The 144,179-nt window shown below is 44.8% G+C and overlaps 1 protein-coding gene across 1 annotated transcript; it reads left to right on the forward strand.

The window, feature by feature from the left end:
• Positions 1-22,576: 22,576 nt before the first annotated feature.
• AVPR1B (arginine vasopressin receptor 1B) lies at positions 22,577-113,710 on the forward strand. Its single transcript, XM_086920375.1, has 2 exons — positions 22,577-23,580; positions 113,199-113,710. The coding sequence occupies exons 1-2, from the start codon at positions 22,647-22,649 to the stop codon at positions 113,510-113,512; spliced, it is 1,248 nt and encodes a 415-aa protein (XP_086776501.1). The 5' UTR covers positions 22,577-22,646; the 3' UTR covers positions 113,513-113,710.
• Positions 113,711-144,179: the final 30,469 nt, after the last annotated feature.

Below are 144,179 nucleotides of genomic sequence, written 5' to 3' on the forward strand. Positions count from 1 at the left end.
CCATGTTTTCTTTGTATCTGTGACACAAAGGCATTATGCCTTTGCAACTGGGCGTCTGGGCCTCTTCAATTAGTTGCTTGCTGAATTTTAGATAGATGGAGGGCTTTAAGTGGGACGGGTCCACCTGGTCTGAGCACCTGTAGTTTTTTAAAGGAGGCCTCGAAACAGGTCTCTATCCTCTGTTTTGTGGCCTGGCACAGGCGGTTCGTTTTTTTCCGGACTGAAGGGAGAACAGGTTCATCGATGTGTACTGCTCACTTCTCACTCGTGGAGAGGTTACGGCATGACATTGTGGAAAATTAGTACAGTTTGGTGAACATTATCCACGCCATCTTGCCTTTTTTCCGATGCCACACTTTTCGTCCTGTACTCCCGCCATATTTTAGCCGTTACGATCAGAATCACCTTCACGAAAGACCCCCACGCACCGGTCATTCCCACCCTCACCTGCCTTGCGCACAAGCGGCAGCCATTTTTGAACACCATGGCCTCCCTGCCCCTCGCTGATAGCTAGCGCGTCTCTCTCTCTCTCTCTCTCTTAACCTCGCAAGCATTCCCCCCGCACGCTGACAACCCCCGCTCTCTCATGCCTTGGGTCATAAACCCCTCTTCAGCGCAGCTTCACCGCAGAATCCCATTCTGTTCCCAGCACGACACCTCCCTTCATTCCTTTCATGGTCGCAGACCCTTTTGATGCAAACCCCCTTTTCCTGTGTCCCCGTTTGTCTTTCCTGTTCCCAGGCCGCCACCTGGCCCTGCGGATACTGCTTATTACCCCGTACAGTAGGAAGCTTCCCCTCCCCATCAAAAGACCCTCGAGCCGATCAAAGCCCCCACCCTATGAGATCCGATCAACCCCATGCATTCCGTGAATCAGCGGAATGCCCTGCTGCGCGACAATCATCACCTGTTGTGACCGGGGTGGGGAATTCAACTGTAAATGCATGTGGGAACGGGCCTGAAGGGGAGATTCCGAGGATGTTCTTTCAAATGTCAAAATGTTGCGAGAATGTGTGACGTGCAATAAAGGTCATAAACCCTAGTATAAGAGGTCAGGCCTCAGAGATGTGGTTAGAGCACCTCGTGACGATACTTGCTGTCTGAATTGATGTGTTCTCCTCCGGAGAGAATAAAATCCTCGTTTCCTGCCTTCCAGTCTCCAGCGCCTGCTTCTTCATTGATTAATATTGGTGGGTCATAGAGGCGACACCGCCGGGCAACATAAAAGGGTCTTTGGTTACTGGTTGTCTTTGAAACCCTTTTTAACAATTGGCGTCCCAAACGTGGGGCCCATCAGCGACTCGTGGATCCAGTGGGAGAGGTCCTGACGACAGAGTGAACGACTGCAACGATCGGAAGGTACCCTGTCCGATAGACCCTCGTCTGACAGCCGATCATCCGAACTTCACTGGTTCCGAACAGACCTCTCTCGAGTGATCTGCGGTCCTGACTGGGAACCATCAGGAGTGCCACGAGAAGTACGAAGAGAAGAGGACGATCGGGCGCTGGATTCGGAAGACAAGAAACTGTCCATGCGGTCCGGGTAAGGTCGTGTAAACACGACGAATTGCGAAAGTGATTGATAATTGAAAGTGATTGATAATTGATGAGAAAATACTAGTATTACTTTTTGTTAATTTATTTGGAGATTCGCTGTCTGCAAACGGAGAAACAACAGGCTCTCCCTTTATAAACAGCGAAGGATAGGTACGCACCCGTCGGACCTATCTTTCTCCCCCACTGAACAATTGCCCCTCCCCCATTGATTAACTGTTATAGATTGTTTTCTGGAGATTCTCTGTCTGCAAATAGGGAAGAATAGGTCCCCTCTTTGCAGATAGTGAAAGGGTAGGTGATGCGAACCTTTGCGAGCCTACTTATTCTCCCCATTGACCATATTGATTTTTTATTTTTTGACCTAACATTGATTGCTCAAGATTGGTTCATGAGGTATTCACTACCTGCAAATAACGTAGAATAGAAATATTCTGTCTAGTCTTTGCATGCAGTGATAAGATAGGTAGTGCTGACTATTATCCCATTGTGATCCGTCATGCCTGTCTTCTCCCCACTGGTTAGTAGCCTGTTTAGCCCGGACCGCTTATTAGAGATGAACCATCCGGCTCCGCTGGAAGGCACCCCTAATAAGGACATGTTCATGAAGCATGGATTGATCGCTATAGCCTATAGTGAGCTGTGGCATAAATATACGAAAAAAGATCGAGAAAATCAGTGGCCACTGAGAGGATCCTTCGATCTTGACAAAATAGAAACGGTAGAAATAGCCCTTCGTAGGAATGAAACAACACCTATTATGCTCGATAGTCTCGGTATGAGGCGCAAAGAAGCCACACGACGAAGGGAAGGCGACGAATTTAGAAAAGGTGAAGGGACGCGACGGACAACCCTCCAAACGTCTAGTAGGCAAAGGGAAGGGCCAGCGATGGCACAGCTCCGAGGAGTAGACATGAAAAGGGAACGGTGTAAAGGGATGTGCCGACAAGTCAACCCCGGGACACAACGACCCGAAAGTGATCCCCCGACACTATGCACAGGACGAACAGATTTAAAACAAAACCAATGTGCTTTCTGTAGATGTCTCGGGCACTGGAAAGCCCAATGCCCGACTCTGCAGAGCATAGGTAAGAACGGAGGGTCGACAGAAAGAACAGGCCGACAGAAAGGGAAAAGGCGCGAGATAAAGACCAATCAGACTAGTGCAGACAGGACAGATAGAACCACCCCGTTTGATTATGCTCGATGGCACAGATTTCGTCAGACCAATTTTAACGACATGTTGGAGTTCTGGGACTGATTGCTCTCTGTCGTTCCCCCACTCTGAAAAACAAACACAATTACAGGCCAGTGTAGACAACCCCCGTTAGAGAAAGGACTCAAGGAAGCCAAACGTCTATTATATAACTTAGGATTTAATTACGGTAAAGAAAACACACAACCAACGGTAAATGGAATAACTAGTAGAACACTCTCTAAAACAAACTGTACTAATAGGAGAAATATAAAAAATATTATGCTCACTCCGGAAGTCCTCGAAATGTAACAGTTCGATGGTCCCGCCCACCCGAAACACATAGCACGTGTGGGGCGGGGCCTGCCAGTAGCCATGGACCAAAAGAGATCGCCGGCGAGAAGGTACCGGAGGCTCCACAAAGCAGGCAATGAAATGGTCTTCCCATACTACCCTTCCAGGGATGGCGCCCCCCCGGGCCACGAGTGGGGAGGGGGCGGATGCAAATGACCCCCTCCCTCGTATCTCCTGGTCCGGCCATCACGAATTTCTCCATCGAACGGATGCAGGGTGGGCAGGGAGGGAGAGGCGACCCGGACGAGCCTCTCCCACCTCCACAGGTAGGAGGCTTCCCTGCCCTGGTCCGGCGCCGATGTCCTCCAGCCGGGCGACGGCCATATACCTACGCTGCACAGGACATACAATGCCCGACTGGTATATTTTCGTAACACAGGACATACAATGCCCGACTGGTATATTTGCGCAGCACAGGACACACAATGTCCGATGGGCATACTTGAATAACACCGGACGTACGATGGTCCCCCAAGAGTCGGAATCAGGGGTGTAGGGTGGTCATCATGTGCACCCCTGATTCAAAGGGACGGCGTGGGATGCGCCGGGAGGGGAGGCGGCACGGACGAGCCTCCCTCACCTCCCCGGATGAAGGCTCCACTGTTGCACCCTGGCGCCCCGAACCAAAATGTCCTGCTCCAACAGCATGATGTTCTGTCTTTGTCGCCACAAGAAGTTTCTTCCACTCCTGAAAGATACGACGGAGGGCGGCTGCCGCAGGGTCTCAAAATGGCGTCTGGGCCCTCGGAAGGCGGGGCTAGGCCTCTGGAGTAACTTTGTCCAAAATTGCAACTCGGGCATTCGCCCACCTGGGCGCAAGCCCCCACCATCGACAAACATCCCCTCGACTTTGAAGATTCTACCAAAGTCCCAAGAGCCCTCAGCCCCTTCAGACTTCCGATGGGGAACAGCTGCATTGATCACAAATGAAATGACCACGGCACAGCAACAAGATGGCGGTGCCCTCGTGTCTGCATCAGCTTCCGTCTGAACCACCCAGGAACATTATGGGCTAACGAACTCGAGTAAGTTCCGGCTGAACATCAACATGACCCGGTAAGAAAGACTCTACCCCCTCCCTCTCTTGATTGACGGTCCACACCACCAGCCCCTCTGTTAGCACAAGTTTTTTTAACTGCCGAAAAGGACCCTGGTCCAACCGCCAATCGTCGAGGACATTTTTTTGCCCCTGATGCTACTTCCGGACTAAACCGGCCTCGCCCAAAATGGCGCCGGTATCAATAGGAACTAACGGTTGCCTCGTGGTGTTCCTTAGCTAATGAAACCTGATGTACTAAGATTTATATACGAACCTTTGCGCACTTGATGAAAAGGGGAGGAAGGTTCACTTGACGAACATTTGAAAGGGGTCCCGTAAAAATGTTGATTTCATGAACGATTTATTTTGATATTTATTGTAACTGGTACCTAACGTCGCTCATGATGCACACCCACGGTACACATCTAGGAAATGTGATTACAATGAACTTGACTGTGTTTCCATTTATGAACTGAAATGCCCCTGATCCCTCATCACGCAATGAAACGTTTTTAGTTACTTGCAAATAATTAATTAGGCCTTTCTAACATATTCTTGTGCCGCAAAATAACCCCCCTACTGTATGTGCTTCCATCGTCGACATGTCCGGCCAGAATATGATTGCACTCTCACATTTTACGTACTGAACGATTACGCAAATAAAGGTTTTCCAAACAATGAATAGGCATCACATACTTTTGTAAATGTGGGAATTGGTGGGAGGGCTTTTTCTGTGCGCAACCATTCTGCTCTTTTTTTTAGGTTATCTGAGAAATGGTTGTTCGGCCCTGGATTGATGATCGAATCAAAGGTATGATACACTACCTCCAAAACATGCGACTAAGCTCAGGAACTAACGTATGTAGAAGGACCTCGACTTCTGAGAATGGGTAAAGTAAAGCGGTGTGATTGATAAAATATTATAAAGGTATGGTGGTCGAAGATACTAAGGTACAGGGTTGACCGAAGAACTGATATGCCTTAGAACATCACAGCTTTGAGAATGATTTAAGGACCCCGATGGCCAGATACATCTACAAAACCGGGTACCTCGCGCTAGGCACCTCTGATTCCTTTTTAGCGTTTCCCTACACACGATCCATGATGCCATCCTCGAACCCCTCATGAACCACCTATCGCATTGCCCGCCCCTTGACTTCAGAAACCAAGACCCGAGGGATTATATCCCGAAGAGATAAGTACGAGTATGCGGTAAGTAAAGGACTTTCGTGCCCGTACATTTGATGTGTTTGAATGTTGTCCCCCCCTCCCTTTTCCTCCTTTTTTCCCTCTGCAGGTTACATTAGAGTCCCGATTAGAGTATTGTAAGGGATCTGGAGCCACGTCACGCCCGATGCATGAAAACGGACTAACGCTGCAAGACGACACAAAAAGACGCCCTACCCAATGCCTGACCTTTTTGTACCTGACCTAATGCTCTTCCGTCCCAAAACTGCATGCTTTCTACATCCTAACACAGACCCGAAACGACTAACGTTGGGTAACGCACTGAATAGCCCAAACAATACACGGTCATTCTCCATGTCACACGTGTACTGTTTAGCCTATTGTCTCTCTCTCTCTCCCTTTCTCTCTCTCTCTCTCTCTCTCTCTCTCTCTCTCTCTCTCTCTCTCTTTCACCCCTCCACACTTTTCCCTCTTCCTAACGACTGGCACCTAATTGGCGAACCTGGTGCACCTCCTGATTGGCCCCAAATACCACAAGTATTTGCACAAATTCGTCCTAAATAAAATTGTATCGATACCACGTTACTACCTCTCCTTTTCTGCTAAATATGGATGAAATTTAAATTGGCCAAAGGAAAGGGACAGGGAAGACGACTAAGGTTCCCTAAATTTGACCCACAGTCAGGGAACTATTTGTCAGTGGCTTCTATGATAAAATGTGTCTGTGGTAATGCGACCTTCCCCATTCCAAATTATCGAGACACCCCCGTCTTCCCAAAATGCCCCCAGTTTGGTATCAGCTGCCCTGAACGAAAATCTGGAAAACGCCCCTTGCTCCAATTTACTGTGTTCTTAATTGTTTTCCATAAGATCCCACACACCCCAAGGATAAGTTTGATAATTATCGCAAGCCCCCCCCCGAGTTTTTATAGTAACCAGGTTGCGAGAATTTATATAGAAAGTTAGAAAGATGTGTGCAAAATTAAAATTAGATCGAAAACCGAAAGGAACTTGTTGCAGTAAACCTTGTTGAAAATAAGATGTTTTGATGTAATGGAGAGTCGTTTAGCCTATGTTCATCCCTCAGAAGGATGCCTATCAGACTATGGTGAATAGCACGTTGCACTTTTTCGTAAAATACAAAGCCCTGAAAACCGGCCTAGCCTTGCAAGACTCGTACTAGGGAAATGGGTCTCTACCAGAGGAACCAACATCTACTGAAATAGACGAATGCAATGAATGGGTACCAGACCTCATGCCACGACAAATGAATGTAATAACCAACAAAACGCCAAAGAATTAGCCACAAAGGAAAGTTGTAAGAAATCCAGCAAACCCATCATCAATTGTTTATACGTTGGCTGCAAATCTCAAATGTAGCGAGTGTTTACCCCAGTTGCTTGGCGTTGGGAGAGAAATAGATTTATGTAATGACCTTCTTCTGCAAAATCTCTAAAGACTGTCTTTTCAAACTCATTTAAGGGTACCACTGTCGGAGGAGAAAGAGACCGGATGTGGGAGCACGCGGCCTGACTGCGGATCGTGGAACCTCAGCGACGGAGGTCGAGACGAGACCACAGCAGTAAGGAGTCGCAGGATGAGGCACTGTTTCAGACAAAGCTAAGGAAAGGGCTGACCTGAAGCCCCTGCTCTATGATCGACATGTGCCAAAAGGTCCCCGCTCTCTGAACCTGGTTATGGACCCGCCTGTCTCAAATTCTCCGTCCCCCTGATCTGTTCCCGACTTGGCCCTGCTCCATCCCCTCCTCCTCCGACCTACCATAAGGACTGTTCACACCCACACCTTTCTACCTGAACTTCCAAGTTCCTCCAAAAATCCTACTGAGCTACCCAGAGAAGGGTATTCCCTGCGTCAAAAGGGAGGGAGCTCCGACTAAGTAGCCCACGAACTATGTTAATCTCAGAACGGTGACCTAGAACTCCACCAAGGGTCGCCCCTAAAGAGAAGATGAACGAAGTATGTGGTTCTACCCGCTGCTGAACGCCTCGATGATGATGGAAGCAACAGGAAATACCCACCACAAAGACTCAAGAAACAAACGGATCCCACAACTCAAGGACAATTGCACTTTTCATCACAATCCTATGCTCTGGGTTACGGAAGAAAATGCACTTGCTCCAAAACCGTAACGCATTTCTCCTATGAGGTCTGGCGAAACCAAACAAAATGTACCCCTACCCGCAGACTTCCAACGACTCAATCCACATGAACATTCCTGTTGACAGAACGAATTGTAATCCAGGTGCTTAACAGTGCCAACAGAAGACGACAAAGACACCGAGAACTCTGATATTTTTTTACTATATCTCCTTTCTCTCCCAATCACCCTTGGACTAACTATGCCCCCGCCGAATACGAAAAAGACTTACTTATATGATAACTTACCAGCTCCTATTCCGAATGACTATAAGTATCTATGATCTGTACCCATCGCCCTCGCTACGTAATTCTAGTCTGATAATGCATTACGATGACTTTTTCTGCGACCAACTTAACGATGAACCCGCCTACTAGGTGATGAGATTTTTCAATGTGATGTTTATAATGTGACGTTTATAATGTGATGTTTATGCACAGTTCTTTTGCCTAAGTCCCCTCTCCCTTACTTATGACCGCTGCAATAGGTATAGATAGGAAATAGGCCAGCAAGATGTCTTGGAAATGTTAAAGGGAGGACTGTGGAAAATTAGTACAGTTTGGTGAACATTATCCACGCCATCTTGCCTTTTTTCCGATGCCACACTTTTCGTCCTGTACTCCCGCCATATTTTAGCCATTACGATCAGAATCACCTTCACGAAAGACCCCCACGCTCCGGTCATTCCCACCCTCACCTGCCTTGCGCACAAGCGGCAGCCATTTTTGAACACCATGGCCTCCCTGCCCCTCGCTGATAGCTAGCGCGTCTCTCTCTCTCTCTCTCTCTCTTAACCTCGCAAGCATTCCCCCCGCACGCTGACAACCCCCGCTCTCTCATGCCTTGGGTCATAAACCCCTCTTCAGCGCAGCTTCACCGCAGAATCCCATCCTGTTCCCAGCACGACACCTCCCTTCATTCCTTTCATGGTCGCAGACCCTTTTGATGCAAACCCCCTTTTCCTGTGTCCCCGTTTGTCTTTCCTGTTCCCAGGCCGCCACCTGGCCCTGCGGATACTGCTTATTACCCCGTACAGTAGGAAGCTTCCCCTCCCCATCAAAAGACCCTCGAGCCGATCAAAGCCCCCACCCTATGAGATCCGATCAACCCCATGCATTCCGTGAATCAGCGGAATGCCCTGCTGCGCGACAATCATCACCTGTTGTGACCGGGGTGGGGAATTCAACTGTAAATGCATGTGGGAACGGGCCTGAAGGGGAGATTCCGAGGATGTTCTTTCAAATGTCAAAATGTTGCGAGAATGTGTGACGTGCAATAAAGGTCATAAACCCTAGTATAAGAGGCCAGGCCTCAGAGATGTGGTTAGAGCACCTCGTGACGATACTTGCTGTCTGAATTGATGTGTTCTCCTCCGGAGAGAATAAAATCCTTGTTTCCTGCCTTCCAGTCTCCAGCGCCTGCTTCTTCATTGATTAATATTGGTGGGTCATAGAGGCGACACCGCCGGGCAACATAAAAGGGTCTTTGGTTACTGGTTGTCTTTGAAACCCTTTTTAACAACATCATGCAGGGGGAGCGTTGAAGAGTAAGGGAATTCCTTTAAAGAGTCATTATCCTCTGGATTGCCCTTATCTTTTTGAAAACTCAGGAGCAGCAACGTTGTTGTGGTGTCCCGGGCTTTAAGTGGAAGCTTTTTCAATATTACATACAACTAGCCATAGTTGCTGCTTATTTATCTTATTCAACTAACATCCATTGACAAAGACAATAGTCCTAACTCGTTGTAGGTATGATGTTACTTGGTGCGCCATATATCTGGTTACATTGACAGAAACAGCAAAATACAAGTCGAACGACACGCTAAGCTAAGAACAGATTTTTAGCGTACTTGTTTTTAAGCCATGCCCTTAACTACATTGGTTCTGAAACTGGGATGGTGCAGTGAGCTAAAAAACGGTGTTGGATCTAGCCCTGATCTCTTGACTGGGTGAGAGCTTTCTGCTTAATTCAGAGACTCTGTCCCTCACCACCCCTTGTTGTAAATACTTAACTACATTGGCCACACCCTTTGAGAGACCCCACAGTTTTTTCATCCCACTTAAAGCCATGAATAGATGCCTTAACTATGGTCCTCTCTGGAGACAAAAATATTTTCCCTTTAGAGTTTGTGACAGATGCAATGATGTAATGTCAGAGGGAACCCTTGTGAAGTACTAGTATTGTTACAACTGTTTAAAAAGAGTGTGTTGTGTTTCTTTGGCGGGAGGTTTGGTGGGAAGAGATTTCCTATGCTATCAACACTAAGTAGTATAAAATAGCGTCTTGTAATATTTTTCAAATGGGGTGATCTTTTATTACTCTAGCCCCACCCACACTGATTCTGCCATCACTAACGCCGCCCCCACCCGGAGACCCATTGGTGAGGCCCTCGCCCACAAATCAGCCTGTAATTATGGCCCCAGAGAGAACGTTTGTGACCATCCACTCTCTAGGATATGACCCATGTAGTTAAACCCCTAGACAGCATGACAGGAGCTGTCTTTGAGATGTACACTGAAGCCTTTATTATTGATCTATGCAACACTCTTTCTGCAGAAGAGAAAAGCTGTGCTGGCATTTTTACATGCAAAACCAAACCACATCTACTGCATTGCACAATAAACTCTGGGGCATATTTACAAGTCCTTTGCTCTGCCAGTGCGTCACTTATAACATGGGAAAAAGTGACGTACGAGCAAGGAACTTCGAAATAAGCCCCTCTAAATTTAAGGTAAGTTAGAACCCACGTGTATTTGTCTGTTTGTTTACCGTGAGGTGCCTAGCTCTAAGGTTTTTTAAATAAATTCACCTCTCTCCAGGTGTAATGCCAGCTGCCTTTGTTGAGCTCCCTTCATAGCCTTTGCACCAGAGGGCACTTTCTAATTCTTCCGTACGAACCAAAAAGAGCATGCATGTATAAAAATCTAGGTACATCTTCTCTTTCAGGTCACAGAGTGGCAGCTTGCCGCTGGTCTTTCCTGAGAACCTGGATTGCAGAGAGCCGGCTGCAAACCTTCCATGGAGGCATGGTTTAAGGATAGGTGACTTGGGTTTTAATCCTTGATTCCCAGCATTAGCAAATCGGGGGATTCTGGAGAATTAATTTTCAGACAAAATTGACAATGCCTTGAGATGATGTGCTACGCAAGAAGATCAAAACAGTTTATTCACATATGTGTCAACCTAAACAAGGTGCCAACATTTTTATTTAAATAATTTGAATTTAATGGCTTTGAAGAGCCTCAAACTACAGATTTGGTATAAAATGTGGCAATAACATTCTTCAGAGGAATGGCGGGGGCCACTGCAGCGCATGATTTTTCCACATCACCCTAATTCAGCCAGGAAAGTGTTCATCCACGTTTATTTTTAATTTGTAATTTTCTTATTTTGAACCATAAAGACATTTAGCCAACCAATTTGATTAAAATTGTCCTTTATAAAACTGCCCCTTATTCCTCTGTTTTGCCAACACTGTGAGTCACTTACATGAAGCTTGTTTTAATACTAAATTCTTTATGAGTATTTTTTATGAATTTGTGAGTGGATATGAATTTGGATAATAAAAAAATGCTTGTATTTTCAACACGTCAGGCATGGTGATGCCTGGCCTCGCGAGCCTCCGTGAGAGAAACAAGATCCACACCAGGCTGCACATTCAAACTGAAATACAATTGAAACTCATCCCCCCCTTCCCGCTTCACTGGTTTCAAGAAAGGCCGCAGATTTAGATTGAGATCAGAACAATTTTCATTATGCTGAAGGTAAACCAGAGCTGGGAAACTGTGAACAGCAGCTATTGGCTCCAGAGGTCCACAGGGACCCTGTTCAGTTGAAATAGACACGTTCATAAAGATGCACTGCTTTAGTATTCGCCTTCTGCTCGCCTTCAGATGGACTATGGCTATATTTCTTTGACTTAAACAGGTGATATTCATTTTGTTTACATCCACATTGTTAACAGATTTTCTAGAAGTTTAGGCTGCCAAATATTCTTCTAGATTAAAGTCAAAGCTGGGGGAGGGGATGTCTGGTAACAATGCTCGAGAAACTTGGCCTCAGTAGCTCACGATGATTTTCATCGATCAGAAGTAGCTCTCATTACCGAAAAGGTCGGAGACCCCTGTTCTAGAACCTCCATTTTCTCACGCATTCCTAGCCTGAGATGCACTGATGCTCGATGTTTAATCAACAGAGCCAAACATTAAGGATCTTTGATATGTAGCAGAGCAACCTTAACATATAAGACTTGCTGAGACACAACTGCTTTGTCAGCCAGCTATACTCTGCCACAGGCCTAGCTCTTCCAAAGCCCTCAGAATAGGGCGGTATCTGCCCTTCATTCCACCTGGAACCTGAGGCAAACATTCCACCTTTTCCGGCAACAAGCGATGAGTCCGGCATAACTTTAAGGGCAGTCACTAAGACACAAGATATCCCGCTGGGAGGGTTGACTGGCTCCCCTGGAGGAAGCGGATTGGTGTGACGGCCTTACGACCTCTTCTAAACTCAGTCTCATTCAACTTTATTACCTCCACACAATCTTCCTTACGCCTGTGTGCCTACATAAGGCAGGACTGTGCCCCTCCTGGGACTGTACACGATGTGCCCAAGCCCGGACGATTTCTTCCACATGGTCTGGTTGTGCCCTGGTCTTGCCCCGTTCTAGTTGGATGTGAAATCTGAGTTTACACATGCCCTGGGCTGGCATGTCCCCCACGATCCCTTACACCTTCTTTTGGGGGTATTTGATGATCTAGACGGCTGCAGAGCCAACAAACACTTTCTGGGCATGGCGGTGGTGGTGGCCAAGCGCGATATCGCGGCAGCCTGGGCTCAGGCCAGACCCCCCTACTCTGTGAAAATGGCGATGAGGGGTGGACTGGTGTGCGACCTAGGAGGAACCTCTCTTCGAGTCCCGGGGATGTCCTGGGAAGTTCCTTAAGGTGTGGGGAAAATGGCTGAATTTACTGTTTTGAATTATTTACTCTGATTGTCTTATATAGGGCTATATTGCCTCTCAAATGGTATGGCTTACTTGAATACCTTCATCATGGCTGTGGATTTCGTTGGCTGTTAGGATTGTATGCTGTCCTTATGTGAATTTGTTTTTCAAATGCAAATAAACTTGATTATCAAAAAAAAAAGCCACAAGATATGTGACTCATGAACAACCTTCACCCATCAATCAGAACCCAAATACATGACCAAACGTTCCGGAAAGAGCTGCACATAGTGCTTTCCAGATAAGCTTTCTACCAGGTTTGCTTTTAGTGGAGGCCCCCTTTTCTGTTCATACTGAAAATAAGCCAAGAAAATTTAGTGGTTTCACCAGGCCAATCTACATTCACTTTCCAGCAAAACATTACGAGCCATCCATCTTATGACCCATCTTATTGTGGCCAACTTCAAACAACCTTGCAGGCCACAAGCATCTGGCTGTAATCCAGGTGAGGTTGATGGAGCAAGGATTCGCACGTAAAGCGACTTGCTCTCATTCATGAACCTCGTCTAACCTTTGATAAGTATTAAACCAATCTTGTTCGTCTTAAAAATCGCATTTTACAGTACACGCGGGTGTCCAAGAGAAGCTCGCCTATGTGTCTATTAATCATAATGATGCTCGCACTACTGAATGGCCGCTTTGCAGGAATCCAGTCTGCGCATGCGTCGGTCATACCCACGTGATGTGACGCAATCGAAATTTGGAGGGATGTTTTCGCCCATGCGCATTGTAGCTAATATGGCCGCTTACCTTTTAACATGCTCTCTGCTTGCCTCTGCTGCTTATGCACAGCTGTCTTTTCCACATTAATCTTTAATGCTATAAGATATTATAAAGTAAGGGGTGCAGTGAAGCTTTTCATGGTATACAGTGTATTCATTTTTTCTTGTGATTCTAATTTGTTTTCGCTTACTTTTCATGTACCACGTATCTGGGGGCCTGGGAGTTAGGGAGCTGCGCCATCTTAGAAGCCTATGTGGACCCGATCACGTGATATGAGGACCGGGCCTTGAATCAGTGGAACTCAGCCAGCTGGCTACCGAAGCTGAGACGCTCCTGGGAAGATCACCTCTGCCCCTGGAGAAGATGCTGTATTACATCTAAAATTGATACAATGTTTCTTTCCAATGTGTACTCCATTGTCCTCTACCACACGTATGCCTGGGAACACAAACTCCAAGGGGTGGGTACTGTCATTTGAATATTAAATATGGGAACGCAGAATTTAGGTGGTGACAATGACCTAACCACCTCTCTTGACCAATCGAAAGATGGGACCTTGTCACTTGCAACATTTGTGGGTGGTCTGGGGACCCAAGCAGGGTATAACTAGCCTAGTTTAGTTAAGGGAAGTTGTCCGACTTGTCCGAGTAGCTGACCTGTCACTGACCCTATGAACTCTATAGGTGATTGATACAGAGGGCTGCGGAGCACTCTGTCCGAGATTTTCCACAAACTCCAAGGGGTGGAAATAGTCTTAAGTGCTGGCGAAGCACTTTGCTGGGAGATTTGAAAACCCAATCGGGGTTACTGGCGGATTCCGTGCAGAGAGGGAGTAATGCAGGCGTTGCATCCGAAGCTGTAGGTGTTGGTCGTGCCCTTTGATGAGCCCAGTCCTGATTCAAATCCGGAGGGGTATCCTGTCCTGACTGTCCATGAGCTGTACCTGCTCGCCTACTGGCATTCTGAATCCTTGAGGGTCCCTGTCCTCGCCTTTTTCCCCAAGCTGACCCGTGGCCACGGTTGGTCTTCATTCCCGTCCTAGGTAAATATAAGTGTGGGTTTCCGTCTAACTATACTTTTCTTTTCCTTTTCTTTAATAAAGCACTCTTGCCTGTGATATTATCCTTATCACCTCTTGAAATGATTTTACATGCAATTGTTTATTAGTCATGTTCCATTTTCCCCTTACTTATAGGATATTATTAAACTAACTGTTTATTCAGCTTGTTCCATTTTTCCCCTTTTCCTTTAGTACGGTTTGCCTTGAGATTAGTAAGAATAGCATAAGGATTAGAAATTAGTTTGAATTATAAGAGTACATAATAGGTCCTACTCACTGCCCTGCCTTAGTTTAAACTTGACTGAATAACATGTTCTCTAATGTTCATACCCTATAGTTTTCCCTAGTATTTCTATGGTACTCACTCTCATCCATAGTTACATTTTGGCTTTAATTTTGATCATTGATGTACTAATCGGTATCTGCCTTATAATTCTGGCATATTCATTTTAAACTTTCTATATATAAACCTTTGAAAACCCTTCAGGTGTCTGTGGTCATTTTATCTGGAATAAAGTATTAATGAATGTATTAAATGTATTAAAATCTTATCACCTGTCCACTGATAGCTCCTGATCCAGCGGGAGGAATGTGCCTGTGATAAGTCAGGTACATTAACAGTGGTGGAGGAAAGCCGCCCCCGAATTACTTATAGTAGCGTGTAAACTCACCCGATTCATCCAAAAATCTGTCATGGTATGCGCGCCAGGGCCCAGTGCGTGGAAATTGGTATAACCTGTGAGTCGGGTGACCTGCGCGCTCTATCAAGGTCATTCCAAATTTGAGGAGCAACATAAGAAAAGCAAAGTTCACCCTAGGTCGATTTTAAATACTGGCAATATTCAATAAATGGGCCTGCCAGGAGAGAAGAGATGGCCCTGGGATTCACCTAAATTCAATGGGATAAAAAAAGGCAGGAGAGGTTGCAGAGAAACAAGACATTGTGTTTTGAATTTACGCCTGGTCTCAAAAGGAAGTCAACAGACCTTGCGCAATAACGGAGAACTTCTAGAATAACGGGATAATGGTATGGCAAGTCATGAGGCCTGATTTTTAATATTTCACAGCAATGAAGAAGGAATTTATCTGTACCTGGCCAGATGTGAACAGATCAACACTCTGTTGGTGGCATGTTGCGCAATGGGAGTCAACTGGTGTTGAAATGTTCACCCTTTTTGCACTTGAAAGGTGCAAAATGCGGTCATTGTAGAAACTAAACCTGTGGCACCAATTTCAATTAATCAATCAATCAATCAAAGCATTTATATAGCGCACTACTCACCCGGAGGGTGTCAAGGCGCTAGGGGAGGGGGGGTCGCTACTGCTCGAACAGCCAGGTCTTGAGCTGCTTCCTGAAGGCAAGGTGGTCCTGGGTCAGGCGGAGGTGGGTCGGGAGGGAGTTCCAAGTCTTGGCGGCCAGGTAGGAGAAGGATCTTCCTCCTGTGGTGGGTCTTCGGATGCGGGGCGAGGGCGTGGCCGGTCGATCGAAGCTGGCGTGTGGGGGCGGAGAAGTTGAGGCGGCTGTTGAGGTATCCTGGGCCTTGGTTGTGTAGGGCTTTGTGTGCGTGGGTGAGGAGACGGAAGGTGATTCTCTTGTTGACCGGGAGCCAGTGCAGATCTCTCAGGTGTCCGGAGATGTGGTTGCGTCGGGGGATGTCCAGGATGAGTCGTGCAGAGGCGTTCTCAATCCGCTGGAGTCTCTTCTGGAGTTTGGTGGTGGTTCCGGCGTTAAGACTGTTATCGTCTTTTCTGCCAAAACTTTCAACAACCGGAAAAGGAGGACAGGAACTGAGCCCAGTCAGCCATAGCATTGGGGACCAATGACTTGCACTACCTCCTGCAATCAGTACATTAGTTTTCTCTAAATGTATTTAGAATGAATTTCTGCCCATCCCGTGTTTAAGCTCCTACTTAAAGTCTCTTAAATTGTAGGCAATCACTGCTTCACCTGTCAAGCAGCAGAGATTTTGAATATCATTTGATTAGGTGTACAATTGTACACAATGGAAGATAAAGACAGGTTTTATGTATAGGGTGCATAAATAGAAAGACCAGGAGCCTACAGGGCATGGACTTTTGGTTTAAAAAGCAATATACCATGGTGGATATTAGTCTGGGATTAGCAAGAAAAGGTGAGAACTATTGAAAAATGTCACCCCTCTTATCCTGGCTTCACAATTTGTTTGAAGCATACAGAGGTAGTCAACAGTGTTAAATGGAGCTGACAAAGGGGTGAAGTGGAGGATCTGATACTGCTCGAATTCACCAGCCTAGTATGACTAATGAAATGACAGCAGACCTGTGGATGGTTCTGGTTGTCATGTAACACTACCCGCAGTGACACGACAACACTCCAATACCGGTGGCGGGGAGGGTGGAGGGATTATATATATATTTATATATATTGATTTATTTATTTTCTGAGCAAATCACTTAATGTCCCCTGCCTAACAAAATGAATGTGTCCGTCTGTAACGCAACTGGTGCTCATGTAATAAAGCGCTCCGATACCTTCGAGTCGAGTTTGAGCTATATAAAACTCCCTCAAAAATAAAAATAAAATATGTAACTCCATGTTTCCTGCCTCATCCTGAGCCCTATACCATTGCAGACTCTGTGCTATGTGCAGGTTGTAATCCGGTTTACGCGTCACCCTGCACCATATAAGTTTCCAGCGCACTTTATAGACTGCGTAGAACAAAAACTCTCTCACGTGGCTCGAGGGTGGCATGCCAAGGGCTATAGAATAATAAACCAAATCCATAAACATGAAAAAAGAAATTGTGTGTGGTATGTCGGGCAAGAATTAAAAGGTCATAGGAGGTAAGCATCAGTGGTGCTGCATCAAGGTAATCTGTTTTTTCTCCAAATGCCCCCATTTAGCAGGATTAGGTGCAGTTCAGGCTGTTTTGATGCTCATTATTCGCGTTATCTATGCTGCTGGATCACGAATACCCATCATATCCCACACCTCCAATGCAGGGCTTCAGCTCTTTAAACTGGGTAGGGTGACAGAGAACAGGTGGGTCAAGGTTTTGTGAAGGTCGGCAGGTTGGTACTGGATTGCATTCGGGCACAGAATTTACTCTAGTGCTGGCAAGCGCTGATCAAGCATAAGCAGCCTCTAAAGGAAGCGTTCAATAAGGGGGTTGAGATACAGAACCTTAGGGATTAACAGCAGCACCTGACATACAGAGGCTGGTGGATGCTATCTGTCATACCCTGTGGTTATCAGCAGCACCAGACAGAGAGAGGTAGGTGGCTGGTATCTTTCATATGCTATGGCTAACAGCAGCACCTGACAGATTGATAACGGTGGATGCTATCTGTCATATGCTGAGGTAATCAGCAGCACCTGACAGAGAGAGGATGGTGGATGCTATCTGTCATACCCTGGAGTTATCAGCAGCACCTGACCGAGACAGGCTGGTGGATGGTATCTGTCATATACTGGGCTAACAGCAGGACCTGACAGATAGAGGCCGATGGAGGCTATCTGTCATACCCTGGGGTTATCAGCAGCACCTGACAGAGAGAGGCCGGTCGATGCTATCTGTCATACCCTGTGGTTATCAGCAGCACCAGACAGAGAGAGGCAGGTGGTTGGTATCTTTCATGTGCTATGGCTAACAGCAGCACCTGACAGAGAGAGGCTGGTGGATGCTATCTGTCATACCCTGTGGTTATCAGCAGCACCTGAAAGAGAGAGGCTGGTGGATGCTATCTGTCATATTCTGAGGTAATCAGCAGCACCTGACAGAGAGAGGATGGTGGATGCTATCTGTCATACCCTGGGGTTATCAGCAGCACCTGACAGAGAGAGGCTGGTGGATGCTATCTTTCCTATGCTAAGGCTAACAGCAGCACTTGACAGAGAGAGACTGGTGGATGCTATCTGTCATACCCTGTGGTTATCAGCAGCACCTGACAGAGAGAGGCTGGTAGATGCTATCTTTCCTATGCTAAGGCTAACAGCAGCACTTGACAGAGAGAGGCTGGTGGATGCTATCTGTCATATGCTGGGGCTAACAGCAGCACCTGACAGAGAGAGGCCAGTGGCTGGTATCTTTCATATGCTGGGGTTAACACTAGTATCTGACAGAGAGAGGCCGGTGGATGCTGTCTTTCATACCCTGGGGTTAAGAGCAGCACCTGACAGAGAGAGGCTGGTGGATGCTATCTTTCATATGCTGAGGTTAACAGCCGCATCTGACAGAGAGAGGCCATTGGATGCTATCTGGCATACCCTGGGGTTATCATCAGCACCTGACAGAGAGAGGCCAGTGGATGATATCTGTCATACCCTGGGGTTATCAGCAGCACCTGACAGAGAGAGGCCATTGGATGCTATCTGTCATACATTGGGGTTATCAGCAGTTCTGACAGAGAGAGGCAGGTGGATGCTATCTGTCATACCCTGGGGTTATCAGCAGCACCTGACAGAGAGAGGCCGGTGGATGCTATCTTTCATATGCTAGGTTACCACCAGTACCTGACAGAGAGAGGCAGGTGGATGCTTTCTTTCATAACCTGGGGTTAACAGCAGCACTTGACAGAGAGAGACCGGTGGATGCTATCTTTCGTACCACGGGGTCAACAGCAGCACCTGACCGAGAGAGGCCGGTCGATGCTATCTCTCATATCCTGGGGTAACAGCAGCACCTGACAGAGAGAGGCCGGTGGATGTTATCTGTTATACCCTGGGGTGATCAGCAACACCTGAGAGAGAGAGGCCAAGAAGTGCTATCTGTCATATGCTGGGGCTACACAGCTAATAGAACAGGCTTTTACTAACCAGGATGATTGCTTGAATAGAGGGGTCATCTTTGACTTTATCCAATTGGTTCAGGCTTTTACTTCAGAGAAGAAGCTTTCATTAGTGGAGCAGGTGCAGCGGCACTGGAGCCAATGGGGGCGGAGGGCCTGACTTTCTTTTGCCACTAAACGTGGCGGGATCCAACTTGATTTTGTGCTCATAATGCTGTGCCACCGCGCCAGTCTCTGGATGGCAGCCAGGTCTCTTAGCCAATGGATGACAGCCAGCCATTATACCGGGACGCCCCAGTCTTGTCTGGCAATCAGTGTACAGTGTTCACGCTCTCAGTCCCTGACTGTCAGTGAGTGCACAAAGATTTCACTATCTGCCCTCGAGTGACGGCCAGTTATGTGGTGTAGGGACTCGAAGTCCCCGATTGGCATCCGATGTGCGGATTTCAGGGTCTCTGTGAAACACTGATAGGGAAATGCAGACAGCAGTGGACAGGCGAGAACACCTAACAGGCGCGCGCCGCTGTAGTCCGAGCAGCTGATAACCGAAGGAAAGTGCTCTTCTGTCAGCTCGGCCAAAGTCCGTCCCTCTCTGAGTGACCTCGTGTTCTAGAAATAGAGGAAGGACTGAAGGCTTTACTGCGGCATCTTTGAACTACTCACATCTGAAGTACTCTTAGCGAGCTCGTGGCAGGTCATTACAGGTTATATCCGACGCCTACATATGCTGAAACTTTTTACCGTTGAGTACACGGTAAGATTCTTTCGAAAATGACTTGAAGGGATCTATATATAGTGTCTAAACTCCGAGGAAGATCAATATAGCACTTTTTCTATGGACAGATTGCAAATACTTTGCACCAGTGAACTTTCATTTCCCACCACTCCATGGGTGCAAATGTAGGGTTTGCACAGTTGCCTTGGTGCAATTATCGTTTACATGTTGCCCTATCTGACTGCGTTTAAACATATTTTCTGGTTCACTATTCAAGGGTTCATGATGTAGACCCAAACGTTAGTGCTAACATTACTGGGACGGTGTGTGTGGCGCTATACCGTTATACGCCGAGATAAGACTGCTGCAAGCAGCACGGGGAAGCGTCAGACATCATAATAGGAAAAAAAACACGTTGTGAAGCAAATCGGAAGAGATCCGTCCAAACCTGACAGCGCGTATCATGATTACCATGCTAGCACGTATTTGTTCGTGCCACATTTTTCGAGCCCCATATTTCGTAAATTAAACTATTTGTCTTCGTGACAGGATAATATTTGGTGTCGGTGACTGGAGTTAAAACTCGCGTGTGCCTGAAGTCCACATTTCAACAGCTTGCACAAAATATTGAGACCATAATATTATCTCTTTAATTTAATAATATATACCCCAAAATCACAGCAATTTAGTAGCGAAGGAGAAGGGGAGGTGGCAGAGAGAAACAGATAAAGAGACATACACCGAAATAGGGGGGCTCAGAGAGGAAAAAGACAGCGATGGAGAAGAGACAAAGGGAAGAGGCAGAGATAACGACAAAGAAATGGAGGGAGAAATGGTGAGAAGGAGAAAGAGCAGCAGAGAAATGGAATAATAAACTAAAAGAAGAAAAGGGGGCAGAAATCGAGAGTGAGAGAGAAGAAACAAAGAGAATGCGATCGAAAAAGAGAGTGAAAAGAATGTTGAGAAAGATAAAGGGAGAGTGAAAGAGGGAGGATTAGGAGGCTAAGAGACAGATCAAAGAATGGCGAGATAGGGGGAGAATGAATAGACAAAGGGAGGCTCTCGCTGGGGAAAAATGGGAGAGCGCGAGACTGAGTGAAATAGAAAAAGAGGCAGGGATGGAGGAAAGGAGGAAGAATGAAAAGGCGAAGAACAACAAGAAAGGGAGAGAGGGTGTGAGAGAGAGAGTGAGGCCGAGAAACAAAATTGCGACCGATGGAGATGGCGAAGCGAGTGAGGGGGAACCAGAATGGGAAACGAGTGAGAAATTAAGAGAGGACGTCCAGAGAAAGCCACATCAGAAAAAAAGGGTTGGACGGTAAAAAGACGAGAGTGAAAGGAAGATGTGGAGAGAAAGACGTTAAGAGAAAGAATAAAGAGGAGAAAAAATGACGAGAAAACCAGAGGGAGGCAGAGAAATCAAGGTGGAGTAAAGGAGAGAGAATGAGAAGGTGAAGAAGAACAACAAACGTAAAAGACATCCTGATGCAGAGGTAATGAATGAACGTGAAATAAAAAAGTTTGGTATAGGAACGAAAGAGGTAGAAGGAGAAAGGAATATACAGAAGGAACTAGAGAGACAGTGAAAAAGATGGAAAGCGAAAGAGCAGCACACATGGTATTGGAAGAAGGGTAAGAGCGGGAAAAGAGAGGGGGGCGGGGCGAGAAAAAGAGCAGAAGTAAAAGAAGTGATGCCATGAAACTAATGGAAGGGAAAAGGCAAATACAGTGAGGGAGGGGGGGGGGGGGCGAAGGAAGAGAAAACACATAGGAGCGAGGAGGAGCAGAGTGAAACGCGAGAGAAATGAGAAGTGAGCAAGAGGAGAAAACCGGAAGAATGTGTGCAGTAAGTAAAGATTAAGATAAACCAGTATCAAGTAAATGCATAAAGCTCACAATGGGAATTTAGCGATACTGGGCCAGTTACATACATGGCATGGGTCAAGCCTCAAGCAGCATCACATGGGGACACTGGCTACTTCTGTTAATAAAAAACAGGTCCTCTCTAAAGGCGGCGCCTATGCTTCAAAGCCCTGGCGTCAGAGTGCGCTCCAGGTATACACAGAGGTGCGCTGATTGGAGCCCTCTCAGTGGCGGAGCCAGCCAGGGATCAGGAATCCTGCAGAGCTCCCCTCTCATCAGGTATCTCTCAGCAGCAGCCGTGTCCGCAGCAGCAGCGCGCGGCAGGGATGCTCTGCTGCGAGGAGGCGGCCAGCAGCGTCTTCACACATCCCTGGGATGCTCCTGCGGTGTCCTTCTCCGGATCAGCGGTTCCCTGTGGCTTTTAAATACCGGCACCTCTTTCTCCACTGGTGATGCAGGCACTTTAAACAGCGAGTGTCTGCACTTTTTGCGTGTTCTAAGCGGCACTCTGGGCGCCAAATCCAGCTCTTTTTTGCTCTCCATCTGGCCCGTGCAACAAGCTGGACCATTTGATATCAGACGCCTAATCTCACCGGAACGGTTACTGCGTGTACCGAGCCTCACACGACCCACACTTTTTGAAAGTTGTGGACTCGGCAGCTTGTGACGTAAAGTGGCTCACATCAGCACCTTTTGGACGACCCGGCAGTGAATGCCGACCAGCGGTCAGGATAAGACTCTAGACCTGGCCAGCTCTAGACGTGGGAACATACCTGTGACCTGTGCTAAGCATCGGAGGTCCATAGAACTCCCCCATTAGAATTCGAGGCGACCTGCCTTGGTATTCATAGCTCACCACATATGGCCCTCGGAGGTGGGTGGCGCACTATTACTTCTTCGAATCTTGAAAGACCGCTAATGCTTGTCTGTGACTCGCAGCAGAGTCAGGAAATAGAGTAAAAAGACCGTTTGTTGGAACACTGATACCTTTAAAGATCTAAACTCTCCACAGAGTGCACAAAGGATGGATCTGGAGAAATATCTATACAGCAACCAAACAGGCTTCCTAAGAATGGATGATGTTACCACCATTCCAGCCACAAACTCCTCACACCAAGCTTCTCGTGAGCAGGATGACCCCAGGGATGAAACTTTAGCCAAGGTAGAAATTGCAGTACTGGCAGTGATACTGGCAGTCACCACGGTGGGAAACTTAGTGGTCCTCTTCACCATGTACAGGATCCGAAGGAAGATGACCAGGATGCACTTGTTCATCATGCACTTGGGGCTGACGGACCTCGTGGTGGCTGGCTTCCAAGTCTTGCCACAGATGATATGGGATATCACGTTCAGGTTCGTTGGTACCGACCTTCTGTGTCGGGTGGTCAAATACTTTCAGGTGCTCAGTATGTTTGCCTCAACCTACATGCTCCTCATGATGACTGTAGACCGGTACATAGCGGTCTGCCACCCTCTGAAGACTCTTCAGCAGCCCAGCATGCAGGCCTACCTGATGATTGGAGCCACCTGGCTGATCAGCAGCCTACTGAGCCTGCCCCAGATCTTTATTTTCTCTATGAGGGAGGTGAGCAAGGGCTCAGGGATCACCGACTGCTGGGCAGAGTTCCACTTCACCTGGGGAGCCAAGGCCTATGTAACCTGGACCACTATGTCCATCTTCGTCATCCCCGTCATTGTCCTTGTCGTCTGCTACAGCCTCATAACCTATGAGATCTGCAAGAACCTCAAGGGCAAAACTCAGACAGGCAGGTCTGAGAATGGATGCTACCGTGGCCAAGGTATGCCGTCCCGGGTGAGCAGCATCAGGACTATCTCCAGAGCCAAGATCAGAACAGTCAAGATGACCTTTGTCATCGTCCTGGCTTATGTGTTTTGCTGGACGCCCTTCTTCAGTGTCCAGATGTGGTCTGTCTGGGATGAGAACGCCCCTAACGAAGGTAAGTCAGAACAAAGCTCATCACACACGAGCCCTAAACAACATCCAGCGACCAAAAGTAGAAATCTAAAATATTACAGCAAAAAAGGCTCAATGAGGGAGGTCATGCTGTGGTACTTCAAAAATAAACTTTAGTTTCGCTAGCACTGATCATTATTCTCCGCCTACCTCTCTTTATGTATTACAGAAGCAGTGATTGTGCCATTGGAACTATAGTTAGTGCTGCTAGTCCACAGGTAACACACACACACTCTCTCTCTCTCTCTCTCTCTCTCATAGTTAGGACCTAGTCTGCATGGGAAAAGTGTTTTCGCAAATATCTTTGGTGCTGTTTGACAAATCTTCATGACATTTTCTAAATATTGTGTACTAGTGAGTCTTATTGTGCATGGAAAGTTTCAAGGCGATCTGTCAAGCTGGGGGACAGGAAAAGAGAGGAAGTCAAAGAGTGCATTTCCCATGTGAACACGACTACAGCCGAACCGCTGTATGGAATTTCACCAAATTTATTAGAAAGTTAGATCTTGATCCAGAAGGAGCCCTTTTTAGGTCTCGCCTGAGCCAGCGCATGCGCTGCCCTGGCAAGACTTTTTAGTAATTGGTGCTAGAGCTTGCGGTTACGCGCGCGGTTACGAGCTCAGCAGCCATCTGGCTTTCCTCGTCATGGCTCATTAAGTGCATCGCTCGCGGGCACGCTGCGCGATCGATATCACTTTCACTTAAATGCGCCTCTCTCCTCGCCCACTCACTCGTGTGTCTTCAGTCGCAGTTGCAGCGTTTTTTCTTTCCCCTTCCACCTACAACTCAGATTGGGTACTCAATAGAGTAGAAGGCAAAAAGCATCTGCTTGCGCCGCTTTTGCAGCCCTACTTCTGCTGGTACTGCGGACAGCTTCACTCCCTGGAGTGGAGGTCACTGCCCTGTGCCTGGTGTACATTGTTAAATCAGAGGCATATGTAACCACGTTTGATAAAATCTTTTTAAATTTAATCGGAAAAAATATCGCTGACATACTGGCACGAAAGTCAAATAAATATTAATGTATAGAGTACCTGCTTCAATGCCCCCTTTAAGAAAAAAGAAAATTTTCACAATCGCTAACATTAATGGCAGCACCATCATTCTGGAAGTTGTTGCAGCACCGTTGACTGCGGCTGACCCTATGCTTGATCTTGGTGTCTGTGACACTGACACTCTATGATATTCGTCTAACAGTTTGTTATCTTAGATGAACACAGCACCTCTCCCCAGCCTAGCGCTCAGAGAACATGGAGGGTCTCCTCCAGCAAGCTCCCAAAGCTACCCTAATTTTACTCAGTGGTGTAACAGATACTATATGAGACTCTCCCACCGTGTGTGATTCTGGTTTCTCTGAATCCGCCTGTAGTGTGCTCTGTCACTGTGTGATCTTGGTGTTTGTTGCTGTCTGTTCGTGGTATCTATGCACGTTATACTGCGCCTGATCTTGAGTTCTGTGCAGCTGACGCTATGATCCTATCCTGTTGACAGTATCTGTGATCTTGGTATCTGTACGCGGTCTTCGTCCAGCAGTGGGTGATTTTGGCGTTTGTGACCCTTACTTTGAGTGTCCTTGTGTTTTCTATGTAGCTGACGCTATGTGTGATATACATCAGTTTTGCTCTAACACTGTGTAATCTTGGTGTTTGCACCTCTGTTTCTTGGTATCTGTACAGCTTACAATATTCATTAGTGAAGCTGACACAGCGTGTGACCTTAGTGTATGTGCAGCTACCTCACTATATTTGATCTTGGTCTTGCAGTGTGTGATCTTGAGTGCGTGTGACTCCCACTGAATATACTCACTTCTATTCAGCTGCCACTCTGTCTCATCTTGGGCTGAGATCTGCGTCTGGCTGTGTGTGATCTTGGTGTCTGTGACTCCCATTCGGTATACTTATTTCTATTTAGCTACCAGTCTGTCTCATCTTGCGCTGAGATCTTCATCTGGCTGTGTGTGATCTTGGTGTTTGTGACTGCCATTTTTATTCTCATTTCTATGCAACTGACACTCAGTGTGATCTTGGGCTGAGATCTGCATCTAGCAGCCTGTGATCTTGGATGAAGCCAACACCTCTCCCAGCCTGGTACCGCAGCGCTATGACAGCACTTAGATCTGACCTACTTGCAGTACCTCAGCTCTACGACAGGACTCAGATATGACCTGCTTGCGGTACCTCGGCGCTATGACCACACAGAGATCTGACCTGCTTGCAGTACCGAGGCGCTATGACAGCACACAGATTTTACCTGCTTGTGGTACCGAGGCGCTATGACAGCACATAGATCTGATCTACTTGGGGTACCACAGCGCTATGACAGGACACATAACTGACCTGCTTGCGGTACGCATAGCCAATAGTTCTTGCCTTTGGAACCTTATAAGTGTTTAGTCATGCAACAGTTGATGTTGTTGCACCAAGGCGATTGTGCTGCATAACCAAATACTTGTAAGGTCCCAAAAGCGAGACCAATTGGCTATGCCAATGCTTGTTCGTATTTGGTGTAAATCCCTTCTGTTTTTTAGAGTTATTAAAGAAAACCAAATTTGCCTATCTAGGGACGTGACCCCTCCATGAATCCTCCCAGTCTCGTGCAGAGATATGTTTGGCTGTCAACACTTCAACCAGTAAGTGTTGGCAGCCATCTTGAGACTTGGATGACTCAGCCGAGTCCCCCCACAAAATGGGGAAATAAGAGAAGGGGGCACAGTAAGAATACCCTGACCCCCTAGGCCTGGTGCTGGAGTACCCCTGAGACTCTGCCAGTGCCAAAAAGCATTTGAAAAAAAAGTATGTGGTGAAAATTGTGAGGGATTCGCGAATAAGCAGCAAAAAGAAAAAAAAAAACAAGCATTGTCTCCCGTGCCTGTCTACAGTATAGCCCCCGCGTGGGCCAGGTCCCGGGGGTATATGGGAATATAAAAGAAATCGAGGGGGTTACCCAGGGCCCTCCTTATAAGGCCATTTTGATCCCTGGGGACCGTTTCTACCCTGGGACTTAAAAAAAAAAATATCGGATGGGGGCCGTGGGGACCTTTCTCCATGGCCTCATTTGACCCTGGGACCACCACCTCCCCGGGGCTGGAAATCTAATATGGAGGGTGAATACTTGGATCTCACTCCTGTGGTTCTTTAGAGCCCCGAGGACCACCACCTCCCCGAGGTTTAAATCATGAATTTAAAGAGGGGGCCACTTGGACCACCAGGGCCTGGGGACAACCACCTTCCTCGGTCCAGAAATCAAAATTGAGGCCATATACGGCCCTGTTAACTACCACCTTCCGGGACCGGCTTGTGAAAAGTAGAGGAGGTGGGGTGCCACTAATGGCCCTGGAGACCGCCCCCCCCCCCCCCCCCCGGGCTGGCTCTAGCTATCGTCTGAGGTGCCCACCAAAGGGAGATAGCAATATAATATACAAGTACCCCGGCACTCTAAAGTTATACCCCTTCTTATGTATAACCTTTATAAGTCAACATTCATCCAAATTATAGCAAAGTATCACTGGCAAAAGACAGAGATGGATTTAAGTGAAAAACATTCTTTTTAATTTGAACAGATATTATAAAGACATCACAATTTCTAATCAAGACCATGAAGACCCCTTTTTTTTAGAACCAAAATAACATATAGAAGGGGAGACTATTTATTAAGAGAATTCCAAGCTATACAGTCTTGATCAAAAGATAGGGAGATAGCAGTATGCTTTTGCTCGGCGAGAGCTTTGACAGCTCTCACCAAGCAAGAGCATATAGTAAGTCCGCGCCTAGCGGGCGGGTGCAGGAAAACTGCTCCTGCTCACTGGTAGCAGACTTTTTATCTGTTTTGGGCTGGAAAACAGTTGAAAGATTAGCTCCCACAATCAGGGAGCAGCATTTTTGGCTGCTCCTTACGTGTGGGAGGAATGCCAGCTGCCACTAGAGGCATGGGGTGGAGAGGGATGCTGGCTCCCGTTGGAGACAGGGAGCCGGGAGGGACTGCAGGGGCATTGAGGCTCCCCCCACGGTCCCCATCGCTGGAGACTGGGTGCCCTGGGTGGACTTCAGGGCACCCAGATTGAAGAGGCCAGGCCCTGGGGGATGGAGTCCCCGGGACTGTAATCAGCCCGGGAAGAGCAACGCACACCCCCCTGCCCCTTCTATAAAGGAACCTGGGCTTCGCCTCTCCTGTGGAGAGCAGAGTCAATGGCTCTCACTTTAAATTACAAAAGTGCAAATGTGCAAATCACCTGAAGATCTGGTCTGTTTGCCCCCGCCCCATCCACCTTCGTAGTATTCACTGGTTTTTCAGCCTTTTACCAGGATGATGGACAGCTTAACAAAAGGACCCACAGTGCATTGCACGCAGATTTTAGTGATGCATTCTTGATGCCGAGGAATACGTGGACATCTCCACAAAAACAAAGAGGCTATTACTTCATATAGTTGAGAGGTAGTACCCTTTGTATGGTGGAGATTTACCTCTTTGTAGTTTGGTTGTCTTCTCTATAGGATGATTCATGTCACCACAGATTTCTGGATAAATACGCATGAGGAACAATCACATTGTAGCAACGCACACAAGGTCACTGGGGACATTTCCTTGTGATCCATTACGCAGCTGTCATGTAGAAATCACGCAAGACATTTACTCAACTAGGGAGCACTTACTAACTATACAGTAGAAAGTACTCCAGTTGGGTAGACATTTTGTGAAAAACTGTGAACTCTTGTTGGATAAACAGTAATGTGAGGCTCTGTTCTGGCCCTGATGTTCATTTCACAGAAATTAAACGTCAACGGGAAGCACGTACAAATCCAAACATAACAGTTGTCCCAATTGAATCTTCAGTTCTGTAAAGGACAAATTATCCTAATTTTCTGGGCTTTGCGAATGCAAAGAAAGTGTGATTTCTCGGCAATCCCACATTGAAAGATGATCTGAAATCCTTTGTGGCGGTGAATGCATCGTTGATCTATTGGGGTGCAATCTGTAGCGACTGTGCAGTTGTTTGTTTCCTAGCCTGTCCTGGTGAGAGCAGAGTGCATGGTTCTCTCTTTAAATTGCTACAAGTGTGCAAATCACCTGGGAGATCCATCCTTTTGGCCCCGTCCCATCCAACTTAGTAGTATACAAAGGTCTTCTCGCCTTTTGACAGGATGGTGGACAGCTTACCGGAAGGCACCCCAGAACTTTTCCTGCTGATTTTAGTGACACATTCTTGATGCTGAGGAATATGAGGACATCTCAACCAAACAAAGAAGCATGTACTTCATCTAGTTAATAGGAAAAACCCTTGTTTGGTGGATATTTACCTCTTTGTAGTCTCGTTCTCTTCACTATAGGAGGATTCATGTTATCACAGATTTACGGATGAAGAGACACAAGGAACAATCACATTACTGAAACGCACACAGATGTAGTGTAGAATACATACTGGACAATTACCCAAGGAGGTATCACTTAGTAATCAAGCAGTAGAAAGTACTCTAGTTGGGTGGATATTTTGTGCAGAACTGTGGTCTCTTGTTGGATAAAGAGGAAGGTGAGGTTCCATTGTGGCACAGTCACTCACACAACCACTGACACACCCACACAGACATTCAGGCCCCTACTCACTCAGACACTCAGACACCCACTCACACACCCATACAGTCACTCACATATCCACAAAACCACTAACACACCCACTCACATACCAATACTGCCACTCATACACCCATTCACACACCCACATAACCACTCACACATAAAACTAGTCACACACCGAGAAAACTATTTACACACTCTCTCACACACCCATAAAGGCACCCGCACACCCACTTACAGATCCATACAGCCACTCACACACCCATTCACAGACCCATATAGTTAATCACACACCCAGCCACAGACCCATACAGCCACTCAGAAATCCAGGCCCACACCCACACAGCTTATTCACTCTCCCACTCACAGACCCATACAGCCACTCACACACCCAGTCACCCACCCATACAGCTACTCACACTCCCACTCACAGAACCATGCAGCCATTCACACAGCCACTCACCGGCCCATACAGCCACTCACACACTTACAAAACCACTCACACACCCACTCACAGACCTATAGAGCCACTCCCACACCCACTCACTGATCTATACAGCCCCTCACATATCCACTCTCAAAGGTTACAGGCTACATATAGGAATTACAATTTTAAAAACCTTTAAAATTCACTAAAAAACAGAGGTTCCTGGGACGTTATAGCTTAGAAATAACAGTTAAAAATGGTAGAATTTCACAAAAAAACCCACAAAGGTTACATGGATGTTATAGTTAGAAAATAACATTAAAAATGTATAAATCCACTGAAAAATCAGTGCTCATGTGCACGCTAGTGCGACATCCCTTTGCTGTAAAACACATGGGAGGGATATCATTGGAAAGTGGAGAATCTCCTCTTTCTAATGGTACCCCTTCTTAGTGGATCTCTGCCTGGGGTCGCCACAGGGGGGCGACCTCCAAGTAGGGATCCACCCACTAGGTACCGGTAGGGGGGAGTGGCCCCTTGGGCAATGGCCTTTGCTCCCCCATTTTGAAATGGCAGATTCAGTCTTTCTGCCCCCTTGGGGGTATATGGGGCGGAAGCCCCTGATCTGCCCCCAGGGGGGACAGAAAGCCCACTAGGCACCAGGGATTAGGTTTCTTTTTATACCTAAGTGTGGGGCTGCCCAGAATGGGTATTCCAATGACCCATCCCTTAAATAATGTAACAGACTTTCACCTCCCTTCCCCCCCAGGAGGCAGATATGGGCAATAGCCCATGATCTGCTCCGGGGGAGGGACAAAAAAGCCCACTAGGCATTATTATTATTATTATTTTTTATACATAGGGGTGGAGGTCATTTATTAAAACTAGATACACTGAGGGGTCCAGGGAGGTGTGGAACCTAACAACCTGAGGGAATGCTGGGTGTTAGGAAATTTCTGTCAGCCCATTGATCCTGACACTTTCCCACACAGAAATGTGAGACATTTATTTTATTTTTTTCAGCTAAATTTGTGGTTTGAAGAGGATTCTGCGTAGGAAAACGCTGCAGGATCCATGCAAGTCACACCTCCCTGGACTCCCCTGGGTGTCTAGGTTTCAGAACTGTCTGTGCTTGGTAGGTTTGCCTAGATGGCAGCTGAGCCTGTATAATTTTTTAAGTCTCCACAGTACTTTTTAGGCCATTTCCTGTCGTGGGCACTAGGCCTACTCGCTCAATATAGGTACCATTTTGATCCAGAGACTTGGGGGAATGCTGGGTAGGCGGAAGTTTGTTGCCCCCTTAGATTCCAGAACTTCCCATCACAGAAATTTGAGTATAATGTGTTTTATTTTTACAAAGTTTGAGACTTGCAAGGGATTCTGGGTAACTGAACCTGGTGAGAGCCACAGAAGTCACCCCATCCTGGATTCCCCAGGCTGTCTAGCTTTCAAAAATGTATAGGTGTTCTAGGTTTTCTTAGGTGCCGGCAGAGCTAGGGTGCAAAATCCACAGCTAGGCACATTACGATAAAAGGGGCAGTTTTCACTGGAAAAACGTGATGTGTCCACGTTGTGTTTTGGGCCGTTTCCTGTTGCAGGTATTAGATGGCCGCTGAGCCCGGTCAAAAACGCAGGTGACTCCCTCGCAAAATAAGGTCTTTTTGTAATCAAAATTTGTTGAAGTCTCCACAGTACGTTTTTGGCCGTTTCCTGTCGCAGGCACAAGGCCTACCCACACAAGTGAGGCACTATTTTTATCAAGAGACTTTGGGGAATGCTGGGTGGTGGACGTTTGTGGCTCCCTACCGGTTCCAGAACTTTCCATCACAGAAATGTGAGTAAAATGTGTTTCTTTTGACAAAGTTTGAGGTTTGCAAGGGATTCTAGGTAACAGAAACGAGTGAGCGCCACACACGTTACCCCATCTTGGATTCCCCTGGGTGTCTAGTTAAAAAAAATGTATAGGTTTGCTCTGGGTACCTCGGTTTCTTGGTGAACCCACAATTCCTATATATCCCCGCAAACAGAACCACCCAGCAGACATAACTGTATATTGTTTTTAAAAAACTTGCCATACTTAGAAGAAGTTACAGGTAAAAAAATGGGCATAATTGGCTGTTTTTTTCATCTCAGTTTCAATATTTGTTCATTTCAATTGTTAGTTTCTATCGAAAAACCTTCAAGGATCTACACAAATGACCCCTTGCTGAATTCAAAATTTGGCCTACATTTCAGAAATGTATAGTTTTCTGGGATCCATTATAGGCTATGTCCCAGTAAAATGCCAAAACTATGTAGAAACGTTTGTTTTTCTGACAATAGTCCGCCTGTTCCTGAAAGCTGGGAAGATGGTGAATTTAGCATCACAAACCCTTTGTTGATACCTTTTTGCAGGGAAAAAAACAGATACTTCCTTCTGCAACACTTTTTTCCCTTTTTCCAAAACAAAACAAAAATGACCTGTATTTTGGCAAATTTCTTTGTTCCCTCCAGGGAAATCCACAAACCCTGGGTACCTTTCGAATCCTTAAGATTTTGGAAGTAAAGGATGCAAATTTGGCATGGATACCTTATGTGGACAAAATGTTACAGGGGCTGAAGCACAAACAACCCCAAATAGCCCAAAAAAGCCTTAACAGGGGGAGGGAAAGGCCAGCAGTGAAGGGATTAAAAAGAGGTTGAGGTTCTCCTCTCAAGAAATGTTTGAAAAAAATTGCAAATATTGTGTTTTATATAAAACACTTTTTTATTATAGAACCGTGTCCAATCTTTGAATGTATACATGAAGAATGGAGACATGTTTGCATGGCTCAATGAATACATGAATAACTGAATGGGTGAGGTGCGGGTGGATGAAAAAATTCAACGATGAATGACAATTAATAAAGATTTTTAGCTACTTGGAACAAATGGCCTGAATGCATTGATCAAGGGTGGGTGTTATGGTCTGCATTTTAGCTTTTACATTAAAACATCATCCCCACCCCAACACTACCACCACTAATTTTTACGAAACGTGCATAGCCCAGGTGTATTTAACAAAGTGCAGTTATTTAGCACTATAAAGAATGAAACACAAACTATTGTGCCTAGACCTAAATGCAAGAGAGAAAGAGATATTGTTCAAAGTGAAAACAGGAAACCATAATCAGACCCGACTTCCACATGACCACATTATGTGATCCTAAGTAATTACTATTTTCCATAGTGCCCTATTTTCATTCATCATCACGAGAGCACACTTAAATACATCATGTGAGGGACTGTGCTGCAAAACAACAAGACTGTACTGCTACTTCATGCATAGTAACCACATATAGGATTTAAAAGACACCCAACTTCCCCCTTGGCTCACTAATAGAACCGTCATTATGGCAGCAGAGGGGCATGAATGTTTCTCTGTTCATGATTACAATCACTTCTAACAATTGTCACTCAATTCAATGGTATAAGTTAATATACTGATCTGAAATGCATTTGGAATAGCAACCTTATAAAGAAATACACCGTTTTGAATTTTGAAGTGTCTTACTCATATATGTCCTGGACTCTTTGAACCAAGTGACAGTAGACCCCTCACCCCCTCAGACAGTAACCAAGCATATGCGAAAACAAAGTTTTGAACTGAGCATAGTTTGACCAGCACACTTTAAACCCATTTGTTTTGTGTTTCTTTGTGAAACACTAGATCACTGCTGGTAGGAGAGACAGCCGTCCAAGCCCCTAGCAAGAAAACAGCATCTACCTGGCCAACTCCCCGGAAAAACACCTGGTGCCCGGCATGGCCAGTGCAGGCGTAAGAAATCTAGCATTGGTAGGGCACCACTCTAAATAGGGAGGGTCCTCTGATGCTTCAAATCTAATGATCATGTGGTAGAAGGCCATTGGCACAAGGTTTCTAATAGCAGAGCCAGAGGATGATCCTCCATCAGAAACAACACAGCTTCCCTGTCTCTAAAAGAGGTGGGGGGAAAAGGGTGAGGGGTATGTGACATCTGGAAAATGTTTGGCAGATGCCCCATTACTGCCCACTCAAAGTGAGCCTCATAATCGTTTACATTAGGAGAGACAATGTATGGTATAAAGGTATGTTTCCCTGCCCTGAGTGCCCAACTAAGTGTATAGTTGGTAACATGACTTTTTTATTTTGGCCCTGACTTCACACTAATCTAAGCTTGTGTACAGAGGTCTAATCCTATCACTGACAGTGTGAAGTCCTGGATTTCTCCTGTGACACGGAAAGGTGCACCAAACGCGCTTTTATTGCAGGTAGTGGGTTACCGTCTCTGTTCTGGGACTAGCACATAAAGCAGTGGTAGCTGCATTAGGTGTTTTTAAAGGGAATCAATAGTGTGACCTGAGGTTTTCAAGTCCCACCTACCAGACCACTTTTAAATGTCTGGTAGGCAAAAGCATATTGTGGACTATACCTAAAACTTAGAGTACCCTTTGGCCTAACCCATTGCTTTCCACTGGTTGATTTTGTAGCAACTCCTATTTGCTACTTTTTTATTCAATGTCTTTCTTTGTCCAACCGGTTCTTCTGTTGTTTGTCTCCCCACTCCCACTGAAGCAAGTTATTTGACATCTTTTAATTGGATGATTGTATCCTTCCACTTCTCCCATTTATGGAAGTTAAAAAAAAATATCTTTGAGCACTCCTTGAGAGTGCATATGTAGTCTAGTTCCCTCCCTCGTGTGCTGCTTCCCTCCTCCAAACACCAATGCTTTCCCTACGGTGTTCTCTGTGTTGTTCCCTCATCCCTTCCACCTTTCCCATCCACTGCATTCCACAACCCTCCATTGCTTTGTTTTTGTCTCTTTTTTTAGCCTTGCCCAGTCCAGCTTCCTTTGCCTGTTTCTCCCTCACCTGCTCCTCTATTGCACCCTAGCCCCTTGACATTCTTTTTTTAAAGGAAAAAATGTTGGAGGGTCCATCATCATATTGCTGTTGTGCTGCTCCACCTTCCAAAAAGCTCTTTCTTTCAGTTACATTTCATTTTCTTATTTACTGTTCACCTTGGATTAGTAAATAAAAAAAGGCACCTGCATCATTGACAAAGTAGGTGCATGTATGGTGACGCATACCCACACAGACGTCATCAATCATGCGTTCTATGAAATACACTGCTGCCAGCATCAACCATGTTCTCATGCCTTTTGTTTTATTTTGACTGATGCTGTAGAGCATCTTCAAACAGCATTGGCAAAGCCAGAAGGTCCTAAAGGCGAGACCTAATGGCTTTGCCATTGCTTATTACATGTGAGACTGGTGCTAGAGGCCTACTGGCATATCTGAATAAAGTTCTGCTATTATGTGTATGCCTATTACCTTGCACTGACATTCTATGCGTGTCAAGTAGGTATAGATGTATACTGTGGTTAGCACATTTGTGATGCTAAGTTGAATGAGCCTTAGTAATGGAGGCCAGAGGGCTTAGTATAAGATGGAGGATGAGGATTCTACTTGGAGACACTGGAAGTGTATTACCTGCATTCCTGACGTTGAGTGGGGCGATCCAGACACTGAAGTGAGGAGGAAGGAGACAGGGATGCTGTTATGAATTTCATGAAATCTTTGTTAGCAAGGTGTTACGGATTAGTCTTACTGAGCAGTGCCATTTGGTGGATGGTTGAAGTGAATTATGGGACTGCAGTCTCTGTTGTGTGAGGTGAGAAAGTCTATTGGTGAGGCTCGTCATTTTGTTTTTCCCTGATTACTTGTTCACTTGAGATGCGGACAACCAGGTGCAGAAATCTCACACCTCCTTTCGCCTATAGTTTGGACGTTCCAGGTTGAAGAGAGCCACCGTGCTACCTGCTGTGAGAAGCATCACTCTACACAAAGACTGTGTTTAGCGGAGCTGTGGGTGTCCCATGAATCACCTAGAAGTTTGCCTGCCGAGAGAGGATGGAGTCTGCCTGGCCCTGAATGAGGGGAAACTGTCCAGGAGGAGAAAGACCAGAGTATTCCATTTGGCTGGGGGATTTCCACTGACCATACAAGAGAAAACTAGGGAGGCCCCTCGTCTTTAATCCCAGTTCCTGATGGGAACCCCAATGCTTTCCTCATCATCCCAGTTGGTTCTGTAACTACATAATTGCTGTAGGCCCTAACACGGGCTCCGCTGCATGCTTGCATTAGGCCCGGAGAAGGGCCGCAACTGGGGTTTGTTACAGACCTGACCTGGGCTGCATTGTCCTGGGTACAGATCAAGGTAGCGACTGCCGTGATGTTGTATGCCACAACCACGCATGCCTAAACCATGCATTTCTTAACCATGAGGTCGTTACCACAACTGCGTCTTTACCCTGCATGCCTTTACAACAAATTTCATTGTAAATGTATGATTGTTAAGGGTATATGTGTGGTAAAGATCCCACGCCAGACCCCCCTGCCCTGAGCCCAATATGGCCCTCCTGCAATGTAATCTATCGGCCCCAGCTATATTAACTACCCAACCCCAATCTTTTGCCCTAAAACCCAGCCCCATAGCTCAAGAAAACTACCCGACCCCAGCACCACTGCCCTGACCCCTAAAAGCTGTCCCCCAGCACTGAAAACTGCCCCTTCCCCCTGCCCTGAGCCCTAAAACACGCCCCGTGTCCTAAAAACGACCTCGACCCCAGCCCCCACCCTGAGCCCTAAAACCTCCACCACACCAAAAAACGTACCCCCACCTCCACCAGCCCAACTTACCAAGCTGGATCCCGGTCCTTCCTGATGCATGCGTTCCGGTTCCTCTCCGCACCTATCCACTCAGACAGCTAGAACGCTGCCTGCATTTAACTACACATATAGACCTGATTAAGGCATATGCATGGTTAAGGCAAGCGTTGTTCAGCTTGCGGGGGAAAAAGCATGCATGCTTAGGGCCGCATTGTAAAGGCCATTCCCTACTGAGACCATCCGTAGCCCGACCCAGGTGTAATCTGTCCGAGGCCCAAGATGGCTTGCATCTGCATCGCCAACAGTGCCACAGCTCCCCAGGCCGGTGCCTGGCCCCTAATGCATGCAGCAGAATTGTATACATGTATGTCCTTAGATTGGCCACATAAAGAAAAGCTGTGTATACATGTTTATCAAAACTATATATGTGTGATCCTGAATGACTTGAGAATTAGAAAACCGTCGAGACAGGACAGAGTAGGTAAGGTTCCCTTTACCTGATGTTTACTTTCATCACTATTCCACCTTTGGTGTTCCTTAAGATCTTTATCAGTTTCAGATTTGGACTATAGGTCTCTCCTTCTGTCCTTCTGTCCTTCTGTCATATATGTGACCTAATCAATCATGAAAGGGTGGAGCCAAAATTAAACTGCTTCAAGTCCATGTACAGGGTAGGGAGTGGGTGGATTGAGGCTTGGTTTGTTTTGTGATTTCATGAACTGCCAAAATGCATACATTATGGGCATTCACAAACTTCGCTCTGACCCTTTCTCGTCCTGGGAACAGGCATAGATTTGCTCCAGTAAAGGGCTAGAGAAAATCTGTGTTGAGGGCGATAAATGGAACAGAACATATCCAAACTTCTTTGGGTTGTAGGACAAGATGTTTCTTCATGGTAGAAGAATGCTTCTACCTGTGGAGTAAAAGACTAAAAGAAACAAGCATTTGCAATGCAATAGGTCTCACATTTATGAGAGTTTGAGCTATTAGTAATGTAAATGACAATGCCTTTTTTTATGTGCCGTTTTTAAAAACAGATAAATAAAAGGCATTGTCTGTAGCTTAAACTTACACAAATGCGAGACCTATTGCATTGCAAATGAGTGCTATAAAAATTAAAATAAAAAGCGTTAGGAGATGGGTGTCCTGCCAGGCAGGACAAAGCTATTTGAGAAAATAGTCCTTGGAGGCTGTAATTAAAGCCTACCGAGCTACAACACACGTAACAGGGGGTGTAGCCATAGGAGGTTACAAAATAAGATAAGGCGATACTAAGGAAGGACAATGGACAATGACACAAGCCAATCAAAAATGTGGGCGGAGCTTCAAGTCCGTACTTCAATATAACATGCCTTGCAGAGACCGCATGTGCTGCCCAGGCTGGATCTAAACAATCATTTGCAATGCAATAGGTCTCGCATTACTGATAGTTTGAGGTGTTGGCTTTGCAAATAATAATGCAACGCCAATAGCTCATACTTTCAATAATGCGAGACCTAGTGCATTGCAAATGCTTGCGTAGTGAGCCACGGACCAGCATTGTATGTCTCAGTGCATTACCGCAAGCTGCTCCTAGAGGTCCCTAGTGAGCAAGGCACCAGAATTGAATGAATCGGTGCAGTATCGCAAGCTGCTCTTAGAGGTCCTTAGTGAGCATGACACTAGCACTGAATGTCTAGGTGCAGTACCGCAAACTGCTGCTAGAGGTCCCTAGTATTCAGTAAAGGGGGTGGTGATGGACAGAGTATCTGAATTAAACAGAACACTCATACCCAGTCAACAGATAAGGGCTTGATCCATCACCATTTTTTAGCTCACTGCACCATCCCAGCTCAGAACCTGGCTATATGCAAATTAGCATGTCCCTGGCCCAGTGCATCATGGGAACAGGGCAGACCAAACTACCAAGCCAATTCTTTTACTGGGAAGGAAACAAGCTTCCGGGGACCTGTTTCTGGCATTACAGCCGTCTTCGGCCCGGCTTGCTTGAATCCTGATGGCGCAATGAGCAAGGGACTCACATCTGAGCATACCCTTCCACGCTTATGGTGGACAAAACGATTCAGTAAAGGGGATGGTGATGGACAGAGTATCTGAATTAAACAGAACACTCATACCCAGTCAACAGATCAGGGCTTGATCCATCACCGTTTTTTAGCTCACTGCACCATCCCAGCTCAGAACTTGGCTACATGCAAATTAGTCTGTCCCTGGCCCAGTGCATCATGGGAACAGGGCAGACCAAACTACCAAGCCAATTCTTTTACTGGGAAGGAAACAAGCTTTCGGGGACCGGTTTCTAACATTACAGCCGTCTTCGGCCCGGCTTGCTTGAATCCTGATGGTGCAATGAGCAAGGGACTCACATCTGAGCATACCCTTCCACGCTTATGGTGGACAAAACGATTCAGTAAAGGGAATGGTGATGGACAGAGTATCTGAATTAAACAGAACACTCATACCCAGTCAACAGATCAGGGCTTGATCCATCACCGTTTTTTAGCTCACTGCACCATCCCAGCTCAGAACCTGGCTACAAGCAAATTAGTCTGTCCCTGGCCCAGTGCATCATGGAAACAGGGCAGACCAAACTACCAAGCCAATTCTTTTACTGGGAAGGAAACAAGCTTCCGGGGACTGGTTTCTGGCATTACAGCCGTCTTCGGCCCGGCTTGCTTGAATCCTGATGGCGCAATGAGCAAGGGACTCACATCTGAGCATACCCTTCCACGCTTATGGTGGACAAAACGATTCAGTAAAGGGGGTGGTGATGGACAGAGTATCTGAATTAAACAGAACACTCATACCCAGTCAACAGATCAGAGCTTGATCCATCACCGTTTTTTAGCTCACTGCACCATCCCAGCTCAGAACCTGGCTACATGCAAATTAGTCTGTCCCTGGCCCAGTGCATCATGGGAACAGGGCAGACCAAACTACCAAGCCAATTCTTTTACTGGGAAGGAAACAAGCTTCCGGGGACCGGTTTCTGGCATTACAGCCGTCTTCGGCCCGGCTTGCTTGAATCCTGATGGTGCAATGAGCAAGGGACTCACATCTGAGCATACCCTTCCACACTTATGGTGGACAAAACGATGCAGTAAAGGGGGTGGTGATGGACAGAGTATCTGAATTAAACAGAACACTCATACCCAGTCAACAGGTCAGGGCTTGATCCATCACCGTTTTTTAGCTCACTGCACCATCCCAGCTCAGAACCTGGCTACATGCAAATTAGTCTGTCCCTGGCCCAGTGCATCATGGGAACAGGGCAGACCAAACTACCAAGCCAATTCTTTTACTGGGAAGGAAACAAGCTTCCGGGGACCGGTTTCTGGCATTACAGCCGTCTTCGGCCCGGCTTGCTTGAATCCTGATGGTGCAATGAGCAAGGGACTCACATCTGAGCATACCCTTCCACGCTTATGATGGACAAAACGATTCAGTAAAGGGGATGGTGATGGACAGAGTATCTGAATTAAACAGAAACTCATACCCAGTCAACAGATCAGGGCTTGATCCATCACCGTTTTTTAGCTCACTGCACCATCCCAGCTCAGAACCTGGCTACATGCAAATTAGTCTGTCCCTGGCCCAGTGCATCATGGGAACAGGGCAGACCAAACTACCAAGCCAATTCTTTTACTGGGAAGGAAACAAGCTTACGGGGACCGGTTTCTGGCATTACAGCCGTCTTCGGCCCGGCTTGCTTGAATCCTGATGGTGCAATGAGCAAGGGACTCACATCTGAGCATACCCTTCCATGCTTATGGTGGACAAAACGATTCAGTAAAGTGGGTGGTGATGGACAGAGTATCTGAATTAAACAGAACACTCATACCCAGTGGACTGTTCCCATGAAGCACAGGGTCAGACTGATTTGCACATAGCCATGTCTGAACTGGGGTGGCAGAGTGGGCTAAAGAACGGTGATGGATTAAACCCAGATATTTTGACTGGGTCTGAGTGTTTGATTGATTCAGATGCTCCGTCCATCACCACCCCCTTTTGTACCGTTTATTTACATTAAGGCACAATATTTGATCATCTGTTTCTTTTCGCTGTCACCTTGTTTTCAACTTTTCATGTGTTTCACATTGCGCCGTTCACGTGAATCCCACGAGCAATGTGTGTTCACATTGCACATTAAGCAGCTCTACAATCTATACGTGAGGCTGTAATGCTGCTCTTAACGCTACATACATTGATTTGACTATATCTGATTTTTGGACTATGTTTGGCCATATTCTTTCTTCTTTCTTCTTTTTCTTTTATCAGTAATTCAATTATGTGTACAATTCATACATGCAGCATTTTAAGATGAATCAGATTGTTTTCCTTTCTATTTGTGCCCTTTAGAACATTGTTGCATGGCACAAACGACCTGTCATGCAGGTACACATTGTACTATGTTACTATACGGAGTTTTAAATAGCAACCTGCTAAAATGTTATATCCAGGATATTGACTAAAACAGTATTATTAAAGGTAAGTATATATAGGCAAGCATCGATCTATGCACATCTGTGTATCTTGAACACATATCTGCCAGGTATATGTGGAGTTAAGAATCGAAAATTCATGTTTACATTCACACTTCACAATATTTATTGTGGTGATATTTTGCAGGATGATATGTTGTCGTTACTATTGTGACATAATAATGGGGAAAATAGGCTTGATTTAGGTAGAGGGACCATCTGATTTTACCAATATGGCCTTGGGGGTACTGTTACAGATTATACCTTGGGGTTGTTCTTTTTTTAAGAGGAGGCTACACAATTCTGTTTGGTGGTTCTCCTGAGTTGTCACCTGACAAGAGATGGTCTACTCCTCCATTCTCTCTCTTCCACCTCCTTTTGCCCTGACGTATTCTAAAATAAGAGCAGCTCTAAGACCCACTCACCTCTGGTAATACAGGGATCTCTTATATAAAGTTGGTGATTCCAGGACAGAGATGATGGACCGTCCTACTTATCTGGCCCCTGCAGGAGGTGCAGGGATCAAAGCCATGCATTGCTCACTATTACAGAAGAACTTAAATAGACGATAAAAAAGTGGAATGGGGAAAGGTTTAGTGACAGAAACACCGTGTTGTGGAAGACAGACTCTTGACTTGTACATGAATCATTTTGAAATAAATAATAATCCAATTTTCAGTCAAACACGACAATTTAATCTTGTTGATTGATAGTACAAAATTATTCTGAGACTTTGTTTGATTCTTTCTGAATCTATGAACAGCCATTCATTAGGAATTTCATAACTTTTTCAAGTTATCAAAATGATTTAACCTCTTTTTAGGTCTCGCCTGTCGATGCGCATGCGCATCGAGCTTGCGACACTATGGGGGCTTATCCACTCTTGAACCAACTTGCAAGGAATCGTGGCGATTCCTTGCAGTGCACGAGAAATTTAAGCTCAATGCGCATGCGCATTGAGCTTAAAAGCGTGTGCACATGCCCCCAGCCGCCTGCCTTGCCTACTCTCTCTCCCACTGCCTCCCCCAGCTCCGCCCCCTCACTTCTTGATTGCACGGCCGCTAGGCCGTGCCTCCCCTACTCTCCTCCCCCCTCCTCCTCCTACTCTCCTCCCCTGCCTGCCGTGTCGCACCTCTCCCCTCTCCCCGCTCCGCCCCCTCCCCTGCCCGCCGTCTTACGGTCTTTGCAACTCCCCAGCCATATGTTAAAGCCCCTCGCACTCCAGGCCCCCGCTCCGCCCCCTCCCCTGCCCGCCGTGTCGCATTTCTCCTCCCCCCTCCCCTTATCTGGCTTCCCTCCGTCTGTTCCCTCTCCCCGCTCCGCCCCCTCCCCTGCCCGCCGTGTCGCATTTCTCCTCCCCCCTCCCCTTATCTGCCTTCCCTCCTCGAGGTTCTCCGACGCCCCGCACCCTTCACTTTCCGGCCCACTGCTTGTTTCTGTTTGGAAATGTGTTTGTATCTTTTGTGCATGTGTTGTCTGGTTGCTACTGTGTAAGTATTGAATGTTATGTTATTCCTATCGATGTAGTGAATATTAATATATTGCTTCATTTAAATAACAAACCTCCTTGAGGAAGGCTACGCATTATTTAATAATTCGCGCTGCATTAGATAATGCGTGCGCTTGAGTAGTCCGCCTTCCATGCGTGAAGAGCTCCGACACTCCCTCGGGGAGCGCGCGGCATTGACACCGGTAGTACTACAGGGCATTCAGGTGCGAGCGCAGCCAATGGCGAACATGTCCTCACAGGTCCTCGTGCGCGTGCCGGGGCTGGCGCTGGCCTGCTCCCTCGCGGGCGCTTCAGCAATGAACAGCCGGCCTTGTGGAACTGTAGACATTAGTTCTTTTAGACAGATGCCATCCTTACGTTTTTTTCCTTTTAACCAGACGCAGTGGCGCTTCTCGGGGTCCGCGTGGATGCTCGTGGACTAGAAACGTGTCCATGTGCGTTAAGGATGCGTGCTTGTGTAGTACTCTAAACGTTATCAGAAAATAGACTGATCGATGTCTGCAACATCAGCAGACACTCACAGTGGTACCTGCAGTAGTACAATACAGCACATTTGCATTTATGCAATCAAAATGGTGCCGTCTTTATTTTTTATGACCTAGCCCGTATATCCTCACAAATGGAATTTTGAAGTATTTGTTTTAAAACCGCATTTTCAACGTTTCCATTTGCTATGGTGAGGTTTAACAAGCTGGCTTCTTGCGATGGATTTTACTCGGCATAGCTAAGTAAGCAGGGCTTGTTGTCATGACAACAAATGCATCATATGACTTTCAGGCTACAGGGAATGACAGACCAGCTTAAAGAGACGGGTAGCAATGCTTAACTAATGCCTCACCCTCACCACCTCACACACCCTCACTCACCCTCACACACCCTCAAACACCCTCACTCACCCTCACACACCCACACCCTCACACACCCACTCACCCTCTCACACCTGCTGCACTCTCCTGCTCTCTAGAGATGTGGCCTAACGACCAGAGCTGCCATCTATGTCACGTAAATACAAAACATGTTGCATTCCAAATGCTATAGGTGTCACATTCGCGAAAGTTATAACTATTGGCGTTGTAAATGACAAAGCTATCAATTTAGCTATTTTAAAAACCAACAAATAAATAAAATATTTGTCATTTACAAGACCAATAGCTCCAACTTTTCTAATGCGAGACCTATTGCATTTCCAATGCTTGTTTTTACAGTTATCATAGAGAATCTACCCTATTGCTCTTGGTTTCTCTATGCATATCTTTCGTCTTGATACCGTGGCCCGTTTTGCAGCCATTGTCTAGGGATCATTTGTTTATTCTTCATCTTGTTCAGAATATTACTCATATCACACTTCATTCTGCCTTTAGGTGACTTATAAAACATTATCTGACCATTTTGGCTCATCTTTGTAAATATTATAAATAATCAATTCAAGGGAGAGTTTTTCCAATTTGTCATAAGATGTTAGATCTGTGCCAAGAGCAGTTCTGACATATCCATACAGAACAGAAAGAAGTGCTTCATGTGCTGTTAGACAGAGTATTTTTGGACACCGTATTTAGTTCATGGCTGGGCATCTCTAATCCCACAATCACCCAAACAGTTGTTTTGCGAGCTAAGTGGAATGTTGTGCATAAAGGGTAGCAGTGGAACTGCAGAATTAAGCACCAGGCGCAGGATGTCATATTAGGGTATCTTCAATCTGTACACCATCATGGTGGGGTTGTCTTTTAACCCCAAAACCAGTGGCACAGCCAATACTGCTTTTGCAAATGTTCATTTTCCTTTAGACTTTTTACTCATATTCACTCTTTCAATTCCATGTTCCATTCGCTCTTTCACTGTAATCTTTTAAATCCACAGACAACCCCATAATGATGGTGTTTAGTAATAACCTGCAGTTTGGACTAGGCATGTCACCAGTGTAAATGCACGCATAAAGGATGAATTCTGAGGCTTAAAACACGAGAAACTTCAACATTAAAAAGGTGTGCAACCCGATTATATATGATGTTATCTTCAATCTGTGCCAAATGAACAGCACAACTTCCAGGAAAGGGGCATAGACAAATCTTAGAAACTGTCCTTTCCAGTATTGCGGTCTATCCATGGGATGTAATCTGTGGATCCAAATCCAGGGTGAAGTTGAGTCTGTTTCTGTGAGATTTATTCCTGTTCGAACTATATATAAGGAGGCTTTTTCAAGTGGTGAATGAGTTGCAATCCATTCATTACTTTCACCCCCTTTTTACACTTTTTCCCCGGAGGTTCGCTTCTAGCAGTTGTAACTTCTATTGGATTCCACTTCAGGCTATTAAACCTCGCTCTTTTCTCGTCCCTAATGTCAGGACGAGTTTGCTGCCCTACTAATAATAACTTTAGTAATATTCTTCATCTTCAATAAAGAGTTACAAAATACTCTTTGTCTTCTTTTTTGCTAAATGAGACCCTCTTAAGGAGACACATCACACCTTTCATTCTGGGACTGCACCATTTGTGGCTGCTGGGAAATGTCACCCTTTACTCTGGCTATAAAGAAGGAGACAGAACAGACCTTATCGGACTCCAGTCCTTGACAAGAGGAGTGAATCGTTTACCTAGTCCCTATCTATGTCTGCTCACACTGCTGGGACCAAAGAGGAGCCTCCTCTTACAAGTCATACCAAATTAACCAGCAAAACTACCGCCAGTGTGGTTGAAACAAAGAGAGCAGGGGTGTGGGGCATGTCGTCAGGACTGTGATGAGGAAAACTAGGACTCATGAAGATTTTGGTAAGTAATCGGGACATCACCTCCTTGTCTGTCTTCCTCATCCCAGTCTTTATTACATGTGGTGTACCTAAGGAGAGCAAGCACTCAACAAGTACTCGACAACACGTAACTGGAAAAAGACACTGAAGATATAGCATGCAGCACCTTGTGACATAAATGTTCAAAGTTAAAAAAAACAGAATGAATGTGCCACCAAGACCAATGCATGAGAACCAAAATCAGCCAAGATTAACCGTTAACCATCAGCATAGCCTGAGGATTAATGTAAAGTTTTTGTATTGCCTGTATGAAGGCCTGGTTGAAACCGACCCTGGACATTGCCTGCCACAGGAATGACCAGGAGACCCGATTAAATGCTTTCTCGGCATCGAGTAGTATTAATGCCATCGATTACCCTCCGTGTGTGATTGGTAGTGTCTCTTCCAGGGATAAAGCCATGCTGAAATTTGGATGTCACTTTATGGATTATTGATGAGATACGGTTGGCGAGTAGTTTGGAGTAGATTTTAGAATCTGCATTTATTAATGTGATGGGTCGATAAGAACCCATCTGGTCAGGGGGTTTATTTTTCTTAGGGAATATCATGATATTTGCCGTAGACCATGAGTTGGGGGGTTGCCCTCCTCTAAATAAATGTAAGTATAGATTCAACAAAATTTCTTGAAGTTGATCCGGAAATACTATGTAAAATTCAAGAGGGATAGCATCTACTCCAGTTGCCTTCCCACAGGAGAGATCTTTTACCGTTTTTCTTATTTCCTCAATGTCGGGGGCCTTTTCCAAGATTAGCTGGTCTTCAGTTTTGAGTTTGTCACAGGTATCTATATCTAAATATTCAGTAATTTTCTCTTGGTCGATTTCTCCCTCTTCAGTATAGAGAGCACTGTAAAAACGCCAGAATGCTTCTCTGATCTTCTCTGAGTCAGATAGTCTGCCAGTTATAGGGTCTTGGATTTCCTGTATTACATTTTGTGTAGTCTGCTGTCTCATCCGGATTGCTAATTGCTGACTAACTGACTCACTAACCTCGTACATTTTTTCCCAGTGAACATTAGCTTTTTTAACTGCTTTATTGATATATATATATTTGTAATGGCCGCCTTAGCTATTGCAACCTGAGTTTGTGCATTAGATATCTCTTCTGTGGTAAAGAGCTTCTTGTTACCCTTATAAGATCTTCCTCAACCCTCTTTAAGGTTTCTTGTAAGAGTCTTGATGTTTCTCTTGCACACTTGTTAGTCCTGAGTGAGTATTGTATAGTTTCACCCCTAATGCGTCCCAGACAAAATCTATTGTTGTGCTACCATTATTAACCACTAAAAAATTTGAAATCCAGCTTCTCATGTGTTTACAATATTCACTCTCGAGGAGCAAAGACCTCTCAAATGTCCAAGCTTGTGGTGTCTGTGTTAAAGATGTTGTCTGCACTGTAAGTAACAGAGGATTATTATCCGACATAAAATGGGGTAGCTTTTCTACTTTTGAGGAATTTTTAATTGAACTAGAAATCAAGAAGTAATCCAGTCTTGCATGTGAATGATGTGGATTTCAGTAGTATGTATACCCTGGATCATTGGAATTACTGTTTGAAATCTGCCAAGCATCAATTAACCCGTGGGTGATTCATAGTTCCTTGATTGCTTTAAATACTTTTGATTTCCGTCCACGGTAATGCCAGTCATCTTTTATTGACCAGTCATAAGAAAGATTTATATTGAGATCACCACAGATTATAAGAGGTAGCGGCCACTTAGTAAGTTCGTTGGAGACATTATTAATTACCAAGGGGTCATCGTTATTGCTCCCATAGATTGTGCAGATGGTCATTGATGAAGATTAACCTGAAAGAACTTGAATCCCTTATGTTCTCTTTGTGTAGTTGGTCTTGCAAGATCAACAATTGTTTCGCGGAGGAGAAAGTTACCAAAGTAGACCAACATTGCTCTGGGATATTGATTTTGCTTGTTGGAGTGTTTTGAGAGAGTTAAGGAGAAGTGATGGGCCTGTTGTATTTCCCTTGCCATATCCCATGCTTCCAGATCCGGGAATGATTCTTTAAGAATGTTAATCATTGCCCTTCTGGCATCATCTCCCTCAAATTTCTCAGATCTAGAAGGAACAATCTAAGGTTCCTTGGAATTCCAGTTTTCATGATCTTCTACTTTAGCCATTAGATCCGTTATGATTCCATCTTGCTCTTTTTCATTTTTTTGAAGTTTCATATATCCGTTACGAGGTTCTCAATGCGAGATTCAACCATGACCATTCTCTCCGACCTTTCAGAGCAAATATTAACAACTTTTTTCACAGCACCTTGTAGCTTTTCAATTGCCAGGCGTTTTTTTAGGCTGTCTTTTTTAACATCCTCATGGAAGTTTTTTATGGAATTAAGCACCTCGCTCAATGAGGGTTCAGTTGTTTTTTGACTCGAGGTTTCTCCCGATAATTTATTCATTGGGATTTTTCGAGTAGGATTGGATCTGGTTTTGCCATAGTCGGTATTGTTACCAGGGTCTGTGGTCTCTTCGTTCAACAGATTTTTTTCGCCCCTTTTATGTTTTATCCATTTCTTTCCACTCCCGCTCCTTTTTTTCCCCATGAGGCTTTTTTCAGTATGTAGTCTTGAGTCACTAGAGCCCGTGATTTCTAGAGGTGCTGACTCTCTTTGCATATCAGGACTTAGTTCACTTGAGTCGCTTATTTTGCTTGAGTCACTGGAAATAGACATGCCTGTTTCATATATTTCGGATTCTGAGTCTTCGTTGGAGATTGATAAATTCGCTAAGTGCGAGTCTTTCCCTGCTAAAGAGCATTGTATGTGATTGGCTGGTTGTAGATACTCTATTTTCTGATTTGACTTCTTTTGATCAAGCAAATCACCTTGATTGGTTAGCTTTGTGTCAACTTCCATGGGTAGCCTTGACTCTTCGCTCCCAGTATTTGGATCTTCATGTATGTTTCCTTCTCCTGTAATGAGAGTATGCTTCATACTGGAGCTATTTTTATTTGAAGGTATGTTTTGAGCATCGTTGCAGCTATCATCTGGCTTCCTAGAATCTTTGGTTTGATGTGGGCTCTGTTCTTGATCCAGCAATTTTTCATTTGTTGATGCATTGCTTGAAAGCTCTTTAGGTCGGGGGCTGAAAATATTCGATATTCGAGGTTGGGAAGTCCCCGGAAGACCGGTGTTCTTAGCTGTAGCTTTTAAGTTTTTTATCGTCTGTAGTCTTTGTGCTTTTTTGGCCAGTAGTTCCAGTTTGGCGCTCTCATCGTCCTCCTCTTTTTCTTCCCATGTCTCCCTCTTATCGCCTATCATCCGCTCCTTTTCTTTTTGTTTTTTTTTTCTCTCTCCTTCTCCTTCCCCTTGCGTCTTATATTTTCCTTTTCCTTTTCCAGTTTTTTTTCTGAGTTTTTGTCTATAGTCTATGTTTTCTCTTGGGGTTCATTCCTAATGGTGTCTCTTTCCTTTGCTCTGGCTCCTCTAATTTCAGGGCCTTTATGCCGGTTAGTTCTGCTCACGTTTGATGGCTCCTCAACCTCAACCTCTTGGATCTCTTCATTCGACAGATTTTGACCGTCTAGACAAGGACTCTCTTCTTGTGAGGAGATAGCTCCAACTCCAACCCCGTCGACTCTCCCCTTGTTGAGAGCCATATTGTTGGGTTGAATTGTTGATGTTTGTATTTTCTGAGTTTTTTGTTCTTTTTGATCCCGCTGTTCTTTTTGTGCGGGCGGCTCTCCCCCTCCGTCTCTCCCTCCGTCTACTCTATCTGCTTCGGCGGTTGTATCCATATCCGCTGTCGAAGACGTCTGAAATGTCTTCCAGAGATATCCTTCTAGGACTCTCTTAAGGCAAAGACTATGTTTTTTCAGTGCATTTTCACCATCTTTTTCTCCAATTTTACCATCAGATTTCCTCAAACAGCTTTCTAGGATAGTATGCGCGAGATCAGACAGAGAGAGCTTGAGGACTTGATTTTTTACTGATAATTCACCACACAAGGCAAATAATATAATATTAATTACCAAGTTAAACCGAGCAGAGGAAGAAGAGGACAAAGTGCCAATGTCAGTTCGTTTTTTAGATTTGCTAAGATTGCATCTCCATTTCTTCAATTTAGATCTACCTCCTGGCAACATTCAGCTTGTTCAGCTTATTCTGCTTACAGTAATACACTTTTCCGGTCCTCTCCGGTCCTCCCTCTCTCTCCCCTCTATTCTCCCTGCTCCCCCCGCTACCTGCTGCCAGTTGTCGGAGGCTTTCCTGTTTCCCCGGCAACAAGAAACAAGAAATGCGGGGGGGCGTGGCTAGCAGCCAACGATGGCGGCAGCAGCTTAGGGAGGCTCCCGCGGCAAGGCGGCATCCCCCATAAATCCGACACTCTTATCCGCTGAATTTTATAATCTTTCGAGGCGGACGGGGTCCGGCGACGGTGTGACACCCAGCATGGCAGTTTGGAGGCAGTGGCGACCCGGCAATCAGCGGATCCGCGGGGTGTGAGAAAGGGCCTGCCGTCCTACTTAACGCCGCAGAGTGGCTGTCAGACTGCACCCGGGAGGAAGTGGGGTCCCGGGGGGTGCCATCACCCGGAAGTCTCGGTCGTCCGACCGAATCGCCGGACAAGTAACAACAGCCCCCTGAACACACCGAAGGAATGATGGAGGGTTAATAAAGCGGACACCGCAATTTAAAGGGGGAGCGGAACACCGCAGCAAACACCGCAACTTTGGAGACGAGGCCGCCATCTTGGCCAACAGACCTGTCCCGAGCGCGGAGATCCAGTGCATTGAATGAGAGACCCCCCCTGGGCGGGTAAGCTTGTGCCTGCGGGACTGGGAGGGGGACAGCAGAGGAGTGAGGAGTAGCGCGCGGCCCCTGCAAACATCCGGGGGACATGGGGCTCCGCGTGGGATCGAGCCCCTCCCCCCCCCTTTCGTACACCATAGACTCCGGTCTGCTTACCCCCGGAGCCCGCACCACCCCGAAGCACTGAGCAGCGCCGGCGGAAGAAGCCAAAAGCCCCATCAGGCTGCTGGTTAAACTGTGTGTCCTCCAGTGGCCAGAGAGACTACCTCACTACAACACTGCTCTAGGGAGACAGAAAGGGGTGCACGGTCCGCAGCACTGCGAACGGAACATAGAAACACCCTGAGTGCCAACAGCTTGCAAGGGACCCTGCCTGAACCTGCATGCTCCACAGCGGAAGACCTAGCAGACAAGTGCACACGTGCGGAGGCCGGTAGTGAGTTCTACGACGGGGCTGCCGCGACGAATATACAGAAACTACCCAGGAAGCACAAGTGGTATTTCTTCTCCGACCAAGTGGTGTACCCCTGTTAGCGGACAGAACATTCTCTCGCTGGCTGAACAACATGGCGAACAGAGGCCCCAGACAAAGCTCCACACAAGCCAAACTCGACAAATTCGCCTATGACAAACAAACTCCCCCGCAAGAGCAACGCAAGATAGTGGGGAAAATGGCGGACACAGAAGGGGCAAAGAAAGCCACACTGGACGACGTCCTGGCGGTGCTGGCTTGGGTACAGGAGACAGTGGGGGGGACGGCGACTGAAGTTACCCTGATATGTGCGGACCTCCAGAAGATGAACGAGAGAGTGAAATAGGTCAAAGTGGTGACCAAATCCTTAATTGAGGACGTGTCGGAGCACAAATTGAAATGGGCAAACTGCGAACAGACAACAAACTACTTAAAGAGAAACTGGATGACCAAGAAGGGCGTTTACGAAGGAACAACGTCCGAATTTTAGGTGTACCGGAGTCCGAAACTAAGGGAGCAATGGACCTCTATGTCGAGGATATGATCAAAAACCAACTCCAACCCAAAGGCCTCTCTAATTTCTTTTCAGTGGAAAGGGCTCACAGGGTGCCTGGAGGAAAGCCGAAGACAGGAGGCCCACCAAGGCCGATATTAGCGAGACTTTTTAACTTCAGAGACCGGGACGCTATTTTACAGGCGGCTAGGGTGGCTCCGGCTATCCAGATCCAAAACTCCAGGGTGTCCTTTTTCCCAGAGTACACGGCGGAGGTCTCACGAAGGCGTAGAACTTTTCTTGAGGTGAAGAAAACATTAAGGGACAAGGAATTACCTTATTCAATGCTGTTTCCAGCCCGACTCCGAGTAGTAGCTGATAAAAAAGTCTGGTTCTTCGACTCTCTCGATGAGGCCAGGGACTGGCTTGAGGGCTGGCACACTACGGACAGGACGCGGAGGACTAATAGGCCGCACAATGGACATCGAGATGGCAGCTGGACGGGGTCGCAAACGTCAGGCAGAGGAGGCATGGGACGATCCCCAACTCAGGACCTCGCGAAAGCAGAAAGAAATGAATGACTCGGAGTAGTAGAAGCAAATATGGTCGCTGTCTCTTGTTAAGGGAACTAAAGTTTCACAGTTGCAACTGGACGCTGGCTTGGTTAGCCTCGGAAGTGAGCAGGGATGCCGCCTGCTGGGGGTGACACTCTCCCCCCTACACGCAAGTACTCTGGTTTTGGGATGGGTTAAGCACTCTGCTCAGTTGGGGAGGCGGGCAGTTGGAAGTCCGATAAGCAGGGGGGCAGGGAAGGAGGGTAAGGGGGGGGTTGTTTTGACGTTGTTTGGAATACACATGCATGGTCGAGGAATAATCTTAGGCATTCGGGTGCTGCAACAGAATTTTGGTATGTACAAAGATGGTCCAGCTCTCCTATGAGAATTCAGTACAGTCTGTGGTACAGGTGTGGTAATGACATTTGGGGCACGGAGCGGGTTCGGCACAACAACGACATCATAACTACAAATGATAGACAATCCAATGGTTGACACGGGCGGGATTGACCCGACTTCACAGGGATTACCCCTACGAATACTGACATGGAATGTGAGGGGGCTAAGGGATAAGGTTAAACGGGGGCTGGTGCTGACCGCACTAAAAAGGCAGAAACCCACAATAGCGCTACTACAAGAGACACACTTAACGGGAGAGGCTGCCAGGGCCATGAATAGGAGAGGATATAAAATGATTGTCCACTCAGACTTTACGTCTGGGTCCAGGGGAACTGGTATCCTACTACAGAAAACCTCAAAGTTCATTCCACTGCAAACAAAGACTGATGACCAGGGGTGCTTTGTGGCCCTACAGGGACAGTGGGAGGGCAGGCTCCTGAATTTGGTTTCAGTATACATTCCCCCGGTGCTCCACTCGGGGCAGCTCCCGAAACTGGCAGATTTTTTGTTGACCCTTCCCGAGGTGGACGTTATCTTGGGGTGTGACTTTAACGCTGTTGTAGACGCCCAGCTGGATAAGTTTCCGGCGGTGACCCCCGTCGGTGGGCCTTCTCGCTTCCAACGGTTTTTAACAGCAATGGGCTTAATTGACATTTGGCGGAATATCCACCCCCATTTCCAGCAATACACCTTCCACTCCATGGTACACGGTAGCCTGTCGAGAATTGACCACTTCTTGGCCCTCGGCAATGGCATCCAGCGCGTAGACACCATAGAAATTCACCCTAGGGGAATCTCAGACCACTCCCCGATCACTCTAACGATATCCACTCAGGAGAGGACACGCAAACGAATATTCCCTATACACGCTACATACCTGAAGATCCCCCAAGTTCGCAAGGCTCTTAAACAAACGACAACACAGTATTTCACCGAGAATATAGACTTGGTGCGCTCCTCAGAGGTACTATGGGAAGCATATAAGACGGTGTTCAGGGGGCAGGCCATAAACTCTATCACAGGCCACAAAAAGGAAAAAGCTTTGGAGCTAACCAAATTGGAATTGACACTACAGGAACTGTCAGCAGCACACGAAAAGCAACCCACAACGGCAACTGCTCACATACTTAACATCCAACAACAACTCTACGCGGACCATTTACGGAGTCCAGTTAAGGGCCATATAGCTGACACTCAGAATAGGGTTTACGAAGTAGGGGACAAAGCGGGTAAGATGCTGGCCTGGCTGGATAAGAGGGTAGGTAGCTCCAGGGGCACCCAGCAAGTGAGGAACAGACAGGGGGTGGTGCATACAAGCCCAGAACAAATAGTCGAGGCGCTCGCGTCCCACTTTGAGGGGGTATACACCCCTGAGCGAGGAGTAACACCCGAAATGGCTAGCACGTCGCTAGAACGGATCGAGGTCCAGACGCTTCCTGCAGAGGTAGCTACAGAGCTGGATTCGGACATAACGGCAGAGGAGATACAGCTAGCGATTAGGGCACTGAATCCAGGCAAGGCGCTTGGGCCAAATGGCATTCCTATAGAATGGTACCAGTCGACGCCCGAGATACTAAGCAAACATTTACTAGCAATGTACAGGGAATGTCTAGAGAAGGGGACTCTTCCACCGGACCAGAGGCTGGCCACTATAGTGGCCATTCCCAAGCCAGGGAAACCACCAGAGGATTGCTCCTCTTATCGTCCCATTTTGTTACTTAATGCGGAAGTCAAGATCCTCGCCAAACTCTTGGTGACTAGACTGATATCTCATTTACCCACTATTATACATCCGGATCAATCTGGATTTATGCCTCATAGAAACACGGCGCTGAATCTGCGTAGGTTACACGGGGTGCTGGCTCAAGCGGAGTCGATTCCAACACAGGCGGTAATACTGGCACTAGATGCCAAGATGGCCTTTGATCTTGTGGAGTGGAATTACTTGTTTGAAGTTCTGTCTCGTTTGGGGTTTGGCCCCAAGATCATTGCATGGATTAGATTGTTATACACTGACCCGGTTGCACAGGTGGTGGCTAACGGCCATATCTCGCGCAAGTTCCCTCTGGGGAGAGGCACCCGTCAGGGGTGCCCGCTCTCGCCACTGTTATTTGCAATCTCATTGGAACCACTAGCCACCTTGATAAGGACCACGCCACTTCTGAAGGGAATACGCTGGGCAAAGGGCTGGGAGGACCGGCTTTCTCTCTATGCAGACGATATGCTGGTATACCTAACAGACCCATAACAAGGGGTGCCAGCGCTTTTACATCTTTGTGACAGCCACGGTGAGGTATCAGGGTACACTTTAAACTGGACCAAATCAGAGATGTAAAATCAGAGATGTATGTCCTGAAGGGTCCGACTCCAGTATTGAGTGCGGACTGCCCCCTGAGGAATGCGAGATCCTCATTTAAATATTTAGGAATCCATATAACAAGGGACCCAGCGGAGTTCATGGATAAAAATCTGGGGCCACCCTTGGAGCGACTTAAGCAGGATGTTAAGTTTTGGGCTGGGCTCCCTTTAACTCTTCTGGGTAGGGCCGCACTATATAAAATGATGTCCTTGCCCCGATTTTTGTATATCCTTGAAAACACTCCATATTCAGTGGCTCCTAGATTCTTTCAGAAAGTGGAGGCATTGGTATCAAATCTCCTGTGGGGGAGTCTCCCGCCACGTATAGCACAGGCCAAACTGCACAGGGGATGGTATGACGGCGGAATCGCATTGCCTAATTTGAAAATATACTATTGGGCGGCACAACTGAAACCCATCAATTACTGGATACACACCCCGCAAACTGAGCCAGCATTTCAGGCAGATAGGTCACAACTAGGCACGAATAGTCTACTGGCTCCATTATATGACCAAAGCAAAATGCGCAGACTAGAGGGGCCCACTAGACTAACCACGTCGGTGTGGCATACGGCGACAGCGGCACTAGGCTGGAAGGGAAGAATAACGAGGCTTACACCACTGTGGGACTCTCGGGCCTTGGGCAACATGAGAAACAGCAGAGGTTTTTCCCACTGGGATACAATAGGGATATCTACAGTTGGGGATCTCTGGGAAAGGGGCAGTGTAGTACCTTTTGCCAGATTGAGAGAGATATATAACCTGGGAGAAAGGGAATTATACAGGTACATCCAGATACAACATGCATTACTAGCTGCCATACCCCCAGACACGGAGTTACCAGACTCGTCCCCACTTGAAGACCGTCTTCTCACTGACTATATGATTGAACGTGCGACTTCCCTTATATATCAAAAACTACTGAACAACCTTCCGGACCCATTGACCCCGTTGAAGGAGAAATGGGAGGTAGACACTTGTGAGATGGACGAACATGAATGGAACGAGGCGATCGCGTCACCTAGGGAAGTGGGCATCTCTGCACGACTGAGACTTGTACAGTTAAAAGTTTTACATAGGGTATATTACACTAGGACTATGCTACATCGTATTAACAGAGCACAACACCCTTACTGCCTTCGGGGTGTGGGGAGGAGGGCACGTTTTTTCACACTATATGGGACTGCCCCCGTATCCAGGAGTTTTGGAGACAAATAATGCGAACAATGTCACAAACACTAGAGATCTCACTGCTGCCGGATCCACGGAGGTGCCTCCTTAATGTGTGGGAGGCCACGGACTTGTCCAGACATGGTCAAACCTGGGTCACGATGGGCTTGATAGTAGCTAAGCGTGACATCGCACAGAGATGGGGAGCAATAGAAGTGCCAACAAAGACACAATGGTGCCTCAATATGGACAGGGTTATGGTGACAGAAAGAGCGGTGTATTCTAGCAGAGCCTGTCCGGGGAAATGGAACAAAATCTGGACCAAATGGAACGTATATAGAGGGGAGATCTGTGATCCCCTGCCTGAAGACGACCAAGACGTGTCAGATGAAGAAGAGGAAGTGGGATAGTAGATCTTACAGAGTTCAGGGGGGAAGGTGGCCACGGAACTCGGGAAAAACCAAGGCTTGCAAGATTGGTCTTGGAATTAAATAGGGGTTGGCATCGAGGGAGTAGCGACCAAGGGGGTACAAACACGCACAATAACATGTGTTAAGGTTCAGGGGGTGAATTCACAAGGAGGTGACGCTGGGGAGGGGCGCTTCCCTACTCAGCTCAGGCGACTGATAACTAATAATGAATGACCATAATGTGATTCCTCAAGTTTCTTTTGTTATGTTTTTGGTTTTTTTGAAAAATAGAAAATCAAAAACCTGTGTTGATTGGCTGAATAGTGAATACACGTTACCTTTTCTTTCAGCAGTAATAGTGGACTGTAACACAGTATGACATTCGGAGCCCAATTGGATATTGCTGCATGGTGTCTGTAAGAACTTGATGGCGGTCAGCCCCATGGGTTGTAGGCCTACAGCTGTATAAATTTAAAGGTGCAATAAAGGTTTTTGGAAAAAAAAACTAACACGGGACACGCAGCGGGACACGCAGCGAGCGTGAGATTTCAAGCCCTGCCCTCGGGTTCGCAGATGACGTCTGAGAGCAGGAGAGACGGATTGAAAAGACGTCGGGTCCGATCTGCGCGGGAACGGGCGTCGGCGTCGGTGTCAGTGTCAGCGCCGTCCGGGTGCAAGAACAAGCGGCACACACAACATGCAGCAGGCGACAGACAGATGAAACGAGGTGAGTTTGAAAAATTTTGAATGCTGAAGAGATCTGGAAATCGGGAGGTCGGGAGGTTGGAGGTTAGAGGGAACGGGAAGCAGAGGGAGTAGTAGAATTGCAGTTGCCTCAATCCCAAAACAGAATGTTATATAGAACATAAAAATACGAAGCTCTCCGGCGCTTTGGATGTGAGTAATCCTAATGCAAGGGTTGGAGGGTTAGAGGTACAAAGGAGGTACAGGCTGATCCAGGGCTGATGATATGGGATGTGAGGCCCGTGAAGGTGAAGGCGATAGCTGGCAGGAGCAGGGGAAGATTATCGGTCATTCAAATCACTCAGAGTGGAGCGGAGAATAACGGAAAAGAGTTGCTACCTTACCCCTCATTGAAGTACCGTGCCATATCGAGGAGAGGATAGCAGCAACTCATCAGTATCTGGTTTTGCGGGTTACAGGATTCAGCCACAGGCCTTAGGCTTCAGGCTCCAGGGCTGGGTTTAGCAGAGAGAGTCTGATTCAAGTCTATCAAACTAGACAGACTATACAAGACTAGTATAATACTAATACGGTTGAATTGAGTTGGTTTGTGTATTTGAGCCCTTAAGTCTATAGGAGGTATTTGAGATAGAGAATGCCCAGACCGCCGAGCACAGCCACAGCGACCGCTCACACAGACGCCATCTTGCCTTCCTATCTTCAGATATCTTTTGTGTGTCTAATAGATAACCGCCGATACTACAATTTCCTAAGACGAGAAGCCATTGGCCGGGTCCTTTGCTGTGTACTTCATGGACAGACAGTTGTTTTGCCGACAGCGTTTTCCCACAGCCCGATGTTTACCGGAACCAATTCAATACTGCCAGAAAAAAAAGTTACGCGATCATGATAAAAAAACGAACCCAGAGATTCTCTCTGACAACCCTCCTCTTTTTCTTGTAAGATGAAAGGTTTTGGGGCATAATTCATAAGAAAAAGTCCAAAAACGCATTCGGATATATATGGCTTTTAGCATATAGGTTTCGCCATTCACAAAGTCGTCCAGGGAAAAACGTAAGAGAAGGTGCGACAGTGGCAGGTTCCCAATAGTATTCCTGGATTTTTTTCACGGATTACATTTGCTACAATTCAAAAACATTTTTAATGCATACATGCACATAGTGTACATTTACGCATGTGTGAATGCAATACTATAGTGCAGTGCAATTGCACTTTAAAAACATCAAAACTTTTAATCTCCTCTAGGAGACATAGTTGGTTCTTTTGGGAAACCCTTTCTTCTGGACCCTAAACAAGTTTTGGGTTTCGCTCCCTTGACATGATTTACTCCAGTTCTTGACAATATTAAAAATATCCATCCGTGTCCAGTTTGGAATGGGCATTGAAGAAGTTACGATTTCTCACCAACATGATGTTACCTTTGATTTTGAGTGTGTATAAACCTCCCAGAGTATTTGTACCCTTGCATAGCATGATTTCCACTCCCTTGACAGAAGATTCACTCACACGAAAAAATATGAATGAACAAATATAAACATGAGTGTAAATTCAAATTCGGAGAATTCCAAGGGGCAGATTTATAAGAAAGTGACGTATCTGTAGAGATGCGTCACTTTCCCTGCGCCCCCCTGAGAGACCCTCGCGCCATCATGGATGCGCCTATTTACAATACAGCGCACCATGGAGCAAGGATTGACAGATGCGTCAGAAATTCTGACGCATCTGTTGGGGCAAAAGTCGTGCATTGCCGGAGTCGTGTCGCAAGCAGGACGCAACTCCAGCAATGCATTTTGAGGCCTATTCTCACTGCACTGCGTCACTCCTTGCGCCTGGTTCAAGCAGGTGTAAGGTTTTGACGCAGTGGTGTCTTAGACGTGACGCTGTGAAATCTTGTAGATTTCACTGCGTCACTTTTACAAGGCTTTCCTGCGTGGGAACGCCTACCCTGCATACATTATACCTGACGCAGGTATAACTTGATGCAGGGCTTTACAACGTCACGCATCTCCCTAGATGCGTCACGTTGTAAATTGCCCAAATTTTTTACGCTGCTGCTGCATCACAAAAGTGACACAAGGGGCTTGTAAATCTGCACCCAAATGGGTATTTACAATCGTAAATTAAGCCATGTGTGCACCTGGCTTTGTGGATCATGCTCCAACGTTTCTGGGCCGATGGAAATTAACCATTTCGGGACTAATAGTGATGGAAATAGACCACTTCCGGGTCTTTGTACAGTCTTCTCATCATTGATAGAGTGAATTAGTTGGCACAGTGGGAGTGTACTTGACAGACGTGTGATCCCAGACAACCAGGAAAGTCTTGATAAAGACAGTCACGACACATGCGACTAGCACTGCCCCAGTCATACTCACAGGCACGTAACAAAACTTTAGGGGGACCTCCTGCAAGGTATGTGGAGTGGCCACCTCCAGACTCAATCAGGAGCTCTTGAGCCAAAGTATTATGCTGAGGGGGTCCCCCCCGGAGCTTGAAGCTATTTTGAGGTCAGGAGCGTCGAGGAAGGGTTTCAGTTTTCTTAGATAGCTCAGGTGAAATCTTGGCGGTTTTGTCCATTGAGTTGATGTGGCCACACATATTTAAACTGCAATCTAGTACCTTTTCAAAATACCAGGATGTCATCTATGTATCGTCGCCACAGTTGGACATTGTCCCTGAAGGGGTTCTTGTTGGTAAGTACATGTTTGCCCTCAAACTCTGACATGTAGAGACATGCCAGGCTTAGGACAAAAGTGCTACCCATAGAGGTACCCTGGGTTTGGTGAAAGTTTTCAGTGAGTGCGATATGGGCACATTCCATAATGAAAGTAATGGAGGTAAGTGAGGAATGTGCCCATATCGCACTCATGGAAAACTTTTTCCATTTTGAGAACAGTCTCTTTCACCAAACCCAGGGTACCTCTATGGGTAGCACTTTTGCCCCAAGCCTGGCATGTTCAACTGTGGCAACGCTACATAGATGACATCCTGGTATTTTGGAAATGTACTAGAGACAATATCTCTGCCTTCCTTACCTGGATCAACAGTCTCAACCCATACCTCTCCTTCACAGCCAACAGCTCTGTTTCTGAAATCTCCTTTTTGGACCTTCTGATAAAAAAAATCCAGACAAACTGGTCACCGCCACCTACAAAAAACCCACAGACAGTCACTGACCCCTACCCTACCACAGTTTCCATCCAAAAGCCCTCAGGGAAAATCTCCCTTAGGGACAATTTCTGTGCTTGCGCAGAAACTGCAGCAACATGGAAGACTTTAAGAGACAGTCATCCAAACTGAGCACGAACTTAGCACAGAGACAATATCCAGCAACTCGAAGCAAACATGCACAAAAAAAACCAAAACATCAATAGACAGGCCCTTCCTGAAAGCCAAACCAAACAAAAGACCGACCTGCTGAACTGTGGCACCACCTACACCCCGGAATCCAATATGATCAAAAAAGTGATCAACAAAAACTGGAAATCCTCCAAGTTGTGGAACAAGCATTTGACACCTTTAAATGCACAGCAAACATCAAAGACTTGCTGATTAACACTAGTCCAAAACAGCACACCACGCCCTCTAACACATTCTGGGATTTACCACCCGTCACGGGTCATTACCTCTGCAGGCAATGTGTCGCATGCCCGTTTATGAAGGCAACACAAAGATTTGCATTGACAGATACATTGACATGGAAACAAAACAAACACACCAATTGCAAGACTAGCAATTGTGTGTACCTCATCACATGCCCCTGCCAGCGACAGTACATTGGCATGACAACCCGGCCAGTAAAAAGAAGGATCAGCAAACATCAGGTGTAAAAAAACGAACACCAAGATGTGTACTCACTATGTAGAAGCATACCACTAAGCATGGGCGGAAAATCCTTTCCGCTCGCGGATTTTGCGGATTTTCGGTAAATTCACAATCCGCAAACTCTCACGAATTTGCCAAAAATCCGCAAATTCGCACGGAGCGGAATTTTTTGATTGGTGATACAATATTGCGGCGCGCGGCGTTCTCTTACTGTCATTCAGCTTTTTCCGAGTTATTTTTCTCGATACTTTGCGAGTGCTGAGCCATTTTGGATCTTGCTGCGGGATCCCGCGGGAATTTGGCGACTGCGATTACGTCATCGCGGCTTGCCACCTTGCACAGCGAGAGTTTACCAAAGCGAGTACGCTGTGATCACGTATCGCGGGAGTTCGCAATTGCGAACACGTAGAAGCGGCGGGCAGCAACAATCTCGCACTCGCAAAATTACAAAATTTGCAATTCTGCACAAGAAATCCACCAGCAAGCGGCATAAACCTTCTGAAAATGATGACATTTGACATTTGCCTGCACTTTTTTTGCAAGGAGTCCATTTTGGGGGGGGGGGGGTGGGAGGAAGGAAGTGCCCCACAGTCTCCAACTTCCTGTTCCTGTCCAGCAGGCTCCCCCCAGTGCTTCCTTCATGTGCTGGTCACTTTCATTCGGATCTTTACCTGGAAGGATTACTTTTTGTGGATGCTGCTGGATATTTGGATTTGAGGCCTTTTTGACTTTCTTTGGATTACTTTTGGATTAGAAATTTCACAAGTAAGTTTGTTTGGGGCATTACAGTTGCTGCAACTACAATTTTGGAATTTCCGATTTTTGGGCTGTTGTTGGGGCCTTTTGCCCAGGGGTAGTGAGTGGTGCATAGACTGAGTCTTTCTGTGGGGTCTCTTTAATGTAAATATCATGGAGGGCATGGATGGCATGGGATTGTGCTGATTTTTGTGTGTTTTTCGATTTTTTTAGTTGCTGTTGGGGCCTTTTGCCCAGGGGGAGTGAGTGGTGCATGGGCCTAGTCTTTCTGTGGGGTGTCTTGAATTTAAACATCATTGAGGGCATGGATGGCATGGGATTGTGCTGATTTTTGTGTGTTTTTCGATTTTTTTGGCTGCTGTTGGGGCCTTTTGCCCAGGGCTAGTGAGGGGTGCATGGACTGAGTCTTTCTGTGGGGTCTCTTTAATGTAAACATCATGGAGGGCATGGATGGCGTTGGATTGTGGTGATTTTTGTGTGTTTTTCGATTTTTTGGGGTGTTGATGGGTACTGGCCATGTGGGTAGAGGCCATTTTGAGTGCTGGTACAGGCAGGCCCTGGCCATGTGCCTGGGGGAAAGGGGCCATTTTGAATGCAGGCAGTGCTCTCAGGCCTGCACACATTTTGCCTAGCTTTCATCCATTATGCCCAGGGGTAGTGAGTGGTGCATGGGCCTAGTCTTTCTGTGGGGTGTCTTGAATTTAAACATCATTGAGGGCATGGATGGGATGGGATTGTGCTGATTTTTCTGTGTTTTTCGATTTCTTTGGCTGCTGTTGGGGCCTTTTGCCCAGGGCTAGTGAGTGGTGCATGGGCCTAGTCTTTCTTGAATTTAAACATCATTGAGGGCATGGATGGCATGGGATTGTGCTGATTTTTCTGTGTTTTTCGATTTCTTTGGCTGCTGTTCAGGCCTTTTGCCCAGGGCTAGTGAGTGGTGCATGAGCCTAGTCTTTCTGTGGGGTGTCTTGAATTTCAAGTTATTGGGGGCGTGGTAATGCACTCGAGGTTCACTCAAATTGTCTCAATGCTTTTTGTGATGTATTTCATATACGTTGTTGGTGCACAGTCAGGTACCCTACTGAGCCTTAAGGGTATACACAAACAATTTCTGACATGTGTGCCCTGTGAACACGGGACTCACTCCTTCCTTGCACTCCTTTCTCTTTCATTCAATTATTGCTCCATTGGTTCAGGTCGCTGTTTGTTATACATATTATTACATCACTGAAAGAATATGAAAACACATTGATTGAAAACTCGCTGCATAGTAAAAGTTTGAAAATAAAAATAAAATTTACAAACAGTGACCTGAACCAATGGAGCAATAATTGAATGAAAGAGAAAGGAGTGCAAGGAAGGAGTGAGTCCCGTGTTCACAGGGCACACATGTCAGAAAGTGTCTTAAATTTAAACATCATTGAGGGCATGGATGGCATGGGATTGTGCTGATTTTTATGTGTTTTTCGACTTTTTGGGGTGTATAACTAAACTGATGTTCCTCTGACTTCCATTGCTTTTAGGTGCACAAGACTCAAGAGAACCACCATTGCCAGGAAGAAGTCCTGCAGCGGTGTGTGTGTGCAGCATAAAGTCATGCGACGTCACGTCTGGCCACAGACAACTCTGCAACTCGTGCAACTGCGGACTGCTGTTCTGACCTCTGGAGAAGATGGCCCCAAAAAAAGGTCCCCGTAGCTCCTCTAGCAAGAAAGTTGCCAGTAAGGAGCAGAAGAAGCAAGTTACCAAGGAGACTGGTGTGCCGCCCGCCACATTTTTTGGGAATAAAAAAAAAAGTACGCCTGCAGCAGCAGCGGGATCTGCTGGGGACCAAGCTGGGAGCAGCACCCCCGCTCCATTGGGCTCAGTGCCACCACCACTACGCCAACTTAAGTCCAAGCCCTTGAGTGCTGCAGAGGCAGCCAGTCTACTTGTTCAATCACCATCGACCAGTGATGTTGGCTTGTTGCAAGAAAGTAGCAGCAATGTCCCTCAATCAACACAGGTTGTTGTAACTCATCTGACGAGTGTTGAACAACCACAGCTGCAACAACAACCACATGTGCAAGTACAAGCCCAAGTACATGTGGAAGGAGAGGCAGTGCAAGGAGATGTGGAAGCAGAGGTGCATGGAGGGGCACAAGTGCCCACAATAGTTGTTCCTCCCGAAGTAAGGGCACATCAGGAAATCGACATTCAAGCCGAGGTATCATTTGAGGAATCCACTCCTCCTGATCATTCATTGTCTTCCACATCCCTAGCAAGGAAAAGATCAAGGATGGTGTCTACATCTTCTTCAAGCCCACCTCCTTCTGATGATACAGATCAAACTTGGGAACCACCACTGCCGTCTGAGAGTAAGGCACACCATGATCTGACAAAGGTAGCTAAGCGTAAAAGGAAGGTCCCTGAAAGTCTCATAGTTATGGAGTGTGATGATGACGCTGAACAAGAAGTGGCGTATACTCCTGCTGATGAAGACTCTCACGACGAAGACCGGGACGCAGTCATCATAGACGTCACTCCAGCCTCAGCGGGCATGCAGCAAACAGACATTTTGACCCTAGCCCTAAAAGCTGCTGAGCGTGAGCGTGATGTTGTCGACGAGGAGGCAATGGTAACACCATCATTGGAGTTAACTAGTACACCACCACCTACCGCTTCCATATTTCTTTCTCGCCAGAAGGGACCTCCATCCACTTCGATCTCAATTAGTGGTGGTGCAAGTGCACAACGTAGTAAAGTTCGGTAACACACATCCTCCACTTCATCTGGCATTAGCAGCTTGACCACCACCAGTATCGCCTCCTCCGCCCCCCACAGACATTTCAAGTCCACAGTTTGGGACTTCTTTAGTGTTTGCCCGAAAAGGGAAAACATAGCCATCTGTAGCATTTGTAAGCTTGCAGTTAGTCGTGGTAAGTTTGGTACCAACTATGGTACCGGAGGCCAGAGAGGTCATCTTGAGAGACAGCACACTGTCCAATGGTTTGCGCACCTAAAGGAGATCAAGGAAGCCCGAATTGGAAGTCAACAAACTGTATACGTTGATGTTTCATCTGATGATGACGAGGAGGAAGAAGCGTCAAACACTTCACTTACACCCAGTAACCCTGTCAGGAGCATACCCCCTGTGAGCCACACTAAGAGTGTGGGAGAGAGTGAGACACCAATGCGAAAAAGTTCATAATCGAGCGTAACTGGGTCGAAGAAGTCATCATCATCCCGTACAATGGTTCAGCCTACCATTAGAACCATGTTGTTTTCAGAAGCGCCATTTGATCGCAACCACCCACTGACGCGTCTGTATAACACTAAGCTGGCTAAAATGCTAGCTCTGGACCTTCTCCTTTTTCTTTTGTGGAAGGGGTTGGTTTTCTAGAATTAGTGGCAAATCTCAGCCCTAAATGGAAGGTTCCTAGCCGGTTCTATTCTGCCAGAGTTGCGGTTCCAGCACTACATGAAGATGTGCTGGAGGTGATTGGGGCAGCTTTGCAGAAGAGTGCTGTTCACACTATACATCTGACAACAGACATGTGGACCAGTGGTGCAGTCACTGATTACATGTGCATCACTGCACACTGGGTCTCTTTTTCAGGGGTTAAAGCAAAGCTCAACGCAGGTGTTGACCCGGACAACGTTTTTAAAGCTGCTCGGAAACATGCAACACTAGCTATGTTTGGCATGGAGACAAGTTATACAGGAGAAAACATTTTGAAGGAGTTTAACACAAAGGTCTTTCAATGGCTGTCCCCAAAAAAACGCAAGATTGGTTATGTTTCCACGGATAATGGCGCCAATGTAGTTAAGGCCATGGATCTGGGTAAATATTTCAGAGTGCCGTGTTTGGCGCACTTAATAAACCTGGTTGTTAAAAAATTCTTGAGTGAAGAAAGTCCAGTGTGCAAGTTAGTGACCACCTGCCGAAGAATGTGCAACCATTTCAGCCATTCTTTTAAGGCCCGGAAGCATCTGAGGGGCCTGCTACATAAACGTCGAATGCCAGTGAAAGCACTCATCCAGGAGGTGCCAACACGTTGGAACTCAACCTTCTACATGCTTGAGCGTCTGTGTGAGCAGTTTACGGAACTCGATCAGTATTTCTTAACACTGGGTACAGCTCTGAAGGACCTGAGGCTAGATGCGGCGCAATGGTAGCTAGTTAAAAGCCTGACAGACATGCTTCGTCCTTTTGAGGTCTTCACGCGTGCAGTCAACAGGGAGGACTGTAATTTGGGAAAAGCTATCCCATTGTTGCGCATGCTAGAGTACCAACTGAAGGCGGTGTCTTCTATGTTTGAAAAAGATGAAGAAGAGCAAGAAGCTTTTGTTTTGGCGGAGAAATTATTACAGCGCCTACTTGGCGATGAACGTCTTCAAATGATCCACTCAGAACAGCATTATATTTGTGCTACTATTCTGGATCCACGCTACAAAAAGGCACTGGCAAGCAGAGCATTCTTTCCTTTTGGTGACGCAGAAGTTTCAAAGTACAAATGTTGGCTAGCTCTGTCAGCCATGAGGTTTGAAAGAGAACGGCAGAAAATTGAAGGAAAAGGCAGTACATCAGTATCAGCAGGCCATCCCCAGTCAAAAAAATCCACTTCTGCACCTGTGGCTGTGGCAGAAGTGACCTCTCAGCCGTTAAAGACACCGGCAACCGGATCATCTGCACCAGACACAATAGTAACATTGGGTGAAGAAGAGGATTGGCTAACTAAGCTTGGGTTTGCTTCTCAAAAGGTCCCAGCAAAAAGTAAGCAAAGTGGAGGAACCGTGGATAACCTTGAGTCTTGGTGCAGGACTATCTGAATGACTCAACAGAGGTCTATGTTAATGCTGACCCATTGGCGTATTGGCATGGGAAAAAAGAATTGTGGCCAGAGATCTCCAACCTGGCTATAAACTACTTGTCTTGCCTACTCGCAAGTGTGTCTTCTGAACGTGTTTTCAGTGCTGCTGGTGGCATTGTAACTTTCAAAAGGACCCTCCTCTCGCCCAAAAATGTGGAGAGGTTAACAATGATCAAGATGAATCAGCACCTCATACCACCAGATTACAAAGTACGAGAATACACGCCGGAAGAAGACGAGGAGGACAGAAACTTAGATGAGGGAATTTCTTCTCTGTTAGGTGACCTACTCCCGCCTGAATTCGCAGAGTATGAGGACAAACTCTTATTCCCTGACACCGAGCCCTGAAAATGAGCCAATGAATCAATAACTTTCTTTTTCGTCCTTATTCACTTTTATTCCTGTGTGTCTGTCTTTCTTTGTTTTGCACAGTTAATATAATTAAAACTTTAATCACCTAATCACAAAAACAAGCCCATTAGCAGAACTGTCTTCACTTATTTGCTTATTGATTTGAAGGTGCCGCAGTCTGCATTCCTCTTGTTCACAAGTTCACAAGAACATGCTCCTCTATCCTCCTCCTCCAGACTCCTATTTCCCTCAAAGCAGAGGGCTGGATTACGCCCAATGAAGAAAGACTCTGCACTTGTGGGGGGGTTCTACTTCTTTGAGGGTGAGTTGGCGGGTCTTGGGGCATTGCTGGGAAGGTCTAATACTGGATAAAACTGGTTTGGACAAAATCAGACTTGAAAAGTTTTTGCCTTTTTGCTCACTATCATGTTTTCTGGGGCCTGTTTGGGGGGCTTCCTGGTGTTTGTGGGTGGGTTTCGGGGTCTGGGAGCACTGCTGGCACAGTCTAATGTTGATTGCATTTGTTTTCTAGGACATCCATGGTGGAAAAGTGGAGTCGTGACCTAGCTACACAGCGCGTTTGGACAGAAGGCCGAAAAATATTATAAGTATGAGATTTTCCATTTTTACTTTTTGCCTGTTTATGTGTGTTGTGCTTTTTTGCGGGTAGGTTGGCGGGTCTTGGGGCATTGCTGGGAAGGTCTAATACCGGATAAAACTGGTTTGGACAAAATCAGACTTGAAAACGTTTTGGCCTTTTTGCACTATCATGTTTTCTGGGGCCTGTTTGGGGGGCTTCCTGGTGTTTGTGGGTGGGTTTCGGGGTCTGGGAGCACTGCTGGCACAGTCTAATGTTGATTGCATTTGTTTTCTAGGACATCCATGGTGGAAAAGTGGAGTCATGGCCCAGCTGCACAGCGCGTTTGGACAGAAGGCCGAAAATATTGTAAGTATGAGATTTTCCATTTTTACTTTTTGCCTGTTTGGGGGTGTTGTGCTTTTTTGCGGGTGGGTTGGCGGGTCTTGGGGCATTGCTGGGAAGGTCTAATACCGGATAAAACTGGTTTGGACAAAATCAGACTTGAAAACGTTTTGGCCTTTTTGCTCACTATCATGTTTTCTGGGGCCTGTTTGGGGGGCTTCCTGGTGTTTGTGGGTGGGTTTCGGGGTCTGGGAGCACTGCTGGTACAGTCTAATGTTGATTGCATTTGTTTTCTAGGACATCCATGGTGGAAAAGTGGAGTCATGGCCTAGCTGCACAGCGCGTTTGGACAGAAGGCCGAAAAATATTGTAAGTATGAGATTTTCCAATTTCACGTTTTGCCTGTTTGGGGGTGGTGTGCTTTTTTGAGGGTGAGTTGGCGGGTCTTGGGGCATTGCTGGGAAGATCTAATACCAGATAAAACTGGTTTAGAGAAAATCCATGCGGAAAAGCCTTTTGGCACTTTTTGTAACTTAGGGTTCGTTAGTGTTAGCACTAGCCGCAGGATTGCATGTGTTCCAGGGTGTTCTAGATTTTTGCAACTGAGTTCTGGGGTCTTAGAGCACGCGTGGGAATGTGTAATTTTGGTTGCAAGTAATCTCAAGAAAATCCATGGTGGGAAAGGGGGGATTTGGCATAGTTAAAAAAAGCCTTTGCCACTATTCTTAACTTAGGGCTTGTTAGGGTTAGCAGTATTTGTATTGCATGTGTTTGGGCGGGGGGCTGTTTGTGGGGGGGTTTGCGAGTCTTTGAGCGATGCTGGGTATGGATACTTTTGCTTCCTTGCAAGTGGTTTGAATACAATCCACGGTGGGTAAGGGGGGATTTGGGCTTACCTTTACTTTCAAAGTACGTTTTGTCACCAGTTTTCAACTAGGCCTCGTTTTTTGAGATCTGATTGGGGGTTTTCTACATTTTTGCGACTGGCTTTAGTAAGGGTCTGGGTGGGAGCACTGCTGGGAAGGTCTAATTTTGTTCTAAAACACAGTTTACAGTACACCTACCTTGAGGCGAAAGATCCGCTAAATTAATTTGCCCATACTTATTTATCCTTCAAAAGGAGACTCAGACAGAGTACGCACTTTCAAAAATATTGTACTGTCTATTAGGAAACTCAAAGTGTGACTTTTTGCACTACACAGCATACATACCTTATATTTATTTGTCAGTGGTGTTCTAATATCACTTCCTGTTTTTCCATCAATAATTACAGGCCGGGTTTCAGTCTGTGCAATGGGAAAAAAAGGATGAAGTCAGGCTTCACATTAGCGAGCCGCAATTCAGCATCCGCCAGGCAGGCAGTGGACAGGGTGTCTTCTGGTCACCAACATTGATGGACGGAGCGTCAGCTGGAATGGAGGAGTCCCGCTAATAAGAGGAATGGTTTGATGCATGCAACTTACCAGATTCAGCAGGACAACTACAACAACACATAGATACAGTATCTGTTCTTTTCTAATTATCTTTAAAGTAATGTTATTGCTGTGAACTTCTATGAGTGTAACTCTGCATTTCTTGGATCTCTGCTTCTAAATTCATCCCTACAGCCATTCTATAGGTTTTACTTCTGCTATTTTTTAAACCTAATTTAATGTAAGAAGTGTTTCTCTGAGTGCAGAGATAGGCAAGTGAAAACGCTGCAGCCCTGTACTGTCGCATTCTGCCATTCACGGTGGTCGAAAGTACTACTTACTTTTCAGTAACCATGCATGCAGTAGTGCATGCACTTCCTTTATGTCACTTAAAAGATTTATTGTTAGCTTTGTACCCAAAGATTTCTTTATCTTCAATTATTGTTTGTCCATGCTGTGCCTTTTTTTTTTCTCTCAACAAAACTTTCCCCAAATCCCCCATTCCCATCCCTTTTCCAAACCCTAACCCTCTTCCCCCGGGCTGTGTGGTTTTGATTGATGTCTGACTAAATGACAGCAATAATTGCACACACTTACTGGGGAGGATAAGGTCATAGCATTAGGCTGGTGAAGGAATCCGAGGATATATTCTATTCTTACTCAGCTTGACACTCAGTCACTATTGGCAAATGAAAGCAGATTTTCATGTGCGCCATCAACTTGATAGGTTATCAAGATTAGAACATCCTCCTCCTAGACGTCACAAATTATTACGCTGCTGTGTCCTTCACCTTCGGTACTATTTCTTGTAGTAGTAGCCAATGTCAAAGAAATTCAACGCAAGTACTAGTTATACTTTGAATACTTTACCATTTGTTAGGCTACATTGTGGCACTGTTCTAGTGTACTGTCACCTGCTATATTCTCTATCGTACCGTTCTAATGCTACGGTAAGGACAAACAAGGTTTCATTTTCTTTTTTTTCAGATGCTGCAACTGCCACTCTGTAACACCACTAGTACTAACGCAATGATGATATTTCATCCGCCCAGGATTGCCAACCTTAATCGCCATTTGCCGTGCAGCCAGCCCTGTGCCTAGCCCTATTTACAAACACAAATTACAGGTAAGATAAGCATTTGGGGGGAGGAAGTATAATGGAGTATTAGGAGAGACGAGAGACTGACGCTAGTACTAGTAAAGTCCTAGGACTATTGAATTCACTTACTCTGTGAGAGGCACTTAGTTTTGAAAACATTTGGGCAATTAATTACACAACTTGAATCAAGATGCCACTTAAGTTTCACGAAAACAAAGTTACTGTTAAACCCCCACCCATCAGCCTCAAAAGCAGTAAAAAAAACACGTATGCTAAGATAAAGTTTAAAGTATATTTATATCCCTGACAAAAATATTCTCCCACAAGACCCAACCCACCCCCACTCCCTAACCCCAACGAATGTCCGTGAAAAGTCCAAAAAAGTGAAAAAACCCAACTCCCAATTCCCACCCTCCAGAAGTCTTTAAAAAAGGGGCAAGGGACAGTCTCCTCCTACTGCTGGCTGCTGCTGTTGACTTTCCGGGCCAGGTCGGAATGCTCCTTGCGGAGGGTCTTGAGCAGGGTTTTCGTGTTGAGCAGCTCCTGCTCGAGGTAGGAAACCCTCGGGGAAAGGCGGTGCATCCGTTTTTTGCAACTGCTGTGAGGGGCAGCTGATTTCTTTGCTGCTCGGTGGTGGCAGGTGGCTGCGGCAGCGGTACCCCGGTTCCGTACCGCTGGAGACCTGCTACGCTGACTGGGTGATCCAGGGAGCGCGGAGGAGGATGCAGCTATGCCGGTAGATGTTGTTGTAGACTGCGTGTCCCCCTCCTCCTGGGCCACCAGCCGCCGATATTCAGTGACAGTGGCCTCCAGCCTCCGTTGCCGGGCCCGTCTAGCCAGCTCCTTCCGGGTTGGTTTGGAAGGAGCATCTATATGAAGAAACCCCAACTCCTCTTCCCTTTTAAAAATCTGACACCTGCAATAAAAAGATCTTTCGCAGATGGTATGAGAGCAATATCTGAATGGATGTCATCAAACTGTCTTCAATGTAACGTAGGGAAAACGGAGGTCATGCTGTTTGGACAAGCAGCAATACATTGGTCACCTGAATGGTGGCCCTTAGAATTAGGCCCTGTTCTGAGCCCTAAGAGCACGGTCAAAAATCTTGGAGTGTTATTAGATCAGACACTCACTTTTAAAGACCACGTAAATCAAGTGGCTAGTACCTGCTTTCGGGCAATTGGGATGTTAAGAAGAGTGTTCCCCTATCTGCCAGACTGTCACAGGAAAACACTTGTGCAGGCGTTAGCCATCAGCAGAGTGGATTATTGTAACGGCCTTCTATTAGGAGCAAATGAAGGGCAGTTTAAAAAGTTACAAGTGATTCAAAATACGGCAGCAAGGACAGTCCTTAATGTTCCCCCTAGGACTCCCTCTCGCCCTCTGCTGATTAGACTCCATTGGTTACCAGTGAAGAAGCGAGTGCAGTTTAAGACACTATGCACTATTCATAAAAGTGTGATAGGTGAAGGTCCAAAATATCTGGCCAGAATCTTTCAGCCATACGCCCCTGGGCGATCCCTGCGCTCTGGTAACCTGCAGTTTCTGCAGGTGCCTAGAATAAAGAAGTCCAGACAAGGAGGCCGAGCCCTGGCCCACATGGGACCAAGGCTCTGGAATTCTCTACCTCTCGAGGTGAGATCACTCACCAGCCATCTGACTTTCCGAAAGATCTTAAAAACACACCTATTTTCCAGCAACTGATCTTTCCCTGATAAATTGCACCATCCTCTCTGACTAGGGACCATCCGGAGTAATGTTCTTACTGGCAAAGCGCGGAGATACCCCTTCGGGGGTCTATTCAGGAGCTATATAAGAATATAAATAAATAAAGACATAGTCTGTAACCAATGCTCTTTAAGATTAACACAAAATGATTCAGCAGAAAGTTGTGTCACAGTAGAACTAGCAACTTGCAAGTGCAGTACATAACTATTGTGGCCAGTATCTATCTAACCTCCCACTTCTTCACCCTTGCTCTAACATTAGTGGGAGTTTAAGGAATCAATTCTACGAGCACTATGGAATCACTCCATTAGAGTCAACTATGACAGTACACCAGTCTTATTATTCTTCTTCTCTCTTGTTTAGCAAAATTGGTAAGTTAACTTCTGCAAGCTGGCATAATGCCAGCGCAGTCAACTTGCACCCGAGAAAAACAGACGCCCGCCATGATGAGTGAGACAGACGTGCGTTACTGTACCAGTCCAGTACATGCAGGTGGTGATGCTCTTACTTTTCTATTACGGGTGGCACTGAGAATAATCTGTTACAAGGGCTACTGCTTAATTAATTTAACTTTCACCCTACAGTGCCAATAAATACTAGAAAAGGAAAATGAAGAAGATAAATAATCTGATTATCTATCACTGCACATGGTATGTATTTGCTTACATATGGGATGACTTTAGGTGCTTTGCTTTTTATTGAGTGAACAGTGATACATCCACACATGAATGACCGAGTTCTACTAAACTTTTTAACAGAGGTAGTGAGTGGCCATCGTAATAGCTGGATATATGCTGTGCTTGCAATACAAACTGCTGCTACTATTCATGGTAGTATTCGGACAAAATTACAACTTCTTTTCCTTGCCTTTCCTAGAATGGGACGGAAGTGCGAGTGCGGTGTTACATGCTCTTCAAAGTAACACTTAGTTCATCCAGTGACCGTCTACTCTCTCTAGATACACATATGCTATCTAAGAGTCAGATAGTACCATGATCCAGGCATCCACCAATTCAAACTTTGGGGCAGATTAGGATTGCGGATTTCCCGCATCCTCCGGGCCGGCGGAATCCACCGCCGGCCCGGAGGATGCGGGAAATCCGCAGCGGACTGAAAAAGACCCCCCGCCAGATTAGGATGGCTGGGGGATCATTTTTCAGTCCACAGCTTTTCCGCCACGATCGCCTCCCGTTCGCGGCGGAAAAGCACTAACATGGCTGGCGGTGTCTATCAGATACCGCCAGCCATATTAGAATGTCTGGAGGAACATGCCTTTACACAGTAGCATTTCCGACCTGCAAAGGCATACAGATTTTTGTTTGGGGGACTGTTGCGGGCCCCCAGAGATGAAGGGGGGGTGGGGGGTGCACATGGGGGGTACCTATGGTACCCCCCTGCATTTACCTGCACAAAGCAGCAGGCACCGCGTGGTGCCTGCCGCTTTGTGCATGCAAATGCACAACTTACATTTTTATCATTGCGGCGGGTGCTGCTTCAAGCAGCACCCGCCACAATAATAAAAATACAGGATGTGACCGCCAGGGTGGCGGTCACATCCTAATTACCACGGAGGGACCGCCGCTGCCCCTGCAGACGGTCCCTCCTACTCTATGGAGGCGGACGGACCTGAGTCCGTCCGCCATCATAATAGGCCCCTAAATGTCAATCATTCTTCTTCATGTCTCTCATCTGGACAAACCTTACATTTTCTCACGGGGAGCAGCACACTATGCAGTCTGCAATCTCAATAAGTAAGGAATATAAGAGCTTACCACTGCCCGCCACTACCGTGGCAACCCGCACAGCAGTTTGGTCCGGCATTTGCACCGCCTCCTCCCAGAGCTTTCCTCCTCCACCTCCGCGCTGGGCCCAGCACGAGATGTTCCACCTACAAAGTACATTTAAGAATGTTAGATGTCATAGACATACATCACTCACTAGTATTTTGTCTAGGAATGAAGAAATGTGAATACAGAAACCAATCTAATAATTTGTGACTGTCTACTCTAAAGTAAAATGTCCCTTTTTCCAGGGAAGGGTGTTGTCTTGCTGCACTTTTTGGCACAACTGATGAATGCTTGCTTTTTAACACGCACCATTTTTCTCATAACAGACAGAAGCTTCACTTCTAAGAACAAATCATTAGAACGAAGGGACCAATGATTCAGTACCAAAAACAAAAATGAAAGTTCAAACTAGGTGAGGGCTCGGCTCGCCCACAATAAATGTGTGAAATAAAAAATGACTATAAGCACTTTTCCATTTTTAATCAATCGTTTATGTTTTATGACAAGCTTGATTTTAATAAATATTTTTACTTTTAATAAAGATTTAAAACTTAAATAGACTCTGTGGTTTTTGGTCATGAGTGAATGAGCAAAAGGTTTTGCAATTTGCAAGCATGAGACCGTGCCTCTGACACTTCCGGACTCTGACTCCATACTCTTGTCCTGCGTTGGATAATCATCATTGGGGATCAATCATCGATGAATTCGGGAGCTAAATGACTCTGCCACACTATCTAGTCAGTAAGGAGATTGGGGGTTCTTCAAAGTCTGATATCACTGAGGTATGTGGAATGTCTACCTGCGCCTATTATAATTGATAAACAATGCACTATTTAGTGTCCATAGTTCTGTTTGTGCAGATTTGTCCCTGCAACAGTAGTAGTATGGATTGTCCTCCTATCCAAACCAAAAGTAAAGTAGTATCTTATTCTTTCTTGGTGGTCATTCACCTTTTTATTGTTGGTAATTGTCAAAGCATAAACATTTAGAAGACTTGAAAAGACATTATGGACAATCCCAGAGGACTGCACTCAGTGCATAGAGCTATTGCTGACTAGAATGGGAGTTTCGTTTTACACCTTTTGCCAAATGTGCAATCTTAGTTAGCTACACAGACAGACTAATAAGAATAATCTAGTAATACCACAGGGAGTCATAGTCGAGGCAGGATAAGAATTTAGATACAGTCTACAAGAAGATCAAAGACGATTTAGAAAAAATCGAATGAGGAACGCTAGGAAAAAATAGGTACTCTATATTAAAATTAACTTACCGGGGCCAGCAAAGGAGCCCTCGCCTGACCGATCCTGGCCTTGTTCAGCAGCAGCATCCTCCTCCTCCAATGCCCTCTTGCCCCTGGGGGGAGCTGATGTACAACATGAAAGAAAGAAAGACCAGAAAACATTGATGATATTTGTCAACCAAATCAAACATTTCAAAAGAACAATAACAAAATATTTTGGCGAAAAAGCAAATAGAGAACTATTCCTCTGGATATATTGACCTATCTCATGTGGTCTACTACGATATTAGTATTGCTTGATTTGTGGACCGTCGACTTGGAAAGTTATGTAACTCACTAAACAAACTACTAAAAAGGTTCGCCTAGGACTGGCAGGCAGCAGTCCACAGCACGCGACGTGACAGACAGAGTCCATCGTGATTGCAGATCAGCGACAACACTAAAAAGTTTCCTACTACATTAACCAGTCATTAAAATACTCAAACTATATATCCACCACCACTATTTCTTCTTATTGCCAGGTGTACTAAGGAAGGACTGGACTTGAGTCTGTAGGGGCAGATTTACAAGCCCCTTGCGGCTCTTTTGCTCCATTGTTGCGTGACTTTTGTGACGCAGCGGCAGAACAAAAGAGGCGCCATGGTGCGGCGCATATTAACAACGTGACGCATATGGGAGATGCATCACGTTGTAAAGCCCAGCGCCATCAGGGGGCGTTCCGGCGCAAGGGAGGACGATCCTGCGCAGGAACGCATCCTAAAAGTGGCTAAGGGAAATCTACAAGATTTCAATCAGTCACTTTTAGGACAATGATGCGTGACTTAAACCCTGCGCCTGCTAGAAGCAGACGTACGGCTTGACACAGCATTGGGGAGATAGGGCACCCCAGAGCATTGCTGGAGCTGTGCCATCGTTGCGACGCAACTCCAGCAATGGGCCGCCTTTACCACACAGATGCGTAACGCTTCGGTGACGTTTTGGGCCCATGGTGCGCCGCATCGTAAATACGGCGCACCATGAGTGGTGATGGCATGGCGCACAATTACTTGCGCATTCCTGCTACTTTGCAGGGATGCGCCGGTAATTAAAAATCTGACCCTTAGTGTCTAGCATTACGCAGTTCTTTAAACTACACTCATACATAATTTCTCAGGCCAATGAAATGAACACAAAATCGAAAACAAATAAGCATAGTAGCAACGCTATTGAGAAGGAGAGCAGTGCACCCGAAATGCACAGAAGATTTTGAAATATAATTTACCTACAATGTAATCAGCAGCATTATTGCTCTTGGTAAAAAACAAAAATTTGCAATATAATAACACACGGAGAAAGAGAAAACAGAGTAGTGAAGAAATAGCTACTACTACTCACCAAGCCCGGGGATCTCAAGGCCGAGCAGGTCAATCAAGTCGCGTTCCTGGTCCAGGAGATCCGTCAATGGTGGGTGGCCTGGTTGTAGGTGCGCCGGACCCGAGAGTGTTGGTACATGGCCCGGCACACCTTATCCCACCGCTTCCGGCGCTCCCGGATCCCGTACCCGCTAGCGATCTTGCCGCCTGCCATGATGGTCCTGGGGAGGCGGCGCTGAACATAAAAAACTAGTGCGGCCACCTCCTCCCCGTTGAAGATCTCCCGGGCTGTGACCTGCTCCCCCCTCAAACGCCCGCATGGGAGCCGGGCATGGGGTGCGGGACTCTTCCCCTTCTCAGGATGCTTCCCGGCTCCCTTTACCATGGTCTGGGCAGAAAGGAAGGTAAATAATAAAGAAGAAATAGAATACGGAAGAAGAAAAGAAAAGAGTTTAAAAAAGTAGTTTAAAATTAACCAAAAGTAGCAGAAAACACAAAAATATAGAGCTAGAAAAATAGGGGGATAGATAATAAGTAAAATAGATTAAAAAAAACTTCAAACAAGCAAAGAATGCCATAGATTCAGAGAGGATACAGAAAGCATGCCCAGAACCATAGCAATGAATGAGAAACAAGATGGCCGTGCCCGTTCACGACCTCGTGGGTAAGTTCGCGCGAGATTTTCCTCGCGATCACACGCAAACTTGTACTAGCGAGTCGCACACATTGCGAGATTACACATCGCGCCCGGAAACGGAAATGCGTCATGCAAACAAGATGGCCACGCCCGTGAACGACCGTGAGGGTAACTGCGCGACGTTGCGCTACAAGCGGCTCGCTAAAACGAACAAAACCTCGCGAACTAACACGCCACAAAAAAAAAAATCGCATATTCGCACAAATTTGCGGCTTCCGAATTCGATCTTGCGCAAATTCGCGCCCCGTGAATCCTGCGAAATTGCAGAAAAACGAGTTTTGCAAAACTGAAAGCACTCAGCAGGTGCAAAAGTTCAAACTCATCATTAGTAACCATTCCTTGTAGTGCTTTCTGAGGGACCCCTCCAGAGCTCAGATGCCTACTTGCAACTATTCTATGACCCTGCTCTGACCCTCACAGCAGGCTCATAGAATAGCTACAAGTAGGCCACAAAGGTCCTGTGAAAAAAACTTGCACTGCAACAGAAAGCAAATTACAGATAAGGAAGCAGGTGCCAGACTGGAAGTTTAAATTCAGTGACACATTAATCATCCCCAAATTAATTCATGTCAGTTGAAGCAGGGAGGGGTGCTTGCTTTTCACCTCCATAATCTACAGTGATGAACCAGAGGGTGGCAGTGATGTACCAGAGGGTGGCATGGGTGAACCAGAGGGTGCCAGTGGTGAAACGGAGGGTGCTGTGAACCCGTGATGATGAACCAGACGTAGAAACAACATAGTCGCGGCCGTTGCGAGCCGACAAGTAAGTTTGCAATTGCGAACTGGTACAAAACCCTTGCGAACTGGCAGAATCCCTTGCGAACACAAAAAAAAAAAATCTGCAAATTTGCGAGAGTTCGCGGATTTTGCGGATTGCGAATTCGCAAATATGTAAATTCGCGAACCGCAAATTCGCAAAATTCGCCCATGCTTACATACCACACACCCAACGATCTCTGTTGGACCATCTTAGATCATGCAAAAACTTCAACAAAAGAAGCACTTTTTCGAAAAGAACAACGTTGGGTATTCAAACTGTCCTCCTACATTAAGGGGCTCAATGACGATATCCCCTGGGGGGAAAGTAATCAATAATAACCGACAGTGACTAGACAATAATGCCCCAGTGAAGTAACTTGCAATATCCAGTACATCCCACCATAGAACACCATAGTTCTTTATACCCCAAGCCACAGACCACCTGGCTGCAATAGATCTGATCCAGCTCTTGCAAAAGGTGTCACAAGCATATCGGTATCAGATAAGCTCCTTTTATACTGGTCAGATATATATGTTAAGGGGTCGTCTGCAGATACAGTAACCACACACTGGGAACGTTAAATGGCAATTCCCCCATGTCTATTGCACTACAACCAAGTAGTATTACCCAACTTGATCAGTCTTTTACCTAATCTTTATACACGTGTCCATGGGGCATCAGCCACCTTAATATCACTTCCAGACAAACTCATTTAGACAAGAAATGACACTTCCTACATGTTAGGCAAGGTTAGTGTGTCAGCCTCTCAAACACACCCGACTTTTGAGGTATTTGTCCTCACATACATCTGATAAAGTTTTTCTGACACTCCCTACTTGGTTACAAGGTTAGTGTTTCAGCCTCCAAGTACGCTCCACTTCCGATGCATTAGTCAGTCACAACCATCATGGCTACAAGATTAGTGTACTAGCCTTTTTTCAACACAGTTTGGCACAAATAAGCCCACCCGAAAGAAGAAGTAATGGGGTCCAGAGCGAGGGTAGGATCTCAGTTAGTTGCCGTCCACCCTGCAGTGAGTATGCAACTTTTCAGTTTGTCGGAACCCTCCGGTAAGCTTTGTGTAACAAACTGCTTTTTTAACCTGGATACGCCTTTCTTCCTTTCCTTTGAGCTTCAGAGACACAACGTGCTCTGGTATTTTCCCAGTCAGGCTGTAGACCACTATACTGGGGCTGAGTAGTTTTGGCAATCTAACGTCTACCCAATGCTTATTTACTGCTAGACTGTCATTTCGGCCACTAACCGCATAGATATACAAATTGTTAATGTGGTGGGGTGTTATGGAGTGTATACTTAAACTATTTTTATGTAAGGCACCTTCTACCATGCCATCAAACCCTTCGGGTTCCCGACATACGCAGTTGTGCGGTGCAACTCTACGTGTCATCAATTACCGCTAAACTATCATTTCGGCCACTTAACCGCACAGAAATGAAATTTGTTAAATGTGGTAGAGTGTTGTGGAGTGCATGCTTAGTATGTATTATTATGTAAGGCATTTTATACCACGCCCTAAAAACCCTTCCGGTTTCCGGCACTCACGCGGTTCTGCAGTGCGACTCTACGTGTTACCATTTACTGTCTCCCAGCATTTGCCGGCTAGCAACACCGGTGAGCTATGGTGTCAACCTCCACCCATGCGCTATATGTTCCCGCATGTTTTCACTATTTAATTGAGCACCTTCAACATCCGGCGTATTCCCCTGGATGCCCATGATCACTACTCTGGCTACAATAGACGCCTCACCATGACAAGGGTTCTCCCTGTCCGTTCATCATAATTTGGCTAAAGAGGGTTCCCTTGACTCAACAGGAACTTGACCTAACCATTTACGTATTTGCCTAGATACTCTTCCCTACTGACAAATCAATATGATGCAAGAGACTAGTAATAAGCACCAGCCATAACCAGTGGCCCCCACTACCACATAAGCACTAGTATTTGGCACCCAACCACTCTCCTGCATGATTACTTGTGCATGTTCAATCACACCAGCATTCAGTAATGCACGCAATGTGCGAAAGTCCTTTTTTACCCCACAGAGATTCCCTCTGTCCATCAAGGTTTTAATTTCCATTGTTCGTGTTTTTCCTCCCTTTTTCTCTCCCATTTCCCCCTCTTACAGGTCTCCTGCTGCCCAGTATAGGTCTACTAGGGCGCCATTCTATGTTGTCTGGTCATCACCCAATAAATCTAGAACCAGGCTTCTAGTAGTGCACCACTCACTCACTTAGGTCCTGAAGAAGTGCCACACGACTCATTAGGAGCAACAAGGGCACGAAACATGTCGTCCCACTTCATTGAGATAGCCCTCTAGGAACATTATTTCCACATAGGGCATCCACACATTTTTAATTAAGCTGGAACTACCTAACCATTAAACCTTTGTAAATAGGATTGCTCCAGACTTCTTTTAATCCATTGCCTGTGCACTACATCTCCACCCCCAAACCCACACGCATCCTACGGCTTCTTCATAAAAGATCTCCGCCAAAGGCCCCGTTTACGGTGAGCTCGTCGGGCATTGCAGCGCCGGCCCGACAAGGAGCAAAGCCCAATGATGAAGCATGACATCCTCCGGGGTGAGTGAGGGCATCACGAAGAAAGACCTGTCTTCCCCTGAGGAACTGCATACCTCTTGTGGTACAGGTATTTAGGAGCCTTGCATTGTCTGCAGGACCTGCATAAATAACGGCTCCCGGTCCCAAAACCCTTCTTTTTTTACGTCAATTTTGTACACATTTCTCCAGAACTTTGGCCAGGAGTGGGATGTTGGCTATAGGTGTAAAGTTGTCTGGTGAGGCAGGATTCAGGGTGGGTTTTTTTAAGATGGGGATGATTTGACTGGCTTTTAGAGAGTCAGATATTGACCCTTGATGGAGGGAGGCGTTGATTATTGCCGTCCCACTAGGAATGATAGATAGAGAGGCGGCAGCTAAGCAGTTAGAGGGTAGTGGGTCATTAAAGTGGTTGTTTGAGTTTAAGGAGGCTGGAATTTTCAAGACAGAGAGGTCGTCATAATCTTTGAATAAGGACCAGTGTGCATGGTTTTTGAGTGGTGTTTGGGGAGGCAGCTCAGAGAGATGAGGCAATACCTGTGGAGGTTGGGAGAAGGTACCAGATCTAAGTTTGTTTCCTAGGGCAGTAATTTTGTCAGAGAAGAAGGAGGAAAATTCCTTGCAAGTTCTTAGAGATTTATATTGTATTGTTCTTCCATTTATATAGCGCTTACTAGCCCTGACAAGTGTTTATTGGTAATTATTGATTATTGAGATTAATCTTGTGCTAATCTTGTACTTTTAGGGAAACCCTTATACCATGGACATTATTTAGGGGTCACAGCTGCGACCCCTGGTTTGCCCATTTCTATCCCTGGTACTGCTTTTGCGAACGCTGGCCTCAGGGGTGGTAAAATCTGTGCCTTATGGACGCAGGTTGGTGCTCCACTTGCTTGGTTTTCTGTCAATTATTTTATTATACAAATAAAGAATAATATTATTCACTATTAGTGTAATAAAAATGTATTACATTGGCTGGAATATGACCCTATCTGGAAGACAAGATAAGTAGAAAAGATTCTGTAAAATGTATGTTGTATGCATGCTGGCGGGTGTCTATGAATGGGCTCGAGAGTGTGTGAATGTGTTAGTATGTGTAAGCATTTGTGTGTGATGTCACTTCCGCTACCCCTGGCATTTTGGTGAATTGATGTCCATGTGCTACATGGATTTACTCCAGTTCCTTTGTGGTAGATTACATTAGCAGGAGTTAGGTGTTATCATTAGTAGTGGTAAGTGAGTTCCAACAGATGGTTGGTGGTATTAATAAATCAGCTAGTGGGGCTGCACGGGTATTAGTTACAAAAATAGGTGTGATCTTTGAAATGAGGTATGGGCAAAATACACAAGTGCAAAAGTAGAGATCAAGGCAAAAGTGTGAGAGAGAAGGCTGTGATCAGAGAAAGGAAGAGTGCAGGGATGGAAAGTAGGAGAGTGACATTTGAAAGAAAAAGGGGAAGCCAGTTTTTCATGCAGGGTTTTAGGAATATAGAGGACCCTTTTTGAGAGAGCATGCAGTCTTAGGATGCAACATCGTAGAAAGGAACAGCATATGTTCATGTGATATAAAACTCTGCTAGGTATTTTGCTATGTGCTATATTCAGACAAGCTGTCTGTCTGCTGCGTAGATACCATTAGACCACCGCTTCAGCAACCTCAGCTGATCGGTTCAGGGGTTAGAATTGTAAAGTAATGACTGGGTACAAGGGGCGCAACTAGACACGAACTTGGCGGGGGGGGGTTCTAACACTCCCAGTCAGGGCTGGCCCTAGCCCTCGACACACACGGTGCAACAGTCTTTTTTGGCACCCCCTCCCCCATTTCCTTCTTCTCCATGAATTCCCTCACTACCACTCACCAAACATGCACCTCATCTCTTGCACCTTTCTGAAAAACATTTCATTTTTTATAACGCTACTCATAGTTTACTCATTCTCTGTAGCAGACACATTAACCCTCTGTGCTGTGTGGGTGGCAGGAATTCCCATGTGAGTGCACGGGGAGCAATGCAACAGTGTGAGATTTGGGTAAGAGGAGTGACTGCTGGGTGACTGAGGTGACCATATGAATTTGGGTGCGGATGTAAGTGCAGAGTGGGACGAATTAATGCATAGTTAGTGATGGGCTTGTTTGAGTGACATTGCAGATTAAGCAGTGAGGGGGGCTGGTGAGTGAAGTGTCAAATGAGTGCAGGGGGAGTAGTGTGCTCGTGTGACTGCAGGGTGAGGTACAGGGTGAACAGCTCAAATGCATTGTGAGTGCTGAATGATCACTGTGATTGAAGGGTGAGCGGGTGAATGGTGTGAGTGCATGGTGATCAGAGTGAGTACATCTTGATCGTTGTGAGCGCAGTTTGAGTGTGACAGTGAAGGGTGAGAATGAGGAGTGAGTTGTCTGAATGCACAATGCATTCTTATACACTTGAAGTAACTGTTATTGACGGTGGTGTAGGATTTCAGACATAAGTTAAACTATTGCTATTATGGCATTTATCAGGGATCATGGGTGTAGGAAATAAATAATGTGCTGATCCTGCAACAAACTTCCAGTCTTATGATTGGGGTTGCCAGCTCATTATTTTGATGTCTCAGATGGTACACAAATAAGCCGTCACCTAAAGCCGTATTTTCAGCACTTATCTGTGCATACTTCGAACAGCAAATATAAACAGAAAACACTTTTAATTGTGTTCTAGGGCTGCCTAAATGGCCGTGACTGATAATTAAAGGGAACAAATACAGGAAAGTCACATTACAAATGAATGAAACAAAGTGAGAGGTACCCCTTAAAAAAATTCAAGGGAAGTAGGGTTAAACAACCAATACTGAGAAGAAGTTCCCTTGAATGAGAGATTCAATAAAACAACTGAATAAACAAATCAATTAGGACAATAAAGTTAAGAAAATTGTACACAATTTATTAATATTACAAAATATATTAAAAAACACAAGTGGGCAAGAGCGCCACTGTACACAAATAAAAATAAAAACAAATAAATTGGAGGAAAAATTGTTAAAACGGTTTTTTGACATACATGGAGATCAAAATCGACCAGCAATATTGATACGAGGAAAGGGGAACAGACAACAGTACGACATCCAATTGTTACAGTACTAGGTGTACATTCGAACTCAATGTGATAACCATGTGCTGTGCACAGTTTTTATATTGTATCAACACAGGTATCCGAGTCTAGGAATTGTACTTGGAAATTGCGTCGACGCGTTTCGGTGGTTGAAATAGTTTTGGACCACCTTTATCAAGACTCTATCTGTTGTCTGTCGTGTATCTGGGGTCAAGAACGATCACCCTAAAGAGTGAATATACAGAGGGATTAAAATTGATGTAACATTATATTTTAGTTAAAGCAGAAATTCGCAAGTATTATACATTGTCAAAACCCTTTTTCTTAACTGTGCATTTTAAGTTTATAACAATATTCACCTTTTAGTCAGAGTGTACCCAATATAATTTAGAAACTCTATCTTGATGGTACAACATGGCTGCTAAAGAAAATTGTCGATGAAAAACATTTTACGGGGACAATCCACCTAATGCCCTTTAACTTTGTTTCACAAACAGTATAAAGTGACGTTTTTTAGAAAAACAACCATCCTGTAATTTATCCAAAATCTTGTTTAGCACATACAATGATACTGTTGGTATCGGTCTCAGAAAAATCGCTACAAAACATGTGGCATTGTAAAATAGGCATTTGGCATAGAGACAATGTATTGCAACAATTTTCGGCGATTTTAATAATTCAATTAAACTAATAGTTTGTCTAAATACCTTTAAATTCTTGTTTGGATAAACTCCCTGTACGTTCAGTTGTAATTGTGTAATTACAGGATGGATGTTTTTCTAAAAAACGTCACTTTATACTGTTTGTGAAACAAAGTTAAAGGACATTAGGTGGATTGTCCCCGTAAAATGTTTTTCATCGACAATTTTCTTTAGCAGCCATGTTGTACCATCAAGATAGAGTTTCTAAATTATATTGGGTACACTCTGACTAAAAGGTGAATATTGTTATAAACTTAAAATGCACAGTTAAGAAAAAGGGTTTTGACAATGTATAATACTTGCGAATTTCTGGTTTAACTAAAATATAATGTTACATCAATTTTAATCCCTCTGTATATTCACTCTTTAGGGTGATCGTTCTTGACCCCAGATACACGACAGACAAAAGATAGAGTCTTGATAAAGGTGGTCCAAAACTATTTCAACCACCGAAACGCGTCGATGCAATTTCCAAGTACAATTCCTAGACTCGGATACCTGTGTTGATACAATATAAAAACTGTGCACAGCACATGGTTATCACATTGAGTTCGAATGTACACCTAGTACTGTAACAATTGGATGTCGTACTGTTGTCTGTTCCCCTTTCCTCGTATCAATATTGCTGGTCGATTTTGATCTCCATGTATGTCAAAAAAACGTTTTAACAATTTTTCCTCCAATTTATTTGTTTTTATTTTTATTTGTGTACAGTAGCGCTCTTGCCCACTTGTGTTTTTTAATATATTTTGTTTTGTGTACAGTGGCGCTCTTGCCCACTTGTGTTTTTTAATATATTTTGTAATATTAATAAATTGTGTACAATTTTCTTAACTTTTTTGTCCTAATTGATTTGTTTATTAAGTTGTTTTATTGAATCTCTCATTCAAGGGAACTTCTTCTCAGTATACATTACAAATGAATACATACTTTTTTATTTATAACCCTATTTAGTGTCAAGACGAGGTCTTTGCAGGCTCTTTAAACAACACATGGCTGACGTTTTTATAGTGGCAACCCTACTTTATATTCCTTTTAATGAAATGCTTTCTCACACTACAGCAGTAAATGTAAAATATAAATATTAGGAATAGGCAGAGTGGGGGGCCCAGGGGGTACTGGAACCAGAAACAAACACTAAGCCTTGATTACCATTTGACAAAGGTATGCAAATATGCAAATGTTCTTTAAAGACCTGTGACAAACTTGGGCGTGCCAGAGATAAGACTCCAGACACTGCCCAGTGGAGCCCACAGCAGCTTGAGCTGCAGCAGCCTGGGCTGAGACACACAAAGGGTGCGGGGGCTGAAGCCCTTTTAGCCCTATAGCCGTTGCATGCCTGCTAGGTACATATATTGAGTTGGGGAGTTCAGCAGCACTCGAATGAAGAAATGATCATAGAAGCTTGGGTGGATATAAGGGATAAATGACTTTAACATCTAGAGCATGTGTCTTCTGTTTTTCACCCTTGACATTTGTCTCACCATATGAATTGCAAATGTAAAGAGGTTCTTTTTATATGCTCCAGGTTTAGCGTGGCACAAGATGGGGGAGCGGAGAGCCTCCGCAAACAATGGAAATTTATTGCCTTTATTTCTATGGGTGGAATGTGGAGATCCAGATACTAAAGTGAGGGGTAGAGACAACACTACTGTAAGAAATTGTATTATTTATTGGGGCGGTAACTACGCGCCTCAATGATTAACCACAACACCTGTCAGGGTTCCTTTAAAGTCACTAAATCAACCTGAGCTAAATCACCTCTAGCAATGGCACAGAGCACACAGGCTTCACCTTGGGCAATTTGTAACGTATTTTTGCTGTACCAAAACAGTAATGAAGTTGAAACCAAACACAATGAAAATCCCAAAGCAAATAAGGCAAATAATGTAAAATGTATTAAACAAAATGACACCAAAATGGCAATAATCCATTAAAGGAAACCGGAGATGTAGGTTTTTAACATTTTACATTGGAATAGCACCAAGAAACACAAAGTGGCAATGATAATAAATGGTCACGGTGGTCCGGGACATAGGCACAATATGAGGCTGACTGTGATGGAGTGCGGGTCAGACACACCAACCAGGTTCATCCTGGTCAAAGATTTTACCTTCTGGCTTTTAGTACTCTAAGTCTTAATCCACCACAGGAGCACACTATACAGCCCTGCAGGTCCTCAGCGGCGTCTATAAGAGACTCAAATGGTGTCAGGTAGAGGTCAATCAGCAGGGTGAAGTCAAGGTCCAGTTGCCACTGGTCAGCTGTGCAAATTGCAGAAATATGGTTCTGCACCTACAATTTAACAGGAGGTCAGCCTTTTGACCCTTGGAGTCTACTCCTCTGTCCGGGGCAAAATAGAGAGCAGGTCCAGTCCCTCAAATCTCTTCTAAGGTCGCAGACAGGAGGTTAAGTCCTCTTCTAATCTTCCCCAGGACCATCAGCATTCTGATGTGGGTGCCTGGAGATGCCACATTTATGCCACTCACGAGCTGGTGAGTGAGATTGATTCCTGGGCACAATCTTAACCAATGAGGCAAAAGTTCCCAACGCTAACCCTACACACTTTGGGCATTATCAAGATGAGGGAAGTCTTCGACAGCATGAAACATTGGGTCTGCGGCTTGTCTGTGTGGGGGGAGTGTACTATGGTAATCCTAGTGTCCTACCACATCTAATGTAAAAATTAAGTTTTGGGCTGTCACTGTACTTCCAACAAACCCAGAGACAGATGTCTGGTAGAATAAAGCACAGTTTTCCAGCAACCAGACAGTAGATACACAAGAATTGATTTGGCATCCTGGTTCCCCTCCATTCAAGGGTACCCTGTTCTTTTATGCAACAGCCCAGAGACAACGGTCAAGCAGGATATGATGCTCCAGCAGGATTCAACACTGGAATGTCAAAAAGAGGTCAACTGTGATTGGAGCCTGTCTGATTGTGGGGGGGGGTGCGGGGAGGGGTGAAAGGAGCACAGGAAAGTCCCTGGCCAGATGTCATCTAACCTTTGCCTGTAAAAGGGGATAGCTTTTGTAGGTTAATCCAGTTCCTGGGCCCAACTCCACTGGTCATTGTGTCAAGGGAACAACACCTCTTCCAATCCAGGCCTTTGTTCTCTGCTCTGTGAGCAGTTTTCACATTCTTCAGATGCTGATTACTAGCTGGCAGAAATTGGAGAGCAGATACAAATTCAGCCTCCGGGAACTCCTGATTGGGGAAAAGTAACTTTCTAAAAGTTACTTACCCTTAAGATTTCTTAAAAATGTAACTTCACTATTTACTTGGCTATTTAATAACTATTAAAAAGAGCTGTTCAATTATTTTTCTCACTAGTCCAAATCCTGAGATACAGACTTAGAATTCTATTCTGTACTGATTTTCTTCATAGGACAGCTAGACATGCCACAGTGCAAATTTGTTTTTGGTGCCAGTCCTGCAAGGACATGTTAACATTAAGATTTAGACATGTCCTACTTTTAAATACCATGCCCCCTTTCTTGTGGGCCAAAAGTCCTACATAGGTGTGACTTATTATTAAATAGAAGGGAGGTTTTGACGTGTCAAAAGGGTTTATTCAGACAGGTCTAATTGCAGGTTCTTCTTGCCAAAGTCTGGCTATGCTGGTAGGCCTGAAGCCATGTTTTACACTTCCACTGTAGTGGATTGCACAATAGGTGCTTCAGTCCACTGGTGACATTTAACTTACAGGCCCCAGGTAAATCTTGTACCTTATACTAGGGACTTATAGGTAAGCTAAATATACAAATTAGGACCATGCCGTGTTCAAATGGGGGTGACAAATGCAAAAAGAATGAATGATGGATGAAACGCTGAACAGTGTCAAACATTCATCCCCAGTCAAGAGATCTGGGACTAAATCGATTGTTTTATTGCTCACCGTGCCATTCCAGTTTAGGAGGCATCATGGCTGTTCTCAGTGGAAGATTCAGAATCAGACATGCAGCAGCATTTTAGATCATCTTCCTTAGAGTCATTAAGATGGCAAAATAATAATCCGCCATTGAAGTGATTTATTTGAAAAAAGACAGATTTTGATCAATGAAAAAGCCCACCATTTTGGCTGAATGGACAAGACAAAACCACAAATTTCTTATGCTTAATGCAATTCTTGTAGAAAAAGAAAATCTTTTTAGAATTCCTAGGAAAGTGTAGCAGTCAATGACATTTACATAGGGTAGAGGAAAATGAACAGAAAGTCCCATTAGTCAAACAGGTAGCGTAGCAGTTCCACCAAGAAATATGGTTCTTTGGTTAGTAATCTACTTCTCTGAAGGTGTTGTTTTTCATTTTCACCGTGCCATTCCAGTTTAGACCCAACCATATCCAAATCAGTATTGATGCTGCTCCCAAACTGCCAGGACAGGTCCTCCCTTGACCGGAAACAAGCTTCCCGGGACCGGTTTTGAGGTATCACCCCTCATCATGGTAATGTATATTGATTTTTGTTTAAAATAGGCTGCACCTGATCCAATTACAGCTCTGTGACCTAAGCACAGAGATTTGAATGTAGACCGCTGTTTGATGGGTAACCAGTGTAGCGTCCTACCAACCCAGGAGCTTGCCAATAAGTACGCCACACACAGCGAGTAATTCTACGTGTCTTAATTCCACTGCATGTAAGTCAGAACTCAGCATTCTAAGCCTACCTTCAACTCATCCCTACAATGCTCACGTCTCAGGCCTATGGTATACAGTAGAAACCAAAAGAGTTCCAGCGATCTTAATTGACAAGACACTACAACCCGTACAGGTTTTGGAAAGGAGGCATCATGGCTATTCTCAGTGGAAGATTCAGAATCAGACATGCAGCAGCCTTTTAGATCATCTTCCTTAGAGTCATTAAGATGGCAAAATAATAATCCGCCATTGAAGTGATTTATTTGAAAAAAGACAGATTTTGATCAATGAAAAAGCCCACCATTTTGGCTGAATGGACAAGACAAAACCACAAATTTCTTATGCTTAATGCAATTCTTGTAGAAAAAGAAAATCTTTTTAGAATTCCTAGGAAAGTGTAGCAGTCAATGACATTTACATAGGGTAGAGGAAAATGAACAGAAAGTCCCATTAGTCAAACAGGTAGCGTAGCAGTTCCACCAAGAAATATGGTTCTTTGGTTAGTAATCTACTTCTCTGAAGGTGTTGTTTTTCATGTCAAATAACCTCTAACATTTGGAAAAATAACTCTTTTATCTGAACTGGTGGGCCTAATTTTCTACTGGTCTGGGTCATTGCTAGCTCACGATCATTTCTAATATTTATGGCACTTTTTCCTTTTTTTCTGTTACCAATGTTAAAGGTCCTATATTCCGGTCCAGGGAAGACCTGGCTTGGCAGTTTGGGCTGGACTGTTCCCATGAGGCATAGGGTAAAGACTGATTTGCATATAGCTGGGTCTGAACTGGGGTGGTGAAGTGAGCTAAAGAATAATGATGGATTCATCCCAGATCTGTGACTTTGGGTGTGTTTCTGAAAGGTTTCAGTGCTCCGTCCATCATCTCCTTGTGTTTGCTCTTTTGTCTCTGACACCTAGCCCTAGGGGCTGGGATGGGAATTCTGTCAAGTGCTGGTCCTCTAGGCTGCTTGGCTCCTAAGAAATAAGCTTGGTGTCTTCCTACCCTATTTTATATAAATTCATAAAGATATTGTTCGTATTTGTAAGTGTAGTTTTCATATTTTTTAAAGAAGAATCATTTATTGACTGAATTTGGCCCCCAAAAAAACATTTTCATGCATTTTAGTGGTAGACATTTTTAAGGTCTGGGTCACAGTCATCCCTTTTTGCACTGTTATTATTTGTTTAATATAACTATATATTTCTATTTATTTTAATATAGTTTAATAGAGTTTTTTATTTCTATGGATTTTTTTCTACAAATATCGTTTAATACATTTTAATTTCAAATACAAGAAAATGTGGGAAAAATAAAAGATTGTGGTTTTTGATGTACTGATTATTTCCAAGTATGTATTAGCTCTGTATAGGGAGGCAATGTAATGAGCCCGATGAAATGCTTGGCCACCTCACTGTGCTAGATACAGTAAAGTACAACCATCCTATACAGAGAACAATAGACAGTTACAATGTCGGCACTCAACCCGGGTGCCCTAAGTCACTAATTCTTTTTGCATTTTTCACATAACAGGTACGGCAGCAATTTGAGCAGCTTCCAATGTTGAACCAATTGTCCTCCATATGGCACAACTTAAATGATATGCTAACAACATTATTTTGTATTTAAAAGGGGAAGACAGCATTGTCCTACATACGTTTGAAAAGAGACTAGAATTTCCTAATATGGGGGTTATAGTGTAAATCGTATTATGACCAGTGGTGGCTGGTGACATTTTAAAGTGGTGGGGTGTAACTTAATTGTCATCCTGCATGCAGCTCTTAGATGACAGTTAATAGCTCACTGTTGTATGTTAGGATTTTAACTTACAAACTGCAAGTAAAAAAAGATCTCTCTGACAAGTATGGATTCCATAGTAGCATGCTACTTGCGCTTCAAACCCCCATCAGGGGTAGTAAATGCTATATAAATACAAACCTCTTTCCCTCTTCTATCCCACCACCTACCCTTCTCTACCCAAATAACTGATTAACATATCCACTACTCAAAATACTTCATATTTTACTATACTAATTTTCACCACTAATCCTTTATGGGTTCCTGAGTAGTGTGCTACTCGCCAGAAAAGCGCTTCAACACCCATCAGGGGTAACAAGTGCTATATGAATGCAAACCTTTCTTCCCCTTTTATCCCTCCGTTAACCTTCTCACTCAAAATAACTGACTAATTTCCACAACTGAAATTACTTTCATATTTCACCATATTAATTCACCACTAATCCTGTATGGGCTTCCTGAGTAGCGTGATTCAACACCCCATCAGGGGTAACAAGCGCTATATAAATACAAACCTTTTTTTCCTCCTCTATCCTTCTACTATTATTCCAAATTCAAATAACTGACTAACCTATCCACCACTAAAAATGTACTTGCATGTTTCACTATACTAATTCAACACTAATCCTCTATGGGTCCCGGAGTAGCGTGCTACTCGCCGAAAAAGTGCTTTGACGCCTTGTCAGGGATAGTAAGAGCTATATGAATGCAATTACAATACAATACAATATCTTTCCGTGAGCCAAAACTTCCACTAGACAAAACTCTGATCTCTCTCCAGGAAAAAACAGTAACCATCAGCGTTATCATGACATGTGTGTATTGTTTCTGAAAACTGCTAGAGGCCAGGAAGGTGGTAGTGAGTGCTTTTAGAACCATAATATTCTTGCAACTCCATTGAAATTACGACCTACACAAGAGAGCAATATGCTGCCTAAATAAAAAGTACCAACATCCTGGGAAAAGCAATGTAAAGCATGTGAAATGGAAGCAGTAAGAACATGATTTAGGGTTAACAATCCACCGATCAATCACTCATCGCAGTACCCCACGATTGGTGCACTTCCCCACCAGGGAAAACAATGTTGTTTAAAAAAAGACAAAAATAGAAAAGTACTGCTTCACTGGCAAACTCTGTAAAGTAGCACTAATATATTTGGGTGTGAATAAAATCAATGTATTTTTCAAAGTTAAAACACTGCATCAGACAATCCATGAGTATATGAAAGTATGTGTATTTGGAATTAAAAGTACACGTGCATTTCACTTAATTTGCTGTAATCAGTGCCAAAAACACCGGAGATAGGTCCGTCCTGCTTTGTATTCGGTACCTTTGTCCACAGTAAATGTGATGCATTGTCAACAGGCATGGCCCTACAGTTATGGTAAGAGATATAGCACGACAAAGCTTCCTACAATTGTATACAGTGTAGTCATGACATCACCTTCTGTCTTAGGTTTTGGCATTCTCACTTCCCAAAAATTCCATACGGCGATACAAACGGGCATTACAACTTCTGGTACTGGCCCTATCACATTGCACCTGATCTGAGACCAGTCTCTTTTGGTATTACTCGCAGGGCCTAGTCTTTGACCATGCCCTTTGCAGACTACCCTTGCTTGCAGTACTTGTAGGACACAGACTGCCAGTGCCAACATGTTCCACAGACTTGTGGTTGCACTGTCCTACGAATAAATTGTAAAATAAACAAGCACATGGAGCAGTGCACACGTCGGGCACTCAGAAGTATCCTTTTACACGCATGGAGCGAGGGAGAGCACTTACCTGCAGTCTCGGGACCGGCACCCCCTCTTCAATTGGCCACCGTGGCGCAAATGGAGCCGTGTTTACACTGACTGGCAGACAGGGGGCGAGCAGGATTACTGGAGCCAGGTGGAAATAATCAGCAACTCTGCAATAAAATGACTTCCATGCTGGCTTGCTGACTGTCCATGGGATGCTTCGGGGAGGACCAGTCACGCCTTTACTCGCCTGCGTGCTGTGCCTGGTTAGGTCTCTAACTCTCACTCGGTGTATGTCTTTTTCTCTCTTCTTATTCTATCCCCGTTTCAAAAGGCCCATTTCTACGTCTCTCTCCTGCTGAATCTCAATGTCTTGAACTTTAAAGTCTCACTTTAGTCTTCTTCTTGCTTTCTATTTCACTTCATCAACTTTCTCCGGTTTCTCTTTTCCCCCTTCTTGCTCTTTGTGGCAGTCATTCTTTGATTCTCTGTCTCTCCCCCGTTCCTTCGACCTTGGTGTATCCTATTGATGCCTTACTCCCTGGGGGCTGGGGGCACAGGTAGGGCCGCAGTGTTAGTAATGTAGGATTTTTTGAGACGCATACCAGGGAGGCTCTCGCGGCAGAGGAGAGTATGGAGGCTCCAGCTGGCCACACAGACCTTTGTGATCAGTTAATAAGCCGAGCTGCTTCACTAGGCAGAGGCAGGTTCATATAAAAAGTTTCCTACCCAGGTTTGTATCGGAGCATGTCTAAACGCATGCATAATACCCTGGAAGAGCTTTGTGGGTACGTCTTTTATTGTACATGTTGCAACTTTGCAAATTATTTTAATTAGTAAATGCACCATGATAGGGCCATGGCGCGGTAGGGTTGCATCGGAATTTGTACTTACAGCCAGCCCAGTGCAAGGACAGTATCTGGCTTCTGATGTATCTATCAGTGCCCCAAGAGTGCTGACTCTTGGGGCACATCCAGGCCTCTGTTCTCTGCTCTGTGAGCAGTTTTCACATTCTTCAGATGCTGATTACTAGCTGGCAGAAATTGGAGAGCAGATACAAATTCAGCCTCCGGGAACTCCTGATTGGGGAAAAGTAACTTTCTAAAAGTTACTTACCCTTAAGATTTCTTAAAAACTTAACTTCACTATTTACTTGGCTATTTAATAACTATTAAAACGAGCTGTTCAATTATTTTTCTCACTAGTCCAAATCCTGAGATACAGACTTAGAATTTTATTCTGTACTGGTTTTCTTCATAGGACAGCTAGACATGCCACAGTGCAAATTTGTTTTTGGTGCCAGTCCTGCAAGGACATGTTAACATTAAGATTTAGACATGTCCTACTTTTAAATACCATGCCCCCTTTCTTGTGGGCCAAAGGTCCTACATAGGTGTGACTTATTATTAAATAGAAGGGAGGTTTTGACGTGTCAAAAGGGTTTATTTAGACAGGTCTAATTGCAGGTTCTTCTTGCCAAAGTCTGGCTATGCTGGTAGGCCTGAAGCCATGTTTTACACTTCCACTGTAGTGGATTGCCCAATAGGTGCTTCAGTCCACTGGTGACATTTAACTTACAGGCCCCAGGTAAATCTTGTACCTTATACTATGGACTTATAGGTAAGCTAAATATACAAATTAGGACCATGCCATGTTCAAATGGGGGTGACAAATGCAAAAAGAATGAATGATGGATGAAACGCTGAACAGTGTCAAACATTCATCCCCAGTCAAGAGATCTGGGACTAAATCAATTGTTTTTTTGCTCACCGTGCCATTCCAGTTTAGACCCAACCATATCCAAATCAGTATTGATGCTGCTCCCAAACTGCCAGGACAGGTCCTCCCTTGACCGGAAACAAGCTTCCCGGGACCAGTTTTAAGGTATCACCCCTCATCATGGTAATGTATATTGAATTTTGTTTAAAATAGGCTGCACCTGATCCAATTACAGCTCTGTGACCTAAGCACAGAGATTTGAATGTAGACCGCTGTTTGATGGGTAACCAGTGTAGCGTCCTCCCAACCCAGGAGCTTGCCAATAAGTACGCCACACACAGCGAGTAATTTTACGTGTCTTAATTCCACTGCATGTAAGTCAGAACTCAGCATTCTAAGCCTACCTTCAACTCATCCCTACAACGCTCACGTCTCAGGCCTATGATGTACAGTAGAAACCAAAAGAGTTCCAGCGATCTTAATTGACAAGACACTACAACCCGTACAGGTTTTGGAAAGGAGGCATCATGGCTGTTCTCAGTGGAAGATTCAGAATCAGACATGCAGCAGCATTTTAGATCATCTTCCTTAGAGTCATTAAGATGGCAAAATATTAATCCGCCATTGAAGTGATTTATTTGAAAAAAGACAGATTTTGATCAATGAAAAAGCCCACCATTTTGGCTGAATGGACAAGACAAAACCACAAATTTCTTATGCTTAATGCAATTCTTGTAGAAAAAGAAAATCTTTTTAGAATTCCTAGGAAAGTGTAGCAGTCAATGACATTTACATAGGGTAGAGGAAAATGAACAGAAAGTCCCATTAGTCAAACAGGTAGTGTAGCAGTTCCACCAAGAAATATGGTTCTTTGGTTAGTAATCTACTTCTCTGAAGGTGTTGTTTTTCATGTCAAATAACCTCTAACATTTGGAAAAATAACTCTTTTATCTGAACTGGTGGGCATAATTTTCTACTGGTCTGGGTCATTGCTAGCTCACGATCATTTCTAATATTTATGGCACTTTTTCCTTTTTTTCTGTTACCAATGTTAAAGGTCCTATATTCCGGTCCAGGGAAGACCTGGCTTGGCAGTTTGGGCTGGACTGTTCCCATGAGGCATAGGGTAAAGACTGATTTGCATATAGCTGGGTCTGAACTGGGGTGGTGAAGTGAGCTAAAGAATAATAATGGATTCATCCCAGATCTGTGACTGGGGGTGTGTTTCTGAAAGGTTTCAGTGCTCCGTCCATCATCCCCTTGTGTTTGCTCTTTTGTCTCTCACACCTAGCCCTAGGGACTGGGATGGGAATTCTGTCAAGTGCTGGTCCTTTAGGCTGCTTGGCTTCTAAGAAATAAGCTTTGTGTCCTCCTACCCTATTTTATTTTAATTCATAAAGATATTGTTCGTATTTGTAAGTGTAGTTTTCATATTTTTCAAAGAAGAATCATTTATTGACTGCATTTGGCCCCAAAAAAACATTTTCATGCATTTTAGTGGTAGACATTTTTAAGGTCAGTGTCACAGTCATCCCTTTTCGCACTGTTATTATTTGTTTAATATAACTATATATTTCTATTTATTTTAATATAGTTTAGAGTTTTTTATTTCTATGGATTTTTTTTACAACTATCGTTTAATACATTTTATTTTCAAATACAAAAAAATGTGGGAAAAATAAAAGATTGTGGTTTTTGATGTACTGATTATTTCCAAGTATGTATTGGCTCTGTATAGGGAGGCAATGTAATGAGCCCAATGTAATTCTTGGCCACCTCACTGTGCTATAAACAGTAAAGTACAACCATCCTATAAAGAGAACAATAGACAGTTACAAGGTCGGCACTCAACCCGGGTGCCCTGAGTCACTAATTCTTATTGCACTTTTCACAACACAGGTACGGCAGCAATTTGAGCAGCTTCCAATGTTGAACCAATTGTCCTCCATATGGCACAGCTTAAATGATATGCTAACACCATTATTTTGTATTTGAAAGGGGAAGACAGCATTATCCTACATACATTTGAAAAAAGACTAGAATTTCCTATTATGGGGGTTATAATGTAAATCGTATTATGACCAGTGGTGGCTGGTGACATTTTAAAGTGGTGAGGTGTAAATTAATTGTCATCCCGCATGCAGCTCTTAGATGACAGTTAATAGCTCACTGTTGTATGTTAGGATTTTAACTTACGAACTGCAAGTAACAAAAGATCTCTCTGACAAGTATGGATTCCAGAGTAGCGTGCTACTTGCGCTTCAAAACCCCATCAGCGGTAGTAAATGCTATACAAACCTCTTTCCCTCTTCTATCCCACCACCTACCCTTCCCTACCCAAATAACTGAATAACATATCCACTACTCAAATTACTTCATATTTTACTATACTAATTTTCACCACTAATCCTTTATGGGTTCCTGAGTAGTGTGCTACTCGCCAGAAAAGCGCTTCAACACCCATCAGGGGTAACAAGTGCTATATGAATGCAAACCTTTCTTCCCCTTTTATCCCTCCGTTAACCTTCTCACTCAAAATAACTGACTAATTTCCACAACTGAAATTACTTTCATATTTCACCATATTAATTCACCACTAATCCTGTATGGGCTTCCTGAGTAGCGTGATTCAACACCCCATCAGGGGTAAGAAGCGCCATATAAATACAAACCTTTTTTTCCTCCTCTATCCTTCTACTATTATTCCAAATCCAAATAACTGACTAATCTATCCACCACTTAAAATGTACTTGCATGTTTCACTATACTAATTCAACACTAATCCTCTATGGGTCCCAGAGTAGCGTGCTACTCGCCGAAAAAGCGCTTTGACGCCTTGTCAGGGATAGTAAGAGCTATATAAATGCAATTACAATACAATACAATATCTTTCCATGAGCCAAAACTTCACTAGACAAAACTCTGATCTCTCTCCAGGAAAAAACAGTAACCATCAGCGTTATCATGACATTTGTGTATTGTTTCTGAAAATTGCTAGAGGCCAGGAAGGTGGTAGTGAGTGCTTTTAGAACCATAATATTCTTGCAACTCCATTGAAATTACGCCCTACACAAGAGAGCAATATGCTGCCTAAATAAAAAGTACCAACATCCTGGGAAAAGCAAAGTAAAGCATGTGAAATGGAAGCAGTAAGAACATGGTTTAGGGTTAACAATCCACCGATCAATCACTCATCGCAGTACCCCACGATTGGTGCACTTCCCCACCAGGGAAAACAATGTTGTTTAAAAAAAGACAAAAATAGAAAAGTACTGCTTCACTGGCAAACTCTGTAAAGTAGCACTAATATATTTGGGTGTGAATAAAATCAATGTATTTTTCATAGTTAAAACACTGCATCAGACAATCCATGAGTATATGAAAGTATGTGTATTTGGAATTAAAAGTGCACGTGCATTTCACTTAATTTGCTGTAATCCGTGCCAAAAACACCAGAGATAGGTCCGTCCTGCTCTGTATTCGGTACCTTTGTCCACAGTAAATGCGATGCATTGTCAACAGGCATGGCCCTACAGTTATGGTAGGAGATATAGCACGACAAAGCTTCCTACAATTTTATACAGTGTAGTCATGGCATCACCTTCTGTTTTAGGACTACCCTTGCTTGCAGTACTTGTAGGACACAGACTGCCAGTGCCAACATGTTCCACAGATTTGTGGTTGCACTGTCCTACGAATAAATTGTAAAATAAACAAGCACATGGAGCAGTGCACATGTCGGGCACTCAGAAGTAACCTTTTACACGCATGGAGCGAGGGAGAGCACTTACCTGCAGTCTCGGGACCGGCACCCCCTCTTCAATTGGCCACCGTGGCGCAAATGGAGCCGTGTTTACACTGACTGGCACACAGGGGGCGAGCAGGATTACTGGAGCCACGTGGAAATAATCAGCAACTCTGCAATAAAATGACTTCCATGCTGGCTTGCTGACTGTCCATGGGATGCTTCGGGGAGGACCAGTCACGCCTTTACTCGCCTGCGTGCTCTGCCTAGTTAGGTCTTTAACTCTCACTCGGTGTATGTCTCTCTCTCTCTTCTTATTCTATCGCCATTTCAAAAGACCCATTTCTACGTCTCTCTCCTGCTGAATCTCAATGTCTTGAACTTTAAAGTCTCACTTTAATCTTATTTTTGCTTTCTATTTCACTTCATCAACTTTCTCCAGTCTCTCTATTCCCCCTTCTTGCTCTTTGTGGCAGTCATTCTTTGATTCTCTGTCTCTCCTCCGTTCCTTCGACCTTGGTGTATCCTGTTGATACCTTTCTCTGTGGGGGCTGGGGGCACAGGTAGGGCCGCAGTGTTAGTGATGTAGGATTTTTTGAGACGCATACCAGGGAGGCTCTCGCGGCAGAGGAGAGTATGGAGGCTCCAGCTGGCCACACAGACATTTGTGATCAGTTAATAAGCAGAGCTGCTTCACAAGGCAGAGGCAGGTTCATATAAAAAGTTTCCTACCCAGGTTTGTATCGGAGCACGTCTAAACGCATGCATAATACCCTGGAAGAGCTTTGTGGGTACGTCTTTTATTGTACATGTTGCAACTTCGCAAAATATTTTAATTAGTAAATGCACCATGATAGGGCCATGGCGCGGTAGGGTTGCATCGGAATTTGTACGTACAGCCAGCCCAGTGCAAGGACAGTATCTGGCTTCTGATGTATCTATCAGTGCCCCAAGAGTGCTGACTAAAGCAGCGTTCAAAGCTTTTAGGTTGTATGTGTTCAGAAATATACGTTTGATCATGCTACCCCACTTTTTGTAGTGTAGCGGTCTAGTTCTTAGTGGGCGCGTGATGACTCGGCACGCAAGGACGAGACCGCGAAGAGCAGTGCACATGCGCGAGCGATTAGGCGCGCATTCGGGAGCGATCGGTGCACATTATAAGATGTCCGGCGCTCCTCCTGTGAGCATATATGTACAAAATAAATACGAACTTTCCCCCAAGGAAACTCCTGAGTCTGCCTCTTCTTCTGGTGATTTACCAACACAACAGTGGCGACGAGGAGTGGGATTTCCCACAAGAAGCTTTAACTGCTTCATAAGAGACCAAAGGCACACAGAGGAGCAACGGACGCTGGGACACCACTGCAAGGTACCAGCCAGGGCACTGAAAGGAAAGAAGAACATGGACAGAAAGTTGCAGGAGGAGCGTGGCAGAGGCGCAAGGAGACCAGACGCTTCCACCAAGTGCACCAGGGCCAGGAAAAGAGGCGAACAAGGGAAGGAAGCAAGGTAGGAGGGTGGATACACCACCACTGAGGCCCTGGCAGAACGGAGAGACAGAAGAGAAGGGGGAGAAGGAGTACCCTGACTCAACACAGCACTAGTCGGAAACGCAAGTGCGCCAGGTAGCCCTGAACCGGAAGAACAGGCCAGGATGAGCACACAAGCTTCTTCCCTTACAGCGCCGATTCTGTTCCTGCCCAAACCAGGTGACCCCCAAGTGAAATGGGAAGACTGTAGGGAATATTTCAAGAACTATTTAGAAGCTTTGGAAGACGAAATGGAGAAGCTTTCCCCAGTGCGAGGAGAAGAAGGCTACTCCTGCATAATCTAGGTCCGGAAGGGATAAGAGTATTCACAAACTTGGTGCCCACGTCTAGACAAGCGGCGGATGATGATGTCTTTCAGCATGCCTTGGAAGATGTAGATAATCATTACCGGCCTGCAGTGTGCGTCTCCATTGATCGTTTTAACTTCCAGCAGAGGAAGCAAGAAGCGGGAGAATCCATTGACGACTACTTCGCGGCGTTAAGGAGGTTGGCGATTACGTGCAAGTATGGGACATTACAAGACAACTTCATAAAGGACCAGATCGTGATGCACACCACCAATAAGACGGTGCAGGATAAGTTGTGGGTGCATGGACAGGCGACGCTAAAAGAAGTGATAGCAATGGTAAAGAAAGCGAACTGTCGAAGCGATGCGCTGACGCAGCGAAACGGGAGAACACCCAGAGAACCATGGTGAACAAGGTGGACGATGCAGAGCAGTCAGGACGAAACATAATGACGCCCGGGGATAATAAAGGAACCTACAGATGGTCGGGAAAGTCAAATCAAACTTTGAAACAGTCCACGGATAGCAAAGACACCTGTTACAGGTGCGGAAGTGCAAACCACGCGGACCAAGATAAACGTTGCCCAGCGTTTCGGGCGAAATGCATGTTCTGTGGCCTGATAGGTCACTATGAGAAGGTATGCTGCAGGAAAGGGAAGAAGACGGTTGTGAAGTATGTAGCACAGGACCGGTTAGAAGAAGAAGATGAGGAACTGGAGGAAGAAGACCTGGTGTTGTGTATCGAGGAGCAGGTGCTGGGAATAGAAAACAAGCGCTTGAGTAAACCAAGGGCCGACATGGTGATAGGAGGAGTGAAGATCAGGATTACGATAGACTCAGGATCCCCATACACCATAGTCCAGATATCGGTATGGGAGGAAGAGTTCAGTCCAAGCCTAGGCCCCAAGTTGGAACCGCCAGACATTCGTCCGGTATCGTATACGGACACCCCGCTCCCCATGGTGGGCTACCGGATCCTGAAGTTTGAGTTTAGGGGAAGAACGGCGGACTGAAAACTGTACGTGCTAGAGAAGGGCCCATCGGTGTTGGGGTGGAGAGATCAAGGAGATCTAGGGATCAAACTGGATCCAGGAGGCAGTGAGCAAGTGTTGCTGACGGAGTGTGAAAGCTGGCCGAATCCAGAGAAGGTGAATAGAGAATTTCCCAAAGTATTTGGAGGGAAAGTCGGCAAGCTGGAGAAATTCCAGCACAAAATCTTGCTCAAAGAGAATTCTCGCCCAGTGTCCCATAAGGTCCGGAACGTGCCCATCGCGGCAAGGGAAGCGGTGCAGCAAGAGCTGCGTAGGCTGGAAGAACAAGGGATAATTGAGCCCATAGACAGTTCGGAAAGGTTATCTCCCTTAGTCGTAGCACGTAAACCCAACGGCAAGGTGCGTTTTTTGTGTGGACCTGCGGGAACTAAATAAATGCCTGATAGTGGAGAAATTCCCGTTGCCGAGGATTGAAGACATGCTAGCCAGAACAAGGGGAGTGAAGTGGTTCTCTACCAATGACCTCGCGTCTGCCTATCATCAGATAGACTTGCACCCATCTAGCAGAAAATTAACGTCCTTCATAACACCGTTTGGATGTTATCAATTTCGCAGAATGCCCTTCAGGCTGGCATCAGCCGCAGCGGTGTTCCAGAAACTGATGCACCGCCTGTTCAAGGACGTAGATGGCATTCAATACTTCCAAGACGACATCTTGGTGATAGGAATGGACCGAGAAGACACAACAAGAAACTGAACAAGGTCCTGAGCGTGCTGCAGGAGAAGGGACTGACAGCTGAATGGAACAAATTTCATCTGGGTATGACGTCTGTCACCTATCTGGGGCACGAAATTGGAGGAAAGGGGATCACCCCTAAGAGGGAGAATGTGAAGGCGATTTGTGATGCCAGAGCCCCCGTCAGCAAGGAAGAAGTGAGATCCTTCCTAGGGATGGCTGAATACTATAGTAGATTCGTTCAGCACTTTGCGACTAAGACACATCAATTGAGACAGCTCATAAGAAACAAGACGGCGTTTAATTGGGATGAAGAAGCACAGAGGGAATTCAAAGTGTTGAAGGCAGACATAAGCCAAGCAGTACCCTTGCATGGACATGATCCTCTTGGACAGACCATACTGACCACAGATGCCAGCGAGAAGGGTCTAGGAGCAGTTCTCGCACAAGAAAGAGAAGATGGTACTGTGGAAACCCTCAGCTTCGCATCCAGGGCATTATCACCCACAGAACAAAAGTTCAGTGTAATTGAGAAGGAAATGCTGGCGGTGGTATGGGCCATGGGGAAGTTCAGGCAGTTCCTATGGGGCACGAGATTTCGTCTGCAAACGGACCACTAACCGTTGGTCAAGGTGCTCACCTCGAGTGGACATGCGACTGCTACCCCACGCATTGCCAAGATGACGCTGAAACTGCTGGAATATAGGTATGATGTGGGGACATGCAACAAAGTTGCTGACTACCTTAGTCGAGCTTCTGCCATGGAAGAGGCACCAAATTCGTCGTTAGAGAATGAAGAGATGATAGCTGCGATGGAGGATCCAGAGAAAGTAATCAGCAAGCAAGAGTGGGCGCAGGCATATGAGGAAGACGAAGACATGAAGGAGGTCAAAGAATGTGTGCTCTGTGGTTGGCCAGAAAAAAGGAGGTTGAAGGAAGTTCTCCGAAAATTCTATGAAGTAAGGGAAGAACTATCGGTGAGCGACTCGGGAATCTTCTTATATCGAGGTGACAAAGTGGTGCCCCCCACAAGACTAATCCCGCTCCTACTGCGCCAGCTTCATGAGGGACATCTCGGCATTGTGAAAACAAAGCTGCGAGTGATACAAATGTATTGGTGGCCAGGACTGGACATCCAAGTAGAAAGGCATGTGAGGGACTGTGACCAGTGCCAAGGAACCAACACAATATTGAAACCTTTGAGACCAGTGCTGGGGAAGTTTGATCAAATGCGCAACCCATAGGAGGATTTATTTATTTATTTATTATGCAATTTGTATCGCGCAAACTAAACCCGAAGGTGTCAAGGCGCCTATCAAAAAGATCAAAATTGCAAAGCACCACTACAGGTACGCGCATACAAAGAGGTGGGTCTTTAGGGCAGATCTAAAAGCTTGTAGAGTGGGGAGAGACCTTACTTCAAGACGGAGAGCATTCCGCCATTTAGGGGCCAGATTGGAAAAAGCTTTACCCCCCATCTGGTCTTCCGAATACGAGGAACGGAAAGAAGAAGTCTGTTTGAGGAACGAAGGTTCCTGCCAGGATTATAATGGGACAGAATAGATCCAATGCCAGTGAGGCTGGTTTTAGCTAAAGCCTTATAGACCATGCACATGATCTTAAAAAGGATACGGTCCACGACGGGAAGCCAATGAAGCTGCTTCCGGGCAGAGGTGGCAGAGGCACGTCGGGGTAGAATATGTATCAGTTGATATTCTGGGACCAGTGCTGGATAATCAAGGCATGCCGAAATACTTATGTGTTTTGGTGGACAAGTATTCTAAGTGGCCAGAAATACATGTGCAGGATGAGATGGACACTGACACGATCATCAAGTTTCTCACATCAGTGTTCCTGAGAGAAGGGATTCAGAGGACGGTCCTCAGTGACAACGGTCCGCAGTTCACATCTGAGAAGTGGCACAAGTACGAGGAAAGGAATGGAATCAAAGTGAAACACACTTCTGTGTATCACCCTGCGAGCAACGGACAGGTGGAGAGATTTAATCGTGTCCTCATGGGATCCATACAAGCCGCCATCATGAAGGGCAAAGATTGGGAGAAGGAGGTCCAGAGCATATTATGGGCGTACAGGATTACCCCCACCTCCACAGGATACAGCCCCTTTCATATCCTAAGGGGCAGGCATCCGTTCACGAAGGACAATGTGGTCTGGAGGGAGAAGACCGTCTCCAGCAAATGGTCACCTGCCTTAGTCCAGCAAAATCTCGAAAGGGCCCAAAAAGTGTATACGGAGCATATAACAGGAGAAGAAATGTGAAAGAAGCGAAATTAGAAAAAGGGGAGTGGGTAAGAGTCAAGTTGGCTATCCTGAAAAGGAAATGAAAAAAAAAAGTACAGCCCACCCATGCAAGTGGAAGAAGTATATGACAGAGCTGCGTGGTCCCAGGACCGCATGGCTAAAATTAACAAAATTCTACAGTGGCCTGAGGAAAAAGAGAAAGGCCAACAAGATCAAGGACTGCGTGGCAGAGAGGAGAGACCTATGGAACAGAGTGAAAGCCAAGTGGAAGGACAATTGCACGTAGAGAGAGAAGATCTGGAAGCCCCGAGAGTAGAGGAAGAGAGTATTGAAAGAGACGTGACACCCCAGAGAAATTAACAGAGTCAGATGAGGAGTGGAGTGTTGAGCCCTGTGGGAGATGGTGTCCGAGAGTCTTCTACCCCGGTAAGGCGTACACGTGCAGGGAGAGCGGTGGTCATACCCGCTCGCTTCAGACACTTTGAATTGGGGGGATGTTGAAATTGTGGACTTATTCCATCTCTTTGTGTATGTGGAAAAAGGGGAGATATGTAGTGTAGAGGTCTAGTCCTTAGCGGGCGCGTGATGACGCGGCACGCAAGGACGAGATCGCGAAGAGCAGTGCGCATGCGGGAGCGATTAGACGCGCATTCGGGAGCGATCGGTGCGCATTATAAGACGCCCGACGCTCCTCCTGTGAGCATATATGTACAAAATAAATACGAACTTTCCCCCAAGGAAACTCCTGAGTCTGCCTCTTCTTCTGGTGATTTACCAACACAACACTTCTGTCGTCTCATGTGTCTCCCCTTTAGTCCACTTTCTGGCAGTCACCATATCTTCCTATTTAACTTTAATTATTATTCTCCCGTAAGCACAACAAGGTGGCCGAACACCCGCAGGCAATGCTTCTCTCCTTTCAGATATGCCCCCCCCCCCCATCCGCCGGAGGTACCCACACTCCACCCTTCTTCCCGGCCTGCACCTTCGCAGTTTCAACACTTCTGACTTCACTCATTGCCCCCAATGCCCCGAAGAGCTCTAAAGGCCTTACCTTACAAGTCAGTCGACGTCGATCTATCAATGGTGACCCGAGCACCAGTGACGAGGCAGCCACGACGAGCAGTACTTATTAGGCAGGCTGCAGCAGGCACTGGCACTCCTCGACTTGTGTGCGTGAGTGTGGCGCCGCGTGGTCTGCTGACTGTGACGACGACGTCATCCTCCTAAGCAAATGGCCAATCACTGTCTTGCATAGCTTGATAAGCCACAGTGATTGGCCACACATGCCACCAACGCGCAGCAACCAATGCCATTGCCTGCCTATTATGCCAGCCAGCCTCCTGCGCTGTGAATTATGAACGCGTGCGCAGGCTTGACCAGGCATTCTACCGCCCATTAGGAGACCGGGGGCTGCGGCAAGAAGCAACCCTCGCTCTCCTAAGGGGAACGCTAGTGCGCATGTTCGGGATGGTCATTAAAATGACTTGCCCAAAAACGAACATGCTCACTACTGAGTGCTGCCGCAGCCCGACCCCCTTCGGAATCCAGGTTACCTCGGGCGTGGCCCGGTGAGCGGGCAAGGAATTGAGTTGCTTAAGAATTCATTTTTAACCCACATTTTAAATTTTGTAAACGGTAAATGAGGGCATGTGACGGTTAGTGGGGCAACGCCCCAGCACCCCCAATGGACGCACCGCCAGTGCTGCCGCGGCCCGACCCCCTTCAGATTCCAGGTTGCCTCTGGCGTGGCCCGGTGAGCGAGCAAGGAATTGAGTTGCTTAAGAATTTATTTTTAACGCACGTTTTACATTTTGTAAACGGTCAATGGGGGCATGTGACGGTTAGTGGGGCAACGCCCCAGCGCCCCCAATGGACGCACCACCACTGATTATGACTGAAACCCTATCACCACCTCAACAGAAATTCTATCTGTAAGTCGATCACAAAGTTATAACATGAGCCTTGTTACACGATATATATAGAAATGTATGCCTCCTCTGACTATAAAGATTTATTTTATAGTCAAACAAAATTCTACTATTGGATAAAACAGGAAATCTTTTGAAAAGATGGCAAACTCTTCCACTTTGTTTAATTCGTAACAAAGCCCTAATGTCAATTTTGGTTCTTTTTGTATTTGTGTTTCTTAATGTTCCTATCAAAGTACAAGCTAAGTATTTTTCACAGCTAGAGCAAATATTCTATATTTTTATATGGCTGGGCCACTGAACACAAACGCAACTGTCCAATCTGCAAATAGATATGGACCCTAGAGCACTAGCCATGCCCCACCTAAGGTTGTATTATTTAGCAGCTTAGGCAAATTTGGCAACTCGATTGTATAAGAGTACACAACTCTGTTGCATTGATACCTCCATTATAGAGACACTGCTTCATGAACTTGCAATCAGCATACCAGCTTATGTAAAAATTCCAAAGAGCCTAAAAAAAAGAGGCATAAATTGTTCGATTGTAGATTTGAAGAAAAATAATTCATTTTACAAAACTATGACTTATATTTACTCTACCTAGAGAGATTTCACTGAGTTAGGACACAACTTGGAGTGAAGGTTTATTTGGAAATAGGACAATTTGCTAGTGATTTTCTTAGGAGGTGTTTGCTATACATGTTCAGGGTTCTGCTAAACAGGTTCTGCTACACATATACAGGACCACTGTGAAGAAAATTAATTATCATTATTGGTTTATGTATAAACAAATGAAGTTATTTTTGGATTTCTGTTCACACTCTATAAAGATTTAGCCACAAGATATATTTAAAACGTAACTTTTTAATTTGTAAATGTATTTATTAGATATAGGCTCTGCTTAAAGTGGATAATGTTTTTATCAATTGTCTACCTAATTAAAATAGCTTGCAGTGCAAATGAGTGTGTGGCGTGAAATAATGAATACTCTACAGCCTTGTTAAATACAGCAAAAGTGGTATTGGCTACCCAAGGCAGCATAGGTAAGCTGTCAAGCTTACATGACAATGGCCAAGCATTCTGTTCAATTTCTAACTGTTTTTCCCATTTCTGGTGCACACAAATATTATCTTAGACAAAACTGTAACCTTAAATAATGCATGGGGACTTTAACCATGCATTCCGCACATTATTAGCACAAATCTATACAATATATTGCGGTCATAAAGTATGTTATCTTACATTTTTTTTAAAGATTAACCCCTGAGACACTCAAAATGGAAATATGCTAACATTTTGAAATTCTAAACCGAAACATTAAATTCAAAACCTAATTTTGTATTCTAAATTCCACATAGTAGTGGTGGGAGTGAAGATTAGGTGATTATGTCAGTGATGAAACAAGAGAGTTAGGGCATTTCTAGCTACTGAATGTCCTCTCTTTTAAGTTATATGGTGTATCACTATAAATGTGTAGGTCAACCTTAACTCGGCATTACCTTTATTTTTATTTTTTAGGGTATTTCAATATTTTTATGCATAGCTCTCATAATGGATCAACATCTGAAAACTTCTCTCAGCAGTCTGTTAGCTAGCTCAAACTGTGTGTGTGGCATCTATCAGCTGTCCCTGGCCTGTTTCAATATGCTCTTTTTGGCCTGAAAGGACAAAAATAAAGTTAAAAGGTGGGCTGGTAAGCCAGTGGCCCACCGTGCAGACAGGGCACAAGATAAGCACTGTTCAGCATTGCAACAAAAATGGAGCGTGCACCCACGACAACAGCTTGACATTTACAGTTGAGACTGAACAGCACCCGTACCCTGCAGCGGGGCATAAAGGGACAGAAGGTTAGCACTCCAGGAGGCAGAGACAGTCACAGGGAGAACAAGAGTTCTTAGGGCACACTGTGTCTTTGTGGACTGGCCATAGGCATCTTGAACTGACTCTCACCTGACAGCTATCAACACAAGTGTCAGTCCTGTCTTAAGAAAGGACTTGAAAAACTCAGCTTTTGGCAATATCCATTCTTGAGCCTAGTTGAACAGCAGCAACAGGCCTTTGATCACTGGTAGCTCCTTGCCAACACAAGTCATTATTTTAGTACGTGGAACAGCTGGGCCCGTAGTCATTGGCTGAATAAGTCAAATTCTGAACATGCAACTTTGTCTACCTCGGTTAGTTCTTAACAATCGCTTCTCTTTTCAGCTGGGCATGTAGTCATGGGCTAAATAGGAAGTAGCTTTACGGCTGAAACGTTGACCTCGAAGCTGGGTGTGATGTACTTAGATTTTTTCCATGTTGTTCTAACATGGAATCCTGGTTCTTAGCAATTCTAGGATTTGTCAGTTGATGTGGACCTAGTGAGGTTGTACAATAAAGACCTCTTGATTTATTATCATATTTGCTTCAGATGTCGCCTTATTACACTGGCGACGATCGCGTGTGAAGATTAAAAGGTGTACTTGAGGATATAAGAAGATGAGAATACAACCTCAACATCGATTTATGAATTAACGAGGAAAGGAGAAAAGCGGTATTATACAAAATGGGAGAAGAATACCTGGACTCCTACAGCATCGTTTGAGTAGAAGCGGATTGCTAGTTGGTGATTCTGTACATTATTCGGAAGGATTTATCTCTAAAGCTCCGTGGTGTGAGGCCCCGTGACGTCAGTGGTGAGTGAGTTTCGAGGGCGAGTTTGCTTCGACTTGGAAAGATTTGTGTGTTACAAGCCTCTTCTTTGTGTTGGTTGCAAGGGCGCTTGGGAAGAAACAAACTCTATCAGCTATGGAAAAGAGACTTGTGTTGCAAGCCTCGTTTTGATTTGCATGCAAGGCGCTTGGGAAAAAAAGCTCCATCGCCTGCTGAAAAAGTCCATTTGTGGTGCGGTGGACATTTTGAAGTTAAAAATAAAAACCAAAAAAAAAGGATCGTTTTGGGATTAATAACTGAGAGAAACGTAAGTTGGCTGGAATTCGAAAAAATTTACTTGGGCGTACTGGGGAAGACAACGGAGATGGTGAGGAAGAGATCATTTGAGAAGAAGATTAAATTCGTCGTGTCAATCTAAGGAGGTGACACTTAGTAGGAAGAGAACTATTACACTGTTGGTGCTTGCGGTGACAGGCACACCTTGTGTTTGTTCAGGAACTATATTTTAAAGAGGAGAAACTTCATCAGGGACAAGGAGTTGGTGCTTACGGTGATAAGCAGACCTGAAGAGTTTTTTTAATTTGTTTTATGAAATACGTTAATGTAAAGTGTATTTAGTGTGATTTAAGAAATGTTTTCATAATAGGTGCACTTAGTTAAGTGTATAATAGCCTTGATAGATCTATATATTTTTAAATAGGTGAGGTGCTGAAAGAATTGTTTACTGTGGTGAAATTTATTATATTGGAAAAAGGAGTGTGAAAATGCAGAATGTAACTTCGCCACCGTTTTTCTTTCTGATCCAGGGGATCCACCTATTAGGTGAAAAAAGTGAAAAAACATGTTTGAGAACTACGCAAGGGTCTGTGGCACAAATCTCAGTGCTGGAAGGAAACATGCACTCTTGATGCATTGTATTGGAGGAGAAGGGCAGGAAGTTTTGGAGAATTGACCTACATTAAGTCAGGCAGATCAGAGGGGACTTAATGAGTATGAAATATGTATAAAACAATTGGACTTACATTTTTTACCAAAAGTAAGCACAATTATGGAGAGATATTACTTTGGACCGAGAGAGCAAGGAAAGGAAGAAACAGTTGAACAGTTTGTAACTGCTTTAAGGAAATTAGCTTCTAGCTGTAAGTTTGGGGAGTTGAATGAGGAGAGGATACGTGATCAGTTTGTGCTTAGATGTACTAATGACAAAATAAGAGAAGAACTTTGGATGAAGGATGAGCCGCCTTTGAATGAAGTGATGATTATTGCTAAGCGGGTGGAACACTTGGTTAAGTGTGTGGGTGAGTTGAGCAAAGCAGGCAAAACTGGATGCAATAATGAAAAGATAGAAGTACAGGTTCAAGAAGTGAAGAATGTTAAGGAGAAAAAGAAGAAGGATTCTGTTGATACGAAAGGTAGCATAAGTGATAATCAAGCAAGCAAAACATTTTTGGAAAAGAAAAGTGGGGGTACTTTTCAAGGTAATTGCTACAGATGTGGGAGATTGGGACATATGGCAAATGATAAAAACTGTCCTGTTTTGAAAGTTGTCTGCAATGTGTGTGGGAGGAAAGGTCATTTGGGAAAAAATTGTCGTCTAAGATTTAGAAGAGATACTAGAGTTGAAACTAAAGAAGTTACATTTTAAATTAATGACAGCAAAATAGAACATTCTTCTGAGTGGGTTAGTGTAGGTGGAGTTAGAATTAAGATGAAGTTTGATTCGAGCTCACACTTGATATTTTTTTCAGAAAAGGATTATTTAAAATATTTTAAAGAGAAAGTTATGCTAAAGAAATCAGATGTGAAGCCAACTGGTTATGGGAGAACTCCTATCAAAATGTTAGGTTGTTTTACGGAGAACATTGAATTCAATGGGAGATATGTAGTTGGGAAAATGTATGTTTCAGAAAAAGGGGACAGCTTGTTAAACTGGCCGCATCAAGCTAATTTGGGTGTGGTGCTCAATCCGAATGCAAAACCATCTGTTCAGGTGCAATCTGTGGATGGTGATGGAGAGGAAGTGGTGGGAAACTTTAAAGAATTGTTTAGTGAAAAACGGATGTTTGAGAGGTTACAAACACAAAATCAAGTTGAAAATTGATGCAATCCCAGTTGCAGCAAAAGTTAGGCGGGTGCCAATTTGCATTCAGGATGCGGTAAAGAAAGAAATTGATAGATTATTAAAAACTGGGGTGATTGAGGCTGTGGAGGCAACTGAATGGTTGGCCCCCATTGTCGTTGCGAGGAAACCCAATAAGATTCGTCTCTGTGTGGACCTTCGGGATTTGAATAAGGAGGTAATTGTTGATAAATTTCCGCTTCCAAACATTGAAGAGTTGGTTGCAACATTGGATGGAGCATGTTACTTTACGACGTTAGATATGGCTTCGGCCTATCATCAGGCTCCTCTGAGTTTAGAATCACAAGAGTTGACGGCTTTCATAACTCCTTTCGGTTCCTATAAATGTAAAAGAATGTCGTTTGGCCTAATTTCAGCGGCCTCGGTGTTTCAGCGGATTATGAATGACTTGTTTTAAGGGTGTCAATGGCGTGAAGTGTTATCAAGACGATGTGTTAATTTGTGGCAGTACAAAGGAAGAACATGATGTTAGATTGAAGTGTGTGCTGGAGAAAATGTTGAAAGCAGGGTTATCTCTCAGACGTGACAAGTGTAAGTTTGGAGTGACGGAATTGGATTATTTGGGTCATCATATTTCTGGTTTTGGTGTGAGACCTAAAGATGATTTGGTTAGAACAATTGAGGGACTTAAGGAACCATGTTCGAAGGAGGCACTCTCGTCCTTTTTGGGCATGGCAGAATTTTACAATAAATGTATTAAGAACTTTGAAGACAAGACTGAGAAATTAATGAGTATGATGTGCAGGAAAAGTGAGTTTGTTTGGACTGATGAATGCAATGCGGAATTTGTACAAATTAAAAAGGAACTCAAACATGCTCCAAATCTTCAGACATTTAGATCTGGTGATCCTACTTTCATTGTAACGGATGCAAGCTGTAAAGGGCTTGGATCATTGTTGTTTCAAGTTAGGAATGGTGGAGAAGATCTAATTGCTCGTGCATCTAGGTGTTTGAAGGGTGCCGAATTAAACTGTTCCGTGATAGAAAAGGAGGCGCTTGCCATTTTCAGGGCTGTAAATAAGTTTAGAAAATTTGTTTGGGGTTGTCCATTTGTTGTAAGGCCAGACCACAAACCTTTAAGAGAGATTTTGGAAAAAAGGTCTTGATGCTGTTTCTGCAAGAATTAGGGGATGGGTAATTGCTCTTCAAGAATTTGATTTTAAGTTTGAATATATTCCAGGTAGTACTAATGTTTCTGCTGATTGTTTGTCAAGTTTAGTGAATAGTGTGGAAGATTTGGTAACAGATGAGAATGATGATGAAGGAGTTGAGGAGAGTGAAGTCAGAGTTTGTGAAATTACCTTGGGTGCCATAAAGGAAGTTGAGTGGAAGGAGGAATTAGCTAAGGATAGTGAACTGGTTGAGGTCATGAATTATGTATCTAAGAATTTAAATTGGAAGTTAGCTAAACCTTGGTCATACATTTCTCATGAGTTGGCTGTGTTGGATGGGGTCCTAGCAAGAGGAACTAGATTAATTCCTCCAGTGGGTTTGAGAAATAACATTATCAATATGGCTCATGTTGGTCATATGGGAATTTCGAAAACTAAGGAGCGCATCAGGCAAGATTTTGGGTGGCCGGGTCTCGATTTGATGGTGGAGAGAGCAGTTTGTGACTGTGTGGCATGCCATTTGAGTGACAAGCTACTCAAACCTAGGTGTTCACCTATGGTTTGCAGAAAATTACCGTTGTGTCCATGGGATGACGTTGCAATAGATATTGTGGGTCCATTGCATGGTGAGCAGAATACTCCTTATTTGTTTGTGTTGATGGACTTATACTCTCGGTGGGTGGAAGTTAGTGCTGTGCGAGAAGTTACTTCTCGTTGTGTGATAACATTCCTAGATTCTATATTTAAAAGAGAAAGTTTCCCAAAGTCCTTGCTTTCGGATAATGGCCCACAATTTTGTTCAGTTGAGTTGGAAAGTTACTTGTTTGCTTGTGGTATTGTTCACAAAAAGATCTTGTTATATCACCCAGAGTCTAATGGTTCCTTGGAAAGGTTTAACAAAATGTTGAAAGAAGGAATTCAGTTAGCTAGAGTAAATTTCCTAGATTGGAGGGTGGAATTGCAGAATAGAATTTCAGTTTATCGTTTCACACCCAATTTCACAACTAGGAGAACGCCTTTTGAACTATTTAGGGGAAGATCTTCCAACACTAATTTGTGTCCTGGCTGAATGAATTTGGATAAAGGTTTAAAAGACAATAGTATTGGTCAATGGAGAAACAAAGAATTGCAGTTACAGAGAAAAAGGAAAATGTACTATGATATGAGGAAAAATGTCATGGATCCTAATTTTAAAATTAGAGACATGCTAAAAATTAGAGTTCCTGTGGGTTTATAGATGCAAAGAAAATTGTTAAAATGTTCAAAAATGCTGTGAAAACAGATGATGATGCATTTGGAATCTTAATCGGGTCGCACATTTGCCTGTTTGCGATCCGGGTGATGTTCAGATGTTTTCTGTTTCCACTGGGGGATGTGTTTCTAATTCTGATGCAAGGATAACTGTCTCGCGCAGGAGTAACAGAGTTACTAGAGCTTCTGTTTATCTTAAGGATTTTGTATAACAATATGTTTCTAGTAATATTTACTTTCTTAGGGATGTTCAAATTTATCATTCATATAGAAAGGGAGATATGTGATGTACTTAGATTCTGTCCATGTTGTTCTAACATGGAATCCTGGATCTAAACAATTCTAGAATTTGTCAGTTGATGTGGACCTAGTGATGGCTGAGGTTGTGCAATAAAGCCTCTTGATTTATTATCATATTTGCTTCAGATGTCACCTTATTACACTGGGGAACTGGGTTCGAGTCTCGGCAACGACGCTCAATATCCTGTGATTCTGGGCAAATCACTTAATCTCCCCATGCCTATCAAAAATGATTGTGTCCTCATGTAACGAAACTGGTGCTCATGTAAAGCTCTGTGATACCCAATGTCCCGTGTCTAGTTCGCGCTATATAAAACTCTACAAAAATAAAATAAAAAATAGGTCAAATTCTGAGCTAGTTTGAAGCATGCCACAATGCCTACCTCATTATGGTACCAGTAACAGCTTCTCCTTTCCTCCGGCTTGGAGACTGTGTCCTATCCTCCTGAAAAACTAGCTTCCCACCTCTTATTGAATTCTTCCTCCTTTGCTTGTATAAGGGCCACCTTCAATTAAAAAATTGTATTTGGGTATACAGCCTTTGTGGGTTTGTTTTGTCCATTACTTCATCCCTACACCAACCTTCCCTTGCATGTATTAATGATACCACCCCCTTGGTGAATGCCAGATGTATCTGGCCTGAGTTAGGTGACCTGTGCACCAATAACACAAAAACTTTATGCATGTTTAGTGCTCCAGAGAGTCTTTTTCCTCAGGTGATTGACATCATGTTTAATCCATGTATAATGATGTAGCAATGGTTTTCAGAAAAGAAGGTTAATGAATAATCTACTCTTCTTGGTTTTAGAGTCGTCGGACTTTGCCTTTACCATCACCATGCTGCTGGCCAGCTTGAGCAGCTGCTGCAACCCCTGGATCTACATGTTCTTCAGCGGACGTGTGCTGCAGGATGTCCTCGGCAACGTCTCATGCTGCCGGTCCTCACGCCGCAGCCTCAGAAGACAGAACTCAAACGGCAGCCTATCCAGCCGCAGGGTCACCATCCTAACACGGATCCACCAGCAGACCATCAACAGCAATGTCAGGCACATGCAGAGCGAGAGCCTTAAGGACTTCTACCCGCCTGAGGAAGAGACCGTGATGGTGTCAGGAGTCCTGTAGGGAGCTCAGTCTGACCTCTGGGTGGAACTGGGATGCCTTGGTGAGATTTGCATGTAGGTGCCTGGATGTGTGGACTGACTAAATAACAAACTCTTGGCACCCTTCAAATCTCTGCAACTGAATGTTCCACATTGTGTGGGAGTAAGAAAACGGCAATTTATTGTTTTTGTGATATTATTCGGCATTTCAAGAATTCATTTTATAGTGCAGGTACAGTGTTGTTGAAGTGGCTCTTATTTTTCTTTCATTGCAAATAAATATATGAAACAGCACATGTAGAGGGATTATTCATATGGAAAAGTTAGTCTTCAATGAAGCAGAGAACAACTTGAGATGTAATATGGACTTGACAGCATAGGAAGGAGTGACGTGCACCAGGAGTGATGCATTTGGAAAGTTGGAAACAAAGTCTTAAGGCAGGCGCACCACATATTTTGAGGACCTAAGGCAGTTACTCACTATCTTTTGGTGAATCTACTTAGTTTGCCTTAAACTGCTTATTAACCTTTGGATTTGTCAGTGAAAAAATATATACATTTAGAAGAGGCCATTTATACTTACTTGTATATAGTAATCTGCAGAAAGTTGTGGTGCTAAATATTCTCCATATGATATTATGGAAGAATGATATTTTATCACGCAGTATTTTGATATACATCCCTCTTCACACTGGGCATTTCTGTAGCCAACCAGTGTTTCTTCAACAAATGCCTACCAGTGTTTACATATAGACATACATTAACGATTTATGCCTTGAGTGGAGAAATGGAGACTTATAACTCATTGTAGACCTCAGTGAAAGAAGCAACATTTCAAAACAGCATCTGTTTGTGTTCGCCTAACAAGATGATGATCGAAACAAACCCATAGATAATTGCTAGTGTAATGAAACCGAGTGACCTTCAAATGGACAAACCCAGATGATTTGGTCTGTATAGGAAATGGTAAATGCTTCATTCAGTGGAGGCTCGCACAGGTAAGAGCTGTGGGGTGGTGGGGAGGATAAAACCGCATACTTCGCCCTCGCTGCATCGCCGACTCAGCGATACAGTGGTTTAATTTATTTATTTAACATTACTTAGCCCGTCATCTGTCGAATTCCACCACCCCCTTACTCCCGCCTCACCGCTCTTAACTGCGAGCTGCTACTGGCATCATTGGCAAATTAATCGACAATGGGGTTTTGTGCTGCAAAATTTTGTCACGTTTCTCGAAATCTGAGGCCTTTCTACTGACACCTAACTCTAAAACAAACTCCAAGTCCACTGATGGGCTGGTTAAGATTCTACAGGACTGTGAAGCGTATTTGTGTGTACGAAAGGAGGAACACATTAATAGTTAATTTTCGTGCATTATTAAGTAGAATTCTTATGTAATGTGCTAAAACATAGGTCTCCTCACTCTGAGTTGCATGTATTGCTAAATGTTCTCTAGTGTAGGTTCTCTCTCTAGGGCATAGACATGTGTACACATACATATGCAAAGTTGGCCAGAGTATAACGCCCGTTCTGCATAGAGGCCTAGGGCACCGCGCTGAAATGAATGGACACAGACACAGGGGAGGCTCTGGTCGGACCGGAAGTCGCGAGCGACCTCCAACCATTTATTTATAACCTTCAGGCCACGCCTGGCCTGAAGGTGCAACAAAGTACAGAAGTGGTTCCGGGGCTCAGCCGAGACCCTCGGACCACTAGAACGTTACATCCCTTCCCAAGTTAGTTCTTGTCTCTCAAACTTCAGAGTCGCTCACGAGTAGCACACAAAATCGGCCAGTTTCTGACTGCGCTTGGGGTTTGGCCTGAGATGGTACATGTTTCTTCCTCTCGCTGGGGTTGCCACTCGCATCGGGGATTGTGCTGGTGGTACTGCAGCCGGTGGTGTCGTTTCCCCTTCATGTAGTGCCTCCTGGGTGTGATCCTCGCATCTATCAGTAGGCCTACTGTCAGTGTGGTTTTCGAGGCCTCTTTCAGCTTCTGCTGACTCTGCGGGGATCTGTTTAAACCAGGACACATTGCGAGTCAGCTCTCTCCATTCCTGTGCGCAGTGATTGCGGTGCCCTTTGTGGTTTTGATGACCCACGGTTCGGGCTCATACGGTGTTCTGAACTTGCCACCTGGTCGTCGGGTTCTCAGCAACACAGTGCCTCCTGGTGCTAGGATTCGACTACGTGTTTTCCTCTTATTGTTCGCTCTGTCGTTGTTCACCCTCCTCCTCCTTTGGGTCTCAGTGGGCTTGTACGGCTCTGCTGTCCAACCCTCGGCCATCGGGAGACTGTCTTGTCGATTTCCTGCGAACATCAGTGACCACGGTGTTCTTTGTGTTGAGCTGTGGGGCGTACTCCTGTATTCTCCAAGGAATTGTTGCAACGCCTTCTCTGGGTCACTTTCCTCTATTCTGGCTATTCTCAGCACTTTGTTAATGGTCCGCATGAATCTCTCAGCCTCACCATTGGCTTGCGGCCACTGCGGTGTTATGCGATGATGTTTGATTCCTAGTGCACTCAAAAAGTCATGAAATTCCCCTCCCTGAAATGGGGGCCCATTGTCTGTTTTGAGTATTTGGGGGCGGCCAAACATGGCAAACACTTTGTCCAGAATGGGCTGGACATTCCTGAAACTGGTGGATTCTGCTAGCTCCACAATAGGATACTTAGAAAATGAGTCTATGAGCACAACTGTCGTACGCCCATCAGGGAAACTCCCAAAGTCCATGCTAACCCAGGACCAAGGTGTTGGAGCATGTTCCTCGGTGATAATGGGTGCTGGAGCTTCATGATTGCTGGTGAGTTGGCATGCTCAGCAATTTTTTACTAAAGTGTCGATACTGACGTCCATCTCTGGGAACCACACCTTTTCCCTCATTCGACTTTTCATCCGCCGTATCCCTTGGTGCCCCGCATGTGCCAATGTGGTGGCGTGCTCTTGCAGACTTAGGGGTATCACTATTCGGCGTCCTCTGAGGATCACTCCATTTTCGGCCATACTTAGCTCGTTGTGGATTTTCCATATGTGGCCTATTCTGGTGCGATCTGCTTCTGACCAGTCATGGTTGTCTTTCAAAAATCCCTGCTATGTCCCAGTTTGGATGGTGTTTGTTACTTTCTGTAGCACCTTGTCTTGACGATAATGCTCTATTATCAATGGGACTGACATGGCTTGAGGGCACGCACTCTGTGCCAGAAGGTTGATTTCTTCCTCAAACAGAGCTTCTTGTTCTTCCGACTCTACGTTTTCTGCCGCCGGATGGCGGGATAGGAAGTCTGCTGGATTTTTTTCGCCTGACCGGTAGATAAGGTCCATGTGGTACTGTTGTATTTGGATTGCCCACCTTTCTATTCTGGGAGGTGGATGTGGAGCCGTTCCTCTGAACAGGGGTATTAGTGGCTGATGGTCGGTGACTAGTCGGAATGGGCACCCGGCTACATATAAATGGAAATGGTTACAGGCCCATTTTACTGCTAGCGCCTCTCTCTCGATTTGTGAGTATCGAGCCTCGGTGGCTGTTAGCGCTTTGCTGGCGATTGCTAGAGGTGTCCATACTCCCGGCTCTGCTTCTTGTGTGAGTAGTGCTCCAAGCCCCACCGGGCTGGCATCGACTAGGATCTCAGTTTTTCTGGCTGTGTCAAAGTATGCAAGAGTCGTGGTGTCTAACAGCGCTGCCTTGATCTTTGCGAATGCTTGCTCCTCTTCGGAATCCCATTTCCACCGTGCATCCTTTTTTGTTAGGGCACGGAGTGGCTCTGCGATTGTTGCCAGGCCAGGAATAAAACGTGCACAGTACTGTGCCATCCCTAGGAAGCTCCTCACCTCTTACGCCGTTGACGGGGCTGGCGCATGCTTGATGGCATGTGATTTGCGTGGATCTACCTTCACTCCATTGCTATCGAAGATGTATCCAAAAAATTCCACTGTCTTGAGGAAAATTAAATTTTGGTCATGATGTGTTCCCTAGCGCGTACCCCACCGACTCCATGTACCAGCTTAAAGTGCATGTAACTTCCCTCCTGTGCCAGCTATGAAGACGCAAATACATTTGCGTCCACCGTTAACATGTCCTCTTTCAGATCCACCATGAATGGATTATATAGTCCGTTCCTAAGTATGCTATGCCACCGTCTCTTTGTAGTACACTTTTCATGTATTCCTGCTCTAGCAAGAGTAGGCCCTGAATTCCTGCCATCTGAACCTCTTTTGTGGCTCCTGACTCTGCCCAGGCTACCTCTGTACCCGTGAACTCTGTCCTACTTTCAGCGCGGCCCCTCGCGCTCAGCTCAAGCCTGCTTTCTGCCAAGACTGACTATAACCTTCGAGTTATCTGTTCCGCTCCCCGAGAATACATTCCTGCCTACTAGATCCTGTAAACATCCTCTCCAGCTGCAGAGCCAAAGGGCCGACCTGTCTTAATGCAAGTAATTCATAGCCTCCGTTGCCATGCTTCCATGGAAGGCCCCGTGCCCCCACGCTTTACATGTAGACACTTAGGCGCTTATACACGCATCCACAGTTAGCATAGAACAGCTTCTGCCCTAGAGACCTTTCCGCCCAGATAGTATAGTTCCTAAACATCAGATATCAGATATGATAGAGGTACAAGTTGATCTGACATGCCAGACTTCTGTCTCTTTCCGTCAGTGTGAATGTCAAGTCCCCTGCACCCCGTCAATCACACGTCATGCAGCTGCGCGCGCATCCAAGCTTCCGATTTCTGCTGACATTGCAACATTCTGTTGGCACCACCCCTTGGTGCCACCCACTTGCGTCACCTATCAGTGACGTTTCTAGCACACACCTCTGGTTCACGCCTAGTTTACGCCTCTTGATGATGTACTAGTACCACGTGTATACTGTTATCTTGTCTTCTCTCAGCTGTTACGCCTCTTACATTGATTCTTATGGTAAAAATCAAGTATATAAGCTATGTATTATCAATAAACGACAGCGCGCTCTATCCCTTCTGACACCCCTGTGGTGGTCAGAACATGATATCCTGATTCCTTTATGAGGAATAAAACCCTTAGAAACTCTAACACCACGGACTCTGTTTTCTTTCATTCTGACTGAGTTATTATTGACTAAGTACTTACCTGCATAGAAATTAAGAGAGTAAATTAATTATTTACGTCAGTCTTTTGGAAAAATGTGCACTTTTCCCGGTGGAGTGTGACTCCATGCTCCGAGAGTCGCTTTACTGTTGCACGTAGCCTCAGGTGGTGTTCCTCACTGGTCTTCGAATGAATGAGGATATCGTCGCTGACGTTTAGTACCCCTTGTAGTCCGGATAGCACTTCTTTGATCGTGTTCTGAAAAATTTCAGCAGCTGACGAGATGCCAAAATTCAAACGCTTGTACCTCCGCAGGCCAAGGTGCGTGGAAAATGTTGTTATATACCTGCTTTCCTCCGCTAACCGGAGTTGGTGGTATCCGGCGTTGAGGTCAAGTTTGGAGAACCACTGTGCTCCGTTGAGGTCCGCTAAGATGTCATCTACTGTCGGTGTGAGGTGTCGTTCTCATTTGATTGCCTTGTTGGGCATGCGCATGTCTATACAGATGCGTATTTTCCCCGGCTGGCGGGGTTTTTCGGCGATCACCATTGGTGAAACCCATGGAGTGGGGCCAGTGACTTTCTCTATCACGTCTTGTTGTTCTAGATTCTCCAGCTCGTCTTCTACTGCAGTTCTGAGGTGGAACGGTATTCTTCTGTGCCGGAGAGCAATGGGCTGTATTGTTTTGTCGATGTGTAATTTTATTGGTGGCCTCTTGATCATGCCTAGCCCTTGGAATAGAGTTGGGAATTGTAGTAGTAGTTCGTCCACCTGGATGCTCTTGACAGCATTGGCGAACGCGATTAGTTGCAAGTCTTCTGCTGTGTGGCTGCCAACGAGGAGGTCTGCTTCTTTGTCCACCACGTGGAAGGTTGCGGTGACCTCGTGTTCTTCTGCTTTTACTTGCACCACCATTTTGCCTCGCAGCGGAAGGGGCTCTTTCCCGCCATATGTGAATATTCGGACCTTGGATGGAACCAATTTTGGCTTTGGATCTAGATTCCTGTAGTGCTGGATCCCCATGACGTTTACTGTGGCACCGGTGTCGATTACTCCGACGGCGGGGGATCCATCTATTAGAATGTTACACTTGGGTTGTGGTCTTTGCCGTCGTTTTAAATCACTCGTGAATGAAACGAAGTAACACTCGTCATCCTCGTCCTTGGATGAATCATCGAGTCTGTTGTATCGTCGGTATGATGATTTCATGTTTCGCGGTGACTGTCTCTCTTCAATTTCTAGTTGTCGGACTGCTCCGGACAGTGATTTCTTTCCGAAAGATCCTCGTCCTCTGGCTCTCCCTCGGCACACGCTGGAACAATGATTTGGAATCCCGCAGTTTGAGCAGGTCTTTCCACGTGCCGGGCAGCTCTCAGCGTCGTGCGCTTCCCGTCCGCAGTAGCCACACTGTGATTTCCTCTGTGTCCTAGTCGGCCATCTGCCTCTTCCGCCCCGGGAGGACGTGCTGATCGCGTCGACCCTCTCCGTCTTGATTGTCGCCCCAGAGTTTGTGTTGGCGTTTAGTGCTGCTTCCATTGCTGATGACCACACATCTGACAGCTCGTGTGATCTTGCTAGCAGGAGGATTTCTTCTAGAGTGATCTTGGGTTGACGGAGGATCAGCGTTCTCAGTGGTTTGTTTCTGCATCCTTGAATTATTTGGGCGGTGACTTCCTTGTTCTGGTCGTCTTCTGTGCACGTGCTGACGAGCTCACGCAAGCGGGCGTGGAATGCATCCATGGTTTCGCCCTTTCGTTGTCGGGACTGCCTGAACTTGAACCTTTCGTAATGTGGATTTAGTTGAGGATCAAAATGTGCATTGAGTGCTTGGACTGCTGCGTCATAGTCGTCTGATTCTCCTCTGTTCGGGAGGTGCTTGAATACCTTGTATATTTCTTCACCCCCAAAGTGAAGTAACAGGGATCGTTTCACTTCATTGTCCTTCTCCCTCGTGGCTATGAAATAATTGTTTAATCTCCCTAGCCATATAGCCCACCTGGGCGCGGCAGTTGAGGGGTCCGCTAGTCCACTGAAGGGTGGCAATGCTTGCACTTGTGCGTGCGCGGAGTGTTGAACATGCGCTCCTGCTAGCGGTACTGGTGCTGCTACTTGTTGCTGTGGTGGGGGCTGCGCTGCTGCAGCTTGATGTGGCGCTGCATTGTTATCCTGGTTAGACATTTGATTGATTGCGTGCAGTGCTGCTGACTATGTGGAAGTACCACTGCTTGTTGACTTTGTTCTCTTGGTGGTTGCCAATGCTTGTTGACTGTTTATTCGTGCTGCTTCTCGTATAACTGGGCTTTGCCAATGTTTGTTGGTGTTTTGTACTGTTCCCCGTACTGTTGTGCTTTGCCAAGGCTTTTTTTTTTTTCTCTTCTCTGATTATTAACTGCTGGGCCGGGTAGGTGGCTGCGACCTTTTCCCGCTTTCAGTCGGCCTTGCCGATGCTTTCCTTTGCTTGCTGGGCAGGCGCTGGGGTTATCACGCGGCCTCTGCGTGTGTCGGGCTTTCGGAGGCGTCGGCCTGCTTGTGCGCATGCGCGGGGCTCTACGGCGGCTCCTAAGCGTTATTGTGCCTCGCGCTTCCCTGCTCCCTCCTCCCGGTGCCTGATGCAGCTCTTGCCCCCGCTGCTTACCGGACCTGGAGCTCCTGGGCGCGCTTCTCTTTCCGCTCGATGGGGTCGCTTCCTGCGCGGTCCTGGACGGGGACAGTTCCGGCGCTGGTCCGGGGAGGACTCGTGGGCTGCTCGTCGCTCCGCTCCCGCACTTGCTGCAGACGTCGCGTTCAGGTAGGGAAAGGGCTATCCCACCCTCGTCGCCAGTGTAGGTTCTCTCTCTAGGGCATAGACATGTGTACACATACATATGCAAAGTTGGCCAGAGTATAACGCCCGTTCTGCATAGAGGCCTAGGGCGCCGCGCTGAAATGAATGGACACAGACACAGGGGAGGCTCTGGTCGGACCGGAAGTCGCGAGCGACCTCCAACCATTTATTTATAGCCTTCAGGCCACGCCTGGCCTGAAGGTGCAACAAAGTACAGAAGTGGTTCCGGGGCTCAGCCGAGACCCTCGGACCACTAGAACGTTACATGTAGGAGGACTGGCTGAGAGGATTTTGTCAATGACAAGATGGTTGGTTGCTAGCGTTAGTGTTCGTTGGAGGCTCTTCAGGGGGCAATCTACTGGTTTCGCACTCACAGAATGTTTCAGTGCGCTGAAATATAACGCAGAAGGATGAACTGATGAACCGCCCTGTGTTTTCGTGACTTTCACAAGAGCCTAAACCAGGTATACTTTTGTTTCTGTGATGCCCAGTTTACCTCTCATAAAAAGATCGCCATTTAAAACGACAAGATCATACTTTAAGTTTACACAGTTAGAAATGGTGGGATTCTGCCACCACAAATGAGGGTTTCTCATACTGAACATCCCTCAGTGTTTTGTAATTTCCATGCGAGAAACTTTACTCCCAGGCATCAATTTGTGTGTGTTCCTGTGCAGGTCCACAAGAAAAGGCGGATATTTACGAAACATGGAAAACAAGCATTGGCATAGCCAATAGGACTCGCCTTTAGGTCCGTATAAGCATTAAGTTATGCTGCACATTATCCTATGTATTGTGTAGCTATGCATTAACAAATCAGATAGGTAAAAAAATGTGTCCAACATTTGCAAATTGGAGTCATTTTGAATTCGTAAAGACCCATTATAGAAGTGTTTTGTAATGGTATGTGGTAACAAGTGTATTTATGATCGCTGTAGAGAATGTTTGTCCTAATATCAGAAACATAAACAGGGACAAGTGGTACACAGAAAATCAAACAGGCCCCCAAACATCCAAAACAATTGGCCCACCCACTGACTTTTCAGACCAGCCTAACGAGCACTGCTTGACTGCCCTATGGGCTAGTCTGAACCTGTACAGATGTCCTGGTGTGTACCTTTGAAGGCAACGCAGTGCACTTGCTGGGATTTCACCTGCAACAGTATGAGAGGCAATGTTCCTAAAAGTCGTTTAGCTCCTGATTTTGTTAAGTCCCTGAGCCAGTTACCACAGCCCCCTGAAGTCATAATTGAGGTTCATATATTTGACCTACTCAATGATGCTACAAAGAGATGGTACCTCAAATTTGACAGTAGTTCAGTGAAATGTTTTTGCCTTTTTTTGTGAACATTTTATTTTGAAAGCAAAGAATCATCAATCTTGCTTTCAAGCGACGTGAGCAGCGGCGTGAGCTGCAGCAGCGCGAGAGAGCAAGAGAACCGAGCGGAGCGCCCAACGGACAGAGGACGCCAACCGCAAACCGCAAACCAGTAATCGCAAAATTTTGCCGCATCTTACATCGTGCCGGCAAGGATCAATTAGCCGCTTACAGCACCAGGGACCCCGACAGATAGGAGATCGACGGAGGGGAACCTACGGGAAACGACCGCGCCACCCCTGCTTTCGGCTGCTGGCTGCCGTCACGCACCCGCCTGTCTGCACTGCCCGCCCGCCCGTCCCGCCCTTACTGGGCCCAGACTCGGCCTCGGGCTTAGGGCTCAGGGTTCAGGTTGGCGAGAGAGCGGGTGCAGCTGGGTGTGGTGCGAGTGAGGACCTGGCTTCCCGGCCCCTAAGTCTGCCCCAAGTCTGCCCCTAAGTCTGCCCAGTTGGGGGGTGCGGTTGCAATCCAGCGGCATAATCCAGCGACACCCCGTGCAGTGGACAGGCAGGGGCCAGCAATTTAGGGGTGAGGGTGAGGCCCAGGGGCAGTGCGCCACTGGGAGTTTGCGCCTCAATTGCGCCCCAATTGCTGCCAAGAGGATAAGCAGAGGATAAGCAGATAAGTGGCCCATCAACTGTCCAGCAGAGCACCAACAGCGGCCCACAATTGCAGGACACTTAACATCAACGACAAGCTCAATTGTGATTCTTGCTATCATCTACATACCTACCTACCTAGTTAACCACCAAACCATCATAGGCAACCTATCCATCTTATCCATCCTTGACCTTGACCTTGACCCGGAGTGTGACCCAAAGAGTGAGTGGGCCAGTGGCAAGCGACCATACGAATTGTGAGCCCTGAACACCTACGGATGTGAAGGGATAGCGCTGTAACAACAACACTTCCACATACTCCCCTGCATACATTCCAACTGCTGTTTTTTCAATCGCCGCGGCTGCAGGCTGCAGGTAGTGTGAGCGCTGGATACAACAGGAGGCGCTGTGATAACAACACTCCTGCATGCGACCAACTGCTGTTTCATCAGTCGCTGTGGCTCCAGGCTGCAGGTAGTGTGAGCGTTGGACCCAACAGGAAGCGCTGTGATAACAACACTCCTGCATGCGACCTGAACGCCGCCCCTGCCGCCATAGTCACCACCACTTTCAGCGGGGAGAGAGTGCGAAAACACGAAAACACGAAAAACAGCCCTAACCTTCAAGAACAACAAAGCTATCCACCCGGGTCCACCCGTGGGGTAAAATGAGATCAGGGAGGCCGAGAGTAAACCCTCCCAGGAACATTAGGAAGAAGACCAAGGCCAAGACCAATTTGCCTGCGCAGATCCAGCCACCCGACCAACCCCCTAGTCTAATACCCCCCATTTATTCGATCTTTGGAGCAGCGAAACCTTCGGGGAAGTTCACTTTTATGAAAGATCCGATGTCAGTAATCTACTCAACGCCGGCGAGCCTAACCGGCCTACAGAAGCCGATGACTCCAAACATCTGTAGCATAACGACGGAGACAAAGGATTTATCAGGAGATCAATCAATCCAATCACCCACATCCACAACGTTAAAAGGAATTGAGATGAACCACATCCACATGGAAGAAGCTCACAACCCAACGAAACACATCATGCAATGTCAAGTTCAAGTCCACAGGGACAGCAACACACACAAACTCCCAGCACGAGCTGACGCAGAGGAACATCTATCAGCAACACAAGACCTAAGCACAGTCTCAGACATTACGCCAGAAGGCCTAATAAGCAACGTACTACTAAACACTAGCGAACTGAACTTAATCACGCCTAGTAACCAGCGATCAGGCAGTAAAAGGGACAGTCCCATTAATAATAACCAACGTGAGTCATTGGGCAAAGCTTACCTAAATAATCATTCAACTCCTAGACCGGTTTTATGTTCAAATAAAAGCCTAGACTTGAAAACAGCTAAATCAAAAGATTCACACCTGGTACGGAAAACGGAAACTGTCACAACAATTACTAAAGACAAGTCCATAAGAGACAGGGATCGCCCATCCATCAATACAACTCAAAGTACTACAGATCAACCTAATACAAGTGACAAATTATTGCTTGCAGCGCTGGAGGACCTAGTCATAACAATTCACGACTCACAACCAGATATTCTGCCCATTTCGCCAATCATAGGCCTATTGACCAATAGTTCGGCGAAGATCCTCAGCACAACAAAACCTGTGCAAGGGAATTAACCCTTCACTCATTCAAGTAACTGTGGTAGGGATAAGGGCAATGCAAAGGAAGTGTCTATATTAGAGATCTCAAGCTCCCTGACACCTGATATAGTAACTACTGAAAGAAAATCCAACATCAAACAAACACCTTTTCAAGAACAGATACACAGAATACTATCCAGCGATCAGATCACACTGGAGCCGGCAACCGCTCTTAACAACAACAACGAACAAAGTACGCAATTAGAGGTCGAGCCAGACACTAAAATCAACTTAGAATCAATAATTACATTACACAAGGCACTGGGCTGCATACTGGAAACATCGATAAAAACTTTAAACATGCAGTCAGACAAGCTTGACATACAAATATATTTAATGGGATCAATGGCCGAGCATATAGCCGGCATAAATAAAAAACTTGACAAAATGGCTGGCTCCTTCAACATCTTAATGGAACAAATTGGCTCAAGTCTGCCAGTACACTCCTGCACCTGCCATCCAATACTGGAAAAACTCCAGGATTCGCCACTCAGCTTGAAAGAAATTCTGCAGGAATGTAAGCAGACCAATTTAACTGCCACTAGCATTCAACTGAACGACGATTTGATTTCCTTTGATGACAACGCAATTCAAACAAGCAATGCCTGCAAACCGATGATCCCAGAGGCAGTCAACATAACCATTCCCCACCAACAGCCGGCAGAAGGTAACGACATACATACCAACCTGCGCATTACTTCAAAATCTGACATCGCTCTAACCATTCAACAGAGCAGCACTAAACCTGTTACCACGCTCCAACCACCAGAAGCCGAGAACGGAATAAAATTAACCAAACGCCAGAAAAAAAGGGCTAGAAAAAACAGAAATCAACGTCCAAGTAGTGAACTTGAGCACAAGCAGACCTCATCACTCTTCCCTATCTTCACACAAGCCAAAGTTAAAAACAAGAGTGTCACAACGACCGACTCAACCCAGATGACAACACCTAAAGACAGAAAAACTAAGGATCCGATGACACTCGCAAAAATAAAGGCTCGAACAGTGCGACCAGATCCACCCAATAAAATCTCGCCAAATAAACCACTCCATCTAGTGGAGTTTACCTCTGCAAAAGCCCTGTGCAAAGGGCCCCTCGTGGGTTCAGAGCTCCGCGACCAAACGGAATCAAACGTTTCCACCGATCAAGATGACTCTATTGACGACCATTCAAACAAGCCGCCAGCAGTCAGTCAATCCACACTGGGTAAACCCGATCCTTCCCCTAAACAGATATTAAGCACACAGAACAGGAGCAAGCATCCCACAACTACTGGGAATGAACTAATAAACGAAAACCATGGAAAAGAAGGACCCAACAGCCAGGTTGTGGAAATGACAATCATTAACGACACAGCACCCCCATCCTCAATCACCGTCCCCAGTTTGGTCACTGACCCCAATAGACGCTTGGCAACTATCGCGACTAGGAAAAACCTTGACCTCATTAGAATAACCTTCCCAACTGACCATAAGGGCCCCAACCCGGAAACCAGTAGGAAAGCAGGGGGTAGTCGCCGCCCGGAGAACTTGTTCGATGCAAAAGAGTGTCCGCTAGCAATGAGGCAAATAATAAGTAAAGTACGAGAAGAAAACGTATCAATCATACCACACAAGCGTCCCCTGCATAGTGTTCAATCTCCACCTGAAAACCGCAACTCTAGCAACATGAAAGTTTCAGGGTCTTGGAACCAAACGTACCTTCGCCAAATTGTCAAATTTGGTGACAATTCACCAATGGCAAAGGAGGGTGCCCCCAACGCAGGGAAACTTCTTTTTGTTCCCGAATTTGAACAACAAGGTCCGCAAGATCACCTAAACCGTGGGAACATACTTCGTTTAACATCAGCCATCCCTAGTCTTGGCTACCTTACCTCAGCAGACCTCCTGTCGGTTGAGTTTATAACATCAGAGAATGACCCAAAAAAAGAATGCACAGTTACGACATGGAGGGAGGCTGGAATGGTAACCCACATCCTCTCTGAAATGACTAAATTTAATGAATGGGTAATCCTCTTGAAGGAAATAGTCAAGGCAGCGTACCCATCTCCTCTCCTGAAAAGGCAGACCAAGAGCGTAAACTTACCACCAAGGAGTCGACCAACGCACTCGGTCCTACAAGGAGCAAGGGGAGCTGGAGCAGCAGATCATGAGCATCCTCAGTCGCAATTGCTACTCCCAAATTGAAAGCCCAGCAAGTCAACTAACATTGCAAGTCATGTCATAAACATTCTTTCCTGGAATATTGCGGGTGCTAAAGACATCATGAACAAAAATGGCAAAGCTGCCAACTGGGATTCCTATGCAATTATAGCCTTACAGGAAACGTGGCAAACTGACCCAACTGACATACCTGGCCGCTTGGGCTATCATGTAAGCGCAACCCGCCTCCAGCGCTTTGGGCAAGCCCGCGGGGGCCTCTCTGTCTACATATCAACATCTTTAAACGTCAGAGTAACACAATCTCCAGACTCAACTGCGGACATGCAAATCTTAAAAATAGAGAGCATAATAATGGCCATAACCAGAACCCTAATCCTAATGAACATATATGCAAATCCCAAAAAATCTTCCAAAAAATTACTATTCCAACGTATTACCCTGGTAATCACCAACATGCGTTTAGAACATCTAGACTGGGAGATAATCCTCACAGGCGACTTCAACGCAAACCTCCTACAAACATCGGAGGACGAAGTCAACATCAATGCTGCAAATGAAGTCCGGAACGTCCTGCCGCAGGCAGTTTCTCAAGTAGTGAAAAAGGACAAGGAGGGTAAACAACTCATGTGGGACCTCGAAAACCTCGGTCTCCGAGCACTAAATGGAAGAATCAACCAAGATAACCCCCCTTCAATGACCTACATCGGCCACAAATCCTGTTCGGTACTGGATTATACATTCGTTACCTTACCCTTGCTCAGTCAAATACAAAACTTCCACATCATCTGTTCACTGGATAGCGATCACTCCAAACACCATCTTGAGATCGCAACGGAATTACCCGAACTCGAACTAGCTCCTACACTACCAGGTAACCTCACGACGACTAACTTGAAGCGACTCAAGTGGACAAGTGAATCCCTCCCACAAGTAGCTAATGACGCCAAAAAACTATTAGAAGACCTTCTGTCTGAGAATGTCCTGAGCCCATCTGAAATAATTACTTGATGCAGCTCCCCAGGACCAACTTAAGCACCGTAACAAGATCCTCTACTAAATTTAGGAACCAATTCAATAGATCAGCACTACCTTTAAAGAGACACCTGAAAAAACTCATACGTCAGGCACGCGGACACACCAAAATTGCTAGTGTTTGGACAGCCGTACGCAAGGTCAGGACCCAATACAAGAAATTAATATGGACGGAAAAACAAACCCTCCAAAATGAGTTCTGGTCCAAGTTATTGCATAACATCAAGAAAGCCGACTCGCGGGCCTTCTGGCTGCAAGTTAACTCCGTAAACCGGACAGCCCAACCAATAGGCATGGCCTGCATAACCGAATCCCAATGGTCCCAACACCTAACGGACACATTCTCAATTAACAACAAGAGTGCAGTCACCATCTTGCCTCTTGAAGCAACAGACAACACAGTGTGGGAAGACACTGCTTCAGTCCACCAAGGGACCAGTGCAAAGGTAAATGGTCCAATAGCTTCATGGCCTAGGCATGATGGCGAACAAAGTATTTTAAAAATAATTGGGAAAAGCAGGCAAGACAGCGCCCCAGGCCCAAATGGCATTCTGCAAGCCATCTATAAGACTGACCCGCAGTATTGGGCTAGCAAGTTCAGCTCACTGGTCCGAACAGTAACCAACACAGGCAGTATTCCTGAGAGCTGGAAGGGAGCTATTATATCCCCGATCTATAAAGGTGGCGAGCGCAAGGATCCAAACAACTATCGCCTGATTGCTCTCCTCGACGCAGAATCAAAATATTATGCGTCACTGATACTTGCGGACCTGGCTGAATGGTCAGAAATGAACAGCAAAATACCATTGAACCAAACCGGCTTCCGGCGCGGCATGGGAACAACGACGAACGCCATGGCCCTATGCCTTATTGCTGAGAAAAGTCTACAGAACTCCCACGATCTTCATACCTGTTTCGTAGACTTTAAAGCGGCATTTGACCGCGTCAACAGGCAAATGCTTTGGGCGAAATTAAAGCACCAGGGCCTACCGGACTCAATTCTCTCGCCCATTATTAACCTTTACACTGAAACCTGGATGCAGGTAAAAGTCGACAATGGACGACGTCTGACCAGGAAGATCTACACCGTTGACGGACTAAAGCAAGGATGAGTCTTGGCCCCACACCTATTTAATTTATTTATGAGCGATTTGGCAGAAAGTCTGGACAAGGTTAACACACATCCTCCCAAGTTAGGCACCCTTCGCCTAACGCGCTTATCGTATGCGGACAATGTGGTACTCCTGAGCCAGACAAGAATCGGCCTCCAACGTCTGTTAGACGACTTGTCTGCCTACACAAAAAGGAACCTGTTAACCATAAACACCAGGAAAACAAAGACAACGCTCATATCACGCCGACGCAAAAATCCGCCAATTTTTCAAATAAATAACGACCAGCTGGAATCAGTCAAGGACTATAAATATCTGGAGGTACACCTAGACAAGCATTTAAATTTCCTGGTGCACTTCAAAGCCATGGAAAGAAAGGGGGCAGCATTATTACATGCCTTCACCAACTTGGCAGCTGAGCTAAAGGGCCCTCTTGTCTCCCCCCTGCTAATTGTAATGAAAGCCAAATTACTGCCTACAATAGCGTACGGGAGCATTTTGCACCATGGGAAAAGCTGGATGCTGGATGTTACAGCCCCTCTTGGCCTGGTCCCCTACCATGTAGGACCAACCCACGAGAAGGGTCACACCCTCGATCTGACTTTCTCTACAATCCCTATAGAGATGCATACACCTAGTCAGGTGTTATGGTCGGATCACAGGTTGGTCAAATTTTATATTCAGGAGGTAAGGAAATCCTCCTGTCCCCCTCGACAGGTCTCCCAGGGATTTAGGGCACTCCATCGGGTTACCCCGGAATTACTGGCACAGGAATGTGCGGCCCACCCTTGCATCCTGACAGGGGATCTAGACGGGGATGCAGAGCGGCTGCAGGCGTGGCTCCTAGAGAGGCTTGATCACCTGGCTCCTGTGAGACCGCCTCGCAAGGTGGATAAACGTGCATCTGCTCCCTGGTTTACGGAAGTGCTGGCAGCTTCCCGTCGGCAGTGCAAAGTAGCCGAAAGAGCATGGCGCGCCAAATATGATCCGGCGGCTAAACTTGCTTATAGGTCTCTAGTGAAAATGTACCATCGAGACATCCTTTCTGAGAAGAAGGGCTATTTCGCTAGGAAAATTGAAGCTGCCTCCAATTCTTGTAAGGAGCTATTCGCTATTGTGCGGGAGTTTACGACTTCACGCGCCACGTCGATTCAGACTCCCCCCCTTGAGCCTTGGGTCAGGGCGATCGCGGACTTTTTTTATTTCCAAGATCCGTCTGATCCAGGACTCCTTTCCTGTGCAGGAGTCCGAGATGCCCTGCTTGGTGGAGGAGACCTCGGTCCTCCCGACCAGTGCTGGCCCAGTTCTAGCAGTTTTCCCTCCTCTCTCTACGGCCTCTTCGTTGGATCTGATGGCCTGTCTAAAATCTGGCTCTCCGCGGGATGCCTGCCCCGCCAAGTTTTTGCCGAAAATGGCAGCAGTCATTAATCCTTTTGTCAACCCTCTGTTGAACTGTTCTCTGGTTCAGGGTGTGGTTCCTCAGTCATGGAAGCAGGCGATGATCATCCCCCTGCTCAAAAAGCCCGGTCTGGACGTGGAGGTACTAGCGAATTATAGACCTATTTCGCTTCTGCCTGCCTTTGCAAAAATCATCGAAAAACATGTGCATAAGGTGCTCGCCGATTATCTGGAGTCCCATGACCTACTGCACCCTACTCAATCAGGTTTCCGCACCAATCTTAGTACCGAAACAGCTCTCCTGGAAGTTTCGGAGGCGATTAAGGAGGTGCTGGATTCAGGTGGTAGGGTCAAAGCTGGTGATGTTAGACCTGTCGGCGGCCTTTGACACCGTCCCCCACGAGGGTCTCCTCGCAAGACTTTTCGAGATTGGTCTTAGGGGGACGGTGCTCAACTGGTTTCGTTCTTTTTTGACGGGCCATCGACAAACGGTCTGGGCCTCCGCCTGCTCCGCCGAGATGGCGCCACTGGGTGTCGGGGTCCCTCAGGGCTCAGTATTGAGCCCGACCCTTTTCAATATCTTCATGACCCCTCTGGCGGCTCTGGCGGAGTCTTTTGGGGCTCAGATCGTTTCTTACGCTGACGATACCCAGCTCCTCTTCACCTGTGAGAGGGGTGCGGACTTCAATGGAGAGAGGATCCGGGGTGGCCTTGAGGCTGTGTTTCAGTGGTTCCAACATAACAGCCTCAAGTGCAACTCGGATAAATCCGAGGTCCTCTTCTTTGGGTGCAGTGTAGATCCGGACTGGAAGGTATGGTGGCCGGAGAACATGTTCCCACCAGCAAGTTCTTCCCAGGTGGCGAAAAACCTTGGGATTAAGATCGACAATGGCCTCACACTGCGCTCCCAGATAATCGGCCTTACCGGTACGTGTTTCGGCCTGCTCCGGATGTTGCGTAAGTTTCTCCCTTTACTATCAGAGGAGCACAGGAAGTTCACAGTGCAGGCGATAATTGGTTCGCGTATTGACTATGCGAACATTCTCTATCTTGGCCTGCCGGAATATCTGCTTCAACGGCTACAGGTGGTCCAGAACTCGGCAGCACGGGCTATCTTTGGACTATCCCGCCGTGCTAGAGCCTCGGGCCTCCTGCAGGTACTGCACTGGCTTCCTATCCGGAAGCGGATAATCTTTAAGGCCTTGACGTTGGCGCATAAGGCTCTGCATACCACCGGAGCGAAATACCTTCAAAAAAGGCTGGCTTTTTATCATCCAGCCAGGTCCTTGAGGTCAGGGTCCTTGTACCTTGCCAATGTTCCTCGTGTCAAAAGGGCACGTATTGGAGGCCGTTCCTTCAGATTGTTAGCCCCTCAGCTCTGGAACATGTTGCCAGTGGCGCTACGCAGCACGTCTAACCTACTGGCTTTTAGGAAAGGGCTCAAAACTTGGCTTTTTACCTCTTAGCTGCGTCCTGGGTTCTGTTTTTCTTTCTTTTCTGGATCTTCCGTTTTTTATTTCTCTTCTCTCTTGTTGTGTTATGAGATAGGTGTGCAACCAAAGCGCCGGGACACTCTCTGAGTAGCCGTGCGCTATACAAAAAACCAGCATAACATAACATAACATAACATAACATAACAAAGCGCCACCCTCCTGGAGAAAATACAAACTAAAGTCTACAAGCGGGTCTTCTTCTTACCAAATAATTCTTCCCCAGCACAAGTCAGACTTCAATTTGGTCTACAATCCCAAGTCTTACTGAAAAAATATGAAGCCATTAAATTTTGGTACTACGTCTGGAGGAACAAGGAGAATAAAATGAATGATGCACTTTGGGGAGCGATCCAGACAAGCCCGAACTTTGAGTACTCAAAATATTTAAAGCTCTCACTAGAGGAAACTGAGCTCGGAGCATTGTGGGAAACAAAACTCCCAGCCCCTTTATTTAACCAGGTAGTCAAAAGGACTGCCAAGAAGCACTCGTTCCTCAACGACAAAATTATTTTCAGTACCCGGTCCCACGCCTGGATGACTATTAAATCGTACACAAAGCCAGCGCCAGCCCCTTACCTAGACACAGCATTATCGTTGAACCTTAAACGTAAATTCCTCCATTTAAGGCTGGGCATTTTACCCACACGACTAGACCAACCTAGATGGAGACCACAAGTAACAACTGAATGCGATCTCTGCGGTGCAGGTAACCAAGACTTTACACACATAGTCTGCATCTGCCCAGCTATGTACTACGGACGGCGGCACTGGCTCAAGGACAAACTCAATGAGCTAGGAGTCCGTACCTGCCGGTCCGCGATAGTCCAAGCCTTATGCTCAGCGGACGCCCAACTGATCTGTAGACTAGTAAAATTCCTGGACAGCTTCGCAGAGAAAACAAGGTAAGCTGCTGCTTGCCGGACCCCCATCGAGACTTAAGATCACTGTTGATAGAAAAATCTGTATCACACCAAATCCTGCTATGACTGGCCGGACTTCTTGTATCGCAAACCTTTTATTACGTAGACTTTTCTTTTAACTACTTTTCCTTTTCCTATTTAATTCCTTGCTAATATTTTAAGAATTCTGTTTTAAATGCTGTACCATACCATACATTGTAATGGTTTTAATTAACCGAACAATAAAGAAATGTACTTACTTACTTGCTTTCAAGCTTCTACAAATATTTGCATCTAATCAGAGAGCATTCTGGGAGCATTATAGATGGCCTCACATTGCTAAACATTGAAAACGTGTGTGCACATTTTTATACTGGAACCAATGTCAGTTGTGCAGTCTGAGCTTACAACATTTACTGAGAGCGCTTAAGCTTATAATAAAGGCTTTGCATTAATGAACCATAAATACAAGTTTGAACAGCATTAACACATGGACACAAATATTACCTTAACTGCAGGCAATGCCTTTTCCTAATCCATAATGGGGTACTGGAAACTAGCAGTCAAAGGGTTTGTGCTGTAGTGGGTTGGGCCTACAAAATACACATGAAAACTTGTTGCCCTTGACCCCAAACAATATGTCCTGGGCTATAGGAATTCCATATCCCTGCTCCTGGCGCTGGGGGTGTCTGGCATGCAGTTTGTCATTGTGGGCCTGTCTACTGGTATGGAAGGGGGAACTTATTCCTGCCAGGTTGGGAACTAGAGGATTTAGTTATTCCTGACAGACACGAACTGGAAGTGAGGGATCTAGGGCAGTAATTCTCAAATGTAGTTAGTAGTAGACAAGAAGGAGTACCAACCATGTAATCACAACATGCTTCCAATTTTTGTATGCTCAGTTACAAGTAATTGTGTAAATGTCTAACTGGTTAAACAGAAGAAAAGCTCCAACTGGTACACAGAAACACATGGGTGTCCTAACGACATGAAGCAAACTAACAACTGCCGCAATCAGTCATCATGACAAACTATACCTGGGAAGAAATACACGACTTCTAAGACTTAAAAAGGGTATGGCATTATTTTCAACATGCTCTCAGGTGACTGTGCAGTTATTTACGGCTAAAAAAAAACTCTGTAGAGGGACCACCTCTTGGTAGTGGGCAGAGTAGCTACGGCTAAACCTAGAGTAGTGCACTTCAGATCAGCAGAGTAGAGCATATCATCAAGATTTAGATGGATGGAAAATCTACAATAGGCCCCCACATCCATTTCTCCTACCCTTCCTCTTGCACAGTAGGTTTTCTACAGAAATGTGTTAAGGAGCCCTGAGCAAAACACCTCAGTTAACCGGCCGGCTTCGGTCATTGCGCCAATACCATATGCAGGCCATAACGGTAAAGTCCATACCCATCACAAACATTTCTTGCGCTAGTGTACAGTCAACCTCACCGCAACCGCACCCCACTCCCCTTACCTAGCGCTGATCCAGAAAGTCACAGCTACAGAAACCAGGGTGTGATGCCAACTGTTTATAAATGATAATAGTTTGCAATGCTTCAGCACGCCGCTTATGATCAGACGGCATACAGTGTCTGTGTGCACTGCACTCTGCCCGCAGCGCACCAGGCTCATGCGATCCTTTACGGCACCATGCACTGCAAAAGATACAGGGACACTAAGGAATCATGATGGCTGTGAATGGAGCGATTTTAACACATACCAAGCGCTCCGAAAATAGACTTACTAAGGAGGTGCTGAACACTGACAACTGGAGGGGCCGTGAGCAATGGCAACGCAACAATCAATAGCGCTCGCAACTAGAAACATATCGCAGATATGCCTAAATTGAAACGAGAGTGGCCACGGGTGAGCAAGAGTCAGCAGGGACCACTTCAGGCATATTAAAGAGTGCCCAACAAACAAACAATAAAAGAATTCAAGCATAATGGCAGTGGCCTCGAAACTGAAACCACACTCAAAGGTGGGACAAAGAGCAGCGTTCCACCAGTAAAAACAAACAACTACAGAAAAACACACAAAAGAAAAAATAGAATGAGGGGGGTGTGGTCTAACATCACAGATGGAGTACTTCATGCCTCGCCGAACAGTACACGCGTGCTTCCTCTAGGCTCAACCTAAAAATGAAAAAGCTTGAAAGAGCAAATAGAGACAAATGGATCCCTCAGCCCTACCCTTTTCAACATTTACATGGCTCCCCTCGCTGCCATCGTCCCATAGCACGACCTCAGCAAAGTCTCCTATGCCGATGACACCCAGCTCATCCTCTCGCTCACCAAGGACCCTGCCACCACCAGACTCAACTTCTAGGAGGGAATGCAGGACGTCGCAGCCTGGATGAGCAACAGCTGCCTAAAACTCAACTCAGAGAAGATGGAAGTCCTCGTCCCCGGAACCTCCCCTGCGGCATGGAACAACTCCTGGTGGCCCACTGCCCTCGGCAGTTCCCCTACCCCCACGGAGCATGCCAAGAACCTCGGCATTGCACTCGACTCCTCCCTCTCCATGAACCGACAGGTCAATGCCATCACCTCCAGCTGCTTTAACACCCTCCGCATCCGCCGTAAGACCTTCAAATGGATCCTCCATGAGGCAAGGAAAACTGTTACCCATGAACTCATCACCAGCAGACTGGACTACGGAAACGCCCTCTATGCTGACATCAACAAGGTCCTACTCCACAAGCTCCAGACAATACAGAACACTGCCACCAGACTCGACCTTGGGGTCCCCGAACACATCGGTCAACATCTACACAAGCTCCACTGGCTCCTCATTGAGAAAAGAATCATCTTCAAGATACTCACCTACGCCTACTAATGCCTACACAACACCGGACCCCAATACCTCAAAAACAGGTTCACCCTCCACGTACCCAAACAAAACCTCCGCTTCATCAGCCTCCTCCTCGCCAAAACACTGCGCATCCGCAGAGCTAGAGCAGGAGGAAGATCCTTCTCCTACATCGGCCAAGACCTGGAACGAGCTCCCAACCGTCATCAGATGCGCTCCCTCCCTGAACACCTTCAGGAAGGCTCTGAAGACCTGGCTCTTCGATTGATATGGATCTGCTGATCCCCACCACACCCAGCGTCTTGAGACCATCACGAGTGAGTAGTGCACTTATAAATCCCCTGATTGATTGATTGATTGATTGATTGATCGATCTCTTCTGGACCCATAAACGGTTATGCATTTGTGTACTCTTGATAATCATGATTTACACATCTGTGCAGGAATACTCCTGGTATTCTTTCTGAGTTCCAGAAAAAGTCAGCAAATTTACTCCCAACGTGGGCAGAGGCCTACTTGAGTACATTTCCTTGTTTTCAAGGAAATGTTGTAAATCCGGTGCAACGCAATTAGTTCAGTGCGGTTCTATGACGTTCCAACGCATACCATTACCCTGCATGCCGTGGCAACGCAAGTCTTTACCCCCACTTTCTACTGGAGCTGCGCTGTAAGCTGGAATAGTTTCATTTACTATTTCAACTCCAGTGTGTGCAACAGTAAGGAAGGTGTTGGAGTTAAATCCAACACCTTCTACCCCCTGCTACACACCTTTTGCGTTGCAACGGCATGCGAGGTAATGGCATACGTTGTAACGCTTGCGGTGTAATGGCTGTTTCATGTTCAGTGCAGTTGTTCACATGGATTGGATTGCAATAATTCTAACTTGTGTACAGATCCCTTCTTTTGTAATGCGAATATACTACAACATTTGGATTTTTAAGTCAAAAGTACATCCTCAAAAACAGGGTTTCTTTGTCACATGCAAATTTCAAATGTTTTCTATGAGTGCTTTTATGTGACGGGGATTTTTGAAAATTACCTAGGCATTCACAAAGAATGAAAATTAAGATAATTTGAAACAAAAGCACTTAGTAGACTTTTTTGCCCTGCAAACGTGAGGATGTAGAATAACAGTTTTTCTGGAAATGTCAAAATTGTGCAATATTTCCTAAGCCAAAGATCTAAATGGTCAAAGGCTGGGAAATAAGCCATAATATTTCATGAATAAATGAAATTACAGTGGTATTTTAGAATAAAGGGTTGCGTTGTCTGAAAGACCAACTTTCAACTGTTAAAAGCTGCTTAAGCCTCTTTACAGGAAAGAGCCTGAAGCTCATCCATCTTCCTGGAAGGCATGATTGCATAATTTTAACATCCTTCTTCTAAAAGAGTATATCATTGCCGCGTTATGTGATTGGGTGCAGTGGTTTGTGTATGAAAGGCTCATACAAGACTTAAATCTAACTAAGGATATGGATCCCAAGTCAGAGGATGAATGTAATATAGTCTCCGTGCATGACGCTTTGCTTCATTCACCACTGAAAATGCAGCAATAAATATGCCTCAGTATCTCTTGGTATTGCTTGCATGAATCTACTTAGATTCCCTTATCTGTCAAGTAATCAATGGATAACGCATATTATTTAAGTAGGCTTTCAAGTCGATTTGAGTTCCTTTTTCTAAGGGCAGTAGTAGAAGATAAACCTTTGCTTTTATATTGCCTCCTTATGCTGTCTTCCTATCAGCAAACTTTATGTAAACACCTTTTTTCACTTACATTCAGCAAGCATAGAAACTCGGAGACCTGGAAACCAAGAGACTGTCATGGAGTTGCAAGTACCAACACTGGTGAGACCCAAATAAACCAAACTGTATTATTTGCATGTTCCTGAACCTCTTGAGGTTCTGGATGGCTTGATGTATGAGGAGAGTTGATATAAAAGTATAAAGAAATCTCCATGTCCAGTCCATAAAAAGCATCTCCTAGCATGTTTTCCATTCCCAGAAAGAAGTTCAATTTCTGACCTACAGGTTTATGTTAGGAAATACCCAGCTTTTGAAAAATGTCACCAACTGAGTGTGCGTCACTTGTGTGAAGCATCTCAAGCAATCTGCCTCCACAATATTACTCTTCTCAGGATGGAAAGCTACTGGAAGGCAAATGTTTTAGTGGGCTCAATCCCACAGCTGAGTTGATAGGTCACAAATGGAACAAGTGAGGGTTGTCGTCGTCCGCTGGTTGGTACAGAATGGCACCCTCATACAGACATCATGTGATGTATGAACAATTAGCTGTTGGGTCCAATTTTGAAGTTCTCCCTAGAGGATGAAATGCCATGGCCAAGGAAAAGCCCTACACTGTCTATACAACGTGCAGATTTTGGATGGGAACAAGCGTGATTTCTTCTGATCGAGAGAAGCACACTGATTGTCGAAGGCTTTCAGCATTATTTTGAAGGGATCACTGAAATATTATCGACGGACACATTATCGACTTACCAAAATATCGTTGACAAATTATCGACGACAAAAATATCGACTTACTATACCTATTACACAAACTACAAAAATATCGAGTAAAAAATATCGAGTACTAACTATATCGAATACATAAATATCGCTTAAAAAAATATCGACTACAATTATATCGTTGGACATGAAATTAGCCCTAACACTACAAAAATATCGACTACAAAAATATAGACTACCACAATATCGTTAAAAAAAAATATCGAGTTCATGTTTGCACACTTTTCTTTCTAAAATACCATCTTTATCATCAATAAAAGTCATTTCTCACTAAAAAAAACGTTTCACATATAATACCTGTTTCTTACATAAAATTACTATTAAACCACATTTACTATACATTCTATTACATGCATTTTATCATTTTCTATTATTCTTTGCATTTAACTAACATTTTCATTACTTATTTTGACATATAAATATATTTCATTTAAACACGAACCTGCTTTAATGCGGGAACAACCACATACCACCATTCTCACATCAACAAACACTCCAATTAACGTAAAAAAATTCAAACTAGCCTATACTATGCTTCCTTACATCCTACAACCAATCAAATCAAAGCACACATAACACATATACTATAAAAGGGCTACATGCATTCTACCATTTGTTGCTGCTACCTCTCTGGAAAGTAGATGCCAACACTTTGAAGATTTTGTTGCAGAATAAACATCTTTAAAGATCCAGCTTACTAGCTAATTAATCAAGTAAGTAACACAGCATTTTTGTAGAAAACTAAATTAGAAGTGCACTATTTTCCTTACATCTCTTAAGTCTTACACTTATTTTATTTTCATGTCTTCCTACTTTTCTGATAGAAACTACTCCAACACAATTCCTATTACATGGTCATATTTCTTCATGTGCAAAATCAGATAGTAAGTATATAATAATTCTCTGTTACACAGCAACTGCTTTTTTTAAACACTAATTTACAAAAGTATTTATTTTTCATTAACATTATATTTACAGATATACAGAAATTGTGCTATTTCTACAGCAAAAACGATAAAACTACCCTAATTACACATGTAAGTATAGATGTGTTTGTTATAAAACGGCAAATTTCATTAATGCACATTTTTAAACAACATATCTTGCTTTTTACATCTTCCCTATAGATCATTTGAAAGATCCAAGATCAACTATAGCAAAACACAAGAATACCCTTCAGAAAAATGTAAGTATAATTGTTATTTGCTAAAATGTGGGCACAAAAAACGCTAACTATATTCTTAACACCATGTTATTTATTTTGAATTGCCTCTACAGATATTCAGAAAACATCATACATCTATTCTACATATCATATGAAAACATCCTACACAAAATATACCAATATAGAAGAATAGCCTTGTAAAAAATGTAAGTATATTTATCATTTCTCTAAAACTGCCGAAAATAACACAGTCTATGTTCTTAACAACATCTTATCTATTTTATATTTCCTCTACAGATATTCTGAATACATCATACAGCTATTCTACCTACAACAAATAAAACGACATATGTAGAAGTTAGTATACGTTTAAATCTGTTACATTTCCAAACGGTTCAGTATTAAAATTATAATATTTTGCTTTTATTTCTTCTATCTACTCTACAGATCATACCTGTACTAAATTGATGAACTCCACCAATTACTACTATTCTACTATTTAAACAAGTAAGTATATGTAATGCTTACATCAAATGCACTAGTAGACAAAAATGACAACTGCTTTTGAGTAGGAAATACGTTTGTTATATATAAACATTAACGTTGATTTTCTATATTTTCATACCAACAGCAAATAAAGACATACATACAAGACCATCATTCAAAAGACATTTCTGCTTCTGTGACTACTACTTTGATTAACTGTAAGTATAAATGCATCACTAATGATGTTAGCACCACATAAGTAAAAAAATGTGTACTGATTTTGTTTCTTTCTACTCTTTCCTAGAACAAGTAAATCAAAATGACTGAAGGTGCAGAATTTGTCATGTCTCAGAAAAATAAATTGCTATTATGCTACATGGGTTATGTGTATAATCAGGAGAGACAAAGTGGTAGAAAGGTTTTTTGGAAGTGTACAAAATACTACTCCAACAAATGTTATGGGAGGGCCACTACCGAGGAAACTAATGTGCTATTTACTAGAGAACATAATCATCCCCCAAATGTCACCGAAATTGAAATTAGAGATGCCTTAGAAAGTATTAAAAGTGCTAGCACACAAAGTGACAAACCCACCACCCAAATACTTAAAGAAGAACTGGTAAAAATCCCTGCCCATGCTTCAGGGCAACTACCCTCTATTGACTCCCTGAAACGCACTATTGCACGCACCAAACGACTCACTAGCACAACCCAACCCAACCCAACTTGTTTTGAAGAAATTATTATTTCACCCGAAATGGCCATCACACACAATAAAGATACATTTATTCTTTTTGATAATGAAAGCAGTACAAACAGAATAATTATGTTTGCAACTGCAAGTAATTTACGAAAAATCCAACAGTGTCCCCAATGGATGATGGATGGAACATTTAAACCCTGCCCAAAACCTTTTTACCAACTGTATTCCATCCACGGTTTATACCATCATTCTAACATACCTTTCATTTACTGTTTGCTACCCAACAAACAGCAAACAACCTACACCGAAATTTTAAATGTTCTCAAAACGGAAATCAATAATTATTTTCCCGAAAAAATAATTATTGATTTCGAATTAGCTATGATAAATAGCATTTTGAGAACATTTCCACACACAGCAATCCAGGGTTGCTATTATCATTTTAATCAGAGTATATGGAGGCATCTCCAAAAATCTACTTTAAGTGTACTATACTCTACAGATAGCACCTTTGCCTATCAAGTTAAAAAGTTAATAGCCCTGGCCTACGTCCCTGTTACAGATGTTGCTGAACATTACAATTTATTAATTGACAGCGCATATTATAAGAGGAATGAGGATAAGCTAACACCATTGCTAGACTATTTTGAAGACACTTGGGTGGGAAGGTTGCACAGATCAGGACATCGACGCCAGCCCAAATTCCAAATCCCTTGGTGGAATGTCTATCTCAGTACTTTAAACCAAGAGGCGAAAACCAACAATAGTGTTGAAGGGTGGCATAATGCTTTCCAAGCAACTACAAACAGAGGCAAACCCACTTTCCACAACCTTCTTGAAGCTTTGAAAAAAGAACAAAGCTATCAGGAACTAAGAATGGAACAATCAGTGTCACAAATAGGGCCCAAACTCACTAAACAAACCCAACAAATGTTCCGACTACTTCAAAGTCAAGTCACATTATACCCTACAACTAGAGGTTTAGAATACCTGGCAATAATAGCAAAAAGTCTTCTATAAAAATGTCAAGTAAATATACGAATGTCTTCTTACAATACTAATAAAATTCACATGTCATAAACATATATAATGAATTATAAATAAAACATATTTGTTTGACAAACTTTTAAAAGATATGTAAAAAAATTTGTAACAAATATGCAATGTTTATAATTTTTTATATCATACACATAACATTAGAAATCGACATTTCCCACCCAATCAAAATTGTAAAATAAATACTTACAATTTTTGGACTTGAGAGACGCAATCAAGGAAAAATCAATCCATACAATCCAATGCAATATCTTACTATTCCAATATGGGATAACCCTCAAAAACCCGAAAATAAATTGTAAAACGTAAAAAAACGCTCCAGGAAATCCCGAAAACAGTAGTGTGTACACGTTAGGATTTAAAGTTATATACACACTATTTAAAAAAAAACGGTCACACATATCAATGTATCAATCCGATTCGAAACCCTCCAAAAAACCCGAAAAAGGTTTAAAAAGTTAAAAAACCGGTCCTGGCAAACCCGAAAAATAGGAGATAAAAGTCAAAATATAAGCATAATAACTTAAACATTTGTTTCTCCGTTAAAAAACACGCTTCCTTCCATGTAGTTTTCATGCGAGGAACTGAAACCTGTAAAATAACATACATAACGAAAGCCACCCACAAATACCCCCTTCACATTAGTAAATATACTAACAATTAACATTAACCATGTAAGAAGACATTTCCGAACACTTAAAATTAGACTTGAAGGAAAAAAAGCACGACACATCTATAACGGAGACTTTTCACCCAAACGCTACTTAAACTAATAATACATACACCAAAAAACACTACAGAGTTTGATTACACCCTCAAACATGACCACTTACTTATAATTTATAGTTAAAAATAACCTTACCTCTCTCCACGCGAAGCAACTCCCAACCGCGAGCTTCTCCAGTCCTGAATGGAGCGCAATAACCTTACGCGGTAAAAAAGTAGTCCCCTTAACCCATTTGTGTAAAGGGATAATAGAATAAACAATGTGAAATATAAAATATATAATACATACACATGTATAATGTAACAAATTAATGCACTATACTCATGACAATTTTCCTTTATTTAAAAAGAATAATATATTTAATATAAATTAATATATAATATGTATTATATATTAATAATATTAAATAATTATGTAAAACTTTGAATAAAAGATGTAAATATTTAGTTATTCTGTATATTTATATGAATAATTTTGTGTATAATTTTAATAAAACATTATAAATGTTTATGGGAATAATTAATAATGATAAATAATATAACTTATTTATTGTTATTAATATAACAAGTAGAACCATTTAGTATATAAAGAATGGCCTGAAAAAATTCTCTATTTTATCTGTGAATGTATATATTTTTGTTAATAATAAATGAATGTTTATGTTTATTAATTAATAATAATAATAATTAATAAAATAATTATTATTTTTATTAATTAGTAAAAAAAGATTATATAATTATTTCTAATTATAACAAAATTATATAATTGCTTTACTACAATTTGATAAATACCAGATATTATAATTAAACATATTGTTTCCCTATACAATTATAAACTTTACAACCAAAGCGATTTATATGTTTTATGTAAAAACAACATTGTGTGAATTATACACCAAGGAAATTTTTTTTTTGTATTTCAATTTATCCTAAGAAATGTAATAATAGTCATGTTACTTGTTAAAAAGAAATATGTATTATATATTTTATTATATTAATATTTAATATTAACATTATTAAATATTAATGTAAGAAATATATAACAAATCATTGTTTAATGTATTTCTATATAAATACTTTAAATTGTAAATGACTGATGGGAATATGTAAAATTTTCTGAAAGAATCTAGTAATCCAAATAATTTTTTACATTGACCACATGTATATAAATGTAAAGATGTTATTGTGTGAATAATAAAAGTTAAAAAAAAAGTGATGTTATATTTGTGTTTGATTTTATTGTAGTACACAATAAAAAAATTTAAAATTGTTTAATAAACTAATTTGAAAACATCTATGTTGCATTATTTTTTATTATTAAAATACAGTAATGAACAAATGTATACAAATGTGCTGCACACTGACCAATTTTATATGTATTATTACTACTCCAGTCAATCTAAAATGATAGAAGCTGCAGGACAGTAGCAAAAATTATTTTACTATTCCTACTACACTCAAGGTAATACCATAAAATGTGGTAGAGACTAACCAATGTATTTTTATTAATCCAACTCCAGTGTTGATAATATTACTGATGGTGCTGGACACCAACCAATTAATAATTAGAATTCCAA

This window comes from Lissotriton vulgaris, chromosome 5 (assembly GCF_964263255.1).
Source record: "Lissotriton vulgaris chromosome 5, aLisVul1.2, whole genome shotgun sequence".
Lineage (NCBI taxonomy): Eukaryota > Metazoa > Chordata > Amphibia > Caudata > Salamandridae > Lissotriton > Lissotriton vulgaris.

Coding starts and splice junctions, on each gene's coding strand:
- AVPR1B (XM_086920375.1), top strand. CDS start 22,647: ATGGATCTGGAGAAATATCTATACAGCAACCAAACAGGCTTCCTAAGA. Junction 23,581..113,198: donor TGAGAACGCCCCTAACGAAG/GTAAGTCAGAAC, acceptor TCTTGGTTTTAG/AGTCGTCGGACTTTGCCTTT.